The 144,179-nt window shown below is 36.1% G+C and overlaps 5 protein-coding genes across 6 annotated transcripts; 3 read left to right on the forward strand and 2 right to left on the reverse strand.

The window, feature by feature from the left end:
- The first annotated feature begins 23 nt into the window (after positions 1–23).
- On the forward strand, positions 24–368 carry LOC127550669 (histamine H3 receptor-like). Its single transcript, XM_051979782.1, has one exon. The coding sequence runs from the start codon at positions 24–26 to the stop codon at positions 366–368; it is 345 nt and encodes a 114-aa protein (XP_051835742.1).
- A 454-nt stretch (positions 369–822) lies between these two features.
- Positions 823–9,865, forward strand: LOC127550668 (histamine H3 receptor-like). Its single transcript, XM_051979780.1, has 2 exons — positions 823–1,154; positions 8,523–9,865. The coding sequence occupies exons 1-2, from the start codon at positions 840–842 to the stop codon at positions 9,390–9,392; spliced, it is 1,185 nt and encodes a 394-aa protein (XP_051835740.1). The 5' UTR covers positions 823–839; the 3' UTR covers positions 9,393–9,865.
- Positions 9,866–14,816: 4,951 nt separating this feature from the next.
- On the reverse strand, positions 14,817–50,665 carry VPS35 (VPS35 retromer complex component). 2 transcript variants are annotated; one of them, XM_051979784.1, is made up of 17 exons: positions 50,581–50,665; positions 43,965–44,063; positions 34,901–34,997; positions 34,146–34,269; positions 31,622–31,804; positions 30,371–30,584; positions 29,909–29,992; positions 29,110–29,219; positions 27,395–27,491; positions 27,143–27,291; positions 25,726–25,933; positions 25,284–25,439; positions 22,439–22,561; positions 19,930–20,109; positions 18,679–18,918; positions 17,814–17,957; positions 14,817–15,822 (listed from the first exon to the last, which is right to left on the reverse strand). In XM_051979784.1, the coding sequence occupies exons 1-17, from the start codon at positions 50,581–50,583 to the stop codon at positions 15,643–15,645; spliced, it is 2,391 nt and encodes a 796-aa protein (XP_051835744.1). In that variant the 5' UTR covers positions 50,584–50,665; the 3' UTR covers positions 14,817–15,642. The 2 variants fall into 2 exon arrangements, with proteins under 2 accessions (XP_051835744.1, XP_051835743.1); XM_051979783.1 differs by lacking the exon at positions 50,581–50,665 and adding an exon at positions 49,918–50,128.
- Positions 50,666–50,870: 205 nt separating this feature from the next.
- ORC6 (origin recognition complex subunit 6) lies at positions 50,871–61,433 on the forward strand. The gene is made up of 7 exons (XM_051979786.1): positions 50,871–51,253; positions 53,017–53,146; positions 55,278–55,441; positions 55,699–55,788; positions 59,747–59,859; positions 60,335–60,409; positions 60,809–61,433. Exons 1-7 carry the CDS (start codon positions 51,078–51,080, stop codon positions 60,925–60,927), a joined length of 867 nt encoding a protein of 288 aa, XP_051835746.1. The 5' UTR covers positions 50,871–51,077; the 3' UTR covers positions 60,928–61,433.
- A 205-nt stretch (positions 61,434–61,638) lies between these two features.
- Positions 61,639–113,394, reverse strand: MYLK3 (myosin light chain kinase 3). Its single transcript, XM_051979785.1, is given in 14 exon segments — positions 61,639–64,370; positions 65,120–65,252; positions 66,418–66,570; positions 67,281–67,409; positions 73,723–73,793; positions 82,510–82,651; positions 86,258–86,367; positions 88,817–88,910; positions 91,127–91,232; positions 93,867–94,372; positions 99,751–99,850; positions 99,853–100,170; positions 101,350–101,440; positions 112,027–113,394. Coding segments are annotated over 14 exon segments (2,532 nt in total). The 5' UTR covers positions 112,525–113,394; the 3' UTR covers positions 61,639–64,289.
- Between the last annotated feature and the right edge of the window lie 30,785 nt (positions 113,395–144,179).

The following is a 144,179-nucleotide window of genomic DNA, read 5'->3' on the forward strand; positions in this document are numbered from 1 at the left end:
ACCAAGTATCAAGGGGTGCGGCGATGGAGCCGCAACTGGTATTCAATGCTTCAGGAAATTCCTGCGCCCCAGAACTCGGGCAGGTCCCGGACTCACAACCGGGTCCAGGAACCTTTCCCGCCTTGCATCCTGGAGGGTTCTCTGCTCCGGTGGTCGCGTTGCTGGCCACGCTCATGGCGCTGCTGGTGCTGACCACGGTGCTGGGCAACGCTCTGGTCATCCTCGCCTTCGTGGTGGAGCGGAGCCTGCGCACGCAGGGAAACTTCTTTTTCCTCAACCTGGCTATCGCCGACCTGTTGGTAGGTGAGTACGAGGACCAAGCGGAGACGGCCGGGATGGGGCGTCAAGCGGTTAGCGCTGGATCTTAGAACAAAAGGGGCCGAAGGCCCTAGAGTGACTCCGAGCAGAGTAGCCGAGTCCCTACAGAGCTAGGAGTTTGAGGAATATGCGGGACAGATGATGAGGCAGCGTGGTATAATTAAAAGCCCGGGATGTGTTGTTAGAAGTTCTGCGTTCGAATATTGAATTTGCCACTTGCTCGATCAAGTCACTTGCCATCTCTTGGCCTCAATTCCCTTCTCTGTAAAACGAAGGCGGGGTCACTGAGGTTACTTTCAACTCCATGATCCAAGAAGGGATAGGATGGGAGGTGGGGACAAGATAAAGGATTAATAACCAAGGGAGATGGTAGAGGTGGGTTTACTGGCTGGAAATAATAACCTACTTCAGACCGAGCCCGAGAACAGCTACTTAAGAACCTTTTATTTATTGGTATTACTTCAACAAAGCTTTTGGTGTCTCTCAAGGAGGAGTGTCTCAGGTAAAGCCCTGAGGACTGAATGGCTGTACTCCTACTACCCATCTTCTCCTCGCTTCTGGCGGCCTTCTCTGAGCTACCAGGTGTTAGATTCAAAAATTGTATTCAAATAGATAAGAATGTGGGGGATCTTCACCTCAGCCCCTGCACTGAAAGTTCTCTCCCCGCAGGCGGATTCTGCATCCCTCTCTATATCCCTTACGTCCTGACCGGAGAGTGGAAGTTTGGGAAGGGGCTGTGCAAGTTGTGGCTGGTGGTGGACTACCTGGTGTGTACTGCCTCTGTCTTCAACATCGTCCTCATCAGTTTTGACAGGTTCAACTCTGTCACCAGGGCGGTAAGAGAGCTAAGAGTTTCCCTCTTCCCTTTCCTGCGGGCTTTGGGTTGATTTCCCATTTGGGGACATATGTAAAACAAACTTGTCTTTGGGAATAGCCTTCATATCTGAATTGGAACATCAGCAATCCTTTAAAACGGTGGCGATGTGGCTTAGTGAATAGTGCCTGGTCAAAAAAACTCACCTTCCCAAGCTTAAATCTGGCTTCAGACACTTACAAGCAGTGTGAGCCTGGGCAAAGCATTTAACCCTGTTCACCTTAGTGTCTTCATCTGTAAAATGAGCTGGAGAAGGAAATGGCAAACCATTCCAGTATCCCTGCCAAGAGAATCCCAAGTGGGGTCACAGAGAGTCAACTAGAAAACGACTGAACACTTTTACACTTGCAGAATACAAAGGGGTTAAACAAGTAGTAGCAAAACCAGAGCCCAGAACACTTGACATCTACTTCCAGGCTCTTTTCCCTAGATCTCTGCTGCCTCCAAGAGGCTAAGCAAGAGGGATGATCTTGGAGGGGAGAAATGGAACCCACACAAAGGTGAGGATGACCAGGCTTTCTTCCTGGAGTTTAATACCTCCAACAAGCTTCTTCAGTCTCTTACGACTTCAAGTATTATAATAGTGTTCAGAGGAATTTACAATCTGAAAACTTGGTTTAGCGGTTCTAGTTTTGATTATCTTGGGCAAGTCACAAACTCAAAAAGCATCCAAATACAACAGGGTTTATGTGAGTAAAAGGCATTTAAAGTGCCATGAGAATAAGTTATAAGTAAATTAGTTTAACTTCACAAAGAACTTCTCTTGCGGTTCCATCCAGTTTTCCTAAATTAACATATTGTTTCTATTTTGACTGGAAACCTTGAGAGTCTTCTCCTCCCAGGCTATTATTTTTTTGATTAGATAAAAGGCTATTTTTTGCCTCATTTCTCCTATAAATCTCTAAATCAATGATTGGGCCTTGCCTCAGACAATCTGTTAAAGACCTTAGCTTAAAAAAAGGCTAAGGACTCCCACTGCATCCAGAGACATCCCAAAGTCATCCTGATCTATATCTTGTCACTGGAACCAGATGGTTTTAGAGGAGTGAGGCTGGTGACTCTGCACAGTCCCCTCACTTAAATCCAATTCCTTTACATGTCATGGTTTTACCTCTGTGATGTCATGGTCTTCTTCAAGAACAAAGGACAAAGCAATAACAATCAATAAAATGTATACAAAATAACTGAATACATGGTAGCTTGTATAGATTGGAAAGTCTTCATCTGGAAAATAGTACTTGAAGAGAGGCTTTCTATGAAGTGGACATAATGAAAGAGTTTGCTTGAAGATTTATAGGGCAGAATCCACTATCTCCTGAGGCAGCCCATTTTGTGTCATTTTTATTGTTGCATTTCTCCTTTTAATGTTGTTCAATAATTTTTTCAATTATTTCTGACTTTTCATGACCCATTTGAGATTTTCTTGGCAAAGATACTGGAGTGGTTTGCTGCTTTCTTCTCCAGCTCATTTTACAGATGAGAAAATTGAGGCAAACAGGGTGACTTGCCCAGAGTCATCTGCTAGTGTGTGAAGTTCAATTTGAACTCAGGAAGATGAGTCTGACTCTAGGCCCAGACCCTTTGAGTCAGCAACTTAGCTGTCCTGAAGTTCTCTCAGTAGACCTAAAGGCTCCTCCTGTGACTTAAACCTATATTGCTCCTATGTCTCTGGGGCCAAATCTTCATCCTTTTCTATGTAATAACCCTTCAAATACCTTAAGACATCTAGTATGTTCTTCCTTATATCTTCTCTTCTCCAGGCTAAATGTCCACAGTTCTTTCGCATAAAATATAACCTGGGACACTCCTGAGAGTTTTTGAAGCAGATTAAAATATGACTGAGAAGGGACAAACAAATAAGAATACAATAGAATGCAGATATTGTTAATAGTTTTCTAAGGAAAAAAAAATGTGGCCTGCAGAAATCCTTACATATGGTATATTGACCTCAGTTTCTATTTGAATTTGACCCCACAGCTCTACAGCATGATCTTGAGATCTTTCACCATATCAACTATCATCCTTTGGATACTCTTCAGTTCCTAAATTGTGACACCCAGAATAGAACGTAGTATTCCAGATGGGGGTCTGACCTTAGCAGAGTACAGTACTGCCTCCCTAGTCTTGGACTCTTTGCCTTTCTCAATTTGACCTAAGACCAAAGAGTCTCTTTTTGGGCTGCCATAGCTCAGAATACACTTGTTTGGCTAGCATTCTGCTAAAACTTCCATATCTTTTTTCAGATTAACTGTCTCTAGGTGCCGATTTCTTTTTTAATCCAAGTGTTAAGACATATCTGTGCCTATTATGTTTCACCTTTTTAGATTAAACCAATGTTTCAGTCTATTAAGATTTTTTAGATCCAGATTATTCAAAGGATTAGCTATTCCTTCTAGTTTTATATCATCTGCAGACTTGAAAGCAATGCCTTGTCCATAATGAGTATTTAATAAATGATATGTGTTGGCTTATATATCTTTGTCCAATTCACTGATCAAAATGATCAAAAAGTCATTGTTCAGAACCAGGAATGAATTCTTGGGAACTCTACTAAAAGATGCTTCAAGTTGACATCAAACCATTAATAACTACAGCCATTCAATCCATTCCCAATCTATTTGTATATTATCATTTCTTCTCTCTTCAAGCTATTATCTTGCTTTAATGAGAAAATTGAAGCAATTTAAATGAGGGCCTTTTTCTTCTTCTTTTCATTTTAGAACCCCTTATTCTAAGAGCAACCCCATTCTACATGCGCCATGTATCCTACAATATCCATCTTTTTTCCAGCATATTAATGCAATCATCTTCCTTTTTTTTTTTTATCCACTCCATAGCTATGGTTCCTTTCCTACTGCCCTAAAATATGCCTAAATCTCTTGTCATTCTTAAAAAATTTTCATTAGACTCCAACATCCTAAAATATTGTTTTATATTCCTTTTCCCTTTCTCAGTCAAGCTCCAAGAAAATGTGTTTGGCTTTTGGGATTTTTTTTTTTTAATGCTTATTACATCTATTCCCTTTCCTCTCAATCTTGTAATCTGGCATTTGACATGATTCAAATGAAACTGCTCTTTCCAAAGTTACCAATGAGGCAATCAGCCAACTGGCAATCAATTACCAAATACCATGTTTTTTCAATAGTTCTCATTTTTCTTTGTCATCTCTGCAAGATCTGACAGTTTAACTTTCACTTCTCCAGAGTGTTCTCACCTCTGAATTTTCATGGCATCATTTTGTCCTGGTTAACCTTTCATTTGACTTCTCAGTCTCCTTTGTTGACTCATCCATATCATGCTACACTGTGAGTGTTTCTCACGGTAGTGGGCCCCATTCGCTAATCTTTTTACATTCTTTTATTGATTTTATTATCTCCCAGGATTGATTATCTCTAAGTAGATGACAAACAGATCTGAATATCCAAACAATTATCTATTGGACTGAATATCTCAAATCTCAATATTCTGCATATTGAACATATGCAAAATAGAACTCATTATCTTTCCTTTATAAACCCATCCTTCTTACAATTTTCTCACTTTGTCAAGAGCAGCATAATTTCTACAGTCCCCACATTTATATATTAGAAGTAACCTCAATTCTTCACCCTCCCTCAACCTAAATATCCAATCATTTGCCAAATCTTTACCCTTTTACCTCCACAATGTCTCACACTTGACTCTTTTTACTCAAAGAGCCATCACTTTGGACATCTTGACTGTACTATTGCCAGACCAAAATGACCTCCCTCTGTAAAATCTCTCTGCTCCAGTCCATCCTCCATACCTCTATCAGTGGTTTTCCTTAAGCATAGATCTGATGTCACTCTCCTATTCAAAACACATTGATTCCCTATTGCTTCCAAGACTTTTTTCTTATATATTAAAGCTCTTTACAACTTGCCCTAATCTATCTTTTCAGGTTTATAATATATTATATCCATTACATTCATATATATATTACTATCCTCCTGCACTCTACTTTCCAGCCACATTGGTTAGCACAAGTAGCACTCCAGTTTCTAACTCCAAGCTTTTGCATCTAGTCACCCAAGTCTGGAATATACTCCCTCATCATTTGTTTTGTAGAATCCTCTTCTTTGAAGACACACATCAAACAATACCTTCTTCATGATTCTTTTCTGATCTCTCCAATGCTTGTGCCTTCCTTCCCTAACTATCTTGTATTTCTATTTACTCTTTATATTTATTCTAGATACACTTAAATATGTATTTGTCCACTCCATTAAAATGTAAGCTTCTTGAGGTTAAAAGCTGTCCTTTTTGTGTCTGTATCTCCAGGACCCTAAAACTGTGGCACATAGTAGACATGTAATAAATGCCTACTGAGATATATACACACACACACACACATATATATATATATAGTACATCTCTATCTTGCCCAAAAGAAAAGTATTTTTGTCGAATGATTTACTAAAATATATATAAACTACATCTATACCATTCTTCTGATCCACCAGTTGTGCAAATCCTATTCAAAAGAAGTAAATAGTCTAGCATGATCTACTCTTAAAGCTATGCGTTCCTATTTCCTTTTCTGGACACATTAATTTTCCCTTTGATACTCTAATATTTTGTCAATGACTTAACTCAAGCTCATTAGTCTGCAATTTGTAGGCCTCTGGCCTCTAGGACAGCTATGTGGCATACTGGATAGAGTAATAGGTTTGGAGTCAGGATGATTGATTTTCTTAAGTTCAAATCTGGCCTCAGACACTAGATGTAAGTCATTTAAGTAAGTCTCTTAACTCTGTCTCAGTTTGTTCATCTTTAAAATGAGACGAATAGGACATAGCAAACTATTCCACTATCTACCAAGAAAACACCAACTAGAGTCAGAGTCAGGCACAACTGAACAACAACATGGCCTTGTTATGGAAAATCAGTGCATTTGCTTTTTTTCCCATTTTTATAATATACTTCTGTTCTGCATAATTCTCAAGCGAGTGGCTCAGCAATGATATCTATCCATTTTTTTGGTTTGTTTTCAAGTCTCTAGAATGACTTGAACTCAACAAATACTACTGGTACTATCTACTTAATTGAATTTAAATTCCCTATTAGCTACTTTTGTTCTAATTCAAAGATTAGAGAAAATACAAGCAAATTAGGTGAATGGTTCTTCAGTCTTTCCATAATCATCATTTTGTCCATCCTGAATAGTAGTAGTATACTTTTTTAAATTAAGAAGCACTTATAAAGCAACTATTATGTACCAAGAGCTATGCTAGATGTATAGCCTTATTATCCCCCCCAAAGTAACAAAGATAAATAAAAGCCATTGTGTTGCCCTTAAAATGTTTACTAGCTTTAATTTATTCTGAGTTTTAGCCCTACATGTATATTTGTTACTTATTCCTGCATCCATTTTCTAGGCATCTTTAAAGAAAACCTTTTTTTTTTTAAATATCATTTTTATTTCCTAATACATCTCTTCCCATCACAAGGGGAAATACAAGAGGTCATACCTTATAAAAAATTAAGAGGTGAGATAAAGTAATAGCAAAACTAATGCACCAACCAATTATATGTGCCATATTCCACATCCATATTCTTCTGCTTCTGAAAAAGGAAGTACAATTTTTCAGTTTTTTCTATGTAGATTTAAGACTCTTGGTTATAATCACACCATGGTGATTCTATCTACAATGTTCTGCTCACTTATACATGCTTTTAAAAAATCTTCAATGTGGTTGCTAAATTTCCTAGATGCCCAAAATGAAAACAATTCCTCCCCCTTTCCTCTTTAATAGAACTTTTTCTGGGGCTTCAGAATTTCATTTTTGAGAACTTCCATCCTTCTTGAATTCACTGCCCTATCAGATTTTCAAGGCAGAGATCGCACCTCTTGATTCTCAGAAGTTTGTGGAATTGGTTCTCTAGAACTGCCTCTAGAGTTAACTTCACACTGTTCCTGGCTTCCTAGTTTATTCTCACATATCCTGAGGTGAAGTTGCTACTTTCTATCAAAGTCTCTATTATTTCTACCTCCTTGTTGGTGAGAAATAGAAATAGAATAGCAACTACTATTCTTTTTGTTTCTAGTTTTTAAATGTTATCATTAAGAAATTATTTACAGCTCTACTTTTGGAAGAAAGTGATCCAGTAAATTTTGGAATAACTGAAGTCTCCATCATTACTCTTATTTCAGGCCTGTTATCTATTTTCTAAACTAATTTCCTTTTTCTGTCTAGATGATCATCTACATGCTGCTTATGTTCCCTCTCTTGAAATAGCCTTTCCTATAATCAATCAATAAACATTTATTGAGCACACACTACATGCTAAATTCCAGGCATACAAAAGACATTCCCTTCCCTCAAGAAGTTTGTGTTAAATTATATTATAAATTATGTTAAATAATTATCAGAAGACAGGCACAGGGATTGCAGAAGGGTTCTGAAGAAAGTAAGATTTGGATTTAGAACCTAGAGAAATCGGTAATTGAAGTGAAAGAGGGAGAGCATTTCTAACACAGAGGAACAGTCAGAACTGACAAGAAAATCTTGTAGTGGAATAGGTAGGTCAGTATCATTGAAAGAAACCATATTAGGAACTAAGGTATAAGAAACCTAACACCTTAAGTGGAAAGTTAGGAGAGAGCTGAATTATAAAGGGCTTTGAATACCAAAGGGAACATTTTATATTTGCTCTTGGATGTAAAAGGAAGCCACTGTAATTTACTGAGTGTCTTTTTATTGTCTCTAGGACATATGTTCAAGTCCTCTCTAATGCAAGACCTAACTCAAGTGCCTTCTTCTCCATAAAGCTTTACCTGATTTCTTTCCCCAAGTCATGTGATTTCTCCCTTCTATGAATTCCATAGTTCAGTTTCTCACACTTATTGCTTCTAATAAGCACCAGCAGGGGGAGACATTGTCTCACAGTAACTTCTTGTTTGGGAATGATCTCCCCTACCAATCCTGCCTTGTGCTTAGCAATATTCAACTACAATATTAAATATTTTAAGTACTTGTTTTCTTGCTTTATCCTCCCACTATACAATAAGATCAACAAGAGCAGGAAAGGTTGACTTACATAAACTTTTTTTGTTATTTAGTGTCAAGCACAGTGCTCTGCATATAGCAGGTGCCTAATGTTAACTGAATAAAAAGTGCTTCCTTCATGACACTTCTATGAGATAAGTAGGACAAGCAGTATTATCCTCATTTGGCTGATGAAGTAACTTATCCATGGTCATTTATTAAGTGTTAGAAGATTTGGTTAATCAATCTCAGATGAATCAGTGAAACTGCTTCCTGATTCTGGTCTTTCCCCTTCTGCCTCTGATTTTTCTTCTCTCTAGGTGACTTACAGAGCTCAGAAGGGAATGACCAGAAATGCTGTCTTTAAGATGCTCATAGTTTGGCTTGCAGCTTTCCTCCTTTATGGTCCTGCTATCATCTGTTGGGAGTACATTGCCAGAAAAAGCATCTTGCCCCGAGGAGAATGCTATGCTGAGTTCTACTACAATTGGTATTTTTTGATGATTGCTTCCACCATTGAATTCTTCACCCCCTTCATCAGTGTCTCCTACTTTAACTTGAGCATCTACATCAGCATCAGAAAACGTACACTCCTGAGAATAGACAATCTTGACTCCAGCAGAGAGAACTGTGAAATGAACCTTCTGGAAAAAAGAAAAGGACATGTCATATTTTTTATTAAGCCAGCTGAGTGGAACAGGAAGAAGAAAAAAGAAGATGGTCTCTTCCCTAATGGGTCTCTTGGTTCCAAACATGACAGCCCCTCTTCCTTGGATATACAAGATGCACAAGATCTGCCTCCTTTACAAATCGAAATGAAAAACAAAGCAAGCCAAGTCTATGAAGCCACAGAAAGTATTTGCAATGCCACAAGGCACCCAGATATTGCCAGGACAATGGCAAATCGCCTTCGGCTCTCTCGGGACAAGAGAGTGGCTAAATCTTTGGCCATCATTGTGTGCGTATTTGGGCTATGCTGGGCACCTTATACACTGCTTATGATTATCAGAGCTATGTGTCATGGGACATGTGTACAGCATTTTTTCTATGAGTTTTCTTTTTGGTTACTTTGGCTAAATTCAGCCATTAATCCTGCTTTATACCCACTCTGTCACGTGAGCTTTCGAAAAGCTTTCCTCAAACTGCTATGTCCTGGTAAAGCCAAAATTCACCCACATATTTTTAAGTGAAGAAAAGGCCCATCTCAAGCTGCAATCACCAAAAACCTTCATTTCTCTTTAAAATGGGGTCTATGAAGTCTACTTGGTGACTATCAATCACTCTACTTTTACTACAGTTTTCACCATGGAGAATCTTTAACTAACAAAAAGTGAAAGCATCAAATGAAAATTACTACGAGTATCACTCCAAATTTAATATTCTCTCTGGGTAAGGGATGAGTTAGGAGGGGGAAATCATTTTTTAATTTATTTACTTAGGAAAAATTTTAATGAGATTTAAAAATGACTGGAGTCTGAGTTCAATTGACTAGATTTCTACAGAGAAATTTATTTTTTTTTCTCAATAAGTATACCAAATGTTTTTATTTATGCAAGTGTTCATCAGATGCTTGTATGCTCAAAGTAATGTCTATTTATAAAATAACATGTAGATAAATAAAAGTACTACTTTTAAAAACTCAAATATAAAAATTCATTTAACAATTATCAAGCTAAAATAAAACAAAAAAAAATCTCACAGCTTCTTTGAATGTGATTATTATCTCTTGCAAGAAAAAAAATTCAATTTAAACCATAAGCTGAAAAACTTTAGGTAATTTCTTACCATGAAATATTGTTAAATACTTAAGTAGTAAAAAAATAATAATAATAAAATAGAATCTCCTTCTATGAATATTTTTTGCAAGAATCACCCAAATTTAACAACACAAAATAACTCAACTTTATATAATTCTTTTCAAGTTTACAAAGGACTTTTTCCATGATCTTATGAGGGAGGTAGTACAAATATCATTTTCATAAAAGGTTAAGAGAAGTAATTCCCAAGATCACAGATAAAGTCAGAATTCTGGTCTCTTGACATCAAGTCTAACGCTCTTTCTGATACACCTGGCAAATCACACCAAAATCCAAAAATATTATAGGACTCGAGTTCTGAATTATTTTTGTTGAAAACTTAAATCAAGCATAGACGAACATAGATTAACATAAAAGTCCCCAAACATTTAAACATCCCTTGAGTATCTGCTAAAATGCTAACTATTGAGGAAGATGAGTCAATACTTACTATTCCTAATGCATGAATTCAAGACCTTTTACTCTCAGGATAACCACACTGTAAATTAAAAACAAACAAACAAAAAAATTAGATAATAGGATTTTTCCAGAGGAGGCAGTCAGGCAGAATTTCACTACATGAAGAGGTCAACTTTTAGATATCCTTACTTGGCTTTAAATGAAAGACTAACTCAGTTCAGAAACCCTCACCTCAAAAACCTCTGAACTTGGCCACTTAGCAACTCAGAACAAGGAGTGGATGGATGAGTTTTAGTTGGAAGACAAGGACTCCTATTTGTAACACTAAAGAATTCTTCAAACCAGAAACTTTCCATATGATGAGGTGCAAATGATGAGGTTAGTGGTAGTTGTGATGAGGTATAAGAATTGGAGTCCAATGTGAAAGAATTCGCAAACGTTAATCTGTGTGGTAAAAACGGATTTTTACTATTCACTAAGAAGGAAGCTTTCTTAGTGGGCAAAAATCCTGATTAGGAATTTGGTAGAGATGGATTAACAAAATCTTGATTATAAGGGATAAATCATGGCCTGGGGCTGGGAGCTGTCTAGGCTAATCAATAGAGGACCATCAGAAAGAAATCTCTAATTGAATAAAATTACTTAACTGGGAGTTTGAAGGCTTTTCCCAGGGTCTGGGAACTCTCTAAAGGGGATAGTTTCCAGGCTCCCCAAAAGATCTGTTTATATCAATGGAAGATGATTGACCAAGATTTCCAATTGTATGAAACATTTAACTTGAGAAGGGCTTGTCTGAGAGTCTGCCCAATGGGGACACAGTTTACATCTAGGCCCCTCCCCCCAAAGGTGACATTATTTTTCCCCCAAAAAATCTCAGTTTATATCATTTTTCTCCCCTCAAGCAATTCCCCCCAAATTCATTTGGGGTAACAGGATGAAGGTCTCATTTTCTGTAATTGCTTCAAGCTGACAAGGGTCGTAGAGCTGTCCCTAAGTTCACTAGGGATTCAGAGCAAGAAGGGAAGTGCAAGAACTGAAGATTACAGCAACTCAAGCCAGGAGATGTGGAGTGTTCCATGATCTTTAGGCTGAAGTAGTGAAGATATTCATAGCTTGGAGCCTAGAGGAAATAAATCTCAGAAGTAGATTAAAAGTGGAGTGTCATCCAGGGTGGAGATGATGTTTGGGAATGGGCCTTTGCAAAAAACACATAGCTCCCTTCTGTGGGCTGCTTTGAAGATGTTGATAACCCACCCAACAATCCTGAACGCCCCACTGTCCACAGAGCTCCCTAGTTGAAAGCCTAAGGAGTTAACTACTGGCAGGGACCATAGAATGACAATCAAGAAAAGTAGGAGAGAAAATGCCAGGGAGAAATTTCTTATCCTCAGAATGGGAAAAGTTAGGTAGAAGAATAAGAGAAAGAAAGACATAGACAATTTCACCCTTCTTTCTCTAGTGTGTTCTGAGGAGTAAAAGCTGGACTATTTGTCTCTCTGCAAGGAGCTAGGCAAGCTTAGCGAGAGAAAGAAAGACATAGACAATTTCACCCTTCTTTCTCCAGTGTGTTCTGAGGAGTAAAAGCTGGACTATTTGTCTCTCTGCAAGGAGGTAGGCAAGCTTAGTAAGCATCTTGATACCTCCAGAGCCTTCTCAGTCGTGTGGGGGAAAACATCTACCTATTTAGTAAAGATGTTAACAAAACCGAAAGCAGTTTGAAATTAGCCAGGAGAAAGGATGCATTCCCTTTCTTTGGTTAGAGTGAGAAGTAGGGGGAACATTGTGGTCCAAGTATTTGACACACTGGCAAGCAATGTGGGCTTTGGGTAAGAAGGTCCTGTAGCCCTTCAAGGCTAAGAAATTTAGGGTTTTCATGGCTGCATTTAGGGACTCCTCTCTAGTGGGACTGCAGATTAAAATATCATCCATGTACTGGATGTTAAACAGCTCCAGTTCCCTTAAGAAATAGACGCCCTGTCTGGCATTGCCCAGGTGTGGCCCTGCCTTTCAGGATTGTAATTCAAGATAAGACTGTAGTTAAGCGGTTCCAAATCTCTTAACTCTCTAACTAAAAGTTTGTGCTTAAGAAATTTCTCAATCCTGGCTAAAGCTGAAGCAGAGAAATCTATTTTCTCCCAGATTTCAGAGGAAATATAGGAGAGCTTTAGGAGCAGCACCAAAAGACCATCTGGTGGTCTGAGAAGAGAAAATTGAGTACCCAATTTCACCATTAAATCACACCCCAATAAGGGAGCAGAATAGGAGATCATAATAAGAAATGACCATTTAAATGACAGGTCACCAAGCTGGCAGAGAAGAGGTCTCAAAGCAGTTTTTAAGTTCCTCTGCAATCCCCACTCTATGGGAGGGGTGCCAAAGTAAGAATGAAGGAGAAGTACCCCCCATAGTAAAAAGAAATTCAATGGTCCTACTGGTCACATGCGAGAATAGCCAGCGTTCTGAAGTTGTGGTGGAGAGGGGGAGCTTGACCAAGCCCTAAATTCCTACCAGAGGGCAGGGCATTGGGGGATAGCTCGTCCCCTCTAAGCAGTCCCTCCTCCAGTGTTCCTCCTGCTCAAACTCAGGAAAAGGACTGGGGAGTCTCCTTGGACAGTTTCCATGACACCTAAAGCACAAACATTTTGTTTCCCCAAAATGTCAGCAGCCTAGAGTTCTCCAAATCTTGCCTTAATTCTGCGACCTCTCTCCTCTGTTGCAGTTTGATCCCTATCATTAAAGACTCCAATAGCTGTTTCTAACAACAAAGGGGGAGAAATTTGAGGACCCAGAATTGGTTTCTGAAGCTACCTCCATATATCTGGGGCAGATTGTTTAATATTAACATCTCCCCAGGAGAGATCAAGAAGGGCATTGGCCATGGAACCCTTGAAAAAGTGGGTGGGGTCCTCAGAGTAATGGCCAAATTTTTCCTTAGTGTGGGAGAGATTTGATTTGAAAGGAGAACCTCTGCTCTGAGTGCTTTGAGAAGGTAAAATCAGGAGATTTAGCACCATTTAAAAGAGGAGAAAAAAAAAGACTAGAAATCTCAGGATCTGGTTCAGGTGAGAGAGACAGAGTTAAAGAGATATTGCCAGACATAAGGTCCTGTTCTGGCAGGGATTCAGAAGCCTCCTAATAGGGACTGCATAAGGGTGCAGAGGAGCAGGAAAGAGAGAGTTTGATTTCCTTCCAGCAAATTTAAGTAGTATCCTGCAATGCTGTTTTAAGCTTCTTAGTTTTGAGAACTTTCAAGCCGAATTTGTGTTTTTTAAGAGATTTCCTAAGGAAGGATCCTTAGAAACAGAGGTGTTTTGTCCCATTTTGCCACAAGCCTTAGTATCCCCAATTCTATGGCGCCTTCTCCTTTTCTAGATGTCTCTAGAGATGGAGAGATGACAAAATGCTCTCTGATTAAGGGGACTTTTGTCAGAGAATGCAGGAATTCCCATACAGGGGTCCCTGAGAGAATTCTGCTCAAGCGTTGAGCTCCAACGACTCAAATCTTCCTGGGTATTTGAGTGTCGTAGCTATAGAATAGAAAACAAGAAAAGGCTTTACCTTGTCCAGATTCTCGGGGATTCCAGGTCAGGGAACCAAAATGATGAGGTGCAAGTGATGAGGTTAGTGGTAGTTGTGATGAGGTGTGAGAATTGAGGTGGGGAATCCCCTCTGGTCAGCGCAGGTCCAAGGCGAAAGAATTTGCAAACCCGAAATCTGTGTGGCATAAAAGGATTTTTATTGTTCACTAAGAAAGAAGCTTTCTTAGCAGGTAAATCTCCCAATTAGGAATTTGGCAGAGATGGATTAACAAAATCTTGGGATTTTTATCTTGGGATAAGTTTTGGCCTTAACTTAAGAGTTTGAAGGCTTTCCCATGATCTGGTAACTCCCCAAAAGGGGCACAGTTTCTGGGCCTCCCAAAAGACTTGTCAATGGAGGGTAATTGATCAAGATCTCCAATTGAATGAAACCATTTAACTTGAAAAAGGCTTGTCTGAGAAAGTTATGATTTTCCCAGGGTTTGAGAGTCTCCCCAAAGGAGACACAGTTTACACCCGCCTCTCCCCCCCAAAGGTGACATCATTTTTTCCCAAAAAGATCTGTTTACATCACATATATTTATAAATTCTTCAGTACAAAAACATGCATGTTTATATTAAACCCTCACTCAAAACTGCTATCTATCATAACAAGTCTAATTAAGGTGAATCTTTCAAACATCGAAGGTTCATTCATTAGGTGAAGTTGAGGAAACCTGAAATGCTAGTGACAGCTGAGGTTTTTAAATGGTGCTAATCCTGAGACAACATCCAACTGTTCTTGTCACTTTCTCAATTACATCAGAGATGCTAACAGTACTTCAAGAAAAAAAAATAAAAAGGAAAAAAGGACACACACTTTAAATTGTTATAGCAATTTTATTGTTTCACTGGTGCAAAATCATGATACTTGTGTAATGCATTTTCCCCTAAATTTACAATAATGAAGGTTAAACATAAACTATATAGATCACAATTTCTCTATTTTTATACGATTTAGAACAAAATTTCCTTGATAAATATGCCCAGTAAAGAGAATAGGCCCCTAGTGGATGTCCAAAACTGCAAAATATAAACTTCTGGTTTTAACCATGGTACTTTTAAACTTTCAAACATGCATTAATATACTCTAGTTTTAGGGAAAATATTACACATAGCCTTGTCTTGCATTTAAAGAAAAGCTCAAGCTGAATTCAACATACAATATCCCTCCCACCCCCAAAGCAAATCTTTTATAAAAATCAAGATGGGCTATAAGAATACAAAGACAGACAGCGCTAGCCACTTCCTGGTTAGTACTCCCTAGGACTGAATAAAATTACAGAAGCAACAACAAACAGTGAAGAGAAACAGAAAGAAAAGATTAGTAGCTGAAAGAAGAGACCTTGAAGATCAGAGGAATTAAAAAAAAAAGTCAATCATGCTACTTCTGCTGATTAGACAAACATTTGATGACCCAACTTGAATACCTATGAAGTGAATTAATTTGTTAAGGTCCTGAAGGTGAGTGTCTGGAGGTGCTGAATAAAATATATCACAGATAAGAGAAAGATAACCTAACTTGGCATTTCTGAAAGGCACAATCTATTGGGGGGGGTTGGGACAGGGAAGAAATAACCTAGCATAATAAAAAACCATACTGTATGTAAATGGAAAGAAGTACAGTGTGTCTGTGTTTCTTCTCTTTAAAGGACAAGACCTTCATAAATTGGCCCCTCAGACTCTGGTGATTCCCTCCTCAAGCGCAAATGCTCCAAGGTATTATGAAAATGTTTGTTAATCTGTTCTGTTTCTTCACTGGACTCAAGATTTGGAAGGTCTTCTCGTATCTTCTGGATAAGTTGATTTAAAACCTGAATTGTCACCTACAATAAAATACATATAACTCCATAAACTATTTTAATAATAAAAACAGAATTAAATAATACTATTTTTAACAGTACATATTATTAGCAATATATATTACTCTTATTACATAGTAACTATAAAAATTAGAAACCAATTTAAATTAAGAAAACATAGCCCACAATTAAAAGAAAAGCATTATTAAGAATATAATTTCTACTCAACCAGGAATCAATTGCTATCACCCAAGAAATCTTGCAATCTTAGGTACACATATACAATTAAAAATTTATTATAGTTAATGTAGGCTTTTATTTGGCTTCAGATCCTAAGGTAAAAAAAGACAATAACAAAATGATACCTAAAAGAAAAAAACTGTGATCATTTATTAGGATAATGCACTGAGAAATGTTCCCAAGAATTTACACATGATGATGAAGACAATGCAACAACGATGATAACAATGACAAGAGAATATTTAGCACTGACAAGTGATTTTAGGGGTCTTATGGCTATCTGTGATGGCTATTTTATGAACACTTCCAAGTAGTAAGCAGAACAGAATTTTCTCAACCACAACCTGTTCTTCCATCAAAGAGAGAAAGAAATTTGTCCAAGATCACTTAGCAGCTACTGGCAAAGGTCCAACAAATTCCATTTAAATTCCTAAGGCTCTTCTTAATTTTCCCAAATACACAAAAAATTAAGGCATATAAAAATGCATTAAAAAATAACTTCAAAATAGAAGACTAATAACTAGCAATTTTTTAATCCTTTTATATAAAGAAGAAAGTACTCATATAATGAAAACTTTTAAAGTATCAAATCAATTAAACATACCAAGAAAAGAGCCTTTATACTAAAACTTTTTTTTTTTTTTACTAGAACACATATTGTGTTTTAGGTGGAAAAAATCACATATAATAAATACATTAATATCTCAGTATAGAAATTCAAAGAGAATAAGACATTAAGTATAAGCTATAGCTTACACTATATATATATATACACATACATATATACATATATATAACTAAACTATAGCTTAGTTTAGTTAAGTGATTTTTTTTTTAGTGTAATTAAGTCTAGATTACTATGGTTTATGCAATGAAGTATTTCAATTTAACATACACAAAATGCAATACTCTGCTGAAACACCAGAATTAAGAAAAAGTAAAAGAAACTTCTAAGAAAGGCTATTAGAATAAAAACATATAATATGACGGAAATAACACAGATACAAAAGTAATAATGATCAAAACAAGACTACAAGTAAATCAGATAAATTCAATTTCAGCAAAAGTTCCAATATAAATAGAATTCAAGGTCATTTGTCCAGAGACTCAGGTACCAATGTCACATACAGTCACTTATGAGAACAGAAACTGGGTAAGCAAAGTTCTTACCATCAGTCACATATTTCTCTTCAAAATTCCATTCCTAAAAACACATGGTTGGAAAGACCAGGGATAAGAAAGAGGGGAGGGAATGGGAGGATTTTTCCACATATTATCCCTACAAGTAAGGCTTAAAGAAAAGTTATTAATTTCTGGATATGTAATAAATAAATAAATATATATATATAAGATTTTTTTTTAGTCAGTTCAATTTTCCAAAGAGAGTTTTGTGAGTATGAATCAAATGTTAATTTGTAGACATTCTGGTAATAGCACTGTAGAAAAATTACTCAAATGACAGCAACTTACTCATGGTTTAAGTAGCAACGGCCCTAAATGTTCTTAACTCTTTTTGTATTCTTTTAATCTTGTGTTTAAACAGTCAACAACTATAGACTGTACAGTGTAACAAGAATTATATGTACACTTTGTATTGTTCTTATCAGCTATCTTACCAGTATAAATTATAAAATGCAAAAATAAAGATAAGAGAGTTTAATAATCATCAAGCATTTCCTTTCTCCTCTCCTTAACCTGTAAATCTGAAGGATAAGACAGCCCTAAAGTTCTAGAATCAAGGCAAAAAATTTCAGATATTAATGTTATTCACTTACCGCATCATTTTCCTTTTCATAAAAATAGATATATCTGTTCAGAATTTCTATAAAAAGCTGAACTTGTAGCGAGGGATCCATGCACTGATTTGCTATCTTCAAAGCTTTCTTTAGGCATTCCATTACTCTCTTGCCTCCATGAAGCTATAAAGGATGACAGTAAAAGAGGAAAAAAGAGAGGTTGGTGATGAAATAATTATTACTTTGCTTTTATGAATTTTTTAAAATGGAAGAAATTCTCTCAATGTTTCAAAAAATATACAGCAAGTTTAAATATTTCTTTTAGGCTACTCCATTCTTAAGCTTAAAAAAAAAAAAAAAAAAAAAGCCTGGGGTACAAGCTTGGCCCCAAGGTATGACAAAACGAACTTCCATCCTTTCTCAGAAAGCATGAAACACTGTCAAGTTTGGCTGAGGCTTCCATTAGTTTTGCTGACTGCCATTTCCCCTTCTCCCCTTTCTTTTTATTGTTCATCACACAGGGATTGCTCACTGAGTTATCTTCAGAAATGAAGGTTATGTTAAAAAAAAAAAAGCCAATTTTTTAAACGTTAGATATATATTTTGCAACTATTTTTGAATAAATACTATAAAAGTAAAATATCAGATCACAGTCTTGCTGTATTGAAAAATTCTTAAAATTCCTATCACAAGATGGGAATGTAAGCAAATACCCCTGACACTCACTCAATATATCTGTTCTAACTCTAGGGATTTCTAAAACAAAGCATACCAATGTCCTTTGCCTGCTCTTTCAACTGAAATTCACAAGTGTAAGTACCTGCCTAAGATGAACCTAGAGAATGTGACCAAGACAAAGCTTCTCTTCTCCATGTTCCCTACACCTCTAAACCTTGTGACTCACCTCTTCTCCATTCTTGTCTGTGTTTCTGCCGGACCAGAAGAGATGGGCACATGTACTCACAGCCCGGCCCTGGTCTGGCTTCTTGAGCAATTTGGAAGCTGCCAAGGCGCACTGAGTCCTTAAAGGCTCATGGTTCTCTTCACTGAAGCACTTCATCCTCTCAAATGTTCCAATGATCAAGGTGATGGCAGCCAGCTGGGCTTTAGAATCACTGATTTCATCTTCATACAGAGAAAATGCCTTGGGGAGAAAATATACATTGTGTGTTGCTAATTTTTTCTATAATCATCATTTATTTCCAGTAGCTATTCTATGCATTTTTTCAAGTTATCTGGAATCTCTTTCCAACAAATAGAAATTGCATGTATTTGTGTTTTGCTTTTTTGCTAAGACATAGCACACAATAGAACAGAAAAACATTTAAGGGCTTACTATGTACTATGAGGATATAAAAAGAAAATAGCAAGAGAATCTCTGCTCTTGAGGAGCTCACCGTTAATTAGGGAAGGCACCATATACAAAAGGGCTTTTCTGTAGGTCAGATGGAAGACCTGGTGGTCCTTGAGGGACACTGGAATGGCAGATGACAAAGCCCAGGAGTCCTTACGGTACCACCACAGGTTTCTCTCTACCCAAGATAGCACAAGTAATCAGCTTTTACTAGGACACACACTGTTTACCAAATACTGGAATTTGTACCCAACTAATCATAATTTATTCCTTTTGTAACACAACTACAAAAAAGATAGGAGTAAGGGTACAGTCTGTGATTTAGAACAAAAGAAAACCACTTTGGCTAAGGATTAAGTGAACATGATGAAGCTAGTTTCTTTCTTTCTTTCTTCTTTTTTTTTTTTTTTGGATGAGGTAATTGGGGTTAAGTGATTTGCCCAAGGTCACACAGCCAGAAGTGTTAAGTGGCTGAGGCCAGATTTGAACTCCGGTTCTCCTGACTTCAGGGCTGGTGCTCTATTCATTGTGCCACCTAGCTGCCCTCAAGGCTAATTTCTTAATGCGGGGATGGAACCAGGACCTCAGCCTCATGTTCTATGGAACTAAGCCCAGTTCTGATAATGTGACTTTAGAAAAAAGAGATTCTCCTTAAGCCCAGTCCCATTAAGCTGGGAGAGGACTGGTTCTTTTAAGTTGCAAAAATCTTTGACATGTTCATATTATTACTACTGATAAGCAAAACTGAATTACGGAACACTGAAAAATGCTTATAAAATAACCTAAACTAAAACTTGTTACCTGAGACATGAATTCATATGCCACTGTCTCATGGTTTTCAAAACCAATTTCCCCAGCAGCTAGAGCTCCTTGAAGGAAAAGTCGTAGAGGCAGCTCTGCCAATTCTGCTTTGATTAAAGCACTGATAGTCTGATGTGCAAATGAAAAGATCTTCTGGCATTTCTTTTCCCACTTATCATCCTAAGAAAACAAAACAAACAAAACCCATATTTTGAATATACAGAATGGTCATAAATTCACTTCATCAATTTTACGAATTTTATACCTAAAGGACATTATAGAATGTAAAACACTAAAAATAAGCAAAAAAAAGACAACTTTGGAATCTTAAGTACATTAAAAATTGATTATCGTTATATTTTCAACTGAAGAATGACTAAACAAATTGTGATACAAGAAAGTTCTGTCAATGTTACTGCCCTATAAGAATTGATAATTATGAAGAACGCAAAAGATGTAAGGAACACTTATGTGAACTAATATGGAGTAAAGCAAGAAGAAAAAGAAAAAAAAAGTATGATAATGGCTATTATATAAATGGAAAAAGAATGCTATATAATTATGAAAAACAAAAGCTTAGCCCTGGAGAAGAATTGAGAACATGCATTTGCCTATCTTTTCAGAAGGTAGAGAATATGGGTAAAGAATACTGTCAGATCCAGTTGTTGTGTTGGCTGGTTTTGCTGACCTGCTTTTTTTCTCATTAAAAAAAAAAAAATCTTGGTTATATGAGACAGCCAGCTAGGAAAGGAAGGAGGGATGTAATGGTGATGTAAAAATAAGCGAAGTCAATAAAAAAAATTTTTTTTAATAGGGGGCTTTGAAAGTAGGACAGAAAAAATTCATGTTCTCAATTCTCCAGGGCTAAGTTTTTGTTTTTTATAATTACATGACATTATTTTTTCCATTTACATAATGGCTATTATTACATTTTTTTCTTTTTCTGCTTTCTTTACTCCATAACAGTTCATATAATTTTTCCTTGCATCTTTGAGTTTTTCATAACCATCAATTCTTATAAGGAAGTAACACTAACATTTCTTTCATGTATCACAATTTGTTTAATCATTCCCCTGTTGAAAGTTTTTTGTTATGAAAATGTGTTTTAGTACAACTGTACATGTTTAACCTATATTGGATTACTTGCTATCTAGGGGAGGAAAGTGGGGGAAAGGGAGGGAAAAAATTTGGAACACACATTTTGCAAGGGTGAATGTTGAAAATTATCCTTGCATGCATTCTAAAAATAAAAAACTATTCTTCAAAAAACTTTAAATTTTTTAAAGAAAATTTTTTGTTTGATTTTTTTTAATTAAAAACAAAAAACAAAAACAAAACTGGTCTCCCTATCTTGCCCAGACTGGAAATGGAGAAATGCTTCAAAGCCAAGCCCTACAGCAGGGTAACTTTGACCATCTTGGGTCCATTCATCCCACTTTAGGCAACCTAATACCTTACAAAAAACACAATAGTGTTAATTTAAGATGACATGACTGCAATTTTAAAAGTGAACATGCTCTTTTTTTCTGTTACAAAATAAAATCTTCTTGTTTCTTAAACATAATAAGCTTGATTATCCAAGTTTAAGTATATTTTCTTCAAAGCCATCACCAGAGATTCTAATTCATTATTTTGTTTCATTCATGTAATATGCTCAGAATAAAGCTAGCAATTTTGGGTCTTAGAACGAGAAGAAAATTAATTTTATCATTCCTGATAGAAAAATGATACAAGACAAATTCAATCAAGTGGGAGAGGAGAACCTAAGACATTTTTTTACAAGACAACAAAGACCCCAGATACCGACAGTAAGCAATCCCATAGAGGGCCACAGGGAAAGGATAATTGGGAAATTCATTATCTGAATCTACGAAATCTACGAAAGAGATGGACAGGAAAGAATCAGCTTCCTAGTTTAATTAATTATTACTGATATCTAGATATTAAATTTATTGTCTCCATACTACTAAGTGTACTAATATATATTCAAAGTGAACAAGATCTTACTTATACAATTTTTAAAAAACATCATTTGAAATTTTTGTTAGCATCTCAAGCTTAATACTCCGCCCAAAGACAAAGTTCACTTGCCTTAGTTATAGCTTTAAAACCCATATTACAATGTGAGTCAATTATTTGCATTTAGAAGAAAAGTTACTATTTTGTGGTAAAGTCTTTCATTATGCAATATAACTCAACATAACAGTACCTGCAACATAACAAACAACTCTTACATAAAACTTCTGCATCACTTCAGAATAGTCAAATAAAAAAAAGAGATGAATGCTCATTAAAAGATCACCATATTGGTGTTATAGTGTACATAAAGTTACTAATTTCTTTTAAATGACATTTAACAAAAATAAAAAGTTCTCATAAGACAGCAGGACAGTATGCTGCTTTTAATGTTTCAACATGTCTTTGACTTGATCAACTGATCACCATATTTCAAAAAACACAGGAAGTAGGGGAAAAGGAAACAAAATCACACACTTAAGAGTAAACCTACCACTTTGGAATTTTCTTTATAGCGAAAAGCCAGTTGATATGCTGCAAATACTAAGGGAGGCAGGGTAAAACGAATGCGCTGGTTCCCACCAGCTCCAAAATGTTTCCGTGCTGTATTTAAAATCTACAACCAAAACAGAAACAAGTAAAACACAAAATCTTAGAACAATGGCTATATTACTAAGTGCTATCAATAAAACTTTATCTTTTCTACAATTAGGCACCTATTATGAGATATCTAATTTCACTGAACAGATAGTGAATTTTTTTCAATTATTCAACAAATAAAACCATTTCATAACACTGAAAAATGGGCATATGTGAGTCATAATTATAGAATAAACTATGAACTCTGAGGGTCATCTATAGTATAAGAAATGATGTACTATCTCTAATTCCTAGGTCTCTAAGAAAATCTTACTTAAAAGTACATTTTATCATATAATTAAAAGGATTATCATTAGTGGATCAGGTTCTAAAAGGTAGGCTTTCATACATTGACAGGCACTGCAAAGGGCAGTTAAAATGATTAATTATGAGTCTTCATAAACATGACTGGGACCTAACTAGTCTTTGCTGTCACACTCACCCGTTTCAACACTGGTCTTCATCAAGTACTGTCATTTTAAAATATGAAGTACAACTATATAGGAATGTTAATTCACATGCAATAGCATATTTAGATAGCATATCTATCTTAGGCTATCTGACTTATATGGCTATTTACCTTTTTCTTTACTAACCATGTGGTATCTGCAAATAAATGTTAACCACAAGTAAGAATAACTGATGTTTGACATATATTTAATATTTGTAAAACTCATTATACATATTTTCATTTGAGTTTCACAACAGGCTAACAAAAGAATCTACACAGACTATCTCCATTTTACAGATGAGAAAGGTGTCATTTTGGGAGGTTAGGTGATTTGTTCAGAGCCACACTGTAAAAGACAATATTCAAACCCAAGACTTCCTGCAGCAAAGCAGTCACCTACTACACAATGTTGCCACTCAATTTCTGCATATAAAACTCTTACACTCTATATATACACACACATACTTTTCACTAATTAACTAAGTGGCATCGTACACAGAGTTCTGGGCCTAGATTTAGGAAGACTCATTTTTCATGAGTTCAAATCCAGCCTCAGACATTTACTGGTTGTGTAACCTTAGGCTAGTCACTTAATAACTCTTGTCTGCCTCAGTTTCCTCATCTACAAAATGAAGTAGAGAAGGAAATGACAAACCATTATAGTATCTCTGCCCAAAAAATCCAAATGGGATGACAGAGAGTTGGGCATAGCTCAAACAACTGAACAACAAAAATAAACTTTTCACTTGAAGTTAGTGTTACCTGATTAACTAGTCAAGCAACTACAATTATAGTTCACTTCTCATGTAAGGAGAACTCTATCTGTGCTAATATTTTTGTGTTCCTCTTAGTTCAAACATTAGCATTAAATAAGAATTCAGTTGTTTATTTACTTATGAGGTCCTTATAGATCACTGATATAGAAGGAACCTATTAGAAAGATTACCAATTCAAAGGTTTTTAAGCTGAGATTTATAGACAAGGAATTCTTTTGGATTCCCATCATGAAATAGATAGGAGGAAAAAAATCTGTATCCTAATTTCAATAAAACCCATTTTCTTTGTAATACTAGATATTTTATTTTACATATTTAGAAACATTATTCTGAATGAAAATCCATAGTTTTCACCATCCTGCCAAAGGGATCCAGGACACTCTTAACCTAGCTAATCTAACTCTTCATTTTTAGTTGAAAAATACTATGTCCTGGAAGATGACATGCCCAAGGTCACAAAATAATAGAGCAAAGCTAGAAATTGAATTCATATCCTTTGGTTCCAAAATTAAAACAAATTATGAAGGACCCTCAAGTTCTTCATGTCTATTGTTACGTGTTAATTGCAATCTAAATGAAAAATCAGGGGTCATTCTCAAAGTGTGCTGTATCAAAAGAAATCTGATGTTTAATTTTATGAGCCAAACTAACTATAGTGAATCTATAGAGCAGTTAGATGTACTTTGGCCAAAACTAAAAAAATTAAATAGTTACCCAATGCAACCTTTTTTTAAAGGAGCACACCAATTTCAACACCAGCATTTCTGTTCATTAAAAAAAATAATAATCTAAGTACTTTATTCCAATGTATCTGTGCATAGATATTGTGGGAGGTAAGATGGGTGGAGTTTTAAGCTCTTCATCTCTTATTTTTATCATAACAAACATATAAATAACAGAATTAGGTATAAATATGAGTAACCACAAAGTTAGCATTTTTTGCACTATTTTCAAACTGCAAATATAACTGAAATGAATATGCTACCTCTGTCTGGTGGAAAAGCACAGAAATTTGACCAAAAGAATCAAGCATGTGCACTTGAATATTTTTCCAAAATGCAGACAATGATTTAAAATGGAAATAAACAAGGAATAATCAGATGAGAGCAGATAATGAGCTGTTCTGAAAAAACTAATGTATTTTCAAAAAACGAGCAGATTTATTTTTCACTGAAGAAGCTTGAAATATTTCCCACTTCACTGAGAAATAGAAGCTGACACATAAATGGAATAACTAGAGAAAAACAGTACCTACCACCTAGGGCTGTTGTGAGGATCAAATGAGTTAACCTATGTACAATGTTTTGCAAAGCATTTTATTTTTTTAAAGTACTTTAAGTACTACAGCTGGCTAGCTATTTTAAGTTCTCTCAAAATTCTCCAACAGAGACTACAAACTATATTAGAAGAGTTCAATGATATTCCATACATTATTACATATAAGCAAGAGTAATGGATATATTAAATCATACCAAGAATTGCTGATCAGGATCATCTGATCGCAGAAGATGAATGAACCTCCCCACAAGGCTCTGCTCATCAGCAAAGTCTTCAGGGTCTGGGTCTTCTACAGGTTGATCTGGTTGGTCTTGAATCAATGTTGATACTAGATTCATGATTGCATCCACCTATCAAATATGGAAAAGGACAAATATATTGATTAAATAAGCCTACCATCAAAAATGATACTAAAGATAAGACACTATCCAAAGTGTCTTGTTTAAAGATCTAAAATGAAAGCACATGAGAGAGCACATGAGAACATAGGTAACTACATTTTTAAATATGCTGTCCTGAAAGGTTATCAGCTAATTCCTTCTTCATAAGCCAATTTAAAAGTACTTTTAAAAGACAGCATGTACACATATATATGCACACACAGACACACATATCTATCTTGGCATTGGTTCTTACCTGGTCTTGTGAAACAATTTCGGTGTTATAATCCAGGACATTACTAAGCACATAACAACTCATACTCTTTCTGGACTCGTAGTCAAAATACTCAAAGAGGGGATGAAAATGTTTTAACTTCAAAACTGTTAAAATGTTGTTATAGGTGTCAACAGGTATCTTCAACAGCCTTGTAAGCTCCTTTGAAACTGCACTGCTGGTAGCAATACTATAATATAAATTAATTAATTTGTTAATAAATTATCTTTCTACATACCAAAAAGAGGGTTGCTTTTCCCACCTCCCTCCATGCAATCTGAAAAGTTTAACCTAGGAATACCAACAACTCAAGTAAACTCCTTCCAAAGAAATGAAGACATTCATCTAAACATAAGCAGCAGAAATGCCCATAAAAACTAGTACAAAACAATTAAATGAATGTAAATCTGATGTTTCAAAAACCACTATAAGTTACAGGTCAATCCAATCCTCTCCCAAATCAAAATTGAGTAAAGGAAGAGATTTATGAAGAAGAGATTATGGGTTTAAAGACTATATAGTACATTGCCAGCAAGAACTTGTATAAAAGAAGTTAGATAAAAGATACCAAGGAAATATATGACTAGGAACACAGTGCTCATAATGGAACAAGAATGAGTAAAACAGATGGAAGACTCAGTATACTTGTACCTACAGACTGTAAAGAGACTTATAGGAAATCTCTACCACACTAAGCCATACTGTTTTTTCAACATTTTACATTATTTTCTGTTTTGGCTACATTATCACTTCAGAGGATCTGTGATCTCAACAGATGTGGGAAGTTCTTTCAACTTTATATACTGCAATCCACTTATACCTTATTCTCTGTAATCCTTATCTATGTTCTTTTATACAAGGTTGACAGAGGATGAAATTTATATGTAGGCATAAGTTTGTGTGAAAGATTGCTTTACATAAAATTAATTGAATTCTTACTGATCTACTCAAGGGAGAAAAGAAGGAAACATAATATGGTAGACAGGGAAGAGAGAAGAAAAATCCATTAGGTCAGACAATTTATTACAAGATATCCTTAGTTTAGAATAGCTTTGTGGCAAGTATCAATTACACACTGGGCGTTCATAAGAGAATTGCCTGTACGAAATAAAGAATTCTTCAATACTAAATCTCAAGCTAGAAAAAAATTAACAGCAAATATAATGACTTTCTACTTTAAAAATATAACTTTTACATATATACTTTTTATTTATTTATGAAAGTAACTCTGCCAACTTATACTGTCAGCTTTTATTTCCCTTTTCCCATCACGAAGTATGCTAGTCTCAGAAATGCTTAGACTATATCCCAAATCTAAAAACAATAGAACAAAGAAAACTATTTTCGGAAAAGGAAGTATTGTGTAAAACATCTTGTAAAAATTTACATTTCTACTTACTGTTCTAGATTTAGCTTATTAAATATTTCCACCGTTGTTTCTAACACTTTATCAACATAATCCACACGATCTGGATAGCACTTCATGGCAAGGTTAATGAGAGATACTTGTAAAGACACCACATCTTCTGAAGGCATGTCTTGTCTGGACTATAAATTTTAGAAAAATATAACTTATTAACATAAAAGGTTTTTTTGAGAAAAAACTAATCAGAAGAAATTCTGAAAACTTAAGAGGAAATGTTGCATATACCTGTATTACAGTAGCCACTTGTTGTGAAAATATGTCAAAAAGTTTAATATCTGCTGGGATTCCAGGTCCATCTTCACGGTGAGCAAATAAAGCTAATCTAAAAAAAAGAAAATAATCTTGTTAATCCTTGTGGATTATCTGAAAGTTCAAATGAAATGTTCTGTATTATATCAATGCTGTGTCACTCTAGTATATATGTACTATACCAATTTTCTAATATGTTTGACCAATGTTCTTTTTGCAACTTTCAAATCTATAACAACTTTCATCTACCAACTCTTTTTTGTTGAGGTTATAACATCTCAATCTAATATTTATGGAGATAATCACTTATAAGTTGAATAGCTTTCCGATAGATTTCATTTATTCTTCCTACCACACTAAATTAAAAAAAAAAAGTCTAAGCCAAGCGTGAAAGTCTCCAAATCTCTCCTGCTATTTTTTATAAACTTGAGAAATCAAAATCTGATAAGAGAATATACAAATAGGATCTATGAGTCTGTTAGGATGAGGGAATTTCCAGTGTGAGAACTCCTCTAATGAATTAGATTTAAAAGCTAAATCCTAAGGACTTCCCTGAGTTTAAGTGAGTTGCTTAGTATCAAGTTGCTAAAAGAGCCAGAGGTGGAATTTGAAGTCAGGTCTTCCTGACTTCAAGTCCAACACACTATTCACCATGACACACTCTTCATGGAAACAAAGTATTAAAATCATAGATGAAATCAAACTGTAAAAGTAATGTACTTCTAACATCTATAATTTATGACAAATACACTCATTTAAACATGGGATTTCAAAAGGTGACAATGATATGTGTTTTTAAATAGTTACATTATAAAAAGATAACAAAACTACAGATAGCTACCATAGGTCTTTAATACCCCAAATAAATTGAACAATAACACACCATTAACGGGACTAACAGAAGTCATCTAACCTAGCATTCTGACTTAAAAACACTTACAACCCATACTTTCCATATCAAATTACCCCAGAGAAGTAACTATCTGATTCTATTGTCATTAAAATACTGTGACTAGCAATATAATTTACAGATGTCGGCTAAATTGTGGTCATATTTTCTCTTGGAATAACAACAGAATTAAGTATGGTAGTTAAGGAGAATAGGAAGTGTACCCATGATTTCACTCATGAAAGAAAACATGCTGAAAATGAAACTGCCCCTCAATGCAGGTTGGCACTTTTTCTGCAACTTCTGGTCTAAGAGCTAGCTACCTAGTAGGTGGGAAAGATAAGTAAGTTAGGCAGCTAATATATATATTAGAGACAGCACTTCCTAACTCCAAGGTTACCTGTCTATCCACCATTCCTTTTATAGTCAAAGGAAATGCTGTTTGCTATAACCTTGTAGCTAATAAATATCAAATGACTTAACAGTGCTTTCTGTAAAAAAGATTTTAAATCCATTTGGTTTTTAGATATTAGTCACAAGGTCACAGCAAACAGCACTTTATTTCCTGCAATAAAGAGCTACAATTTCTTCATGCCTAAAGCACATAGTAGACACTCAAATACTTGTTAAATTATTTGATGTCTGACCAAAAAAAAAAAAAAAAATAGGAATAATCTGTATATAAAAGAGACAACATGAATAAATAAATCAGATTTAGAAGTTAATCAATTCTTTATTCCTAAGGCAGAGTCCTTGCCCCCAAACTTATTAAATGTTTAGTCAAATTTTTTGTTCTACTCACCTATCAATTAAAGCAATGATTATGTTTTTCACATTTACATTTTGGTGTAACTCAGCACAGGCTCGAAGAAAAGGGTTCAAAGTCTGTAGGTGAAATTCATCAGGGAAGACCTACAAAGTAAGAGCAATTATTATTAAGTGCCACCAATTACAATGAATTCTTTATACAATTTCCTAGAGTCCATTTACTTAACACCTATATAAGTCAAAAGCAGTAATCTATTTCGCAAAATATAATTTATATCTTACACAACTAGATTCTAATAATCCATCCATAAAAGGTTCATATTTAAACGTTACCTTTGAAATATCCACTAAGCACATAAGGAAGCATGACATAGAGCTTTGGAATCAGAAAAATCTGGATTCAAATTTCTATTGTGCAACTTACTAACTAGCCAAATCTTTTAATGTCCCTGGATCTATTTCCTTATCTATAAAATGAAGTAATGAACCATTTGACCTAAAAAATCTCTTTTCAGTTCCAAATCTAGGATCTTATGAAATAAAAAGAGATCACACAAATCAAAATTCACCACCATCTAAATGAGCAACTAGCAAAAGCTATAGAATTGAATACTAATCATTAATTTTCTATGCCAGCTGCAAAAAAAAAAAAAAAAAATACAGTATTAATTCAAATGCTGAGTTTTTGAGGGAAAGGGATTTATACAAGGAAATATATTTCATATTTTACCATGATTCCTTTAACACCAATGAAAATGAAAGAAAACAAAAATGTTTCTAAAACAGTATTTTTAAGTTAGTTAAGAAAACAAGATAGAAGATTAACATATTACCTGAATGATACACTCCATGAGATACTCTTGAGCCAAGGCATCCCTACAATTCACAACTTGTTCCAAAATACCAGTCAAAACAATCTAACATAGAAAATAAGGAAAATGAAGTTTACTTATTTTTCAGTTGTCTTTGGAATTTTGAAGTCCCAACTAATTATCCCCCAATTATTGCATAATCCATAAAAACTGGCTAAGTCCACAAAAATTTATTTTAACAATGCTTCACACATCTAGACTGTTTTCTTTAAGACTTACATGATATAAAATTTGCAGTTACCCACAGTTAAAATACTATATTATATTATATATTCAAACTAAACTAATTTAGAAATTGAATGAAAATGCTATTTCTATGTAGTAATTAGAAGCCATTTAAAAATCAATTTTAAAAAATATTTCTACCAAAAAATATAGATTTCAAATGAAATACTAGAAAATTAGTAAACAGCAACAAATAACCTGTTTGTATCGCTCCACGTTTACACCTTCCAACTGACTGAGGCGGACCAAATTTGTTCCCACTAGAATTCTAAGTTCCTGTCTTTCCCGTTCTCGTTTCTCTCTATCCCGGCTATGTCCTTGATGTTGCATTCGCACCCAGAGCTTGTTCATTTCTGCAAAGTTTAGTAGTACAAAATCCATAGAATCACTGATGTCTCCAGTTGTTTCTTCACTGAAATAAAAACCAATAGTTGGAATATTTATAATTGAATGGTACCTAAAAATGGACCCAACCTCTCCCTTTGCTCATTTTTTTCTTTATTTTATGCAAACTCTGGCTAGAAATTATAAAAATTAGTTTCAAAATCATTTGCTTCTGTTGTATTTCAAGGAGAAGAAAATGTAGAGGTAATATATTTGCAGAGTAGGCATTCAAAAGGTGATTTTATTTTGTCCACCTTTTCTACCACCCTGAAGTAATTTATGCTGATGAATATCACTTAAAGTTAATAAGTTTTAAGAAAACTGATGCTCATCACAGGCCAGGTAAATTCTTATGCAAATTTATCTGTATGCCCAAAGTAAGACTTGAAGTCCTTTGAAGAAAGACACAGCTTCCTATTCTTAATAACTCCTATAGTGGCTACTGCAATACTCTATATGTGTTAGGTAGAAGACTTCAGTATAGATCCACTTGCTGATGAAATTATTAAAATTCTATAGAACTAAATGTCAAATACAGAACAAAATGGTCAGATCTTACTTTTCACTCAAAAAAAAATCAATTCAATTTACATAAAAAGGTAGTAACCCAGGTTTCATAATTTTTACTCTAAGTGAAAGTCTCTCAAGCTGCAAAGAAATAGAGTTGAGGGGAAAACTCTTTCATTGATATAGTACATTCTCAGTTATGTACTTCTTTCATATAATGGACATCCATATATAATTCACCCAACTGGGTAAAGATCACAATTCTAATCCCCAAGTAAAGAAACTTGACCATCATCATTTCATGGATTATGGCCCAAATCCAACTGGATTTAAAGAAATTCTACCTTGAATAAATGAGCACCCTTGAAAATGATAGGACTCATCTATATATAATGACACTAATAATTAAAGCTATTTTCTTTCTGAAGTAATCATGCCATTGATTTAACATTCATGCAAAACAACAGGGGGTAAAGAATATTAAAAGAATATTCATTTGAAAAAACAAAGATAAAAATAGCTATGGTATGTGATTCTAACACAATTATCATCTCTTACTCTGTTGGCTCTCCTTCATCTGGCAAAATGTTTCTGGTACACTGAAGAAGGTAATTTCGAAGAAACAGACCTCTTAAGGGATGCTGTACACCACGGCACATTTCTACCAAATCTTTTAAAATATCTTTTCTGGACTGAGGAAATGACTTGACATAAACAACTCCCACTGTAATAAGTAGGTAGCTAGAAGAAATGAGAATAAATTTGATTAAAAATGAAAATATTAAAATAGAAATCTTTCCACTGAGATAAGTAAATATACAGACCAGGAAAAAAATTCTAAGAGGCAAGTCTAGAAAGGAGAAATGCAATTAAGTCATCTAATAAAACCTCTAGTCTCAAATGTTTAACTTTATGATAGCTACAAACACATTCATTCAGGTAATATGTAAATCTTCTATCTTGTTTTCTTAACTAACTTTTAAAAATACTGTTTTAGAAAGGTTCCATTTTTGGTTTCTTTCATTTCCATTGGTATTAAAGGAATCCTGGCAAAATTCAGAATACCATCTGAATTAAAAGAAAATATAACCTGTAAAAGTTTTAGAAAGAGAAAAAATTACCAGTAACTATGTCAAATTCTAAAGCTTTAAATACTGGGCTAATTAGAAAACTGAGAAAAAAATTTTACATCCAATGTTTCTGATTAAAGGCCAGATTTCTAAAATACAGAGAAAATTGACTCAAATTTTTAAGAATACAAGCTATTACCCAACTGATAAGTGATCAAAATATATGAATAGACAATTTTCAGATGAAGAAATTAAAGGCATTTCTGGTCAAATAAAAAAATGCTCTAAATCATTGATTAGAGAAATGCAAATTAAAACAATTCTGAGGTAGCACTTTACATCTCTCAGATTATAGTCATCTTAGTCACGAGATTAAGATGACAGGAAAAGATAACTTAAATGTTGGAGGGGATATGGGAAAACTGGGACACTTAATACATTATTGGTGGAGTTGTGAACTGATCTAAACATTCTGGAGAGCAATTTCGAACTATGCCCAAAGGGCTATCAAAAAACTCAGCAGTGTCTCTACTGGATCTGTATCGCAAAGAGACCATAAAAAGGGGGAAAGAACCCACATGTGCAAAAACGTTTGTGGCAGCCCTTTTTGTAGTGGCAATGAACTGGAAACTGAGTGGATGTCCATCAGTTGGAGAATAACTGAATAAGTTATGGCATCTGAATGTAATGGAATATTATTGTTCTATGAGAAATGATGAACAGATAATTTCAGAAAAGCATGGAGAGACTTACATGAACTGATACTGAATGAAATGAGCAGAACCAAAAGAGAACCTTGTACACATTAACAAGATTGTGTGATGATCAACTAACTGTTATGGACTTGGTTCTTTTTAACAATATGGGGAGTCAGATCAATTGCAATAGTCTTTTGATACAAAGAAACATCCACCTCCAGAAAGAGGACCATAGAGATCGAATATAGATTATAAGATAGTATCTTCACCTTTGTTGTTTGTTTGCTTGTTTTTTCTTTCTCATGATTTTTTTCTCTTTTGATCTGATTTTTCTTATATAGCATATGTGGAAATATATTTAGAAGAACTGTACATGTGTAACTTATATTGGATTATTTGCTGTCTTGGGAGGGAGGGAGGCAGAAAAATTTGGAATACAAGATTTTGCAAGGATGAATATTGAAAACTATCTTTCCATGTATTTTGAAAAATTAAAAGCTATTATTATTTTTAACATGCTAGACGAATTTTGCATTTCACTCTACTGGAGCTACTGAAGATTCTTGAGCAAAGGAATGATGTGGTCAGATGTATACAACAGGAATACTAATTTAGCAGTTATGTGGAGAACAGATTATTGGGGGTGAATAGATAGATTGGAGCAGAAGCTCAAATTAAAAGACTACTGCAGTGGTCCAGGTGATAGGTGATAAGGGTATAAACTAAATTGTTCTTATATGGGGGGGAGGAGGAGGGGCGGAAATGTAAGAGATATCAATGTAAAATCAACAAGATTCAGGGGAAAGGAATGAAGGGAGGAGTCAAGGAAGACTCTCAGGTTTTGAACATAGGTGCCTAGAAGTATGATGGTACACACATCAGAAAAAGTGAAGTCTGAAAGCAGGGTACATTTTGAGGAATCACAGGATCATAGACTTAGAAAAAACTTTGGAGGTCATCTAATCTGAACTCTAATGTGGGAAGTAACACTAAGTTGTTACAATGCAAGTCACGTTTCTAAATAAAGGAATAAACATTGACATTAAACCTCTTAACAACTGTTTAAACTACTCATAATCTTCAATAAAATAAAATGGAAACTTAACTATTCTGAAAACTTGGGGAGGAAAAAAAAACCTGAACTTAATCTTGTAGTACATTCCTATTTAGGTACTGGAAGAAATAAGAAATAAATTAATAATTTTAAGATTGGCAATATGGTACTTTAAAAAGGAATGTTACAGTGAAATGCTATAGGTGGGAGGAAATGTCATTTGTTAACATTTAAACTTCTTTGGTTTCTTTTTTACTTACAGTCTTGGGATAATATTTCCAGCGTACTGTACAAGTTCATAAAGATCTGCTACTTTCCTTCCTTTGGCAAATTCATCTGTCAAGTAGACCTCCAAATAGTGCAGCTCATCAGAAATAGCCATATCTTTCAATTTAGGATTAAGGACTACAAAGATATTTAGTCCAATCTAAGCACCACTTTATATTAATCTTGTTATCATTTGGAAGATTAAATTTTCAGTATAGCGTTCCATATTAGTAGCCAAAGAGTATATCAAAATGAAGAGACTTTAATTTTATTAGGTCTTCTTTTCTTAAAAGTAAACTAGCTATTCCCTAAAGGCATTTGGCCTTCTAGCTAAAATTAATCCAAGCTGTAAAATGATAGCTAGCTATAGAATATTGCTGACAGAATCAGGCAAGACTATGGAGTTAAAAAAATAAGGTTTATAGGTCAAAATTGCAGTATTTGAGAGGGAGAGGGAAGTAACAGCAACCTATTGGGTTGTTACTTGACAGTTTAACATTACTCATTCCCATTTATGTCATATTTGAAATGTATAAGATTAACATTAACAGATTAACATTAACCTACTCTCTAGAGTACTTATATTCATAAGTATAAAAAGTTACTATGAGACCAAGCTTTTCTTGTCTCCATTTAGCATATCTTCATGGATAAAGACATATTTGAAAGGCAATGGTTAACAAAAGAGAGTTATTTTTAAAAAAGAATTGTAATCCTACATATTTATCTAACAAGTTTCAAAAGATACAAAGTTCATAGTAGCTCTTTGGTGATAACATAGAAGTTCGAAGTTCACCAAGCATGTTAGAGGCATGTTTCAGAGCATCCATAAGTTTGTTTTTGTCCTAAATAAAAAAGAAAAACAAGGAAAAGAACTGTTAAAAACAATTACTTTCATAATGGCTCTAATTTTGTTACAAAGATTTGCAAGTTTTTAAACAATATCCTAAGAATTGTCCTAAGAAACAACAAATATGAGGACTTCAAAGAAATAGAGTAATACTTGAGTGAATTAATGCAAAGCAAATAAAGTATAGAGAAAGCAAAATGAATCTAAAAATAATTTTTCAAAAAATTATCAGTCCTGATGTTCTAGAACTAAAGGGTAAAATAGAAATTGAAAGAATCTACCAATTACCTCTTGCAAGAGATCCCAAGAGGAAAACTCCCAGAAATATTCTAGCCAAATTCCAATTACTCCCAGGTCAAGAAGAAAATATTGCAAGCACTCATAAAGAAATAATTCAAGAATAGTGGAGCCACTCTCAGAATAACACAATATTTAGCAGCTTTTACATTAAAGTATTGGAGGGACTAGAATATAATATTCCAGAGAGCAATGGAGCTAGAATTACAAGCAAGAATAACTTATCCAGCAAAACTGATATAATCCTTCAGGGGAAAAGGTGAACATTCAATGAAATAGACTTGTAACCATTTGGGATAAAAAGACCTGAGCTGAATAGAGAATTTGATTTTCAAAAACAGCATTCAGGAGAAGCATTAAAAAGTAAACAGGAAATGGAAATCATAAGGAACATAACAAGGTTCATCTATTTATATTCCTATATGAGAAGGTTATATTTGTAACTCATAAGAACAATTAGAAGGAGTATGTATGTATAAGCAGAGGGTACAGGTATGAGTTGAATATGAAGAGATAATATAAAAAAAATTAAGGGATAAAGGAGAAATATACTGGTAGAAAAGTAAAGAGAAAGGTGGAATGGTGTAAATTATCTGCCATAAAAGATGCAAGAAAAAGCTTTTACAATGGAGGAGAAGAAGAAAAAAGGGTGAGTGAGTGAATTTTATTCTCATCAGAATTGGCTGAAAGAGGTAACAACACACACACACACACAATATGGATATAGAAATCTATCTTACCCTATAGGAAAAAAGGAGCGAAAGAGAATATGAGAATGAAGCAAGGGTGACAGAAAAGAGGGCATACTGGGGGAGGGGCTTGTCAGAAGCAAAACACAAGGAGGGACAAGGTGAAAGGAAAGAAAACAGAATAAAGGAGGAAAATACAGTTAGCAATAGTAATTATGAAAAAAATTCTGAAGCAAATTTCTCTGATAAAGGCCAAATTTCACAAGTTCCCTACATGAAATTGAGTCAACTTTATTTTACAAAAAATAATAAGTGCCAAATGATAAATGATTAAAAGATATTAATTATCCCCCCAAAACTATAACATTATGCATATACTTTGACCTAACAATACCACTACTAGGCAGGAACCCCCCCCCCAAAAAAAGGGTAAAGAATGTATATATGTACAAAAATATTTATATCAGCTCTTTTTTCAGGGCAGAGAATTGGAAATTGAAAGGATGCCCATCAACTGAGGAACAGCTGAATAAATTTTGGTATGTGATTAGGATGGAATGTTATTGTTCTATAAAAAATAATGAACAGAATGCTACCAGAATAACCTGTAAAGTCTTCCATAAACTCTCAAGTAAAGTGAAATGTACTGTGTACACAGTAATAGCAAAGTTGTGGGATGATCACCTTTGAATGATTTTTGATATTCTCAGCAATACAACATCTAATACTACTCTGAGAGACTTAAGACAAAAAATGCTTTCCATATCCAGAAAAAGAATTGATTGTGTCTAAATATAGGCTTAAAAAAAAAAAAAAACTTTATTTCCCCTCCCCCCAAAAAAATCAAGAAATCTGTTTTCACTTGCAACAAGACTTTTATGGAAATGTTTTGCATAATTTCACATATGCCTTTTTAATTGGGGGGGGGGGGGAGGAGGGGAGAAGAGAAGGAGAGAGAATCCAGAACTCAAAATTTTAAAAACAAATGTAAAAAAATTGTTTTACATAAAACTGGGGAAAATAGAAACACTAAAATGTGGTGAGGAGGGAGGAAAGCAGAATGATAAATATCAAATATCTTGGAATGAAATTAGAGATATAATTAAAAACTTCACAAAAAATAAATAAATGAAAATATAAATATATATGAATATATTATATATAATATATAAATTTAAGAAACATAAATAAAAAAATTTTAAAAATAAAACAATGTAAATAAAAATTTTACTCAAATTTTACTCAAAGCCTTAAAGTGATTGCAGAAAACAAATGATGAAGAATACCCCTCTCTCTCTGGAGAGAGGCAAAAGAAAAGACTAAGGATATATTAAGTATAAAGAGAAAATTAAGATTTTAAATGGCATTTACAGATAAATATAGTCAGACTACTATTTAGGTTGACTTCACTGATTTTCTTTATTACAATAGGGGAGGAAGATATACTGGAAAATGACTAACAAAAGAAAACAAAAGCATCAATAAATATTTTTTAAAAGTGAATTTAAAAAGTGAGCCATTATATTTCTTCTTCAGTCATATTTACCTGTTGCTTCTACTTCCTCATAACCCATTCTCCAATCCCTTGCAATTTAGCTTCTGTCCCACAATTCAAATGAAAACAGCTTCTTCCAAAGTCACTAAATGACTTTCCTCATTCTTGACCTCTCTGCAGCATTTGATCATAACCCTGCAACTTTATGTTCTCTTCTATTTCAGACTCTAATACATTCTCATGGTGCTTTGACTTTCTTTGACTACACATTCTGCCTCCTTTGCTGGCTCATTTCCACCCAACTTTTTAAAAAGACTATTTTCCAAGGCTTAATTCTTATTCTCCTCTATCCTTCCCTATTATTTCTTTCCATGGACCTGATCAATTTGTTCAGAATAACAATCATTTATATAATACTTGCAAAGCACACTTCTTATCTTATTTAGTCCTCATAACAACCCTGTGAAATTATATTATTACCCCCAATTTACAGATGAAGAAACTGAGGCTGAGGTATTAAATTACTTGCCCAAGTTTACACAGTTAATAAATGTCTTGAAGCAGAATATGAATTCAAGTTTTCCCGAGTCTAAGTCTTGTGCTCTTACCCTCTGTGTCATCTAGATATACTATACCTTCATTCCCATGTCTTTAATTATTCCTTTATTTCTACCCCTAATATATCATCAGTGTACCAGCTCTATGCTTCCAACCATCTGACTGATAAGTATTTCTACCTAAATTTCTATCTAAAGACTGATATCTTAAGCAAATTCATCTTTCCCTCCAAAAACCCCCAAAAATCTCTATATCTCCTTTTACCTTTGCTACTTCTCTTGATAAAGTCAGGACCATAACCTCAGAGTCAGCATTGATTGTTCCCTTTCTCTCACTCACCAATTATCACATTTATTCTCAAGTCCTGCTGTTTCTACTTCTGTCATATTTCTTGTATCTGGCTTCTCTTCTCTACACTACACTATTTCTATAACTACACATTCTACTTTGGGCCCTCATCTTTTCTTGACCATGATTAACTTTATTAGTCTCCAAATAAGCCTTTCTGCCTCCATCTGTTTCCATCTGTCATGGTCATCCATTTATACTGGTATCCAAAATCCAATTCATGCACAAAACATCATCCTCATAAAGTCAATGGTCCCCTTCGAGAACAAAGGACAAATAACAACACACCAATGAGATCAAGTCACTCTTATGTTCAAATCTTCAGTGGTTCTCTACTGCTTAACAAATAAAATATAAATTCTTGAATTATACTAGAACATTTTCAACCTACCATATAAATTTATCTCTATAACTTCACCTTCACATATTATCTTTTCATTCAAACTGATCTTATGCTCCGACTCATGTTTTTGTCCTGCCATCTCTCATCTTGTAAACAATATATTGTGGGATTCTGGTTTTTAATCCACTCTGCTCTTTACTTCTGCTTTATGGGAGAGTTCATCCTATTCGCATTCACAGTTATGATTACCAGCTGTGTATTTCCCTCCATCCTGTTTTCTCTCCTATATGTACTTTTGTTCTCTTTTTCCACCCAGTCCCTCTTTAGTAGTTTCTAATCCATCCCACTCTAAATCTGCTCTCCCTTCAATCAGCCCTCCTCTTTTCTCATTCCTTTTTCTCCTGAAGTTTCTATCCTTCCTTCTATCCAGCCCCTCCCTTTTTTCTTCCTTTCTCCTCCTACTTCCTTATAGGATAAATAAATTTTTATACTCAAATGAGTGAATGCTATCCCCTCTTTGAGCCAAAACTAAAGAGATTAAACTTCAGACAATTCTCATCCCTCTCTGTTGGAACCCTAACCCACCCACTCTCCTAGCTGGCAGATAGTCCAATACATGTTAAATATATTAAAATATATGCTAACTCCAATATATGTATATATATTTATACAGTTATCTTGCTGCACAAGAAAAATCAGATCAAGAAGAAAAAAACTGAGAAAGAAAACAAAATACAAGCAAACAACAACAGAGAGAGTGAGAATGCTATGTTGTGGTCCACACTCAGTTCCCACAGTCCTCTCTCTGGATATACATGGCTCTCTTCATCACTGAACAAGTGGCACTGGTTTGAGTTATCTCATTGTTGAAGAGAGCCACAGATCTTATGCTCCGACTCATGTTTTTGTCCTGCCATCTCTCATCTTGTAAACAATATATTGTGGGATTCTGGTTTTTAATCCACTCTGCTCTTTACTTCTGCTTTATGGGAGAGTTCATCCTATTCGCATTCACAGTTATGATTACCAGCTGTGTATTTCCCTCCATCCTGTTTTCTCTCCTATATGTACTTTTGTTCTCTTTTTCCACCCAGTCCCTCTTTAGTAGTTTCTAATCCATCCCACTCTCAATCTGCTCTCCCTTCAATCAGCCCTCCTCTTTTCTCATTCCTTTTTCTCCTGAAGTTTCTATCCTTCCTTCTATCCAGCCCCTCCCTTTTTTCTTCCTTTCTCCTCCTACTTCTTTATAGGATAAATAAATTTTTATACTCAAATGAGTGAATGCTATCCCCTCTTTGAGCCAAAACTAAAGAGATTAAACTTCAGACAATTCTCATCCCTCTCTGTTGGAACCCTAACCCACCCACTCTCCTAGCTGGCAGATAGTCCAATACATGTTAAATATATTAAAATATATGCTAACTCCAATATATGTATATATATTTATACAGTTATCTTGCTGCACAAGAAAAATCAGATCAAGAAGAAAAAAACTGAGAAAGAAAACAAAATACAAGCAAACAACAACAGAGAGAGTGAGAATGCTATGTTGTGGTCCACACTCAGTTCCCACAGTCCTCTCTCTGGATATACATGGCTCTCTTCATCACTGAACAAGTGGCACTGGTTTGAGTTATCTCATTGTTGAAGAGAGCCACATCCATCAGAACTGATCATTATATATAGTCTTCTTGTTGCCGTGTATGATGATCTCCTGGTTCTGCTTATTTCACTTAGCTTCAATTCATAAAGCTCTCTCTAGACCTCTCTGAAATCATCCTGGTTAGACCAAGAATTTTTAAATTGTCTCTCCTGAATCTATTTTCCAGGTCAGCTGTTTTTTCAATGAGGAATTTAAATTTTCTTCCATTTTTCATTCTTTTTAGTTTGTCTGACTAATTCTTGATTCTTATAGAGTCATTAGCTTCCATTTATCCCATTCTAATTTTTAATATATATTTTTTTCAGTTAGCTTTTGTATCTCTTTTTCCATCTGATTAATTCCATTTTTCTAGGTGTTGTTTTCTTCAGTGGATTTTTTTTTTTTTTTTAACATTTGGCCAATTGTTTTTTTTTTTTTTTAAAGAATTGGTTTAGTGGATTTTTTTTTTTTTTTGCATTTAACCATGTGTATTTTTTAAGAAATTGTTTTCCTTTTCCACACTATTGACTCTCTCTTGCATACCTCATTTCTTTCCCCAACTTTTCTTCTATTTCTCTAATATGCCTTTTAAAGTCTTTTTTTTTTTTTTTTTTTTGAGCATTTTCAACAAGCCTCTTTGGACTTGAGACCAATTCACGTCATCATTTGAGATGTGGACATTTTGTTTTTGTCTGAGCTAATGTTTTGGTTTTCCATGTCAACACAGTGGCTTTCTATGGTTAAGATTCTTTTCTATTTCTTGCTCATTTTCTTTCTTTTTTCCCATTTTTGACTTTTAAGGTTGAGTTCTGCTCCTAGGGTCCAGGGAGCACTATGCCAAGCTTCTTGTGCCTCTCTGAGGCTTGACTTTGATCACAGGGCTCCTTGTGTTTGGTGTCTTGCTCACAGCAGAGGGTAGCTCTACCTTCTCTCTCCAGCCAACAACTTGGTTTCTCAAGCTGACAATTTTTGCCTTCTGTGCAGAGACTGGAGGATGCCCCACTGGTATGCACTGCAGCTAAGCTGCTATGATTAAGACCCTCTCACTGGAGTCTTAATCTCTTACTGGCTTTCCCATACACTATCTGAGTTAGGCTGAATACTGCCTTTCACCCCAGTGAAACTAATCTTTCTTGGAGTCCTTCCAATCTATCTTGAGTTGGAGAGTGATTTCATTCCATCAGACTCTGTTCAGAGGCTTAGTTTCATGAAGTATTTGAGGGAAACTGGGAAAACTCCAACAGCTTCCTGGTTTCACTGTCATCTTGGTTCTACAACTGGAACTCGTGCACTTGCTTTCTCTCATTACTATGCATTTGCTCATACTGTTAGTCATCTTTTCTCACATCAGATTTATCATGCACACTGTGGCCTCTCATTTGTAGTTATCATGCCCTCCCTTATTTCCCAATCATTGGTATATATGGGTATATGTATTTTATATACATATATACATAAGCATGTATAAATATGGATAGATATCTTCTCACATTCCCCCTGTCCATCTCATCCCATTAGAGCAAAGACTTTAGTTAGCATAGTTGTCTTTGTATACCCAGTACCTAAATATATGGTTTTGGATGTAGGTACATAATAAATGTTTATGGAATGGAATTTTTCAAGCCATATATAGCAAACCCTGCCAATTTTGGCAAACTCTAATAGGGGAGGGAAACTATGGCATATGTTCTCATTCCCTACCCCCAATTTTTATAGAATTAAGTCTACTCAATGCAAAGCTATTTACCCTATAGTCATGTCAATAAGTATTTTATTAAGAACCTACTATATGCCAGTCACTGCTCCAAGTGCTCAAAGAAAGCTCTCCTACCATTCACCCCAACTCCCTAAAAATACTTCCTGCTGTCAAGGAGCTAGCCTATAGTCTAATGGTCGAAAATCTCACCAAAGAAACAAAGGAGAGAACAACTGAATAGGAATATGAATACATAGAAATTAAGGATAATTTGGAAAAAAAGAAATAAAGCATAATAACATTAAAAGAAAGTATTCTCTTTACTCAAGCAAAACATATTGAGACAGGATATGTAGAGACAACAGAAGAAAACAAGTCAAAAAATCTATATACCATAATGTAAGACACACACACACACACACACACACACATACACACATACACACACACACACACACACACACACACACACAAACAAGTGCCAATAAAGGAATATACAAGTGTATCTGCAGAAAAAAAGTTCAATACACAGTGGTAAAATTTAACAATTCCACTGGAAAAAAAAAAAAGAAAAACAATAAATTCTGCAAACACCCAGATCTGCAAGTACAAAGGAAAGGAATTTCTAACTATATAATCTGCACCTACCAGAAAACACAAGAGGGAATGAAATTAAAAAATGAGCTCAAGATGTAGCCCACTGTGACCTTCCTCCAAATCTGAACTTATCCATAAATTAAAAAAGATTGGGGGGAGAGGGAGGGGCGGAGAAAGAGAGGGAAGGAAGTAGACATCCAAAGCAGTCATAGAGAGAAAACCAGACCTAAAGAAATTCTTTGTTTCTCAAACATCCCAAGACAAAAATATATGAAAGGTAATTGAATGTAGCAACAAAAGATGACAACAACAAAATAACAACAGATAAACCATTAAAAGACTTCTTTCTAAATATCTATAAGGAGACAAGGATAACAGCAGAAGTCAAACAGAAGTAATGTTGGAGAAAGGGTCTGAAGTATAACATACTAAACCTTATGACATATACAAATGAATCAATGTTTCTTTTTTTTCTTTTTTTGGTGCTAAAGTAGTTTAAAAACCCAAACAAACTCAACAACATTGACTCATTTGTTTAAACATAACTGAAGGAAGAATAAAATTGACTTTTAAATGTATTCAATAGCAACAAAAAATATACCACACAATTCATAAATAGCTAAAATACTTAGTACTGGGAAAGACAGATTAGTACCCCCAAATTTAAAATTGGTTGCATTTTTTCTTCAAATACCAATATAATGTGAAGAATGTGTATATTCCACAATTCCTTAAACTGTATCCATCTGCCCGTATCACCAATGACTATTTCAAGTTGTAACCTTCTAGAGATAGTGTCATACCTGTTTAAATTGTTCTACATGATGCTTTTTGAAAGTGAACATTTAAAATACAAACTGTCTTTGGCTCTTGCCTTTGGGCATAAAAGTGACAGAACAGAGATATGAAATGCAGTAGATTTTTTCCAGACTGGCTAGCACATTGATTTATTTTGCTTAATTATTTTTACTAATTACATGGGGGGAAAAGGATAAATTGGTAGATAATGGTGCAAAAGAATTAAAAATACTATCAATAAAATATCTTAAAAACACACAACAAACAAAAACACATAGCAACATTGTTACTACCTTGTTAATGAATATACACTTCTAAAAACTATAAGACCATGAATTAAAATGCAATTCTTTTTATTACATATCAAAAAATAACTAAGTTCATGTTAGCAAAATTTTATTTTTTAAAAAACATGTTTTTAATGACAGATTACAATAATGTAATAAGCATTACACCAGATACAATTAAGTTACAAAAGTTTCTTCAACATCATTCTTACCAGGCATCGTTTCATCTGGAATGATTGAACCTTCACTGCCTGAATAGCTTCATCTAGGAGCTTTTCCTGCTCATCCTGCGGTGACTGTTGTGTTGTAGGCTGAAAAAAGAAAAACAGTTGAAAATTTTATCAGCACATTTTCCCTGCCAAATATATATCACAATAGTTTTTAGCCACAGCATCTTATCTAGGTTCCTTTAAGACCCATTCTACCTCCCAGAACCAACCACCTCTGATTTTTTGCTTGAATACAAAGAAAGCTATGTCCATATTCACATATTAGGCTAATGACCTAAGGATGCCAAGAGAGGGCAGTCACATATACAATAAATGCTTCTGTTTCCAGAACTGACTCTACATCCCAATAGCAGACTGCTCTCAAAGAAGCATGTGCTGCTGGTTTCAGAATGCTTGCATTATGCCAATACATTATAAATCACCATGGGCACAGCCACTCTCCCAAAACAATTCTTTCCTCAGGAGCTGTCCAATTTAAAATGCAGATAGCATCATTTCCTCCTTATTCCAGGGTTTTTTTTTTCCCCCCATCTAAGTTTATTCTGAACTGAGAAATCATGGATCCAGTAACTAAATTGTGGAAGTACTATCTCTTTCCTTAAGTAATACACGAGGGAAGAAAAACATTTGGGAAACAAGATTTTAAAATATTATATAATATGATTCAATTGATCCCATGGTACCTCCAATATTAAATAAATGTTGATAATTTTAAAACTCTAATTACTTTTAATTACTAATGCTGGAAATCCTCTCCATATCATTTCAATTAGAAAGAAACATAACTATATTAAAAAGAACACCAGAATTTAGTTCAGGTCCTTGACTCCACTACTTAAAAGCTATTAATTATAAGCAAGTCACAGCTTCTCTGATCATCAATTTCCTCATCTGTAAAACTAAGGAAAATAATGCTCATACTACTTATCACCAGAAATGTTATGAGCAAATCACTTAGTAAGCACAAAGGGGCTATATATATTTCCTATCCTATATAGGACTACATAATACAGAACTACAACATTGAAAAAATATAACTACAAGGCAGATATTATTCAGTAATGTGATCTGGTATAAAGGACCCTGAATTTGGAGGCAAAGGTCCTTTATTATAATTTCAACTCCACCATTTTCCTGGATTATCCTGGGCAAGTCACTACTTCCCAACTTTAATTTTCTCATCTGTAAATTTAGGGAATTGGACTAAATAAGGTCTTTTTAAAGTCTAAATTTATCATTCTATGATACTATCATTTCTTTCAACAAATGAATACATTAACATTAATCTCTAACTTATAATAACCTAGTCTTTAAGGTCAAACTAATAGTATGTATACAGCCTGTGTGTCTTCACATAGCATAAAATGCTAAAATTAAAAATATATACGTATTTAAAAAGTAATTTTAAAAGTTTTAAAGCAAAATTTCAAATGTTATAAAAAACAAATGATATAAAACACATATTCAAAGTAAACTTAGAGGACAATAGTTCATAAAAGAACATGAAGTGTATTAGCTAAGACCACCAAAACTACTGATTCTGAGGCCACAATAAAGGAAATATGCATTCTAAAATCCAATTTAACATTGGATTCTGGTGGCCTAAAGAATATCCATGGGTAAAATAACATTACCATTTTAAAAGTTTTTTTCAGATGATTTTATTAGGTTTTATGCCAGTTTATAATTTTTCCTTAAGAAAAACATTAGCAAGTTAAATTGCCAATTTAAAAATTATACTTTGAGTCTGGAAATTATCCACAATTGTGATTTTTAAAACAAAACAACCAGAAAGCTTCCTAACAATTATTAATATTCAAAAGTAAAATGGATTAACACAGGAGGTAATGGTTTTCGTCTCCCAGGAGGTCAAACAAAGGCAATATTTACTAGTCAGGTATGTGGACTAAAGGGACTAAATGACTTGTGAGGTTCCTTCCAACTCTGATCCACTGAAGGGAGAAAGTTTCTCTCAGACTTATTTAGGAGGCAAAACAGAAAGAATGCAGCATAATAATGCTGGGAAGGGCCAGAAATTTAATTCCATTGCATTTTCAGACAATCCCTTGTAAATAGCATTTTTGTTACCTTTAGACACTTGTACCCACAAAATCAGTAAAATTTCTTTACACTTAACTTAAAAAGGCCATAATGTCACTAGAATCCTAATACTCTGTAAAGATAGTTTTTTAACAGAAAAGGATAATATCAATATTAAAATTTTCAATGTTATAAGATTCTTTACACATCACCAAACAAGGCATGTTACCTTAATTGTAGATAACTGAGAGGCTGACAAAATAAAAGGCCTGTTAGCATTTCACTATATTTCATTTTTGTGATATTCTATTTTTCACCTGCTTGACTTTTACTAGATGAATAAACTACTAGGGCAATTTCTTCAATAACACTGGATTTCATCAAGGAAATTCTGTATAGCAGGAGTCAATATAATAAGAGCAATGCCATTTACAAACAAAAGTATCTGGAGGACCTCATCCATCTATAAAAAATCCCAACAAATGCCTTTAGCTAGCCTTCCTGTCTTATGTTTCACTTAATGCTCAGATGATCTGTGGCCATATATATTTCAAGAAATTTAGTATAATTTTAAGAATACCCATGAAGGATATCCTTTGCGCTAACCTATAAGTCAATTGTATTTAAGAGAACAAGAAAGTAGGATTTTCTACTCTCTACACCAGTCAAATCTATTATAACTTAAGTAGCGTAGAATATAGATAACCAATTATTAAAGTTATTGAACAGAAATTGTTATAATGTGAAATTTTGCTATAGCTGAAATTCTTGTTGTAACCAAGACCATGTCATCTTTTTCAAAACTTTAAAAAATCTCTTTTGATGTCAACTACCCAAAATAAAAAACAAGTAAAACAACAGTATATGAGAACCAAAGGAAATTTAACATAGATCGTATTCACAAAGATTATAAATCTTGTGTCCTTTTCTCAATACAAAATCCAAAAACATTTTTTTAAATGTTCCTCAGATACTACTCTCTAATGGAAGATCTTCGTGAAATACTAATATCTAATTAATTTGAAAAGGCATATGTATATATTTATATAGAGAGACAGATAGATATATAAAACAAGATACAAAATAAAGACTTTACCAAATACCATAGGATTATCAATGACACAGAAAAATCATGCCATTGATATTGGGGGGAGAGGGGAAATGACACATTAAAAAACAGCCATACAAAGGCAGCTAGGTGAGCCCAGTGGATAAAGTCCTTGAGTCAGAAGGATCTGAGTTCAAATCTCAGATATTTCATAAATATTTGAGTTAGTACCTGTATGACCCTGGGCAAGTCATTCAACACCAATTGCCCACACACACATACCCTACACAATGTTCCTCAGATACTACTCTCTAATGGAAGCTCTTCCTAAAATACTAATATCTAATTAATTTGAAAAGGCATATATATAAAATACAAAATAAAGACTTTACCAAATATCATAGTATTATTAATGGCACAGAAAAATCATGCCATTGATACTAGAGAGGGAAAAACAGCCACACAGAGGCAGCTAGGCACAGGGCTTGATAAAGCCCTTGAGTCAGAAGGACCTGAGTTTAAATCTCAGATATTTTACAAATATCTGAATTAGTACCTGTATGATCCTGGGCAAGTTATTTAGCACCAATTGCCCATGACAAACATACACACAAGCAGCGTACAAAACTGACAATCCAAGAAAACGTTTCTTACATCTTGTCCCGCAAAAAAAATTTATAATTTCCCAAGTACCTCTTAGTTATCATTCTTTCAACCTTTTCTTAGCCCTTCAGTTGGTAAGTTTTTCCAGATATTTCTTAGGTGCTTATCACTCTAAATATTTACAAATTTAATACAATAAAAATCTTATATTTTACTTCCCAAAACAAACTGATTGCCTCTAAAAAGGTTACAAAGAACAATAGTTATTGCTAGGCTTACTTAGGTCTTAAGGGACTACCCGAAGCATACAGAGGGTAAGCAACTTGCAATAATGGATTAAATTCTCAAAACAAAAATACCTCATTCTGACAAAATCTGTTTTCCCATATTTACAAATGTTAGATATAAAGAACAGGCTTTTCTGCAACATTTTATAGCAGTATTTTTAGAATACAATTTTAATCCAGATGTTATAGATGTGTGCACTTTTTGACAAACTATTCCCACAAAATCTGGGCCCTACAAAATAAGTCCAAAATTGAGAAATTAAAATCACAAAAAAAAGTTTATACTGAAAAAAAAAATTAGAGAATATCTATTTTAATCTCATTTTACAGATGAGAAGCCTGAGAAGCAAAAAAAATTAAGGGCTTTCTCAAAGGTCAAATTAGTGACAGGTTAGTGACAGGATCAAAGAAGAAGTTCCAGAACCAAGACTTCCTGGCTTCCATATCAATGTTCTTTTCCCTATGCTACCCTACTTGTCTGCCAAAAGTCATGTCAATAAAAATCTACCAGAAATTGAAAAGCATCAGTAAAATTTCTTATCAGCACAATCAACAAGCATTTACTTTATGTCAGGCATCACGCTAAGCCAAAGGGATACAAAGAAAGGACCCCAAAAAAAGTCTCTGTCCTCAAGGAATTCATATTCTAAAGGAGAAGACAACAGGCAAACAACTATTATCATAAAAGATAACATAAATAGTAGATGGAAAATAAAGTGCAAAGAGCCTTGGACCTGGAATCAGGAAGACTAATCTTCATGAATTGAAATTTGGCCTCAGGTAGTCACTTGTTGTGTGAGCCTGGGCAAGTCACTTAACCTTGTTTGTCTCAGTTCCTCATCTATAAAATGAGCTGGAGAAGGAAATGGCAACTATTCCAGTATCTGTGCCAAGAAAATTCCAAAAAGGGACCACAGAGAATTGGACAGAACTGAACTATGACAACAACCAGTTATATGAGTAAATAACATGCCAAATTTAATTCTACTTTCAGGTGAAATTTTTATAAAATTAACAACTAGAGGAAAGCATAATTTCAGATGCACTGAATTCTTCTAAGGTAGATAACTATGTCATTTTAACTAAAACAAACATTAAAAAATGTTTTCATATAACATAATCAAAAAAACAAGTCAAGCTCCAAGACAGGGAAGTGATTTATAATAATCAATAAAAAATTTTTTTCAAGTTAAAATTTACTTATCACCAGTTTTATCATGATTTGCTACTGTAACTAAGGTTAGCTAAGTAGAATAAGTTGGTTTTATGAAGAGATCACAAATAATAGTAAAACATTTATTAAGCAACTACTTTTGTACATCAGCATAATGCTAGGCATTATAGTAGTACAAAGTTCCACCTTATTCATAGAGATTTTAATTTAAAAGAAAGCTAGGATACCAGAACATAAGGACACATTAAAAAAGTCCAAAATATGGTGCTGCAAAGCCTTTTGAAAAAGGTGATAATCTTAAATTCCTTTAAGAAATGAGTGAAATTCAACAGGTACAGATACTGAGGGCATTCCAGACATCTCAAACAGGTTGAGCAAAGCAATGGAGTTCTGAGAACACAGCGCTTGTTGCAGGACAAAGAGAAGCAAGCAGCTTGGAGGTGGGGGTCAGAGGAAGGAGTGCAAGAGTGTATGAAAGGGAACTGGAAAGAAGGTTGGAAAGGCTAACTCTGTCTTGAGTTATAAAAAGCTTTGAATGCCTTGGTAGAGTAGTCTGAATCTAATTCAGAAGGTAATAAGGAATCACAAGCAATTAGAAGACCTGAATTTCATTTTATTCAGATATAAATATATCTGATTAGATTTTAGATATGGGGTGGGGCGAGTTAGAGAATGGTTGCTCAGGTTAAAATAAGGAAACAGGACCTTCATTTCTAGAAATGAAATCCGAAGTGACCCAGACACTGTCAAGGTACTCGTAACTCATTTACACAGGACCATTACCGATTTTCGATGAGGGGGTGGGCTCTCGGTTGACATTAGGACAGGTCTGACAGATGAACGTGACGGGTCTGGCCCATCCAAGGGCCCTGGAGGGTACTGAGCCTTTTATATTCATTCCCCACTCAAAGAAAGCAAAGTCAAGACGGCCGAGATGGTGCAGGGCACAAAGGGCGGATGAGGGCTGGAGGATGGTCAGCAAAGGGGCCGCCCCATGCCAAGCGTGTTTGTTTGCGGAATCAGCGCTTCCCCTCGCCCGCAGGACAGCGGACGCTCCGCGGCCCTCGCCTGGCGGTGGGGTAGTAGGCTCTTCCCGATAGCGGGACGGCTGCAGCGGCGGGATGACAGGAGCGGCCCCCGGCCTCTCGGCTGTCCACCGCTCCTGCTCCCTAGATGCCGCAGTCCCAGGCCAAGCAAGCAGCTTACCACTCGTTGGGGAGCCGCAGCAACCTGGGATTCCACGCCCCCTCCTTCACTGGACACAGCCCCGCCTGCGGCCTTCGCTTGGCCGCCCCCGGCTCCAGGCCGGCCCAGCCCCGGAGGTATCAGCCCACCCCATCACCGCCCCATTGGCCCCAAGAGGCTGGACACGGCAGGTGAGAGGCAAGGGAGGAATGGAAAGAAGAACTGGTTCTAGGGGTCCCCGCTGCCCCCCTCAACACTCACCATGGCGACTGCCCAGAGCCTGCGGCAAGCAGCACCAGCCCCGCGTCGAGCCCCGCGCCGTCATGTGACTCTGCGGCCCCGCGAGGCCCCACCTTTCCACTTCCCCGCGCTCCACCCCTTCAGAACGCCCCTCCATTGGCCCATGCCCAGAAACCAAGATCGCTTTCGCCCATTGGCTTTCATCGCCCAAACGACGGACGGGAACACTAAAGGACGGGAACAAAAGCCAATCGTTCTCCCGGGAACTAGGGGGCGGGGCCATAGCGTGCATTGGGAGGAGAGGCGTAGGGAAGCACCTGAATAAAGGGGAAGTAAAGAGACGCTTGCCGGGACAGCGAATCATCTGACTCGCACAGGGCTACGGAGCGTTGGACTGGAAGGAAGACTCGGAAAAGGTGGGATAGAGGCTCACCACACACCCGTCCCGGAAGAAACGCAGGCGCCGATGAAGACCGCGGATTGGCTCGTGCGGAAAAACTGCCCTATTCTCGGATCCAATGCTATCGTGTCAAGGGGGTCAGGCCAGGGTCTCATTGGTGGGTGAGCCGCTTGGCGCGCGCCTTTCGTCCTTCCCGCGGGAGGCTTTCTATCCCCGTTATCTGTGCGCCATGGAGCACGGGCCCGTTGCGCGTTTCGGACCTCGACTGGGTATCACGGACCCAGCTGTCCTGAGGTGAGTGGTGGTGCCGGGCCCCCAGGACACAGGAGGTGCTTCGAGAACAGCTTTTCGGGGCCACCCTGTGGAGAAATAGCTGCGTTCCCCCAATTCCTCAAAGAAGCCCCCGGGGGAGAGAGCAGGAATACAATGATAATCAAGAGAAACTGTCATTACTTTACTTTTTAACCGGATTTGTGTGATCATTACATGCAGCTGAGTGGTGTGGAGGACTTAGCATGAAGTCTGGAAGACCCAAGTTCATATTCAATTTAAGACACTTACTAGATTGTCACTTAATTCTGTTTGACTCAGTTTCCTCAGCAGTAAAAATGAGCTGGAGAGGGAAATAGCAAACCGCTCCAGTATCTTTGCCGAGAAAACCCCGAATAGGGTCATGAAGAATCAAACCAAAGGAAAAATAAGTGGTATCGGGATCTTTAGTGGGAATCCTTTATGGAAGTCTTATCACTTCTATTCTTCAAGAAATGTTTGGGGCATTTGCCTAGGATCATACAGAGAGGTTAAGTGACAACATCTCATTGTTCTTAATTATTCAGATTCGAGGAAGAATTTCGTAACTTGGGAGGCTTATGGGGAAAGAAAAGAAATTTTTTAAGAGCTTGAAAGAAATTTACCTGGCCTGTTTCTTGGTCTCTAACGTGAGATGGTTTGTCTAGATCATATAATTTATAACTGAAAGAGCCATCTCTGTATGGTCCTATAATTTCTTTTTTTTTACAGATGAAGAAGCTTAAGTCCTAGAGAGGTTGTTTGCCAAGATAATGCTTAGAAGGAGGTGGAATTTGAATCCAAGTCCTCCTCTCCCATATTCTCCAAGGTCTCCTCTGGTTCTTCATTTATTATGCCACTATATAAGGACTTTGTTCAGAGGAAGAGAGCTAGGATGGAGAGGAAGAGAAAGCCGCAACAGCAAAAAAGAAAGAAAAAAAGGTTTCAGCAAAACAGACCAGAAAGGTCTAACATTATATATAGTGGTCTATACTGCCCTGTGCAGACCTCTGTCAAAAAAGGAGAAAGTGCCTTCTCCTGTCTTCTTTGGTGCTGTGCTTGATCATTGTAATTGTTTTTTTTCATTGGTGACAATGTAATACCGGAGTCAAAAAAAGCTGCCACATTTTAAGCTACTTCTAAAAAGGGTGTCTAGAATGAGGGCAATGATCTGCTTATTGTGCTATTAGAACATAGCTGAAATACTGATTTCTTTAATTTGCCAAGTTGAAGATGCATCATTAAGATGGTGAAGGAAATGGAGACTAGGCTGTATGGGGAGCAGGTCAAGGGACTGGAATAATTAAAACTGGAAAAGAGATGAGGGAAATCAAATGGCTGCCTGTAAATATTTATTGTCTGTCATGTGAAAAAGTAATTGGCTTGTTCTTCTAGGTCCTAGAGAAAAGAACTAAGTATTATATGCTAGATATCAAATGGCAGATTTTCACCCGATAAAAAGAAATGTTTCCTCATAATTAGAGCTGTTCCACAGTGGAATGGGTTGGAGGGTTTCCTATCATTGGAAGTTTTTAGGGAAAAGAGAGGATTATCATTTGTCAATAGTGCTGAAGATATTCCTGCTTCAGTGATTCACTTAGGGAAAATGAGGAAAATATTGATAACAGCAACTTTGAAGGACTCTTTTGAATTGTAGGCAGAGTAGAATGATGGTGAAATCTATTTACTTAATCTTCTATCACCATTATTGAAAAAAGTCATTACTGTTTGCACAGGAAATAATTTATAGTTTCAATATTGTAATATAGGAAAGCTGAAGAGTATCTGCGTCTTTCCCAAGTAAAGTGCACTGGATTGTCTGCTCATACAACAGAAACAAGTAATGCAATCATGTGTCTGGACCTTGCTGCCACCGATATGAAATGGCCTTTAGACAGAGTAAGTGACTCCCTTTCACAGTATAATGACTTTTCCACTTATTTGCCTCTCGTTCTTAAATTCACAAAGTGTATAAATTATATAAACCATAGTTATTTGGATATGTCTTATCTGCTTTTAGTAGAATATACAATACGGTAGAAGCAGAGGTTGTGTCTTATTTCTCTCTCTCTCCCCCAATGCCCAACAAAGTGCATTGCACATTTGTTTGTTGGTGTTTAGTAAATGTTTGAAAAGAGAGAATTTAATTTTCTCATCTCTGAGGTCAAGCTTGGTTGTAAATTATATAACATCCTTTTTTTGGTAGTGTTCTTTCTATTTACATTATCAGAGTCATTATTTAGCTGAATCTGCTTATTTTATTCTGCATAAATTCCTATAAATCTTCAGCTGCTTCTCAGGAGTCTTTATATTTTTCATTTCTCATGGTACAGGAATATTTAATACATTCATGAACCATACCTCATGTAACTTTTCTTAACAGTTTCTTGTTACCATAAAAGGTACTGCTATAATATTTTAGTCTTTCTTTCTGAATTTAATTTCCTCTGGGCATATGCCTAATAATAGGATGTTTGTATAAAACAGCATGGGCATCTTTTTAAAAATAACATTTTATCTATAGTTTTTGTTTTCACATCATTTACATTTTCTACTATATCCCTTTCCTAACAAAGCAATCCCTTATTTTGAAAAAAAAAGGAATGAGAGAAAGAAAAAAGGATTAACAAACTAACCAACATATCAGAAAAATCTAACATTATACACAATACTCTATACTGAGGGTCTGCCAAAAATTGGGCATAGGTGTCTTCTCATGCCTTCTTTGATATTATGCTTGGTCATAATAATTGTTTTGATGGTTTTGTTTTCTTTCTCTCCGTTTATATTGTAGTCATCATAGTGATTTCCCAGTTGTGCTTGCTTTGCTTTTATATTCATCTTCTCTGTATTCATCATATTTCTTTTTTAGCACAAGAATATTCCATGACATTTATGTATAATATTTATTTAGCCATATGCCAAGCGATGTGTATCTACTTTTTTTCATTCTTTGCTTATAAAAATGCTGGTGTAGGTAGGGGTATTTTTTTTGACATTAACTTTCTGAAGTATGTGTCCAGAAATGGAATCACTGGGGCAAAGATATGGACATTTTAATCATTTCCTTAGTACAATTCAAAATTGCTTTACACACTGCATCAAAAGCATATTATTGTGTTGTTGACAATCTCCTCCAATACTGATTATACTATTTTGTCTTCTTTGCAAATCTGCTGGGTGTGCAGTGTACAACCCTTAGTGTTGTTTTCATTCCCATATCTCTTATCAATCATTAATAAGCCATATTTCTTATAGGTAAAAATAGGAAAATACCATCAATAGAACAAACTGAATAAAGAAGAATCAAAAACAATTAAAGTCAATAGCCCAGTGTTTGTAATTTTTCAGAAATCTGTTCATACCTTTTGACTACTTATCCATTGAGGAATGGTTCTTGCTCTTAAATATTATTATTAATATCCTATATATCTTGGTCTTCCAAAGAAATTTGATATTTTTTTTTCCTCGTCATTATAGTTATATTAGTTTTGGTTATGCAAAAACTCTTCAATTTTGTATCATCCAATTTATTTCAATTTTCTTGATTGCCTCCTGCACATGTTAAGAACTATTCCCTATTATTTGCTTTTGGATTGTTATTACTTTGTAGAAATGTTACTAGTTTTTGTATTTATTTTTGAAACCTGCTACTTTATTGTTGCTACAGTTTCTTTGTAGAATTTTCTAAATAAGCCATCATGCCATCAGCAAATTGGGATAATTATATTTCTTTGCTTTTGTTCATGCATTAAAATTTCTTCCTCTTATCTAAATTCTGGCATTTCTAAAATTATGACAGATAGTTGTGGGAAAAGGGAATGTGCATTTTTTTATGTTTATTGAGAACAATGTTAATGTTTTCCCATTGCAGATAGTGCTAGCTTTTGCTTTTAGATACTTTTAATCATATTTTAAATTTGTCCTATGTCTTTACATTGTTTGGTTTTTAACAAAAATGTGTTATATTTTGTAATGGGCTTTTTCTGCATTTATTGACATAATCATGTTCATGTTTTCTTTTTGGAAGACTTACTTAGTAAAACTTTCTGGTTTGAACAAGAAGATGTATCAAAGCTGTCTTAAGTCTTTTGAGTGTTTGCTGGGCCTGAATTCAAATCTTGGAATAAAAGACTTAGCTGTACAGTTTAACTGCGTGGAAGCAGTAAACATAGCTTCACAGATACTGCAGAGGTATGAAGAATAAAGAATTATGTGATTGCAAACTTGGTGTTCCACAAATTAAAATTTTTGATTTGAAAAAATATCTAGCTTTGTTATCAAAGATTTTGGCCTATAAAAATAATTAGTACACTTAAAACTGACAAGTGTTTAGTGATGTTAGTGTTATGTTAGTTATGTTATACCTTAGAAATCATGCTTATTCTATATATCACTTTAGAATCTGGACTACTTTTCTAATGAATACTATAAATACTGCTTTTTCATAGGTATGAAGCCAGCCTTCCCCAGATACAGAAAGTAGATCTAGATTTGTCCAAGCCTCTTTTCACAACAGCTGCACTATTTTCAGCATGCAGGTAAGGATATATTTTGTTAAGGAGTTATGTTTCCAAGGTTTATAAGTCACTTGCAACTCAGAACACACTTTCTTACAGAAATAATGTTTATTTGGTGGTTAGTTTCCAGGATAGTTCCCAAAGCCCATTAGCCTGTAATATAACTGTTCTTATCAGTTGTGATGGTACAAGTACTACATTTAGCCATATTATCTCAGAAACCAATGTGCCATAAAAGAAGTAAAAAATTGCACTCAAGTCAGAACAGTTTGACTTAACCAAATACATAAAAAGAAATCCATGCAAAAGATGATACAATTTTAAAGGCATGAGAATGGATTTTCACCATCTCAGAGGTCATCTAATCCAATATCTTATTACCCCTCTCAAAAAAAGAACTTCCAGAAGAATGGAAATATATATGGGATTATTACCGAGGGGGAGGGGAGGGGGGAGGATAATTGAGAAGAGATCAGAATCTTTTGTTCCGTTTGCCTATTTTCTCAACAAAATCTTTTAGTGCAGTCTATGTACATATTAAGGTATTTTTGTATAACATGACAATAGAACAGACTTTTACAAGCTGTTTTCTAGACATCTTAATAATCATAATTTACTTCATGATGTAGAAGATACAAAATCTTTGTGTTTATTGTTTCAAGGAACAATATTTTTTAAATTATTTACATATATACATATATATTTTAAGTATTGATTCAGTAAAGCAAACTTAGCCTTAAAAATCCTCTCCCATATGGTGGCAACTATGTTTATCTTAGATCATGCAAGTTTCCTTCATGGATGCAACCACAGACATAACTTTGTCCAGTAACATTCTGAATATCAATCTCAGGTGAGGCATAAAGTAAGGATATCGTGTCTGCCAAAGTTAGTCATAGACAACGTCCTAATGTCCTACACAGAATCCAGGTGATACCCATAGATTTGCTTTTATTTGCAAATAAAATTCTGATTAGAAGGCTTTTAATTTAGAAGTTCATATAGGAAAAACAAATTTTTAAAAATGTGTTGTAAAGGAACATTAATATATTGTTAGTAGAGTTATGAATTTATCCATATGTGTGTAGTGTGTGTGTGTGTGTGTGTGTGTGTGTGTGTGTGTGTGTGTTTGCGGAGGCAGTTGGGATTAAGTGACTTGCCCAGGATCACACACTTAGGACATGTTAAGTGTCTGAGAGCAGATTTGAACTCAGAGCCTCCTGACTTCAGGGTTGGTGCTCTATCCAGTGCACCACCTAGCTGCCCTCATTATCCAAACATTCTGAGAAACAATTTGGATTTATATCTTCAGAGTCATTAAACTATATGTACTATACATATTCTTTGACTCAGCAATGTCAGCACTTCAAGGCATATATCCCACATAAAGAGTTCAAATTCAGAAAAAAAGGATAGCTGTATATCAAAATATTCATAGCAATATTTTTTGTTGTAATAAGGAACTTAAAACAAAATAAGTACCCATCAAATGCCAAATTGTTGAATAAATTATATATAAGTGTAATGGAATATCATTGCACTGTAAGAAATGACGAATAAAACTAATTCAGAGACCTAAGAAGATATATATGAACTGATTTACAGAATAGAATAAAGAGAACTGAAAAAACAATTTTAACAGTGAGTACAACATCAAGGCAAACAACTTTTAGAGATTTTAGGAAATTTGATCAGTGAATTAATCTGTGATTAACCATGACTTTAGAAGACTAAAAAGACTAACTGTTCAAAATAATCCATACATTTTGAGACATACCAATATGTTAATTTGCTTGACTGTGTTTCTTTTGATGGTAGCAAATTAATGAATGATGAGCAAAATTCAAAAAATAATTGGAAGAAAAGAGCATCAACAAAAAGGTTTTAAAATACACAGAAGAAAATTATAAGAGAATACGGTGATTTTGTTACTACCATAATTTTTTTACATAATTTTTTTAAAAAAAAAAAACCTAAAGTAATAAGTTGATAGATTCATATAAAATACTGTTTGTACTTTGTATATTGAAGTGTTAATATTTGTTGATCACATTCTTAATAAAAAAAAATTCATTTAAAAGAATGTGTTACATATGAGAACTCTGATTACTATACTTACCATTCAAAATGTCAGAGAAATGACAGTGAGATATGCTTTTTTTTCTCACAGTTAAAAGGTGACCTGACAGTGGAATGAAGCATACATTGTCATAAATGACCAATTATCATTTATTTTGCTTACTGTGCTTCTTTGTTGTGATGAGGTAGGGGGTAAAGGCAGACATTGGGAATTATTGGGAAGTGACAGGTTTTTGCTTTTTTTGTTTTTTCCTTCAGGGCTTCAATAAAGCATGTTTGAAAAAAAGAATAAATGTCATAGACTGGGTGATAAATCCATTCATGTATTTTGCAGAGGGACAGTGAGCTGGGCCCCAAACTGATTAAGAGTAAGAGGAAGGATGGGAAATTATACAATGCTTCCATTGATGCCATATTGCTCCTTGCCACAAAGGCCCATCTTTTTTAACACCACTATTCTTCTCATAATGTGATATGGCTACAAATCATGAAGTAACACAATCATAGAAAAATCCAAATTGCATGTGACACAGAAGGGGAAGGGAAAATGTATGAAGAGTACATATTGTATGGAATAGTCAGTAGTTTATTACCAACAATGACTTATGGGCATAAAAGACATGGTTGGCAACGTGTACAGCTGGAAAAAAAGAGTCAGATATATTCATGTAGGGAAAGGATGATGGATAGACAGATATATTGTGCTGTTTCCTACCAAGTATTAAAAGACAAAGAAAGGTCATCAATGCATTGAATCCATCCCTGTGGGAAATTTTATAGATGATGAGAAGAAAGCTTGGGTAATTTGCAGTCTGCACCAGTGGAGGGAGTTCTCATGCCATTTAATAGATTGCAGATCTGTTGAACACAGAAATGTTATATATTCACAACTATAATACTTTATATTACTGTATTTTTTTAATTGAAAATTAAAGAATCATTAAGAATTAGTTAGGATTTTAAGAACTTAACCTGGGGACTTAGTTACTCTTTAGGGCACATGATATAGAGAAATGCATTCCAAATTCTAACTGATAATATCCTTCTCCTTGCTGTAGCTGTAGTGACAGCAAGCAAATTCCTCTCCTTTCAGAAAGCTACACAGTATTCATTTCATTAGTAAAGAATGTTTACAAGTTCAGTGTTTATATCTTAGGCTATCTGCATATGAATGTTAAAATCTGATCCCTGATTTATAAGCAAGGAAAGATTTGAAAGGGTTCCTCACTTTGTAAATTCTTTTGGTCCCACATAGTAAATGTAAGCAATGAAATGAAGTGAGTCAAGCATCTGAAAATAATGGGATATGTATGCCAAAAATGTTAGTTCTTTATATTTTAAATAGCTGAAAATTTAAGAAAATGAATATAGCCAATTCTGACATTCTTTTGTCTTCCCATGTGTTCTTCTCTTATAGCAGAAATTCTGATATAGAATGGGTATTTTCCACATTGTTACTAACTAAACTAACTAAATGAATAAGTAGATTCATAAGATGGACAGCATTCTTAAGGCTAAAATTTTATATTCGGGTTGAATGGTAAAAAAAAAAAAAAACAGTTTTTAGACACTTAGAACCCTCGCTAATAATGCAAGGGAAACAAAGAACAATTATAGTATAATGGAAAATGTTTTGGATTGAATTATCAGATATGTAGGTGCAAATCCTTCTTCTGACACGTAATGAATGGTTCCATGTTATCATAAATCAAATGGATATAAAAATACTTATCCTTAATAGAATTGTTCTAAGAATCAAATGATTGTATAAAATGTTTTTGTGGGCTTGTTATGTTAAAGTGCTAAAGAGATGTCAACTATCATTATTGTCTAGTATTATTATTGTGGAAGTGACAAGAAGAGGGCATTAATTATTTTAAGAAAATAAATTATTTTATAGGGTCCTAAAGATAAAAGTGAATAAAGACAAAATAGTGGCCACATCTGGTGTAAAGAAAACTGTTTTTGATCGACTCTGTAAACAATTGGAAAAGTTTGAACAGCAAGTTAAGGGTAAGTGTTCTGCAATTTATATTTCTGTGAATTTAAGCCAGATTACCACAATTGCACATTTATAGTTTACAAAAGCTTGTGTTACATAGATTGGTTCCCCAGACAAATGCTATAATATGCTCCATTCATGCACATAGGTCAGACTATTATAGTAATTATCTGTCAACTGGGACATATTGTCTTACAAGAGAAAACCAAGCCAAAGAAAAACCTCAAAATGTCTTTGCTTCCCTTCCCCACTTCCAATAAAACCAATGGCATTTGAGTAGGAAAGATCATAGGATAGAGCAAGAAAGAGCCTTAAAGTTCATCCGGTCTCTCCCCTCATTTACAAAGATGGAATCCATAGATCTCATGATGTAAATATAATGTAAGATTGTTTGGAAATTAAGCATACTAGATTCAAGATTTCATACCCGGAGGTGGGGAAGGGAAAAAAAGAATAATAACAATAATGTTTTTATTTTTCTTAAAGGAGAATCTAGCAGTTCAGCTTCTCCACCAGCCAAAAGACAGAAGATTATAATTGAACAGTCCAAGAAAGATGAAGGTAAAGATCACAATGACAAAAGTCATTGTGAAATGAAATTAATTTAAGGGAGTATTAAAATTCTAGCAATTATTTAAATATTCTGTTATCAAATCTAGTATAAAAATCTATCAGCTAGCCATTTTAGAAAAGTTCTTTTAAAGGTAGTCCCCACCATAAGCAATGGAAAAGTTTGAAGAATTCTTAGAATAGTTGGAGTGTATAAATAAAACTATGAGACTTTTAGCTTTCTATTTAAATTTGTTGCTTATATATATGAAAAACTTAAATCTTAGAAATTCAGGATTATTTTTAGTCTTAGGTTGGGATTTTTTTGTCTGTCCTAGTTTCTTAAAATAGAGACAAACTTTCAAGTTGCTAAGATTGAGAATTTTTAATCTCTTGAAATTTTCCTTACAGAAAAAGAAGATGAAGCAGAGTCTCCACGTAAGCCGCAGCAAAGTGAAGATTTAAAACAAGATTATGAAGAGTGGAAAAGGAAAATCTTAGAAAATGCTACAAAAGCACAAAAGAAGTAATTTCAGTTTCCAGATAACACCTGCCACCAAACATGATTCTTTCTTCCCCAGTGAGCTTTTGCTCTTGAGCAAGAATTCTAAAAACACTGCCTTAATACACTTGGGATTGTTTTTCCTAGGCAGTACCAAACATGTGATGCCAAGAAAAACCCTTTCAACTCCATTCTGAGTTTCCATATTTTGGAGAGGTTATTTAAAAGAAGGTAGGTAGCACAAAAGTCACATTTAAGGCTGTGGGAGCTAGCTCCTGAATTGGAAATAAACTTGACACAGTTAATTTTGTTATTTGTCCATTTGCCCATGAAGTATGTGCGCTCTCTTTTAAAGGAGTCTAAGGAAACTTAGTATTTAGATAATATATTAAGTTCCCGTTTTAAAGCTATACAAATAGGTTTTCATACTATTTGATGCTTTTGATTGTTTTTGCAGTTTTTAGAATCATAGAATCTTTTAGTTTAAATGAAATACTGAGACTTTTAAGATAATAAATTTTATTTCTGTGTCCAGCCTGTCTTAGCTTTTTGTTTAAAAAGCATTTTGCCATAAATAAGGAATAATTTTCCTCTTAGGCAAAAAAAAAAAAAAAAAATGCTTACTCTAGCAGGATATCTGAGAAGAAAATTGAATTTTTCTGTATTGTATTAGCTACCATACTAATAGTGATTTAAGAAGGCCACATAGTAGACTATAAATGAGGACAGTATTGCAAAATCAAGAAATGAACCAAGATTTATTTGTGCTTAAGCTTCAGATATATACAAGCTAACAGACACAGCAGCACTTATACACTCAACATTAAAAAATAAACCTATGGCATTTGGCCTTCATAGAAGGTGAAAAGATCTGGGAAGTGGTACCATATAGAATTTTATATTGGTTAGTTGGTTACTTTTTAATTACATATCTTCAAAGAATTAAAACACAAAAGTGCTGAGCCCAGTTTTTAAAATTTCATTTTATTACTAGATGCTTATGGTAGGCACATAATTTGTTTATTTGCTCTAGACCTATGATTTCATTGACTTATATACTCTGGTTGCAGAAATTCCCTACTGGTAAAGTAGATGAGCAGCTCATATATAACTTCTTATATATTGGAACACCGAGAAGTTTGAGGATTTACCAGTGGTCACAAATACAGGGATGCCCTAGAACCAGGATTTGAACCCAGCTCTTTCTCTATTCAATTCCATTACTCTTCTGCCACCACTTGGATATGTTCCAATTTTTGCAAAATACACAGCCTGTGTGAAATCTGAAGGGACTAAAAGCACTTTTAAAGAATCTTAGAGATTTTTTTTTTTTTAAGTCACAGAGCAGTTGAGCAGGATAAGGTTAAAAATTATAAGACAAAAATATAAACTATCTAATTGACTATATGGTTGTAACTTGTAACCTACAAGTAAAGTTTGCAAAATTAGTTTCCTAAAAATATTAATGCTTATACTCAATCTGAGAATGGCAATTCCCCACCTTTTGGAAGGAAAGTCATCTAGCAATCAAAAATGCCAGTATCTGTATGCAATATAATATTTGCTTTCTTACTTGAACTTGAAAGGAAAACAACTAATGGGAATGAAAATAGGAATAAAAACCAGCAATGAGGAAAAATTGCTGGCTTTCAACAGACTTGATATTCTATTAATGCTCATTATTTATTCTCAAGCAGTTTTGTGTTTCAAGCTGGTTTTTTTTTTTTTTCCTTTAATGAGTTGGAGAAATTTATAAAAGAGTCTTTTCTTAAACAGGGCTTAGGTTTGCTTTGTATTATCAATTTGCATTCTAATTTTACATAAAATTTTACTATTCCTGTGTGAAAAATTCTTATTCAAAATAATAAAATTTCTAGTCAGGTTGCTAGTAAACCTAAAACCCCTAAAATTTGTTCATAGGACCTGGGACAAGAAATGAAAACTGTTCTAAAGTTTAGAGTTAGAAAAATAAAAGTAAATAATAGTCTTAATTAGAATAGAGCCTGGATCTGTGATTTCAGTGGTATAGGGAACTCTCAAATAAGAAAATTCCCTCTTCCAATGCATGTTGGCACCTTTTCTGAAACTTCAATCTTTGAGAGTAGCCTAGAATACTGGAAGGTTAAATTATTGCCCAGAATTCAGCCAATATATTAGCGGTATCTAGGTCCTCTTGGCTCAAGGCTGGCTCTCTTCATTTTACAAGACAACTCATTCTTGTATTGAAAAATCATTCCTTTAAATTAAGCCAAAATCTTCTGCCCTATTACTTCTATTCAGTGTTTGTTTAACAGCCCTAACATTGAATCTTGGTTTCTGACAACTTTTAAGTATCCAAAGGCTTTAGAGTTACAGGTTTGGGGGAGAGGACTTGAAAAGTTACTTGTAGTTTTCAAAACTACTTGCCAAGTTTCACATTTAGAACAGTAAGGCAAAAATTGAGTTAAAAACCATCTAAGTCACTTGCTGTTTTTATTTCTCATTTTTTCCCTTTCTCCTTACATATATATATATATGTATGTCTGTGTATATATAGATGTACATACCTATATTCAGATATATGTGTGTATATATATAACTTTGCATTTTGTATTTCAAATTTTAAGCATATAAAGAACTATATATAAAAATTTTTTCCCCACTATTTTGTTATTGCCGTATACTTTGGTTTAAAAATTGAGCAACAATCAATCCCATTCCTTTGGGAAAATATCATGTAAAACACTTCTCTTCTATCTCTTGGTTTTTGGTACCAGTTCCCATGATTTCTAACCCAGTGTTGCTATACTCTAAACATAGGTTCTTAACCTGAGGTCCATAAACTTTTAAAAAATATTTTCTTAACTTTCAATATGATGTGTTTTGTTTTGTTTTTTGGTGGGGGGCAGGGGGTGGTAATCCTCTGTATTTAATGCATTTAAAAGCATTATTCTGAAAAGGGGTTTCTAGGCTTCACCAAACTCCCAAAGGGGACTATAACCCTCCCCCAAAAAAGATTAAGAATCCCTGTATTGAAACTTCATTATACCACCTAAACAACTAAAACCAAAAAGAAATCTCCACTTAATACCGTAGGAAAATACTGAATGCCTTGCCCCTATGCCACATACTACTATAATTGTAACTCAAAACAGGTTAAAAACGGATACTAATCACTCTTAAAATAGAATCTTATTTCCCTAACCCATTAAACATGCCTACTGTCATCACCTGGTAAAGTTTTTAATGCAGTTCTTTTATAGCAAGTTCATATCCAGGCCATAGTCATAGTCATAGTACTTAAACAATTTAAAAACAGGAAATCAAATACAGTAATAGCAAAAGGCCAGATCACTATACAAAGAATTTTCTCTCTTAGTTTCATCTCTAGCCTTCAGTATTGCAGAATGTTCAAAGCAGCATAGATGAGGCTTGAGGACAACCTGGAAATTTCCTAAGCCTGTTGGCAGCAGTCACTGCATAGAAGTGTTTCTTGAAAAAAAAAAAGAGAAAATTTTCATTTAAGAGGAAGGAATTGAAAAAAACAAGGAAATATGGTCAAATATTTCTTGTTTTAGTTGTAGTTAAATTATCTAGTGACCTCAAACTCACAAATTTGAAAAGTTGCTAGAATATAAGCTCCATGGGGGCAGGGATCATGTCTTAATCAAGTACTCTCATTGTGCTTCCCCTGGCCTCTGGTACAGAACTTTGCATATAGTTGGCACTTGATGAATGTCAAACACTTCTCTTTAATGACCTTAGAGTTGATTATCTAAAGTAACATAATTTGGCTTTGCCCTAACAACCCTCTACTTTTACATTTAGCCTTAAGTAAGAATGCAGTCTATCCTAAGGATAGTCTTTTAAAGCTCTCTTACATGATAGATAAGATAGCATAGCTATGGTTGTCAATTTAAGTCTATGAAATTAATTTAGTACATTTTCACTCAATTCTGAATTGTGAAGGCATCAGGCATTTAAATCCCACCTCAGGTATCTGACGACACCATTGAGAACATAGGTTTAAAATTTCTGGCTTTTTCAGTTATAAATATACCAACTATTGATTAATATGCCACCAGTATTTTAGACTATTAATTTAGGTTTCTTGAAGGAAAATATTTTGACCTCTTGTATTCAAAACATCAAGTGCAAATATAGCCAAGGTACTTTTAAAGGAACTATAAAAGAGAACCTGTTTCTTTTCCTTTGAAGCAAAACTACAACAAAAATCTTACTTTCCATTTTCTTTGAGCCATGTATTTCCGTAGAAGTATTTGGGACTTGAGCCGAACTTTAGACTTTGTGGCTTTGGTCAGCAGATTATTCACCCATTCGTGTTTCAGACATTGTGCAGCACTCATTCTACAACTAGAAAACCAAACAGGTGAAATTAGACAATTGGCTGTAATCTTTTGGACTATACAGAAATCTGAGGTAGAAGGCAAGCCAAAAGCTAGTGGTATTGATCCTTTATGTAGGTAGATTTTGGTCCTTTAGCTATCTTATAAAGGAGTTTCTTCTTGTGAATAGATTAGACCAGATGGCCACCCAGGTCCTTTCCAACTCAAAATCTGTGATTGTTGGATATTAATAAAGGAAGTCTGATCAAATCCTAAAAATTCCCATGTGCTACCAAGCTAGTCAAAAGTTCCCTAACTCCATGTAATTTAAAAGGCACAGATAGCCTGTAGTATCAAGGGAATGAGGTTTAGGGAAGCAATGTCTACTCTGTAGAAGAAAAATAACCAAATATATGTGAATCAAAGAGGGGAACCTCCTATAAGAGTTAATGTAAACTTGAACATTTGAATTAGAAATAATTTCTCATGTTGAAATTTTTTCAAAGTCAAAAATTATTAAACTAGCAGTAATCACTTTTACAGTTTACAAAATACTTGACATATCTCATTTGAGCCTCAGTATAACCCTTGAAGAAATCCTTCAACTTAAAATTAGTTGCTTGGAGTCCTGAAAGTTATTAATGCTCAGGACCACACAGCACATAAGTGCCTAAGGTCAGCTTGGTTTTGAGGACAACTCTTGTCATTGTGCTTGCTGTCTTTTATACTCACTGTAGAACTTATATCACTCATTTTGATATAGCTTCTTATTGCTTTTAAGTGTAAAAAAAAAAAAGCGAAGGGAGGAGGCAAGCAGCTTTTCCTCAGTAAGGAATAAAATTTTCCTTCCTTCTAATTATGTAATACCCTTACATGTATAAGTACTTGGAAATAACCATTTGCAAATATTTCTCCTGCCTAGGCATTTGCATATAAAATTATCAGTCTCATGCATTTAGAAAATATTTTCATTCTGTGAAGGCATTTTTTTCTAGATTTTTTTTCTCTCGTCCTTTTTGCCAATCTTTTTGAAGTGTGGACTAAGTAACCAGGAGAGAAATTTTCATGGAAGAAAATGGGATCTTTTACTCCCAGCAGATCACAGAACCAAGGCAAGGTTTCTGAAACTAACCCCGTTCTTTACAGGGGTTCTCCCAACTTGGTAAGGTCAGATCTCTCTGAAAAAGACATACCTCTTCTCTTTAACCAGGAGCCTAGAAATGAAATCTTTGGCTTCTTCTGACAGCCCTTCAAAGGCATCAGCATCAAAATCCCAGCTACAATTCACAATATAATTCATTGTCTCTGCATCTGTTTCCCCCAGAAATGGAGACAAGCCACTGAGCCTAGAAAGGAAATAAATGCCCATCAACAAATGGAAAAGCACATTATGATGAAATAAGTCATAACTTTAAATAGGAATAAGGAAGGGGTGTGTATGAAAGAAAACACCTATTACATCTCTGTGGGTCAGAAAGCTAATGAAAATTGAAGGAATATATCCAAGAGTAGTGCAACATGTTTTGGAGAAATTTTATATTGATCCCTTTCCCCTGTTCTTTCTCCAATCACAATCAATTTGGACCCAAATCTCAAATCATCAGTCTTCTAGACTTTGGTTCAATAAAAATATCTGGAGATATCTGAAGCAACCAGACTAGATAAAATGCTCCCCTGTCTCTTCCCAGAAATCTTGCTACCCAGATGTGTAATTAACTTACTCTAGGCATAGATGGTAGGATGTTAGAGAAATAAGAAATAAGCAGCTAAGATTCCCTTCCAGGCCTGAGTCTGCACATATAGTGTCTGCAAAGGGCCCAAGCTGTAAGGAAACCAAAAGCTATGATAACCAGCTTTCCTGGAAGTGAAAGCCAAGAGATTTTCTCCAAACTGGAACCAGAGACCTATGTTCATAGGAAGTTGAGGATGTTGAATCTGGACACTTGAATCTCCAACCAATTGCATGATGGAGCTACTTCCTCTTCCTAGTCCAAACCCAGCATAGGAGTTTTCTCATCATTGCTAAACTACTACCTGGTCAACCTGAATTACTTACAGCATATATGTGATGACACCCACACTCCACATGTCAGTGGGAAAGGAGACAAAGTCATAGTTCACCACTTCAGGAGCCAAGAATTCTGGGGTACCAAAGTTCACTTTCAGCTTCTCCCGGGGCTTGTACCTGTAGCCAGAGTCCAGGGGAACATCAGAGCTCTGAGAAAGGGGTTGGTGAAGACATGAAAAGGTGCAACAGGTAAACATGACTCTAGGGAGATATCTCTGAATTTAGAATCCTCTGACAATCATACTAGCTTGACTCCACTCTGTGAATCCTTTGTAATGTGGAGGAGATACATTCTCCTTCTCTCCCCCACTTTACCCAGTTGGTCACACACTGAAACTGGGAATGCAGAGCTAGGGGATACTATGAGAAAAACACAAAAGAAATAGTATAATCACATTCCCTGTTCTTAGAGAGCTTGCTCTGGATGGGGAGACAGAAGAGATACCATTTGCAAATAAATAGTAAATCCTTAAGGTGAAAACTTTAAAATAAAATTTTGTTGGCATTTTTTTTTTGTTGTTGTTTTTATATCAGCTACATTTCCTAGTATATCACACCTACTCTCTTTTCAAAAAGCCATCTTTGGCTCGTTGGTTTTTTTCTATTTTGGGGGTAAACTCTGAAATTGTATCCCCTTTAATCTGTAAAATAATCACTCTGAAACTGTGTCCCCTTTGGTCTGTAAAAGAAGGGAGATTCAGGGTCTTCCAGAGTCTGAGAGGGGGACATATTTTCCAGACCGGCCATTTTCTAAGATAAGCAGCATCATTCAATTGGAGATCTTGGGCAAATCACACACACACACACACCCCAATTGATCTTTTGGATAGCCGGATCCCCATTCAGGAAGTTCCAAATTCTGAAAAAAAGCCTTCAAAGTGATTTCATTCAATTTGGGAAATCTTGGTCTGATAATCAGCTCAAATTTCCCCCAGCCCACTAAGATCAGCTCATAAAATAGATTTCTGTTAAAACACATTCTTTGCAAATCTCATTAAGAAATTTGTCCATGAAGAGAGAGCTTCTTAGTGAAAAATAAAACTTTTTTTGCCACTAAATTTCGGGTTAGTGAATTCTTTTCACATTGGACCAGCACTGAGATCAAAGGGGATTCTCACATCAATTCTCACACCTCAATTCTCTACCACTAGAACAGCATCACTACACCAAAAAAGAAAAGGAAGGAAAGAAGGAAGAAGAAAGGGAGAGAGGGAGGGAGGAAGGGAGGGAAGATGGAAGAAAGATGAATAACAACCAACACACTGAAAAAGTCTGACATTGTATGCAGTTTCCCACATGCAGTGCCCTTGTTCACTAGGCACTCTAAAGTACTCTCTAAAGAAACAGGTGAGATACACTCTCACAGATCTCTGGACCAATCTTGGTCATTATCATTTCAAGCATTCAGCTTTTATTTTTGATGTTATTCCTCCAGTTGGTTAAAACTGTTTGTAGTGATGAGGAGCTATGGAGTCCTGGGCAGTGTCTTTAGAGATAGCTTTTTGGAAGACAGGGATTTGACTTCCACTTCATGACTACCTGGGTCATGAGGGGTGAATCATTCAGCTTCTCTGCCTGACTCCCTCCTCACTCTGCTTTTTTTTTATTGAAGGCAAGTTCAGAGCCAAGCACTCTGGGATTGACTAATACCTCAATCTCTGAGGAGCAGGGCTTGTTAATAACCTCAGGTTCCCAGATATCCATCTAATTGGAGGGGGTAGGAGCAGGACCAAGACTACAACTCAGGCCTGCCTTTTAGCGAACAAGTCAGAGCTGTGCTAAGAGATTCAGCAGCTAAGGAGACAGATGCGAGAGGGAAAGAATGCCTTCCAGAACCCACAGAGATAGGCCTTCTTTCAAGCCCTGGAATCCCGTTGCCTAGGCTACCCACTCAAACTGGTACTTCCCATTCCAAAGGGGGGAGCATTTCTGGGAACCCACTGGCTCCTCACCAGTATTGTTGTTCAGTCCTTTTATTTGTGTCTGACTTTTTGTTTTACTGGAGGGTTCACCATTTCCTTCTCCAGCTCATTTTATAGATGAGGAAACTGAGGCAAGCAAAGTGAAGTAATTTGTCCAAGTCTCACAGCTAGTGTTTGAAGCTGGATTTGAAGTTATAGCTACACACAAATATGCTCTGGGGTGGCAACTCCCTCTCAATCCTCCAATTACTGGGCTAGGATTTAATACTCACATGTGAAATGTACTTCATTTAAATTCTTATCTTTACTAAGAAACCATGTATTTCTAATGATAATGTAAGATATTTTTGTAATTATTCTGACATATCTCCTCTCCTTATTCTATTGGACCACTCCCTGGATCCCCTGGTATGCCAACAAAAGGCTCAGATGAAATGGATTCCCTGAGGGAGTGTGGTTTTCTCTCACAGCAAGGCTCTTAGACAACTCGGTGGATAGCAAAGGCAGGCCCTGAATTTATGTACCCAGTGGTCTTTAAATATCCCTTACTTGAGGTAGCTAAGTGGTGCAGTGGGTAGAGCAGCAGCCCTGAAGTCAAGAGGACCTGACTTGCTCTCAGACACTTAACCTGTCCTAGCTATGTGACCCTGGGCAAGTCACTTAATCCCAATTCCCTCAGCAAAAAAAAAAAAAAAAAAAAAAAAAAGTTCCTTACTTGATACAAAATTAGAGAAATGCAAATTAAAGCAATTTTTTCTGAGGTAAAGCTTCACACCCATCCATCTGGCAAAGCTGACAGATAAGGAAAATGAGAAATGCTGGCAGGGATGCAGGAAAATAGATACACTAATATACCCTCGGTTGAAATGTCACCTAGTAAAATAATTCTAAGAGAATATTTGAAATTACACCAGAAACTTATTAAACTATATATGCTTCTTTATCCACAATACTAATATCCCCAAAAAGATCAAAGAAAAAGTAAAAGGACCCATATGGACAAAAATATTTTTAGCAGCTCTTTCTATGGGAGCAAAGAATTAGAAACTGAAGAGATGGTCATCATTTGGGGAATGGCTGGACAAATTATGGTATATGAATGTGATGAAACACTATTTTGCTGTAAAAAATAATGAAGGAGTTGATTTTACAAAATTTGAGGAAGACATATGAGATGATACAAAGTGAAGTGAACAGAACAATTTACACAGTAAGAGCAGTATTGTAAAGATAATTAACTGTGAAAGACTTAGTAAGTGATCAACCCAAAGACCCACTACAGTTCCAAAGGACTCATGAAGAAAAATGCTATCCATCTCCTCATGGAGAACAGATTAAAGCATGTTTTCCTCTGCCTTTTTCTTGTTTGTTTTTAGTCCCAGAACATGGCTTATGTGAAAATTAGTTTTGTATGACTTCATATTTGAAATGACTTCTGTATTTCTTGTGTCCTCAAGGGGTGGGGCAAGAGTGAGAGGAAGGAAAGAATCTGGAACTGAAAATAAAACGAAGCTAAATGGAACCAAAAAACAGGGAACTTTTAAAAAAAAATCATTGAGTTGGAGGGTACTCCAGAAAGATGAGTTGCATTTTTGACATGCTGGGTTTGTGATTTCAATCATTAAGAGGCAGTACAGTCTAGGTTTTGGGGGTAGGGAGTGGGAGGGCACGGGGGAGTTGGAGAGTATAGATAAAGAACCAACTGAAAAGTCAATAATACATTTTAGCTAAAACACGGAGTGAATGAGAGAGTGAATCAATCTTGAGATAAGCTTGGAATAAATAAGTGTGAACCAGATTTTGGAAGGCCTTAATTTAGGCAATGGGGAGCCAATAAAGAATTTTGAGCATGGAAGCAATATAGTAGAACAATGTTTCAGAAAATTAGTATGTAGCCTTTGTAGATTAAAGGAGGGAGAAAATAATTATCTTATAAATTGAATTAATTTTTCAAGCATATGTAACATCTCTCCAAGTAACTCAAATTCCTTGAAGACTGAGACCAGTCTCATGCATCTCTAACCTTCATAATCTTTTGTGCACATTGTAGATTCTTAATATGTGATGAAAATGAATGAATTAAACTGAACTGCTTCCCCTAGGCTTACTGTCTCCTATTTTTCTTCCTGTAAGATGATTTAGAAACATAGTTAATCCAAAGGATAATTGTAATATAAACAAACTATGGTAATTATTCTGTGTATTTGTATATGAAAATAGGTGTCTGCCACCAAGAGCTTAGTGCTTTGTTCATACATTTTACCAAATCCTTAAGAACTGAACAGACTGTTGTATCTAATTGTGATTGAATACTATTGTGATATAAGAAAGGTTTCAGAAAAATCTGGACATACATGTACTGATGCAAAGTGAAATGAGTAGAATCAGGAGCACACTATACACAGTAACAGCAATACTGTATGACTATTTAGTGTGAATAACTTAGCTGTTCTCAACAATACAATGATCCAAGGCAAGGCTGAAGGACTTATGATGAAAGATGCTGTCCATCTCCAGAAAAGAACTGGGATAGCTTGAATGCAGATCAAAGATACTTTTTCTTAATTTTATTTTTATGGGGGTTTTTTGGTCTTTGTTTTCTTTCATAGCATGACTTACATAGAAATGTGTTTTGCATGATTATATTTGTATTAACTGTCAAATTGCTTGCCTTCTCAATGCAGAGAGGGAGTGCAAAAAAAATTTGAAACTTAAAATTTTTTAAAAAGTTAAAAAAATTTTACATGTAATTAGGGGGGAAAAATTAAATCCTTATGGAATCAGTTGATGCCTCTATGGACCACACCATGGGGATAACAGCAATTCAATTCAATAAACATGTATTAAGTACATGCATTATGCTTTTTTTGTGTGTGTGCATTATGCTACATGCTAATGATGCAGACACTGAAATGAAATGTCTTGTCCCTCAAAGAATTTCCTTATTTATACCCTATACAATACGGACATAGCTAAATAAAAATTTAAAAATACATATACACTCACATATATGCAATATACACACATATATTTTCTAAATGCAAACTCATATCTAGGAGGAAACTAACAAAGAAAAGAGGAAAATAAGCATTTTTTTAAAATACCTACTAAGCACTTAACAATATCTTATAAAAGGTGGGTAAGGCTTGAACTGAACTGTATTCAATATTCTAAGAGATGAACAATCCATTTGGGGAAAAGGGAAAGGGAAAGAAGGGCACAGCCCATGCAAATGTCAAAGAGATAGAATATGGTAGATGGGAAACTATAACTAGGCCAATTTGGCTAGAACTTAGAGGATGAGAAGAGGAATAATGTGAAAACAATATGGAAATTTTGGTTGGAGACCAAACTTTATCTGAAAACTTTATTATTCAGAGGCTTTGACTGCCACTTGCCAGACCTTCCTGAGTCCCAAGGCTGCTATGCACACTCATTCTACTGTGCCTTCAGGAGCCAAATTTTATTTTTAATAAGTTTCCTTCCATCTTGGACTTCTTTCTATCTTTGGCCCTCACTGCATCCCTGGCCTCCATCCTCTGCCTGTTTACCCAGCAGGAGCAAACATGCTAATATCCTCTCATACCCACTTTCAAAATCTCCCCTCAGCCACCATCACTCCCAAACTTTTGTTCTTTGAAGATTCACCCCATTTATCTACACTACTTATAACTGTGCTGTCTTCAAGATTTTGAACTGTGAAATTCTCTTTTCATTACCCTTTATCCTTCCTCCTCCATAGCTACCTCTGCCTTACTCCTTTTAAAAATATCCTTAATTGTTGTAAAGAGTTTCATATTTTCTGAATTTAATTGAGCTACAGCATGGTGGCATAAATCTATAATCCCTGTTACACTCAGGTGATGGCTAAGCTACTGTAGGCTTGCTGACTGGGTATCAGAACTAAGAAAGGTATGAATATGATGAGCCACCTGGGAGTGGGGGCCATCAGGAGGAGGAATTTAGAACAAGTCAAAGCTCTTAGGTCAATCACTGGTAGGATGGAAGGGCTCTGACACTAACCCCTGTACTTTTAGCTTGGGCAAGATAGGGACACCTAGTGTTCCCTTTTTTTTTTTTTTTTTTTTTTTTTTTTTTTTTTTTTTTTTTTAAATTTGCAACAAACTAAAATTTCAGAATTTTTTTTTTCTTCGAAGGTTCCTGAAAGTTATAAAACACTACATTTATCATATTTTATGTATTTGTAAATGAAATGTCACATAACAGACTTCACCTTTTTGTAAAGGGGGTAATATATAGATGGTCAATTAAGACCAGATTTCTTTATATAAGGTTAATCTATTATTCAGGAAAAAGTGTCAGTTTAAGGTATATCTAAAAGGAAGCCAAGGATAAGAAGATATAGTGGAAAAATAATTATTTTGTTTATGTTCAAGCAGTATTTTTTTTTCCCTTTAGTCCCAGCATTTTACTCAAGGTCTTAAACATAATGGGTGCTTAATAACGACTGTTGAATTGATTTAATATGCAGGGTGAAACGGTCTTACCTTCTGGCCAGCCCAAAGTCGATGATTTTAATTTGGTTTCCCATCTGACTTACACATAGTATGTTCTCTGGCTAGGAAAGACAAAAAGAGAATTTGACAAATGACTGTTATTCCTATGGTGAATGAAGCATTCAAAAAGGTTACTTAACCAAGGAACATTTACTGCAGAAAACAGTTTGCTGAATGAATGAACAGATGTATTAGGGCAACAGTTTGGGGACTTCACCCTTTCAGGGGTTGGCAAGATGAAAACTATTTTCATAGTAGTGCTAATATGTTTTAATTTCTACTACAATGAATGTAGATAGATTAAAGTCAATGGTGCGCTGGTAATCAGCTCTCAGAAAACTAAATGTTTCTGTAATACACTTTTAACTTTAAGTTGTACTGCTAACATTTTTTTCCCATCACTTTTCTCAAATCTTGACAATCAATAAAAAAATGTCAAACTTTGATTTGTGGCATTTACAAATTTAAAAGGTACATATAAATGATCATACTGAAAGTTTAATAATTTGTTCTCCCAAACTAGTTTAAGCTATTCCCAACCCACCCCCAGGATCTATATGGTCCACACAAATAAAAGCTCTTTGGGGAGTTCCTTTTTAAGTGTAAATTGTTCAGATGGCCTAATGTGGAGATCCTGAGTTCCTTGCCATGTCAACTTACTAGATGACTGACCTAGGAACAAGTCAAGGCAACCTTGGACAAGGTCCAGTATTCCATGTATAATGTTGCAACTCCCAGGGGTGGAGTTTAGGACTTGAACTGGGATTGTATTCTAGAGGAAGGAACTAAACTAAGCTGTGTGTCTATTTGTTTTATAGTTATAGTTTGCGTTGTACTATCAAGTCAATTCCATTGTTATCATTTTGCAAACTTCATTTGTCGGTTGTTTGACACTTCATATTTTGAATTCTTTGTATATTAGTATTGATAATATTGATAGATTTTATATTAAGTGAGTTTTGCAAAAGTACAGACAGAAATTTTAATGTGAGCGAGTTCTGTCCTTACCAGAATGCTACCATCCAGTATAAATGTTCATATTGTTCTTTGGCATTTAAATCGACCTAATCATTTGCTTATAGGAAATGGGCTAAGCTGTTTATATATTTGCTTTATATCTTTAAAGTAAATATTTCTTTGTTAAAGGAGGAGTTGAAAGGGTCTTATGACCAAAAAGGGTAAGAACTGTTGTTATATGGAAAGATTGAAGGGAAAAGGGACATCAGAGGATAAGATGGAGAAAGTTATCATGGAAGCAACAAATATGGCTTGGACAGACTTCAGAAGATCACAGAGGACAGAAGGGTCTGGCATACTGTAGTCCATAGGGTCACCAATCCAATATGTCTGAAAAATTGATACAAGGCAAATAAATGATTTGGACTGTTAGGTGATGCCATAGTACATAAAGCATTGGGCTTAGAACCAGGAAAACTCATCTTCCTGAGTTCAAATGTGGTCTCAGACACTGGCTATGTGACCCTGGATAAATTAATTAATCCTGTTTGCCTCAGTTTCCTCATTTTTAACATGATCTGGAGAAGGAAATGGCAGACCACTCCAGTATCTCTGTCAAAAAAAAAAAAAATCCCAAATGGGGTCAGAGTATGGGACACAACTGAACAATAACAACAAAAAAAATTTACTAAGTTGTTTTGTTTTATATTCCACCTCTTTTTTGTTAGGTCGTTAATATAGGAATGATTTTTACATTTTAAAATAAAGTGTTATTTTATTTTCAAAATGTAAAACCCATTCATTACTGGAGCTGTGCAAAAACAAACAGGACAATTGACTCCTATTTTTTATTATGAACTCATAAGTACATGTATATTAATTTTTTATTAAAGCTTTTTTATTTTTCAAAACATATGTATGGATAATTCTTTGACATTAACTTTTGCAAAATCTTGTGTTCCAATTTTTCCTCCCTTTTTCCACCACCTCCCTTAAATGGAAAGTAGTCCAATATATGTTAAACATATGCATACATATTTGTAAAATTATCTTGTGGCACAAAAAAATCAAATCAAAATGGAAAAAATGAGAAAGGAAACAAAATGCAAGCAAACAACAACAAAAGAAGTGAAAGTGCTATGTTGTGAATTACACTGAGTTTTCATAGTCTTCTCTCTGGGTCTAGATGGCTCTCTTCATCACTGAATAATTGGCACAGGCCTGAATCGCTTGTTGAGAAGAACCATGTCCATCAGAATTAATCATTGCATAATCTTGATGTTACTGTGTATAATGATCTCCTGCTTCTGCTCATTTCACTCAGCATCAGTTCATGTAAGTATCTCCAGGCCTTTCTGAAATCATCCTGCTGGTCATTTCTTACAGAACAATAATATTCCAATAACATTCATATCGCATAACTTATTCAGCCATTCTCCAATTGATGGGCATCCAATCAGTTTCCAGTTTCTTACCTCTACAAAAAGGGCTGCCACAAACATTTCTGCATATATGGGTCCTTTCCCCTTTTTTTGATCTCTTTGGAATATAAGCCCAGTAGTAACACTGCTGGATCAAAGGATATGCACAGTTTGATAGCCTTTTGGGTATATTTCCAAATTGCTCTCCAGAATGGTTGGATCAGTTCACAACTCCACCAACAATGTATTTGTAAGTTGATACCTATTTTAAAGGCCTGTGTATACTAAAATTCTGAACAGCTGCAAACTTCTTGCAGCCTGCACTGAGTAAAATGGCTTCTAAGCCACTTCCAACTAATCTTTTATCTCCTAAAGGGCATCTAGGCGCATAATGCACTGGGAATCAGAAAGTATTCATCCATTCCAGTGGTGTCCCCAATTCTCTACGATCCCATCTGAATACAAATAGGGCCTCAAACATTTCCTAGCTATGTGACTCCTGCTGCCTGCCTCAGTTCCTCAAGTGTAAATATTAAAGATAGCACTTATCTTTCAGGTTTGTTGCAAGGATAAAATGAGATTATATTTGCAAAGTGCTTAGTACAGTGTTTGGAACATAATAGGGACTATATAAATGCTAATTTCTTTCCTTTCCCTTCCCTTTCTCTGCCCACAACATAATCTAATATTATCTGGGAAACTAGAGCCACGAAGACACAGATATCACTAGAATCTAGAGAATCTGAAAAAGCCAGAATTCCTCAGGGTAGGGCCAGAGAAGCTAAGAATGAGGAATGGACTGGACTAAAACTTTTTAGGAATCATCTTAGTATGTTTAGCACATGAGCATCAGAAGTCATCTCTCTTTGGGAGAGAAATATTCCCTTTATCTTCCAGGAGGAGTATAATTGCAGCCCCCTCTCTCATTCTCAGCAGAATTGCTCTGAACATTAAATAAAACAGGACTCTAACCTTCTCTGGGATCCACCTACTAAGTGCTCCATTAAATAGTAAACTGCTCATGATTCAGCCATTCTAGAGAGCAATTTGGAACTCTGCTCAAAGAGCTATCAAACTATGCGGACCCTTTGACCCAGCAGTGATATTATGGGGTCTGTGTTGCAAAGAGTTCATATCACAAAGAGATCTTAAATGAGAGAATAGGACCCACATGTGCAAAAATGCTTGTGGCAGCCCTTTTCATAGTGGCCAGAAATTGGAAATTGAAGGGATGCCCTTCAGTTGGAGAGTGGCTGAATAAGTTATGATATATGAATGTTATGGTATACTATTGTTCTGTAAGAAATGATCAGCAGGATGAATACAGAGAGGCTTGGAGAGACTTACATATACTGATGCTGAGTGAAATGAGCAGAACCAGAAGATCATCATACACGACAACAAGAAGATTATATGATGATCAATTCTAAGGGACGTGGCTCTTTTCAACAATGAGGTGGTTCAGGCCAGTTCCGATGATCTTGTGATGGAGAGAGCCATCTACACCCAGAGAGAGGACTGTCGGGAATGAATGTGGATCATAACATAGTTTTTTGTGAGTTTTTTTGTTGTTTTTATCTTTTTTGTTATTGTTTGCTTACTTTTTGGTTTTTTTTCTCATTTTTTCTCTTTTCTGATCTGATTTTTCTTGTGCAACATGATAAATGTGGAAATATGTATAGAAGTATTGCATATGTTTAACATATATTGGATTACTTGCTGTCTAGGGAAGAGGGTGAGGGAAGGAAGAGAGAAAAATTTGAAACAAGGTTTTGAAAGGCTGAAGGTTGAAAATTATCGTTGCCTGTATTTTCAAAATAAAAAGTTTTATTAAAAAAATTTTTTTAATTAAAATTAAAAAACAAATAGCAGACTATTCATTAGTAACAAGGGCCCAGACTAGAAGCCAGGTTAAGAACACCTCCTCTCTACACAGCTTTAGTCATCCTTCTTGTTATTGCTATTGTTCAGTTGTTTTCAATTGTCTTCAACACTTCCTGATCCCATGTAGAGTTTTCTTGGCAGAGACATTGGAGTGGTTTGCTGTTTCCTTTTCTACCACATTTTACAGATAAAGAAAATGAGGCAAAGTTAAGTGACTTGCCCAGGGTCACAGAGCTGATAAATATTTAAAGTCAAGTTTGAACTCAGGGCTGGCCACTTTATCCACTTTCTATATCATATCTTAATTATGAACTAATACTTTATTGACAGCTCTACTGTCAGAACAGGGAGTGTAATAACTTTTTCCTTCCCCTCCTCAATTCACTTTTAACCAAAATAAATAGAAAAGTGAATAAGACTGTTTCATAGCCTCCTGTTGTTAACAGGATTGATAACAGGTTGACTCAGTATTGACTAGTCAGCCCCTTGATAAGGGTATACCTCCACTAGTCTTCAAGTCTGGCATTTAGCTAAGAGTGCAGAAGATAGGATGTTGCCCCCAACCTGTGGCAGGTGTGGATGGGGCTGAGTAAAAGGAGGATAAAGATGTGAAATCTGATTAGATTGGAAGTAGGAGCACAGATTTAGAGCTAGAAAGAACTTTAAAGGCTTTCTTATCCAACCTTTTTCTTTTACAGATGAGAAAAACTGAAGCTCACACTGAATAAGTAATTTGTTCAAAGTACAAAGGTATTAGCTGTCCCTTAGTAATTGACTCAGTTAAAAGATACTATGATTTTCCTGAGAATTCACTCTTTGGGTTTTTCCTGGTATACAGTGACAATATTAGACACAGAGACAATCAATAGCTCTTTTCCCTCCCTTTCTGGTGGATGAAGGTACAGTGTTCCCCCCTCTCTCCTTCTCTCCACTGCTTCCTCTTTCTCTTCTTCCCTCCGAAAAGGTCATCTGATTTCCTCTTATTTTTAGGATTGCTTGAGTGCTTGTCTTTTTAGGGCTACTGTTAAGAATTACATTCTTGTTTGTGGCAGCCCTCTTTGTAGTAGCCAGAAACTGGAAACTGAGTGGATGCCCATCAATTGGAGAATAGCTGAATATATTGTGGTCTAGGAATATTATGGAATATTATTGTTCTGTAAGAAATGACCAACAGGATGATTTCAGAGAGGCCTGGAGAGACTTACATGAACTGATGCTGAGTGAAATGAGCAGGACCAGGAGATCATTTTATACTTCAACAACAATATTGAATGAGATGAGGTGAGATCTTTCAAGACAGTTGTGCAAATCGAGTAAGGCTTCATCTGTTTCAAAGTTTGAGTAGGCCTGAAGGACTTTAAGCATTAAGTCAAGGGCATACTTAAGCCCCCTCCCTGCTATCCTTCTAAAGGTATACTTAAGTCCCCTAATTGTTATCCTCCCATGACATCAGTGTCTCCCTATTTCAGTCAAATGTGGGCAACTATGTACTTATTGGTCAAGTTCAATTTCTTGAGTAGTTCCCACATTTAGAATGTAAGATCCTCAGCCAATAAGGATGTGGTGGTGGGAGGGAGTATTTGACTTAGGGATTAAAAGTGTTGACCCTGCCCCCTATGGTGCCTCCTCCCTTTGATTATCTGCAGGAAGGGGTAGGACATCCCTTTTTTTTCTGAGGCAACTGGGGTGAAGTAACTTGCTCAGGGTCACACAGCTAGAAAGTTTTAAATGTCTGAGATCAGATTTGAGCTCAGGTTCTCCTGACTTCAGGGCTGGTATGAGAATGTAATTCTTTTTTTTTTTTTCAATTTTCAAAAATATAATAAACTTTGCTTTGCTTCTAGAGATCTCTCCAGCTTTTTATTAAATGGTTTCTGACCCACACAATACTAAATGGTGATCAATTCTGATGGATGTGGCCATCTTCAGCAATGAGAAGAACCAAATCAGTTCCATGGAGCAGTAATGAACTGAACCAGCAACACCCAGAGAAAGAAGTCTGGGAGATGACTAAGAACCATTACATTGAATTCCCAATCCCTATATTTTTGCCTGCCTGCGTTTATTTTTTTTAATTTCCTTCACAGGCTAATTGTACAATATTTTAGAGTCTGATTCTTTCTGTACAGTAAAATAACGGTTTGGTCATGTATACTTATTTTGTATTTAATTTATACTTTAATATATTTAACATGTATTGGTCATTTTGCCATCTAGGGAAGGGGGTGGGAGGAAAGAGGGGAAAAATTGGAACAAAAGGTTTGGCAATTGTCAATGCTGTAAAATTACCCAAGCATATAACTTGTAAATAAAAAGCTATTAAAAAAAAAAAAAAAGAGGGAAGGGAAGAGAAAATCATCAAAAGTTAATACCTCAAAGATCAAAACAAACCCTAAATAATAAAGGTATTGATTATTTGAAAACTGAAAGAAAAAAAAATTACATTCTCATACCAGCCCTGAAGTCAGGAGAATCTGAGTTCAAATCTGATCTCAGACATTTAAAACTTTCTAGCTGTGTGACCCTGAGCAAGTCACTTCACCCCAGTTGCCTCAGGGAAAAAAAAAAAGGAATTACATTCTTAGTTCAGATAAGTTGTTGTAGAAGAATTTGTGTTTGTCCATAGCTAAGTCCATGAATGTGCTAGTGCTCACAAATCTCTCTCTGTCCCTTTCAAACAAGCACAATTGGTTTTTTTTTTTTTATTCTATGGGAGTCAGCTAGCCAAATGAACTATGGTCCAGAACTAAAAATATTACTAGTTATGGGAATTAGTTGAACTCCTAAATCCTATTTCAGAGGGAAGATTATGACATGAAATCTGGCTAGATTGGAAATAAGAAATAGGACAACTGGGAGGCACAGTAAATAAAGGTCTGGACCTGAAGTCCATCAGACTTAAGTTCAAATACAGCCTCAGACAGTTAATTAGCTGGATGACTTCAGGCAAGTCATTTAATCATCTGTAAAATAGGAATAATATAGTACCCATTTCCAGGATTGTTATTCACATAAAATGAAATAATTATCAAGTGCTCAGTACAGTGCTTGGTACATAGTAAGTGCTATATAAATGTTAACTATTATTATTTATTGTGGTGATTAACAAATTTCCTAATTCAGTGCTGCACTGGGAATCAAGAAAACTTGAGTTCAAATTCTGCCCCAGGGATTTATATTTGTTCTTGTTTTTGATTTATATTTATATATTTTATGGTATGCCATGAATAGGGTACAGGGCCTGGAATCAGGAAGATTCATCTCTGTGGGTTCAAATTTGGCTCCAGACACTAACTAGCTGTGTGAACCTGGACAAGTCACATAACTCCATCTGCCTCAATTTCCTCAGCTGTAAAAATGGCTAAATGATCCAGTATCTCTGTCAAGGAGATCCTAAATAGTGTCATGAAAAGTTAGACATGACTACATAATAATATGTATTTAAATGCAGGTCAGTGTGATGCTGGGCAAGTTTTTCAACCTCTTCTAGTCTTCTTCAACCTCCTTATCTGTGTAATGAGGATAATTAGAGCACCTACTTCATGGGGTTTTCATGAGGATTAAGTGAGCTAATATATGTAAAGTGCTTTGCAAACCTTAAAGAGGTATATGAAAGCTAATTGCTATTATTATTATTATTACTAGTTTATTTAGCTCATAAAGAAAACTAAAACAATCTGTCAAAATCTTGAGATATTCTTTCTATAAGGAGAGTACACTTGGCCAATCCTGGAAGAAAGATATAAGTTTGACATCTATTAAACTTTTAAGGAAACAATGCTTTTTACTAAATCCTTTTTCTCTTTTTTCAATTATCTACCATTTTTGTGTAAGGAAATTGTAAGGTTAGAACAAATTCTAAGGTCCTAAAAATGGATTAAGAGGCTTAGAACTATGATAATGATACTTTAGTCTAGGTAAAGTCCTTGATTATAGTCACCTTTGATCAGATTGACTGGTTTAGGGAATGATTCTCTAGGATTCTAAGACATTTTAAGTGACTGTTGTTTAGATTAATGAAGCAGACCATTAACTGAACTATTACCTAAACTCTCAACTCTTGCTAAATCTTAACTATGAAATTTTGTCTTTTGTTTGAGGATATCATAAATTACGACTCCAAGAAAGATTAATAGCTGCATTGAGTAACTGCCTACTTGGGATCTTTCCCAAAGCAGAAATATTTAGAATTCATTTTATTTAAATTAATAAAAGGCTAACTTGTGCCTAAAATACAGAGTAGTGTAAAGAGTTTTCTTCTACCAAAGTAGAGAGACTAAGGTCCAATGTATTGGAGAAAATGAAGGATTGGGAGATGTGTGTTCTAACCCATGACCTGACATCAGTTAGCTATATAAATTTGGGCATTTTATTTATCCTCTCAGTGTTGTCCAAATAAAAGGAAGGGGTTGGAGTAAATGGCCCCTGGCATCCTTTCTAGCACTGATATTCTAGGATAATTGCTGGAATAATCCAGTTCCAACAGCCTGTGGTTCTAGGATCCATTCTTACTCACCTTAAGGTCCAAGTGCAGAATGTAATGCTGGTGCAAGTAGTGGAGGCCCTCACAGATCTGTTTGGTGAATAGGACAGCATCTAGCTCTGTCAGGTGGTATTTTTCATCTGTGATTCGATCAAATAGCTCGCCACCATCAACACTGCAGGTTCAAGCCAGAAGAAGGTGTCAATAAATTTCCAAGAAGATTGTATTGTGATCATCCCTGTCTTTCTACTTATAGCAAGAGATCTAATAACAATGTGATTTTAGTGCCTGAGAAAGTGCTGTATTTGAGGTCAAAACACTATAGGAGAAAAGAAAGAATTATTAAGTGCTTACTATGTGCTGGGTAGTGTGCCAAGTGCATTTGATCAGGGTTTAAAATCTATCTATGTAACTTTGAGCAAGTCATCACCCTATTTCCTCCATTATGAAATGAGAAAGTTGTCAAGAAGCAAAAACAGAAAGAAAAGTCCCATACATACCAAAATATTGATAGCAACAATTTTTTGCATGATAGCAAAAGACTGAGAACAAATGATTATCAATTGAGGAATGTTTTTTTTAAATGGGCATACGTGAAAGTAATTACTTTTAATATGAAGAATTCAAAGAGGCAGAAGACTGATAGTAAATGGAACAAAAATATGCAATACACCCAATAACTACAATCATAGAAATAGAACAAATAAAAATAAGGAATATATACTTATCATAACCAAGAAGTTTGAGCTTGGAAAAGAGTTGAGAAAGTTCACCTTCCTTCTTTGCAGAGATGGGAGATTCTGGATGAAGATTATTAAGTACACTGCCAGATTCAATTGATATATTGGCTGGTTTTCCTGGAGAGTTTTATTTCTCTCTCTCTCTCTCTCTCTCTCTCTCTCTCTCTCTCTCTCTCTCTCTCTCTCTCTCTCTCTCTCTCTTCTCTCTCTCTCTCTCTCTCTCTCTCTCTCTCTCTCTCTCTCTCTCTCTCTCTCTTTCTCTCTCTCTCTCTTTTTTTACATTTGTTGGAGATTGTAAATTCTTTGAGGTTTAGGAACTGTCTTTTTGCCTCTTTTATATCCTCAGCACTTAGCATAGTGCAAGGTACATAGTAGACATTTAATAAATGTTTATTAATTGATTCTTTGTTACAAAGTATGACTCACCACTAAGAAATGGGGGTGAGATCTATTAGTAATGAAATTATTATAAAAACAAGATGTAATTTTAAATATTTTTTAAAAGAAATAAAGGGTTTGAACTAAGTGATTTCTAAGGTCTTTTGCAGCTTTGCATCCAATGAACTAAACAGCAGCCCTTCACTCCTCCCTCATAACTCCCAGGTTTTAATCTCTATTATTCTAAAGTTAGTAACAATCACCAGGATATTTACTCTTGCTTCTGCTTCTGCTTACTATTTTCAGGTCAAAATTTACTATTTTCTGGTGAAAAGGGAGAAGAAAAGAAACTCAGATGTATTCATTCTGCTCATTGTAGGCAGAATGGAAATTTGGGGAAAAAAATCATCAACAACCATCAAAGAATTTTTCTGCTATCAAGACATGTTGATTATGGCTCTGTCTTTTCTGGCCCTGGAGATCATAAATCATCTAGAATCTTATTTAATAGCAAATTTCTAATCTAGCTCTGCTTAAACAATTATGCCATTTACCAAACTTTGATTATAGAAACTGGGAAGCTGAGGGAATGGAGATGAAAGAAAACTTGCTGTAGATCACATAGCAAATTGTGGCCATTCTGTTATTCAATCTGACTTTTTGTGACTCATTAGACCCTAGCATAGACAATGCTGTCCATAGGGTTTGCTTGGCAAAAATACTGAAGTGGTTTGCCATTTCCTTCTCCAGCTCATTTGACAGATGAGGAAACTGAGGCAGACAGGGTTAAGTGACTTGCCTGGAGTCACACAGATCTGGGAGTGAATTTGAACTCCAGTCTTCTTGACTCTAAACCCTGTGCTCTATCCTCTGAGGCACCTAGCTGCCTCACTTAGCAAATAGGGCAGAGCAAAAGAAACATCAAGAGCCTTCTTAAATCATAGACTTGCATATGTCACTCCTGGGATCAAAATCTTCAATGGCTTTTGACTGCCTCTAAAATAAAACCCATGTCCCTGATCCTGGCGTCCAAGGTTTTCCATGATACAACTCCAACTTATCTTTCCAAATCTATCTCCTACTAGTAGTTTGGTCTGATCCTTCTGCACTAGCAAAATTGAATACTCATCATTTTCCTAATTATGTCCCATGATTTCTTCCATGCCTTTGCTTATTCTTTTTTATACCCAGAATAACCCTTCTTTCTGCCTATTAAAATACTAACTATCCGAATATTATTATTCTGTAAGAAATGACCAGCAGGATGAATAGAGAGGCTTGGAGAGACTTACATGAACTGATGCTAAGTGAAATGAGCAGAACCAAGAGATCATTGTATACTTCAACAACGATACTGTTTGAGGATGTATTCTGATGGAAGTGGATTTCTTTGACAAAGAGACTAACTCAATTTCAATTGATCAATGATGGACAGAAGCAGCTACACCCAAAGAAAGAACATTGGGAAATAAATGTAAACTATTTGCATTTTTGATTTTTCTTCCCGGGTTATTTTCAGCTTCTGAATCCAATTCTCCCTGTGCAACAAGAGAACTGTTCAGTTCTGCAAACATATATTGTATCTAGGATATACTGCAACATATTTAACATATAAAGGACTGTTTGCCATCTAGGGGAGGGGGTGGAGGGAGGGAGGGGGAAAATTGGAACAGAAGTGAGTGCAAGGGATAATGTTGTAAAGAATTACCCTGGCATGGGTTCTGTCAATAAAAAGTTATTATAAAATAAAAATAATAAAAAATACTAACCATCCTTCAGTTGTCGCAGCTTAAATGCTGCCTTCTGTTTGGTGTGTTTTATTACCATCCCAGTCTTCCTCAAACCTCACAGCATTTTGTTCTGCCTTCATAGCTTACATTTAGTCTAACCCTTTCACTTTACAGACAAGGGAAATGAGGGACAGAAAAGGGAAATGACTTGCCTAAGCTCACACAGAAAGTGGACCACCAGGAATCTGAACCTTTGCTTCTACCTTGAAATCCATCAACCTTCCTCCAGACCATTCCGATCAAAATCAAATAGAAGCAGAGGCCCCCTGGATACATATTGACTTAGAAAAACACATATCGTGGGAACAGAGTGTGGATCACAACATAGTATTTTCACTCTTTTTGTTATTGTTTGCTTGCATTTTGTTTTCTTTCTCATTTGTTTCCTTTTTGAGCTGATTTTTCTTGTACAACATGATATTTGTGAAAATAGAAGAATTACACATGTTTAACATATATTAGATTACTTGCTGTCTAGGGGAAAGGGTGAGGGAAGGGAGTGAGAAAAGTTTGGAATACAAGATTTTGCAAAGGTGAATGTTGAAAATTATCTATGCATATATTTTGAAAATAAAAAACTTTAATAAAAAAAAAGAAAACCACATATCAACATATCTACGTTTTATTGTATTTTTGCTTATTTTGTCAAATATTTTCCAACTATATGTTAATATGGTTCAGGTAGCACTTGGGAGTGTTGCTGTAGTATACTCATATTTGACACCTTCACTCCAGACCATACTCCTGAGGACTAATTAATTTTAGGCAATAAAGGGGGAGTTCTTTGCAAATGTTGGCTGTGCCGGTGAGAGCACAGTGTTTTCCCTGAGCTTCTGCCCATCATCCCACTTCCTCCCTTGGGATTATACTCACTATTCCATGACCAGAGTAAAACTGTTTTTGCTCTCAAAGGCATCATAGAGCTGAATCAGATTCACATGACTGAGCTGGTTCATGATGTTGATTTCATTCTTTACTTCCTCCTGGGAAGAGAGGCGTTTTTAGGAATAGGGGGTTAGAGATGATAAGAGAAAACAATGTTTGGAAACCCCCATTTCCACACACACATACTCCTCCTGCTTTCCTCTTCTTGTTCTAGACCACCTTTCTCCTCTATCTAGCTTATGTTCAAAGGACTCTTTGTTTCTGACCTGTGACAAAGCCTTCTGACCTCATATTGGTCTGACCAGCCACAGATGGACCCGCTGTGTCTTGACCCCAACACAGCAATGTCATTTTGGGTCTCTTTGAGGACAAAGGACAACAACGCCCAAATCCCACCTTCTTCCAGAAGCCTTTCCCTTTAACACTAGGCCTTCCCTCTGAAACTACTTCCAATGTATCCTGTATCTATCTTGTTGGTACAGAGCTCTTTGTATGTTTGTTTGCTCCAAATAGACCGGGAATCCCTTGGGATAAAGACTGGTTTCTTTGGGGGGTGGAAGGGAGGTTTTGAGGAAAGGATTGCCTTTCTTTGGATCCCTAGTTCTTAGCATAGTGCCTGGCACATAGCATGTACTTGATAAATGCTCAATGGCTGACAAAGCATTATATTGCCTTTACCTGAAGACCTCCAATATATGGAAGCATACAATGTACGGAGTCCCCACTCCACTTTTCAACAAGCTCTAATTATTGGGAAATTTTTCTTCACCTGGCACCAAAATCTGCCTCTCTGTGCCTGCCATATATCACTGCTAGTTCCACCCTCTGAAACCACGTGGAATAAATCTGATCCATCTCAGACATGGTAGCTCTTAGACATACAAGTCCCTCAAATACTTCAAAATAGCTCTGATGGCCCCAAACATTTTCTATTCTCTAGGTCAGAGGTGTCAAAACATTGCCAAAATCAGATGAAAATAGGGAAATGTTTAATAAAAGAAATAAAAATATGATAAAGTATAGTTAATGTAAACGTGGTTTTTCTGAGTCAATTTGCAGCTCACAGGGATCCTTATATGTGGTTCAGTAGCTCCCTTTCCCATCTGAGTTTGACATTATTGTTCTGGGCCAAATCTCCCAAGTCCCTTCAGTTGGTCTAATTATAATGTGATGGTAAGATCCTTCACCATTCTCAATACTATCCTCTGGACACCCCCTAGATTATCAATGTCTTTACTTAAAAGCAGCCCCCAAAACTGAACAGAGCATTTCAAATGGGATCGGAGCATAGCGCAGTAACAATAACAACAATTAAAATTTATCGACTACCCTAAAGTTTGCAAGACACTTTACAAATATATCATTTAATCTTCTCAATAACCCTGCAAGTTAGGTGCTATCTATTATAAGGAAACTGAGGCACACAGAGAGGTTAAGTGACTTGCTCGCTTGTCCAAGGTCAAAAAGCTAGTAAAAATCTAGATATGATTTCGGTCTTCAAATGCTGAGATTGCATTTGCTTTTTTGGCAATCGTGTCACCCTGTAGATTTATACTGAGTCAATAATTTTATATCTTTTAAGAAGAATTTTATCCATGCTACCACCATCTTGTACTTGGAAAGTTGATTTTTTAAATCTCTGTGTAATACTTTAAATTTATGCTATTAAAACATAACTATGGGTAGCAGGCCTTCCAACAGTTTCTGAATATGGAATAAAATTTTTGTTTATTTTTTAATTCATTTGCTTGTTTTTGCTAAATAAAATACTAAGTTCTATGTTCCTTGAACAGCCACTAGATGGTACCATAGTGCACAGAGCAAGAATTCCAATCAGTTACCCCTAAACTCAAATCCTTCAGATACTTAGTAGCTGTGAGATCGTGGACAAGTCATGTCTTAGCTCTGTCTGCCTCAATTGCCTCTTCTGTAAAGTGGGGATAATAATAGCACAGACTTCCCAGAGTTATTATGAGAATCAAACAAGATAATAATGGAAAAATATGTTATATACTGCTTAGCACATATATAGTAAGCACAATACAAATATTTGCTATATTTTTGGTTGTATGTTTTAATTAAGTTTAAATTTAATTTTCCTAATAAATTTCATCTTATCAAATCCAGCTCAATGTTTGTTCTAATGTACCAAGATCTTTTGGGACCCTCTTTTACAATTCATTAACTATTCCTCCCAACATGTACATTTACAGAATCGCAGAATTCAAGAATTAGAAAGTACCTCAGCAGCCAACCCACCCACCAAAGGAATCCCCACTATGATATACTCAGTAGGAGGCAGATGTACCACATTTGAGAATGGAAAGAAATCCAGTTTGGCTGGCCTACAACAGGCGTGACAGGGACAAATGTACAATAACCTGGGAAAGGTAGGCAGGAGCCCGATGTAAAGGGCCTAAATACTAAACAGAGGAACTTGTATCAAGAGGCCACCACAGAAAGAGCTGGATTTGGAGTCGGAGGGCCTGCGGGGGAATCCCAGCTCTGCTGGAGGTGGGAGGGCTTGGTTTAGAGCTGGCTCCTTACCCGGTCCTTGGCATTTTTTACTTTGATGATCTTGGCTGCCAGAGAGAGCCCAGTGGACTTCTCGGTGCATTTGTGGACTTGACCAAATCTTCCCCTGAGGAGATACCAAGCACAAAAGACTGAGAGCCTTCAGAGTAGAGACATCCATCATCCCTGCCCTCAGAGCTGAAGTAATCCCAAACCTTAGTCATCCATGTGAATGGTAGGTTGGGCCACTGGGGAACAGAAACCTGAGAATCCAAATGATGATATAAACATAGGAAGTCAGGCTCACCGTACCGTCAAAAGATCATTGGGTGTAGAAGTGAGTGCTGGAAGAGACCTTTGAAAAGATCTAATCCTACCCCCTCATTTTACAGTGAGAGAAACTGAAGCTCCCATGGAGTTAATTGTTTTGTTCAAGATCATTGCTACTTAATAAAAGAAAGATAACTTTCAACCCAGGACCCCTAGGGCCCTTTAGTCCAGTGTGCTTAGAACTGAGTCTGAGGTCAGAGAACCTGGGCTTAAATCCTGGCTGCTGTGTGGGCCTTCATTTCATCATCTATGAGATAAAGGAACTGGATGAGATGGCCACTAACATGCCTTCCAACTCTCAAACTATCATCTCAATGAACATCCTTCCTTTACAGCAGTTAGAAGTTCTTTCCCCAAGATCACCACCACTTTAATGGAAGAACTAGGACCAGAACTCAGGATTCCTGACTTTAATTAATCCCATATGTCTTTCATTATCTTCTGAACAATGAATAGTGGAAAGAACACTGGATTTAGAGGCATGGGATCTGGATTCAAGCCCCAGCTCCATTATTTCCTCCCATAATAGGACTTTGCTTTGCATATACCCAAATCACCTAAGTTGAGGGTATCCATGTGAAAGATCCCTTCTAAGAGAAAATATTTTGTATTCCCCTACCATATGGGAATAGCCTCTTCTTCACTGACTTTTTCATGGCCAGAAAAGTCTTTCTTTCAGAACATCAGAATGGGACATTCTTTCTTTCTGGTGGTATCAAAGAAGCTGAAATCCCATTTATTCACAGCATGGACACGATGAACGGAGCTAGAGGAGGGAAGAATTGTCTTCTCCTCCCTAATGGTAGGCCCTGTGGTCCTTAGAATCAGGCTTAGAGTTTTGGTCTGTGTTTGCCCTCTGAGGTTCTAGGCACAAGCAATAGTGTCCCCAGACATGGCCATAAGTCATGGTGACCTTGGAGGCAAAACTCCAGGCCAAATGTTGCAGCCAGCTCAAGCAGGGAAACCCTAAGAAGCCAGGGGGCTCTAGACCCAAGCTCAGGAAGAATTTGGATTTGGTGGATCTGTGCTATATGGGAATTAAGTTAAGTTGTAAACCTAATGCTTCTCTCTTCTACAGAAACTGAGATGATATAAGAGTATGCCCCTGCATTTTGGGAGAGGGAAAGTAGTATTTGTATACTTTTTTTCTTTTTGTGCCATTGAAGTAAACATTTCTTTGTAAAAGCTAATCTGATTGTTAAGTAGTTAAATAAAATTGGGGTAAAGAGAATCCCCTAAAATTGAAGGAACCAGCACTCTTTAGGGAAGAGCTTCTTAAACTTTTCCCACTCACAACCCCTTTTCATCTGAGAAATTTTTATGTGACCTCAGGTATATGGGTATATAAAATCGATTTACAAAGCAAATATTTTCATCTAATAAATCATAATTTCACCAACCCGACATTCAGTTACAAGACCCCATATGGGGTCATAAACAATAGTTTAAGAAGCTGAGCTTTAGGGTATTGGAAAAATCTAGATGAAAAGTGAAATGGAATATCCCTGTCATTCAGGCAGTGTAGATCAGGGTAATGACTATTATGCTATCTCTCTCTATTTTATATATATATATATATATATATATATATATGTATATATACACACATATATATGTATATGTACATATACACATATATTTGACTTGCTATATTATGTTTTATATATATACATATATATATATATATATACACATTATATTACATATATATCTATATATATATATTAGAAGCAAATTTCTTCACCCTGGGTATCATTTTCTTCCTCTATAAAACAAAAGAATATATGCTCTTTAAAGTGTCTTCTAATTCTTAATGTAATGATACCTGGGACTTTGCATCCAGTCTCTTGGCCTTAAATTACCCACAATCCATTAAGCTTTGTCTTGCCTGGAGTTAGATTGGTGAAGAAACACCAGCAATCATCTCTGCTCCCCATTTCAGTTCTCCAGATATCCTAGCACCAGTCCCCATGCCAACCACCTCCCTACCCACCAAAACAGAAGTCCACCTACCCTCCTAAGACTTCATGCTGGCACACTGTGTAGCCTGTGGTGATCGGTACTTCCTTGACACTCACTATCCGGTGTTCAAAAGGGGCTGGGGGAGCCGGGCTGTCATCTAAAGGGAACAAAAGCAAACATCCCCTATCTTCATCACTCAAGAAGACTTGGCAGGGAGCAGATAGCTCTCAGCAGTTTCATAATCACCTTGGTTTGGGCATTGTTTACAATAATGAGAGCAGCATAGTCTAGGGCAGGGCTTCTTAAACTTTGACCCCCTGCAATCCCCTTTTGCCTGAGAAATTCTTACATGGCCCCAGATATATAGATCTATAAAACAGGCATATAAATCAAACATTTACTGATAATAAAATCACAATTTTGCGACATTCCCATATTCAGTTACAAGACCCCATATGAGGTTGTGAACCAAGTTTAAGAAGCTAGGAGCTCAGGGATAGAGAGTTAATCTTAACTTAGAAAATTATTTTCTAAGATAACACCCTCTACTCCTTTGCAAAAGCAAGGGTTCCACAGTCATGGAATATTGCATATATTGTCAGATTTCTTTCAATGTATTAATTGCTTTTTAAAAATTTTTTTCTCTTTTCCTGTATTTAAAAAAAAAAAAATTTAAATAAAGAATGGCTCCCAAAGGTAGGGAGAGACAGAGTGGGAAAATAAAGCAACATGAAACAAAAGTTATCAATAAAATTTTATATAGAAAAAAGAGAGTAAACCTTAAAATAAAGAACTAGTTTCAAATCTTGCCTCACCATAAGCTGACTTGTATGAGAGAGGTCACTTAATTCCTAAGTGCACCAAAGAAACTCTTCGAAGACAGCGGAGCAGGTAGCAACCTGCCAGTAAAGGGAGTTTTCTCACCAGGAACTCCCTATGTTAATGAAATCATGGATCCATTAAATAATAATAAAAACTTCCATTCCCAAAGCATTAGTTCTTTCCTACAACTTTTCTCATTGGCGTCTCACACCAATGTTCTGGGAGTAAGTAGAACAAATCTCTCTGTTTTGTAGATGAGAAAACTAAAGTTGTGGGAAGGGAAAGTCCTTGCTTTACAAAGCTAAGTCAGTGGGGAAGCCGGGACTCTGAGTGAGGCTCTCCAAGGTCCTAGTACATTCAGTCCTCTCTGAACAGACTGGAATGTGGTCACAATGTCCTGCAGAAGTGACAGTCGTCACTGGCAATAATCATAGAGTACATTGATACATAGAAATGAATATATAAAAAGGGCCAAGTGAAGAAAGTAGAACATGAGGTCATCTGTGCCCAGTGTGGAGTGATAGGAAAACCACTGGACTTGAAGCTGGAAGACCGGGATTCGAATTTTAACTCTGCCATTGAATAACTGTGGCACACCAGGCAAATCTCTTTTTGAGGCTTTAGCATGTTCATTTGTATTTTGAAGCTAATAATAACATGCAGTTATTATGAAGATCAAATGGAAAATATACATAATATATTATATAATAAATATATATAAACAATAAATATTTATAAAAGATTTATTCTATATTAATAGGAGTTACTGTTATAAAATTATTTTAAAATATATGTAATTATAAAAAAGGTTGAAAAAACTTAAATAAAATTTCATATTCATTAAGTTTCTCTTTTTCTAGAGGTTGATTGATTGTTATTTTTTAAATATAAGCATGGGATAAGTACGAAGGCATTCAACTTTTGCATCCTTCTTCCTCAACAGTGAGGTGACAATTGGCTAATTTGGGAATTGAGTTATGTTGATATTGGTTTAAAGTTTTTTCTTTTTTATCACATGTGCTGATATTGCTAAGTGGCACATAGTCCAGTGAAATGTCCCTTTCCTCCTCCAAGCAATATTTGCTTTTTTAAAAAAAGTCTTCAATGCTTAATTCAAAGGAGGAATTGTAATTGTAAGAAAGTAGGGCACTGTGGTAAATCAATGGAAGAGATTGCTTTCCTTGGAATATTTTGAGGTCTCTCTCATGTCAAATTATGGGGCTGTTCTAGACTCTTTTCCACTACAACTTAATCTTCCCTAGAATCTATAATGCAATTTCTGCTTTTAAGGGTCATATTGACAAGTCAATGTCATTCCTAACAAAGCATATTATTTTATGTGGTAGAGTCCTAAATCCTTTGGGTGGGAGGTTCAGGATCTGAGTCCCAGTTAAGGGTCTCAGGATTTGTAGCTCAGTGTTTCAAAGTATAATCTTCCCAGGAAGAGACAGAATCTGTGATGTCAACAACCAGTCAATCAAACATTGATTAAGTGCTTACTATATGTCAGGGCCTATGTTGGAGTTGAAGTAGGATTTGTACTGGATAGGTTGGGACTTTTCTAAAGAAATGGAAGGGAAGGAAAGGGAAGAGAAGTTGGAAAGGCAAGAGAAGGGAAGAAAAGGTAAGGAAAGGGAAATTGGGAAGGGAAAATAAGGCAAGTTGGAAAGGCAAGAAAAAGAAAGAGAAAGGAAGGGCAGGGCAGGGAAGGACAAGGAAGGGAAGGGCAGGGCAAGGAAGGGCAGGGAAGGCAGGGAAGAGCAGGGAAGGGAAAGGAAGAGCAGGGAAGGGAAGGGCAGGAAAGGGAAGGGAAGGAAAGGGAAGGAAAGGGAAGGGCAGGGCAGGGAAGGGCAGGGAAGGGAAGGTCAAGGAAGGGAAGAGAAGGGAAATCTACTTTGATTTTGGGCTGCCTTGATAGAAAGAGAGTCCTACACAGAGCCACCAAGGGACCACAAAAGGAGTCACTTACCCAGCACCAGACCACCTGCCTTCTCACAGTGCATACTCGTTCCTGCAGCCATGGTTTCCCCTTCTACAGTTGCTACATTTTCAGGCTCCTGGGCTCCATTTCCCGGGCTTTTCTCTTCCTCAGCTGAACTTCCAGTGGCCTCTTTCCTATCCTCCTGGCCAGTGGTGTTCCCCATTGCCAACCCAGCTTCTGACTCAGATTTATCCTCTGCTTTCTGGTCATTAGTCCCAAGGGAGAAGCTTCCCCTCTTCTTGCCTTGTGGGTTGTGTTCACTCTGTCCTGTCTCTGGAGACTTCCCTTCAAGGCCAATAACAGTGGAATCAGTTCTGGAGGGCTGGAAAGAGCCAAGGGGCACCCATACATCCTGTCCACTTGGACTTCCTCCCCCATCAGGGGATGTTGATGCTAAGGATTTGGGTCCAGGGGCCTTTTCTGAGGAGCGGCCTCCTGTGCGGCTCACCAGCATCTCCCCGGGTGTATCTGTCTCTTGAACATGGATGGAAAACCTGCAGAGAAGAGAATTCTCATTGGACACAAAATCTTTCTACACCCACTCCCACAAGGAGCCTTTATCACCATTTCTCCCACGTGTTAACAGCTTTAACACTTTGATCCTTGGTTTTCTCATTTCTAACATGGAAACAATAATCTGTATCTAGTCGATCTAACAGGACTTTTGTGGGGGAACTCACATGAGATACTTGATGTGGAAGTGCCTCGTGACCATAACGTCCTATACAAATGTGATGTATGGGTGTAGTGGACCAGGAGACCACCCCCTTCTCTTCCTCCCATGGTACCTGATGTCACATGTTAATGAGAGATCAAATACATAAAATGTTAGGATAATAAAGTATTCGTTAAGTGTGGTATGATGGAAAGAGCACTGGATTTAGAGCCAGGAGACCCAGTTTCAAGCCCCAGCTCAGCTGCCTTCTTGCTGAATTCCCACAGTCTTGTGACTTTCTCCTCTTTGGGTCCAAGTGTTTTTCTCTCTCAAATGAGGGGGTTGAATTTGACTTTCTTTAAGGTTGTCGAATAGAAAGAACAACGGGTTTAAATTCCAGCTCGGTCACTTAGGTGTGTACACCCCAGGTATTCTGAGTCTCAGTTTCCTCATCTATAAAATGAGAGGGGATTCACCAGGGAGCTTTAAGTTCCCTTTTAGTTCCTATGATTTTATGGTTCCTTCCATGTCTGTGATTCTAGGATAGTCTATGATTACTGATCACATAAGGCTAGAGGGAATCCTAGTCCTCATGATTATTTTTCCAATTCAGAGATTCTGCACTGGGTGAAAAAACAATTGATTTAGCCCAGTATGAACTCAAGGGGTAGCCCAGATACCCTCAAGTTCCCTGCCAGCCTGTGGATTTCATACTTAGGGTCACCTGCTCCCAGTACAATCAGTTCTCTCTCTTGCCACATTATCTTCCTCCTCAGGGTGACCTTGAAACCTGGCAGCAACTCTGTAAGCAATTCCTGATTTCTTTTTCAGAGGAGAAAGTCCTGGTGTGTGGGTGTAAACAGGGCTCTGGATTATTACCAGGCTGTTGCCCTTGTCTCTCCTGGATACATCAGTCTATTTGGTTCCCTTCTGCCTGTGCCCGGATCTATAGACACCTTCTGTTGAAGACCACGCACAATAATATGTGAATATGAGATTTAAAAAACAGCACAGTTCAGTGAAAATGCATGCTGCGTTTTTAGTCAGGCAAAGATTCTAAGCCTTATTCTACTAACTTGCTATGTGATCTTGAGCAAGTCACTTTCGACTGATGGACTTCATTTGCCTCAACTGGAAAATGGGGAAAATGTATAAAAAAAAAAATTACATTGTTCTTGTCGTGATCAAAGGGATAAGGATATCCTTCCCATGTCCTTTTGATCTAAAGGATAGGGAAGTAATAGACATGCTACACCCAAATACTTTTGTATTCTAAGGTCTTCTCAGCCACCCTTCAGAAGGCTTACAGCTATTTGCCCTCAATGATCCTAACAGCAAAGATATGATCTTATACACTAACTCTCATTGCAGATGTCACTTTTTGTCCTTACAATGCTGAAAAATTGGTAGAAAGGATCAGAAAGTAATGTCCCATATTACAGATGTGAAAACTGAGAGTGAGCTAAGTGGGCACAATGAACAGAGGACTAGACCTTGAGACAGGAAGGCTTCCATTCAAATCACCCTCAGATGTTTGCTAGCCTTTTGGGTAAGACTCTGAACTTCTGTCTGCCTCAGTTTGCTCATCTGTAAAATGGCAATAGGCACCTACTTTCCAAGATTATTGTGAGGATAAACTGAGACGCTATCTGCAAAACTCCTTGCAAACCTTATAGTGTTATATAAATGCTAGCTATTAACTGAGCTTACTCCTGCCCTAAGCTATTGGAGAAATACAGAGACTTCAGGCCCAGGGACCCTTTTATTCTCTCTTCACTTTTAACTCACCTCCCCAATCCTTTTGAACCCCATTCATCTCCATCTTAAAACTCCTCCCCACTACACACACAAACACAGAGCCTTCTCATTAAAGAACTATGTCTTGGTGTCTGATTTCCCTGAAAATCAGTCCAGGGCATCTCATCACTCAGTATGACGCCAAGACCACACTTTCTTAGGCTCCAGTTCTGATCTAATCCTTAAATTGCTGTTACTTTTTCCCCGGGTTCTATACATTGCCCTTGGATTCCTGGAAGGCTCATTGCAGTAATTCCATCTCCTCTCCTCACAGCCTTAGCTTTTATCCTTTAAAATTCAGTCCATGACCCAGACTCAGGAGCTTTGAGTGAGGTGGGTCTCCCAGCAGTTGTTGGCCAGGAATTTAACTGGCTTTCCTGACTTCAGGGAGTCTCATGTTTCCTTTCCCCTCTGAACAATGACAGATAAATGAAGAGCCCTGACTTTGCCAATTGCCAAAGCAAACAAAGATATTTGATCCTCCACAGAGGAGTGAATTAAATCCCAAGGATGGTTTAATTTCAGATTACTGGGGCTTGATTTTTGAAAAGGGGAAGTTGCCCAGCAGGTCAAATGCCTCCACAGCCAATCTGAGAGCAAATTGTGAAGTCTGTCTTTTCTCTCTTCCTCCTACTCCTTTCTATATCCAAGGCCACAAGATCATAGGATTTAGTGCTAGAGGGGAATTCAGAAATAATTTAGTTCAAGTTTCTCATTTTGCAGAATGAGGAAATGAGATTCAAAAAGGTTAAATGACTTACTGAGTTGGAATTCAAATCCAATCATCTAAATGAAGTCTAAATAAACTACTACTTAACTGACAGATGTGACTACCAAGCACCTGGTGGTAAGTTTTAGATTGCATCAGAAAATAATAAAGGTACCACAGGATTGGGAAGGGCAAACATTGCCCTAATTTTATAGAAAGAAGAAGCAATATATGACAATTCTAGACTGATAAAATTGACTTCTATTCTTGGAAAAAAAATTAGAACACATTTTAAAGACATGGCTTGTGGCCATTACAAAATTCCTTCTGTGACACAAATATGGTCTTAATACCTAAACTAGAGAAAGCCAAAACAAAAAAAGAAAACTATAGACTAATTTTGCTAATGAATATTAATGCAAAAAATTTACATGAAATCTAACAAGATTACAACAATATATCACAAAGTTTATAATCTATGACCAGGAAGGATTTATATGAAAAATGTAGGCCTGGTTTAAACTTAGAAAAACTACAAGTATGATTGACCACTGCAATAATCAAAAAAAAATTGCATGATTATTTCAACAGATGGAGAAAAAATATTTGACAAAATACAACACCTATTCCTATTAAAAACACTAGAAAAATAGAAATAAATTCTTTAAAATGATAAGTAATATCTATCTAAAACCAAGAGCAAGCATCATTTGTAGTGGGAGAAAATTAAGTCTTTCCATCTGAGTTAAAGAAAGAACAACATATACTTTTAGAGGGGAATAAAAGTCTTCTGAATTTATAAAGAAATAAGAGAATGAGGAAAGGAGAAGAGGGAGAATAGAAGGATAGGTAAGTCAATGGGACTGGGATAAAGAGGGGATAACAAACTTGGAAGGCTATAAAAATAGAATCAAGAGGAGAAAAGGAAAGGTTGGGGAGAGAAGATAAGGGAGGGATTATTGAGGGTATGTAGATTAAGTAATAGGAAGGCAAGATAGCAGAATAAAAGCAAAACAGGAGTCAGGAGGGATAAGAAACAAGAGATACATACAAACATTAAAAAAAAAAATGAGGAACAGAATTAAAGAAGAAAAATAGAGGAGGGAAAAATCTGGAATAGAAAATAAAAGAAAATTGAATATAACTTTTAAAAGAAAGAGAGACAGTGATCATTTAAAGGCAGTATGGTTTAATAAAGAGAAGGTAATGATGGCTTAACTTCATTTCTTTTTTTGAAAGGTTAATTATAATAGGTGAGGGGAATGCTATAAATATATTGTTTATATTCCAACAAAATATCTAAAAAAAAGTCTTTTTTGTCCCAACCTTCTGGACAAAATAGAGACACATTTATAATTGTACAGTTTTAGGTATTTGTTAAATTTGCAGACAATACATAGTTAGGAGGGATAACTAACATGTTAAATGATGGAGTCAAGATCCAAAAAAATCTCGACAGGTTAGTAGAAGATGTCAAATGTAATTAAATAAAACAATAGGTATAAATCAATCTCAGAATCACAGAATAGGGGAGTTCTGGATAGAAAATAATTGTGAACATAACTAAGAAAAAAATCTGGGAGTTTTAATGAACTATAAGCTTAAATTTCATTAATAGTATGACACAAGTCAAAAATCCTAATGTTATACAAGGTTATATTAAAAGAGGCCAGAGAGAGACAGGGAGAGTGACAATCCTGTATTCTGGTTCAGCTATATCTAAAAAACTATATTCTGTTTGGGGCAATAATTTTAAGAAGAAAATTTTAAAATCTGAGGAATTCAGAAAAAGACAGGATGGTGAAGGGAAAGGAAGCCATACCTTAAAAAAAAAAAATCAGTTAAAAGAACTGGAAGGACATAGGAAAGAAAAGTTTTGGGGGATGTGAAGAAGGAGGTAGTGAAGGTATTAGAGCAGTTCAGTTTTTTTTTTTTTTTTTTTTCCTGGCAAAGCAATTGGGGTTAAGTGACTTGTCCAGGGTCACACAGCTAAGAAATGTTAAGTGTCTGAGACCAGATTTGAACTCAGATGCTCCTGAGGGTTAGTGCATAGGGGTGGAGTTAGGATTGAACTTAATAATCAGAGATATTGCAATGTGGAATGAGAGACATCGGAAGGTAAAGGACTCCTCAATGGAGGTCTTCAAGTGAAGGTGAGATGACTATTTGTAGGATATGTTATAAGAGAGATGCTTTTTCTGGAATGTTTTGCCAGAGGGTCCCTGAGGTTGCTTCCAACTCACTGGAATTCTGTGATTCAGTGATTTTGGGCACAGTTTAAATGAAAATGTCAGGGCTTGGTGGAGAAGAGGTAATTTCAAAGCAAAAGGAAGAATTCTAGATTTGGGGTCAGAAAAACTGAATCCTACAACAAAGAAACTGATCTTTCCTTTCTCTAGCCTTTCTTTCCTCTTTTGCTTTCTTTCCTTTGCTAGCCTTCTGTGACTCATCTGTAAAATTGAGAGGGACATGGGGGGAAGACTTGAACTAGATGATTTCTAAGGTCCTTGCCAGCTTTGCTATTGTGTGATCTTAGGATCACATATATCTACTCATAATAATATTTAATCATAATGATCACAAATCTAGGACTGGAAGAGACTTTGGAAGTCATCTTGTCTGATCCCCCCATTTTATACATGAGAACCAAAGTCTGACAGATAGCTGCAAATTATTCCTCCATAGCTATGGACAGGATAATCAGTCCCTACCTTGGAGGCATCCCTCCACCCGAAGCTCCCACGGTCTGAGAAGAAGCTCCTGGGACCTCAGCGGTGTGTCCTGGACCTGGCTTTGCCTCCTCTTCTGACGCCAAGAAGCAGGCGTGTTTCCTCCTTGTTCCACTCCCTCGGGCGCCACCTGAACTGGGGAGATTTTACTTTTTCCTTGTGGAACAGTCACTGCCCCATCTGGATGCACAAGAGAGATGGTACCAGCTTTCTCTGGGTCTTTAGATACTACATCTTTGGGTGATGAAGGCCTCTGGCAAGAAGCTTGAGGGGAAGCTCCATCTTCTTTCCTCAGGGAGGCTCCTGCCCCTTTGAGTGGGTCTGAGTTAACTTGAGGATCTTTAGAGGTCACTGGGGGCAGCCTCTTGTCCTTCCCCTCTGGCAACTCTGCTTTTTGGCTTTCTAAACAGAAAAACAGACAATAAAAATCTTAAATTAATTAAATACCACATACTGTGATGAATAAAATATGTTGATTTGAATCATGGGCCAGATTCCCTTATCTTTTTTTTGTATAAACTCTAAAAATGAAATGTTTTATCCCAAGGTAGGCTTGAGGATTCCATCTCCTCCAAAAGAACACTCATATTCAAAATTATTACTTTTTTCTATACCAATAGCACATATAGTTTTGTTATTATTCTTAACATCTACTAAACTGTAAGCCCTCTGAGGGAGACATCTAATCTAAACTTTTCATCTCCTTCAGTGACCAGCCTAGTGCCCTGTACACATTAGAATCTAAATAAATGTTTGTAAAATGAATGGATGAATGTTGAATACAGCCTCATTTCTGCATGCTGTGTGTCTCCTACCTCTTTTGTATCCAGGAACTTTTTGGCAGTCTGGTAAAATTTATGAGCTCCTTCTTATTTTTTTTTTTAATAACTTTATATTGATAGAACCCATGCCAGGGTAATTTTTTACAGCATTATCCCTTGCACTCACTTCTGTTCTGATTTTTCCCCTCCCCCAGATGACAAGCAGTCCTTTACATGTTGAATAGGTTACAGTATATCCTAGATACAATATATGTGTGCAGAACTGAACAGTTTTCTTGTTGCACAGGGAGAATTGGATTCAGAAGGTATAAATAATCCAGGAAGAAAAACAAAAATGCAAACAGTTTATATTCATCTCCCAGTGTTCTTTCTTTGGGTGTAATGAGCTCCTTCTTAGAAAAATACTTGTTTTAAAGTATTAATCAAAATGCATAGGATTACAAAAACAAACAACTATGTTGAAATAGAGTTATCAATTTTTTAAAGTTCATAGATCACAGGCTAAGAACTCCTAAATAGAGAGGATCAACTCATTGAGAAAGGAAATATCCTCTCTTTCTTCTGTAACCTTTTTCTTTCCCCGAAGTGCCTAGTATATAGCTATTCATAAAGTAGGAGCTCAATAAATACCTGCTAAATAAAACTGTTTTCAAAGTTCCCTGGTCCTGACTGTCCTGAGAACTTCCCTGTCACCAAAGTGTGGAGGACAAAAACAAGATTATGCTCCTGGGTCATATGGATAGTTGGGGGTGCAGGAAATGTTCCAGGACAAGGGAGTAATAGAAACGTTCTCACATACCTTCCAAAGGCCTCCTGATCTCAGCTTGTACTCCTCGAGTGCTAAGGGTCTGCTTTGGCTTAGCCCCCTTCTCCTCAGCTTTCTCCTTGTTCTAAAAAGCAAGCATTATCACAGACATCATTACACAATGTAAAATAAAAATTCTTGCTCAGGCAAACAAGAGATGAGGTCACTTCTTACTCTGCTGATTATTACTGATATAAACTTGGACAAGTTGTTTTAGATCAGTTTCCACATCTATAAAATGGGGGTATTGGGCTAGAGGAACACAAAGATCTCATTCAGTTACAAATCATGAGTATTAGGTTCTTAGGATCCTAAAGAAATGGCATGAATGCATATATTGGATTTAAAATATATTTTTATCATGTTTAAGTATATTAGATTACTTGCCATCTAGGGAAGGGGGTAGGAGAAAATCGAAACATAAGATTTGCAAGTGTTACTGTTGAAAAATTATCCATGCATATGTTTTGAAAATAAAAAAACTTTAATTAAAAAAAAGAAAGAAAGAAAAAACAAACAGAAGAGCCCAGTGAACAGAAAACTAGTCTAGCTGCTCTGGCTTTTCCTACCTTCAGTGTTCTTGGGAACTTTCAAAGACAAAAGTTGAGAAGGTGCTGACCTGCACTTGTGGAAGGAATTTCCCCATTTGGGAGTTCCCTATACCAATGAAATGACTGGTTTGGGCCCTTTCCCTATACTGTGATGCTACTGCATGCAGAGCTTTGTGCTGGACACTGGGAAGGGGAAGACACAACTCTACACTCTCTAAAGAGAAAAATAGCTTTGAAGACACTTGAAATAATATATAAGAACTAAGACTAAGGAAGCACATACTAAGTCAAAGCTATGAAAAAGAACTTTTTGGAAATTTGCTTTTTCAGTCTCTATCATGGGGCTTTGCATATAGAGGCTTTCAAGAGATAGTTGAACTGGTTGAATTAATTGCTACAGGTAGTCTCTAACCAAATTATCTATTAATATCAATAAAAGTATTAGTTCTGACTTGAGAAAAAGAGTATCTTCTATTTAATTATAACAATTCACACTTTTACGGAACTTAAAGGATTAATAACAAAGTACTTCTCTCATCACAATCTTGTGAAATTAGCAATGGAAGTATTATTATTCCTCTTTTATAGAAGAAGAAACTAAAACCCAGAAAGATCCAAGGTCACAGCTAATAAATGTAAGAGGTGGGATTTTCACCTAGATTTCCTGAGTCCCTACTTTAGTGATCTTGGAAGAGCCTTTTTTTTTTTTTTTTTTCTCTGCTGGTAAGAGTGGTCTATTAGGCCCTACTTTCACTTCATGTGTAAAATGAAGGGGTTGAACTACATAATTGCTAAGATCACTTCCAGTCCTAAATTCTCTGACCTCAGTAATAAACGAGTTCTCCGCCCAAGGAGATATAAGTCTTTTTTACCTTGGAAAAGTTAAGTTCTCAAAGTTCAAGTTTAATAAGCACCTTCTGATGAAACTCCACCGGAGCTAGATTGCATTTCTTTTTGGATAGTAACATGAAAGTCATTAACTATTAGATCAAAACATCTAAGTGGAAGCTGTATTTAACGAGTAGTTACTGAGAGCCTATTTTGTGCCTAGGTATGTTCTGGGAGCCAAGGGGGAATTTGACTCTTGACTTGTTTTCATTCAGCTCATAATTCCCATCTTGGACTGCATTCCTGAATCACCAGGCTCTAATAGTGAGCATTCCTCCCATCTTGCTGGGGAATGAAATCTCCACACCAGTTCCTAGCCACCTCTCTACTATGCTGGGGAGCCAGTGGCTAGTCCCCCCTCCCCATTCCAGTCTACCACACCCATTTTAGTTCTCCTTTTGTGTTATTTTTCTGCTTGAGGGCAGGGACTATCTTGCTGTTCATTTTTATATCCCCAGCATGCTTAGCAACATGTCTGTCATTAAAAAGTCTCTCTCCCTTTCCCTCTCCCTCTCCCTATTTCTCTCTCTCTCCTCCTTCTTTTTCCTTCTCTCTCTCTCTCTCTCTTTCTCTCTCTCTCTCTCTCTCTCTCTCTCTCTCTCTCTCTCTCTCTCTTCCTTCCTCTTTTCTTTTCCCTCCTTCTCCCTCTCCCTTTTTCTCTTTTTTCTCTCTCCTCCTCTCTTTCCATCTCCTCCCCTCCTCTCTATTTTTCTTCTCCTTTCTTCTCCTCCTCTCTCTTTACTCTATTCCCTCTCCTCCTCCTCCTCTTCTGTGTATCTGTGTGTCTATCTGTCTCTCTCTCCCACATACACACATTCCAATCCCACCTCTAGATAAATCTCAAGAAAAAAATAAAGTACAATTAGTGCTAACTCTACTTGGAGTCAAAAGACTTGTATTTATACAACTCATAGTTCTGCCCCTAGCTCCAAATATAATTTTAGGTAAATCACTTTGCTTTTCTCAATTCAGTTTTCTCACCTGTAAAAATGAAAGGATTGGACAAGATGATTTCTAAAATCTCTTCCAGCCCTTATTTTCTGTGACTGTAACATACCCAGATATGTCAACTATTATAAAAGCATACAACACAGCTCTGAAAATTTCTAGTGGCATTCTTCTGAGAAAGCCCAAAGTAGTGGTTGACATTGTTACAATCAAAGTCTGGTTCTGTTTGCATGTCTGTCTCTACTTTAGAATTCCCAAAGAAAAACTTCCTATTTTCTCTTTGTAATGACAAAAGCAGTTTTTAAAGTGGAGCAGAAATATTATTCTGTCTTCTTGGTATTTCTGTCCTTTGAAGAAGTCTGAAGTTTGGAGACCTCATACCTAGATTATGATTCTGCTATTTTTTGTTACCTGGCCATAGTCTTTGGGAAAAGGAAAACCTAGCTCCCAGAGACCTTTATACAGAGTAATGGAAAAAGATAGATATAACCCATAACCCTGGTTTGGGAAACAGTTTTTTTAAAAAAGGGATTTATACCACTATTAGGTGTATGTCTCAAAGAGATCAAAAAAGGGGAAAAGATCTATTTGTACAAAAATATTTATAGCAGCTCTTTTTGTGATTAGAGAATTGGAAATTGAGGGGATCAACTGAATGGCTGAACAAGTTGTGATATATGATTGTAAAGGTCTACTATTGTGTTATAAGAAATGATGAGCAGACTGATTTCAGAAAACCTGCAGAGACTTACATGAACTGATGCAAAGTGAACAGATCACAGTAATAGCAATATTGTACAATGATCAACTGTGAGTGTCTTAGCTATTCTCCGCAATACAATGATCCAAGACAATTCTGAAGAACTCATAATGAACACCTTCAGAGAAAGAACTAATGGAATCTGAATGCAAATTGAAGTATACTATTTTTCACTTTCTTATTTTCTTTTATGTTTTTTGTCTGTGTCTTATTTTATAACATGACTGATATGGAAATATGTTTTACACAATTGTACAGATAGAAACTTTATCAAATTGCTTGCCATTTCATGAAGGGGGGAGAATAGGGAGGGAGGGAGAGAATTTGAAACAAAAATTTTTCTCAAAATGAAAGGTTAAGATTATTTTTATATGTTATTGGGAGAAAAATAAAATATTTTTCTAAATATTTAAGCATTCCTTACCCTTCTTGAGATACACTTCCATTATAAGTACTACTAACTCATTATTTTTTCCTGTTTTACCTCCCTATCTTTCCTCTTTCTTTCCTCCTCTTGTTTTTAATTTCCTTTCACTCCAACCAAAATTAATTAACCTTCTACTTACTCTTGCAAAGTACTATATTAATGCAAAATCATCAAAACATATGATTCTTGCCCTCTTGGAACTTTCAGTTTAGTTGGAGAGTTAAAGCACAGACTAAAATAACTAGAGAATGCAATATTACATGAAGAAGAAGTTAGAGAATTGTTCAACAAAGTGCTAAGTGAAAGCTTCGGAAAAAGATCATTTTCTTTCAACAGAGAGGTGGAAAGGAGGACCAAGACATAAAAACATAAAACAAAGGATAGACCACATGAACAAAGACATAAAGGTCTCAGGGCAAGAGATGTGTTTGGGGTGGGGCAAAGAACTGTCCCTTCTGAATAGAAAATAGAGTACAAATAGGTCAGCAATAGAAGATAAAGCTGGAAAGGCAGGATGCCGCCTGTTTGTACAAAGCAGAAAAATGCTTCTTCTAATGAGATTGTGCTCTGGATATGGATGTAACTGTTGGTGAGGGGAGACTGGAAGAGCTTAGGGCTGGACTCATGATTTCATGTGGGTAAAGAAATTCCCTCTACCAATGCCTTGCATGCCAGCTAGAGTCATTTTAAATAGACTCAGCAAGCAATGTTGTTCTTTTTTTTTTTCAATAGAATCTGACTTTTCATGATTCCATCTAGGGTTTTCTTGGCAAAGACACCAAAGTAGTTTGCCATTTCCTTCTCCAGCTCATTTTACAGATAAGGAAACTGAGGCGAATAGGGCTAAGTGACCTGCCTAGGATCCTACAGTTAGTATCTAGGCCAGATTTGAATCAGGAAGTTGAGTCTTTTTGACTTCGAGTCTAGAACTTCATTCACTATACCACTAGCTGGCAATAGGGAACTACTTAAGATGTTTGAGCAAAGGAGTGACATGATCAGAACTCTACTTGAGAAAGATGATTTTTGCAGCAGAACGAAGGGATAAATACTATTATCTCTCAGGTTGATCTAACTATTGGCAGAGGTCAACTTCTAGGGGAGAGGAGGCAATAAATCCTAAGACCACCTGGCCTTGGGAGTGATGTAGTTTAAAAATATCCCCTAGCTTCTAGGGAAGATGTAGCAATAATCTTGAGGTCCCTTGGGAGTGCTACAGTTCTATAAACATTGCTGGCTGTCAGATAACAATCTGTTGGCCAGTGATAACAAAGTTTCTGAGGTATACATCAGACCTACTGCTCAAATCTACCTGTAAACCATAAAATTAGCACATAAGTGACTTGAAGCACTTGGACTCTAACTTTTTCTTATAAATTTGTCTTCTTGTTTGTTGTTTCTTTACTAAATTTTTCTGAAGCTTAGCCCACTTTAATTGTTATTACAATTATAATAAACTTTGTCCCTTGATTTGGAGATGGGTCTGAGCCTACAGATTCTTTTGAGACATCTTGCGACATTAATCTGGAACCCCAACCTTTTGGGGTCTCCTTTGAACTGCAACACTATTATTCCCAGCTCTGCAGGGATTTGCTTCCTTTCTACAAAGCCTCTGTCTGACCTGATCCTCAGGAAGCAGAAGTCATTATCTGTGTCCTTTGGCAGACCTTGTTGGATTGAAATGTTATAATCTCTCCCTTTCCTTCCCCACCCCCACACAAGCTCAAAGTTTTTGCTCCAGTGGGGACACTGACCAAACCCTTTCCTCCCCTCCCTTGCAGATCCCAGCCAGAAGGAATGGAAAGGTTGAGACTGTCCCTCAGAAAAAACTAGAATGGTTCTCCTCCCCACCCAATATGTCCTCCTAGAGGTAAGGGGAAGGGAAGGAAGGCTAGTCTGCCCTTAGTTCTGAGAGATGCTACTTCTGATTACAGTGCCCTCTGAGCGTGGGAGTGAGGGAGGGGGTAGCCTTAGAGAATTGCCTACAGCAATGAGGACCAAGTGACCTGTCCAGGGTCACTCATAGAATAAAGGTCAGAGGTGAGACTTGAACCCAGATGGCCATAATTCTAAATCTCTCTATTCATGGTGCTACACTGGCTGAAACTAATGATCACACATCCATTAACGGCTGTTATGTTCTTAGGAAGGAGTTCTAGTAGGCTCTGCTACTTACTATTTCTATGATCTCGGTTTATCTGCCTTTGTCTAAAATGAAGAGACCAAATGATCCATGAGGCTGCGTTCGGCTCTGGCCTTCTAAGGTTAAGTTCAATACTGTAAGAGGCACAGTGGGGAAAAGTTCATGCTTCTAGAGCGTGTTAGAGTAATTTGCTTTTCTCATGACTACTCCGGGAGGTAAATCAAGCATTAATCTCCTTCATGATAATTTGAGGAAACTGAGGCACCGAAATAAAGTGCTTAAGGTGACATAGCTTGTAAGCAGCAGAGGAAGGCATCAGAGTCAAGGCTCATAACGACCAGGCTGAGCTCTTTCCCCACTGAAATACATAAAGAGCTTCTTTGTTTTCCAGATGTCATCTCCTGAACCATCTAGATATTCTCTGAGTAATATAGGTTTAGAGATTCAGAACCTAAAGCGACTTTCAAAGACTTGCAGTTTAACCCCTACATTTTACAGCTGAGGAAACTGAAGTCGCAGAAAGTTTAAGTAATTTTCCCAAGATCTTATAGGTCATACATGGCAAAGGCAAGATCTGAACTCTTTGCCTCCCTCAACTTCAAAGCATTTAAAAGTAAGTGTGTTAATGCTTAGGATAAAGACACTCTCTAGAATAGAATATTCTAATTTCAGATTTTGTGATCTGAGTTCATAGGAAGAAAGAAAAGTATCTTATGCTTGACAAGATTCAAAGCCAGGGGGCTGAGAGAAGGAAATTCATTTGGTCTTTAATTCTATTTACAACTTTTTTCCTACTAATGTTAACAATTGAAATTTAAACGTTAAGAATTTTTTAATGGCAGGGGTGCTTTATAGAAATTCTATCTAGAATGCACAGGACTCCTCACACAAAGAGCAATAGAAGACTTCATTAAAAACCAAGTGCTAAACTGAGGGAGGAGATGGACCTTGAGATGGGCCTGGAAACATAGGTAGCCTCTTACACAAAACAAATCATTTCACAAAAACATGAAGGAGAAAGAAGAAAGGAAGAAAGGAAGGAATGAGAAGAGAGAGAGGAAGAGAAGGAGGGAAGGAGGGAGGGAGGAAGGAAGGAACAAAGGAAAGAGGGAGGAAAGGAGGGAGGGAAGGAGGAAGGGAGAGAAGCAAAACAAAGAGGGAAAGAAGGAGGAAGTCCTTGCTCTTAAAGATCTCATAGTCTAATTGGCAGAAGACAACATACAAAAAAATTGTGTACAAATAAGCTAAACACAGTGTGACAAATTGATAGTCTTAGAATGAAAGTACCAAGATTAAGGAGGATGGAGAAAAGCTTTTTGCAGAAGGTAGGACTTTAGTTGAGACCTCAAGGAAGTCAGGGAAGCAAGGGAAGAGAGATAAATAGGGAGAGAATTTCAGGCATGGGGGATAGCCAGTGAAAATGTCCAGTTGAAAGATCAGGGAACAAGATAGCTTCTGTCAATGGATCACACAGTACAGTACTGTGAGTGGAGGCAAGTATAAGACTGAAAAGATAGGAAGGAGTGACATCATGAAGGGCTTTAAAAGCCTTAAAAGAGGATTTTATAGTTCTTCCTGGTAAGAATAGGAAGCCACTGGAGTTTATTGAATAGGGTAGTAAAATGGTCAAAATTGTGTCTAAAGAAAGATTAAATTTGATAACTGAGCAGAATATAAATTGGATTGAAACAGGAGAGACATGAGGCAGGAAAAGTTATTGCAATACTTCAGGTGTGAAGTCCTGTGAGACTATGCCAGGGAGAGAGTATTGTCAGAGGAAAAAAGGGAACTTATACAAGAGATAAGATGATAGAAATGACAGGACTTGACCCTGATTGGATATGGAGGGCGAGAGTCCAGAGTCTAGGAAGACACTTAGGTTTCAAGCCTGGCGCACTGAAAGCAGGGTGGTATCCTGAGTAGTACTGGGGAAGTTGGACTGGTAGGTGGTGCAGTAGATAGAGTGCCAAGCCTGGTGTCAGGAAGACACTTTCTGAGTTCAAATTTGGCCTCAGACACTAACTGTGTGACCTTAGGCAAGTCACCTAGTGCTGTGTGCCTCATCTGGAAAATGAACTAGAGAAGGAAATGGCAAAAATCACTCCAGTGTCTCTACCGAGACAACCCAAATAGGTCCCAAAGAGTGGAACCCGACTGTAATGAGTGAACAACAAAACAATAAGGAAGTTAGGAAAAAGAAAAGGTTGGGAGGAAAGATAATGAGTTCAGTTTTAGATTTGTTGAGTTTAAGATGCCTGTGGGACATTCAGACTGAAATATCCAATAGGCAGAGAGAGGAAACAGTTTAGGGCTGGACAAGTGGAACCAAAAGTCGTCTGCATAGAAATGATCATTGAAACCATGAAAGCTGACAAGATCGCCAAGTGAAAAGAAGAAGAGAAGGCTCAAGATAGACCCTTTGGGCCACCCACTATTATGGGGCGTGATCTGAATGAAGATCCAGCAAGAGAGACACATAAGGATTAGTTAGCTAAGAGGAGAACCAGAAGTGATCAGAGTCATGAAAACCAAGAGAGAAAAGAGTCAAGAGGATGATCGACAATATTAAAGGCAGCAGAGAGATCGAGGGGATGAGTACTAAGAAAAGGCCATTTGATTTGACAATTAAGCAATCATCAGTAACTTTGGAAAGAGAAGTTTTAATTGAAGAGAAGGAACTTATGATAGATAACCTCCTCAAGAAATTTAGCCACAAAAAAGAAGAGATGCAAGATAATACACAAGCAATATGTCCAACCACAACTGAACATATACATATTTTACTCAAGAGCATGTTGTTTTGTTTTGTTTTTTATTTTCCTGAGGCAATTGGGGTTAAGTAACTTACCCAGAATCACACAGCTAGGAATTGTTTAAGTGTTTGAGACCAAATTTGAACTCAGGTCCTCCTGACTTCAGGGCTGCTGCTCTATCCACTGCACCACCTAGCTGCCCTTAAAGCATGTTCTTTTAAGCCCTTCCTCCAAAAGAAAAACTTCCCCTGAGGTTCATGGATTGTTTCCCAGCCTGGTTTGACTGCTAAGTCAATGTATTCCCCAAAGAAGATTCATTCAGAGAAGAAGGTGAGGGGAAAAAAGTCTAGTCTTCAATACTACTAAGGGTAGTCTCCACTGTAGCCATTCTAGTCTGGCTATCTTCTCCTGGAGGATTATGAATAACTAAATAGATTTGAACTTGTGGCTCCAGGCAGTCTGGGTGTTGCTAAGTGTTCCATCGTTTAGTGTCCATTCAGGCAGTATCTGACAGTCTGTCCCCTCTGCCTTTATAAACAAATGTTTCTGATTGCACAACACTTAGCAATGAATGCCAGCTCAGCAGTCCTGCCCACGAATGGGCCTCTGGGCAGTGACACCTAGGGCCTGACTGTTTTTAGAACACTGATAACCCCGAACAGGGTTGGATAGGACAGGAGAATGGAGAAGGAAAGAAAGAGGTGAGAATCTGCAGGTATTTTTAGTGACAGACTAAGGGGGAAAAGAGTCCTGACCTAATCCCCTCATTGTAGATACCCCCATGTGACCAGCGTATCTCTCCTTAAGGAAAAGGAAGGAAGAAAAAGAAGGAAGAAAAGGAAGGAATGAAGGAAGGAACAAAAGAACGAAGGAAGGGAGGGAAAAAGAAAAAAGAAGAAACTGAAAAAAGTCACCCATTCAGAAAGCCCCAGTCCAAGGAAGGGTATTATAGGATTATCAAAGAGAGATTCCTTTCAAGATCCACAGTGTGCCCCCTACTTATCATGGTAGCCTTTTTCCTCCTTAGAATTCTCATTAAGGTTAGCCATCATCCTTTTCTTCATCACAGAAAAAGAGCCACACAAGGAACATATCAACATCATCTCATAAATGACATTGAAGAAATGATTCAAATCCCTTACACTCTCTGAGTTCCAATTTCCCCTTCTATAAAATAAAGAAATTGAACCAGAAGGTCTCTGAAATCCGTAATAGCTCTAACAGTATAATTTTACGACTCCCCAAGCTAATCCAAAAGCCCGATTGCCTTAACATGTAGTCCCTTTGAAAAGTAACATAACATATTGGAAAGAGTTCTGAAATTATACTTAGAGTACACAGTGTCCCAATGCACTCGTTCATCAAGTTAGGCACTGTGCTAAATAAGTACTAGAGAGACAAAGTCAAAAGTGAAACCTCAAGAACCTTACATTCTATTGGGGAAAATTAGGTTGACATCTATTAAGAAGATAAACACAAAGTGCTTTTCAGAAGGTGATTGGGATAGGTTTTGAATAGAAGAGAGGCACCAAGAATTGAATAAAGCTAAGGATTCCAATGAGCTGGAGTTGGCAAGGAAAAGCATGGGAGACGATCCATTTGAAGGTCTTGAGATAGGAAATGGAATGTTCTATATGGGAACAAAAAGAAAGCCAGCTTGAACTTTTCAGAGGGCATAAAGGGTGCAGTACGCAAAAAGTCTGACAAGGTAGGCTGAAGGACATTTGCCAAACAGGGGGATATGGATTTCATTCTGTGGCCTCTGAAACTTCTTATGTAGAGAGTGAAGTGACATGGTCAGGTCTGTCTCTGTTACTTACTATTTCTGTCACCTGGCACAAGACCTTCAACTTCCTTAGATCTCAGTTTCCTCGTCTGTAAAATGGAAGGGTTGGACCACATGATCTTTATGCTTTCAGCTCTAAATCCTATGATCTTATTAATGACCATTCTCAGTCAACCTCATGATGTCCAATTAAATAAGATTCCACAAAGATATGAGAATTTAGCACCCAAACAAATTCCCCAAAGAAGATTCATTCAGAGAAGAAGGTGAGGGGGAAAAAGTCTAGTCTGCAATAGCCCAGACCTTATTGCCAATCCTGATGCTGAATTCTATGAGGGAAGCCATCCACCCATGTCCATACCATGAATCCTCTTCTGACAAGGGACAGTGCAGAAAGAAGAAAATATAAACCAACCTCCTCAAGACTCTCAGCCTCAGCTAAGCTTCCTTTCCTCCAGGGATTACTGCCTTGCAGAATGAAATCCACCACTTTAGAATTGTGGAAAAGCACTCCGATCAAAGCCATGGCTTTGTCCACCGCGGTGACCATCTTGACTAGCCCTTCAAGCATGGTGCTGTGTCGGGAAGTGTCCTGCTGCACAGCCCTCACCAGTTCCAGCATCTCAGGACAGCCCGTCGGAGCCGGGGCTTGAGTCAGACCCTCCCAGGGGAGATCTGCCTTCGAAGCCGCCGCGATCTTGCTGATGTCCCGTTCGAGGTTGCCGATGCCTTGATATACGCTCTCTAGTTTTCCTGCCACGTCTTCTTGGAAATTCAAAAGTTTGTCTACCTTTTCATTCAGCAAGTTCAATTTTTTGTCCATGGTATTTAAACAACTCCTGCCACTTACGGGCAACCTGGGCTTCCCAACGTCCCCACAAGTCCCTGTGCTCTCCTTGGAAGAGTCTGACATTTTGACTAGGCAAGAAACAATCACCAGGAAGTCTAATGAAAGTTGGTATTTGCCAGCTAGACTGTGGGCCCCTGGAAATGCATTATGTTTGTGTCAAGTTCACTCTCCTTTGGAATTCAAATTGCTTCAAGAGGCTTTTAGGCTGTCTTCTTTAGCCCCCTGAACATTGCTGTTACTGGGAGCAGGGACTCTGTTTTTCTGTTATCTTCTCCTCTGCAGGGCCTGCCCAAGAGTGACAGGCAATCCTTGGCCCGAGTCCCTCTTTGGGGGCACTTTGACGTCACGGCAACATTTAAAATTCCTCTCTGAGAGGCTGCTGATGGGCAAATATCTTCAGAAGTGACATCACCTGGTTTGGGGAACTGACATGAACTTTCAGAAAAAGAAAAACCTTTATAGGCAACTTCGCTTTCTCCAGGGAAAGAGAGCCCAAGAAGGCTGGATTTATCCCTCGGGATATTATTGGGATGTAAGAAATGGTTGGGCAGACCCTGAATGCCGGAGCCACATTCCAGCCACCTATCACTTGATTTTAAAAATAGAACCCAACGACAATAACCTCCAATTCTTTCCTGGCACCAAGATACACTTGACAACCTGGAGCTACATTCCTTGTAGGGGTTCCTCCTCAACCTCAACTGAGAGTATTTGTTGCCAGTTGATGACCATGCAGTTACTCAGCACCCGCTTCCCTGTGGAATGAGAGAATTTTAGAGCCTAGAATTAAGGCCCAGAGAGGAAGTGATTTGTCTATGGAAGCACAGAGAATGAGAGACATATCCAGGCTTGGAGAGCAGTAAATGTAAAGCAAGAAAAGCCGTTTTATTTAATTGTTGATGAGAATAAAGACCCAGAAGAAAGCATCTTAAATTGTGTTAGTTTATCTTTTAAAATCCTTTGAATCTATATACACATCAGTATCCAGAGGCCTAGGCTAATGTTTCTAGGCACATCAATACATGAAATACATATACACATATATATATATACATATATTCATTCATGTATATATGCATGTGTTCGTGTATACATAAAACCACATATGTGTTATACTTATATGCATAATAGACTTACACTATATGAATGTTTCACTTTGAATCAGTTTAACTGATTTCAAAATTTAATAAGTATTTCTTAAGTGACAATGTGCCAGGCATTGTGCTAGACAGTGAAGATCCACAGACAAAATGAGAGAGTCTTTGCTCTCAAGAAACTTAGAGATATGAAAAATAGCACATATTCAGATAAGTAAATATGAAACAAAACTAATTATTTCAGGGATGGGGAGGAGGCTGGTGCATTACCAAGGAGTGGAATCAGGAAAGGCCTTTGAGCTGAACTTTGACAGAAGCTCAGCATTCCAAGAAACAGAAATAAGAGGAAGAACGCTTTAGGGATAGGGGGGCAATCAATGCAAAGATAGGGATAGAGAAAATGAAATTCTAAATTTAAGGAAGTTTTAAGAAGATGATCTTCGCTGGGAAAGAAGGCAGGAAGGCAGGGAGGGAGGGAGGAAGGGAGGGAGAGAGAGAGAGAGAGAAAGAGAGAGAGAGAGAGAGAGGAAGGAAGGAAGGAAGGAAGGAAGGAAGGAAGGAAGGAAGGAAGGAAGGAAGGAAGACCTCACCTAAATAACAATATTACCTCTTACAAAAAGAAAAAGTAATCATATCAGGGTATTATTTTCTTTTAATGTTTATAAAGAAATGAATATTGAACTGGGCATCAAGGAACCTTTGTTGAACCCTGACTCTGCCTCTAACTCACTATATCACTTTAAGCAAGTAATTTCTCTCCTCTTGGACTAAGTAATGTAAGGATTGTATGTAATGTAATATAAGGATTTAGTAGGTCGTTTTCTGCTCTAAAATCTTATGATTCTTTGCCATCTGTGATGTTCTCAATATACATTAGAGTCTTACTCTGAATCAACCATAAGAGACGTGGGCCTTCTGGAAAGGAACTTAATAATACAACCTGGAGACAAGATGGTGTATAGCATATGAGACTACACCCTTCCAAATAGTCATCACTGTGTTATATCACAATGATGTCACCATAACTATGTAGCTCTGTTCAAAAAATGTCAATGGCTCCCTATTATTTCTAAAATCAAAACCAAAAAAATCATTATTATCTTTTAAGGTCTACCACAATCTGATTCTAACCCACCTTCCCAGATTTATTTCACATTACTCTTTTATGAATTCTACATTTCAGCTAATCTGAACTATCTCTCCCTCCCTTCCCCAGTGAACTTGATGTTTGTTCTTTAACTACAAAGCACTTACCCAGTCCTAGAATGAGTGTCTTCCTCATTCCTACCTTTCAGAAACCTCATCTTCCTTTCTAGCTCAATTCTAGTGTAATATCTTCTGTGAAGCCTTCGCTGGTCCCCTGAGTTGTTAGTGCTATCTCTCCTCCATTTAATTCTTATTTACTTATCAACACTCATATTATAACCAGCCTTAGCACAGTGGATGGCATATAGTAGGTGCTGAATAAATATTTAATAAATGATAAATGTAACCCTTCAGGCTAATGTAAGCTCCCAGAGGGCAAGGACCATTTTCTGTCTTAAATAATGTGTACTTAACCCAGTGCTGACACATTAATGAGTGTTTGTTAATTGAATTACATACAACAAATTCAATTGTCACTTTGGAATAAGTTGGGCTGAGATAACCTCTAATGTTCTTTCTCTAACATTCTGTGATTCCAAATATCTATTAAGTATCATACCGCACAGAATACAAGAGAAGCTTCAGGTACAGCCTGTCTTCAAAGAGATGACAATTCTGTTGGAGAAATCAACAACTATGTATGTAGTCAGAGAATAGTAGTAGTTTATCATCACATGCTACAAGTATGTAGTATGTTTCCTTCCCTCTTTGCCAAGGTAAGAGACTATGGATATGGACTATTACATCTACTGTTAGGTACTATTGATGTGACAGTTGGTTTTGCAGAAATTATTTTTTCTGCATTATTTTTTAAATAATTATGACAAGGTGATAACCCTCTGGGAAAGTGGCATGGGAGGAATATATTTAGATATAAAGGTAAAATAAAGATAAAAGACTTTTTTTTTAAGGAAAGCACTTACTCTAAGTGGTAAAGGAGTTTGGAGAAGAGAGGAATCATTGTGGGCTGCAATGATCGAGAGAGGATTCTTAAAGGAGAGACAGGTATTCAGCTATTATCCTTGAAAATTGGTAAGGATTTAGATAGGTGAAAAGGAGAAATGAAAGCATTCTAGGTTGAAGGAACAATATATAAGGAGATGAAACTAAAAAGGATGGGAGATTTATGAGAAATATTTCTTCCTGAAATAGAAAATATATACCAGGAAAACCAATTACTATTCAGTTTATACAATAATAATCTGGATTATTTTTAAAAATTGAATTTAATCATTCAATGAATACTCAGTTAAGTTATAACTAGCTATTTTGGCACCTGAGGCAAGTATTCACAAGAAACATGCCCTCAAACCAGTTTTGTAATTCATAATGCAAAAATAATATAAGAAGTAATTAAGACAAATTCAGTTGATAGAAAAGGAAAATTAGTTGCTCTAATAGTTCACAGATGAATGTTATTAACAATGATCTAAAACAGGCACATTAATGTGCTGTTGTTAGTAGAACTGTGAAATGGTCTAGCTATTCTGGAAAGCAGTTTGGAATTGTGCTCCAAAAATTATTAAAATGCACATACCCTTTCAAAACCTGATGTTCTGATTCCCCATTTTTAGCACTCTTTTTTTTTTTTTTTTTTTTTTTTTTTTTTTACTGTGCTACAAAGTTTAATTGAACTATACCAGGTTGAATTTGGATTTGACCTAATAATTAATTAAACAGAGGATGTGTGTTCAAATATTGGCTCTACTACTTATTCGCGCAGCTTCGGTCAAATCACTTGACTCCTGACTGAACTATGCTTCTTTTTTTTAAACTTCTTTTTTGGTGTGGTGTATGTATATGGGGGGAAGGGATCCATGTTTTCTTTTGCAGCATGATTTTTATGGAAATGTTTTGCCTAGCTTCACATGTACCTTTCTTAATATGAGAAAGGGGGGAAGAGACAGAATGTAAAACTCTAAAAATTTTAAAATAAATGTAAAAAATTGTTTTACATGTAATTGGGGGAAATAAAAATATTAGAACATCAAAAAAATCAAATCACTTGACTCTTAAGATTCAGTTTTTTTCATCCCTTCACTACTCTTTGTCAAGGATATCCTTTGAACAGATAACACCCTCCTGAGTCACTTAAAGTATCTATCACAGCTCTTGTAAAGCAGTGCAATGATCCTAAATTTTCCCTTTAGAATTTCAGATACCTAACATGAATTCAAGCCAACTAAACTTGCCATCCCATACTTTTCCATCTCTGTGTTTTTTCTCATATATCATTCTAAATAAGAAGCATCCTCTTCCCACACCTAGGCCTGTTGCAAATCTGCCCATAGCTCCTCCATGAAGTGTTTACTGTATCCTTAAAGCAAGTGATCTCTTCTTCTCTGATGCCCCATAGCACTTAACATGTTCTATCTTATGCTGTATCTCTCTCCACTTATCTCTCCCATTAGGATGTAGGTTCTTCCAGGTCAGAAAATGTGTCTTACTTATCTTTATCATCCCCTTAGTGCTAACCCAGAATCCTGCATTCAATAGGCGCTCCACAAGTCTTTGGAGTTTTAATCAAATCTTGGAAACCAGTTCAGATTTGTCCCATCAAGTCACTATCTCTACTGAGATTGTTCCCCCCACGAATTTCTCTAAAATCCTCTCTTTAACAAGCCTGAGAGACTGCTCAGGAAAGATGAAAAAACAATCTTTGAAAAATGCTTTATAAGTGACTATATAAATTTGTTGTTGAAGGAGAACTGTTCGGTTCTGCAAATATGTATTATATCTAGGATATACTGCAACATACTTAACATATATAGGACTGCTTGCCATCTTGGGGGGGGATGGAGGGAGAGAGGGGAAAAAATGAAACATAAGCGAGTGCAAGGGATAATGTTGTAAAAAATTACCCTGGCATGGATTCTGTCAATACAAAGTTATTATTAAATAAAATAAAATCTAAATTAAAAAAAAATTTGTTGTTGATCATTTGTGATCAATTCTTCATGACCTCATGGTTGGTGGGGTTTTCTTGGCAAAGAAACTGGACTGGTTTTCTATTTCCTTCCCCAGTTCATTTTACAGATAAGGAGACTAAGATAAACAGGGTTAAGGGACTTGCCCAGAGTCACACATATAGTAAATATCTGAGGACGAATTTGAACTTAGATCTTCTTGATTCTGGGCCTGTGCCCTTTGTACTGCATCATCTATCGGCCTCAACTTCCTAAATTCAAAGGATTAACTCAATTCAATTCAACAAGTATTTAAGTTCCTACTATATACTGGGGGCAGTTAGGTGTTATAGCAGATAGAGCACCAGGTCATAAGTCAGGAAGATTTTCATCCTTGTGTGACTTTTAAGTCACTTGACCCTGATTGCTCAGTTTCTTATCTGGTTAAATGAGCTAGACAAAGAAATGGCAAACCAGTCCAGTATCTTTGCTGAGAAAATCCCAAATGGGGTCATTAAGAGTGGAACATGAACAAGAACAACAAATGAGCTAGGCATTGTGGAAAGCCCTGGAGTCACAAAGACAAAACAAAAACAAAAAAACAAAAAACCCAATCCATTCCTTTAAGATAGCTAGGTGGTGTAATAGAAGCCTGGAAGAGCTGGGTTCAAACCCTATTTCAGTAGTTAGCTCTGTGAACCTCATCCCCATTCTACTCTCTTAATTTCTTCTACCCTCATTTTCCTTGTTTTTAAAATAGAAATAATGATTTTTCTTGCCTCACAGTTTTATTATGATATTCAAATGAGTTAATGTATTTAAAATGCTTTGCAAATCTTAAAAGAGTATATAAATTCTAGCTTTATTATTTTCATCACATTTTCCTGATGGGAGGGGTATGGCAGGTACATAGAGAATAAAATAAAAACTGTAAATGAGGTTATTTCAGGAAGGAGGTATAAGAAACATATTAGGTATAAGGAGAAGTGAGTTACCCCCACTGTAACTCTTGGTTACAAAGAACACTTTATGGAGGAAGTGGTACTTGGGGTAGGCTTACAATAGTTGTAGATTTGTGGGGAGGATGCTTCCTGGGTAGTTAGTTGAGTTTTGAAGGAAGCTAAAAATTCTAAGAGCAAGGAATGAGAAGGAAATACATGAGGTGCAGCACATATAAAGGTAAACAAATGAGAAAAGCAATGTTATTTAAGGGGAACAACAGCAGACAAATTTGACTTTAATAATAATAATAGTTGCTAGCATTTATATGGAATTGTCAATTTTGCAAAGCATTTTGCAAGGATTATCTCATTTGATCTTCACAATAACCTTGGGAGGAAGATGCTATTATTACAAATTATTACAAATGGTTTTTTTACAGGAAAGGAGACAGCAGAGGTTAAATGACTTGCCTAGATCATTGAACAAAACCTACAGGTGTTAGGAAAGAATCAACCACCTCATAGAATTTAGAACTAGAAGTAACCTAAGACATGTTCAAATACAAGCTTCCTCATTTTATAGAATGAGAAACTGAACTAATAAGTGTCTGAGGCCATATTTGAACTCAGATCTTTCTGCTCTAAGTTCAACTTTTTATTCACTGATCCATGCATTATTAGAAGCTTTTCAGGACAAAATAATAAAAAAGGCAAATTAGCTTTTTTTATTTTTTATAATTTATTTTATTTTTATAATTATTATTATTTATTCTATTAGGAAAATGTTCATAATTATTAGTAGGTGCTGCATTAAATGACCTCAAAGATCACTTCTAATTCTGATTCTAGAATTCTATGGTTCATTGAAAAATAGTCACCAAAGCCCCCAAGCTCTTTTTTTAAGGCATGTTTATCATGCCTCTCTTTCATCCTGATTTTGCTTAATTATGTCCATGCCAAATAGTCTGGGAACTTGGGGCAGAGAGGTCGGCTCGCTATCTTTTTCTTCACAGAGTTCTCTATGATTCTTGTGCTCCATGGAGTCTCTCCAACAACGCACTCATTTAACACTTCATCCAATTAACAAGGATTTATTTAGTGCCTACTGTCTAGTTGGATGTCAACTTATATAAAACATAGGTAAGATGCAATTCTTGCCACTACAGAGTTTGCAATCTAACAAGGGGAATGCTGTTAGACCACTAGAGATAATAGCTCAGTGGTTAGTGCCAAGTCCAGAGTCAGAAAGACCTGAGTTCAAATATAGCCTCAGACACTTCCTAGTTTTGTGTCTCTGGGCAAGTCACTTAATCCTGTTTGCCTCAATTTCCTCATCTGTAAATGAACTGGAGAAGGAAATGGCAAATCACCCCCCAAATGGGATTACAAAGAATGGGACAAGTTCCAATAGCTTGTGATGAAGAAAGGCATCTACACCAGAGAGAGGACAGTGGGAATTAAATGTGGACCACCACATAGTATTTTCACTCTTCTGTTCTTGTTTGTTTGCATTTTGTTTTCTTTCTCATTTTTTCCCTTTTTGATCTGATTTTTCTTATGCAGCATGATATTTGTGGAAATTTCACATATTTAACAGATATGAATCACTTGCTGGGGGGAAGGGAGGAAAAAATTAGAACATAGGGGTGAATATCAAAAATTATCCATGTATATATTTTTTGAAAATAAAAAGCTATAATTAAAAAAACAAAACAAAGAATAGGACATAATTAAAACGACTAAACAATAAAAGGGCTCCTGGCCCTTCCTGGTATTTTTCTCTTACATCCCCTGACTTCATCCCTTCTTCAAGTAGTTGCTTGTATTAGGAAGTACACATTAGCATCAGAGAATCTCATAGAAAAGGAGTAAGGAGAGGGCCCTAGAAACACAGACTTCAAGATTATCCACCATTAGGGCCCAATTACACTTCTTTCCTGGGTATGGTGAAGGTAACTGATTATCCACTGCCCAACCATACTGCTCATCCAAAAAGTGCAAATCAAAGGGAAGTGTGCGCGTGCAGGGCTTTCGGAGGACCCCCGAGATCCTGTTTTCCAGGCCCCCACTTCAATCTGAACTTGGGGAAAGAGGGCAGAGGGAAGAGTTGCCCTTACCGCCAACCTCTGCACATGGTCAGGCCTCCGGCATCCCCCGGGGTCTGAGCAGTAGGGCTCTGGCGCCTGGTACAAGGTCCCCATCCCAGTAGCAGCGCTCACAGCTTGTTTACTTCTGCCCGACGTGGCCCCCTGCCCATCTCTCCTGGAGCAGCTCTGCAAATGAGGCAGGCCGCCAGGATGGAGCTCGCTAGAACTCGGCCCAGAGCGATAAGCCTAGAATTTCCTCTTATCTCCGTCCCTACAACAGGCATCCAGAGAGTTTCACTCGCTTATCAGCCGCACTGGATTTATCTGCCTCTCTTGGGGCCTCTACTTCCTGGGCCACTTAAGGGAGTGACTGGCCGCCCAACCAGGGACAGTGAAGTCACTGGAAGGCTTTGTAAGAGTTTACTTGGTATGGCTCAAACCTGTCTTTAACCAGAGAATTCTCGAGCTAGAAGAGACCTTAAGGATCCCTTCCAAAGTTGTTGTCTATTTATATGAAGAGATTTCTATTGGATTTAAAAAAAAAAAAATAGAAGATTAGATTTTTTCTACTTGGAGTGAGTGGGCAGAACCTGTAGCATAAAGTGAAAGTTGTAGAAAGGTAGATTTCTGCCCTATTTAAAGAAAATTTTTCCCTAACAATAATAGCTTCCTCAAAGCAGAATGATATGTTCTGGAAAGTAGTGAGTTCCCTAAGACTTGAGATTTTTCAAGCAGAATATAGATGACTATGTATTAGGAATGTTTTATTTATTTATTTTTAAAGCACAGGTTTTTTATTCTTTTTTTTTTCAATTTCAATTTCTTTCCCACTGTCTCCTTCCCCAAATGAGAAGGAAAGAAAAATAAAACCTATTACAAATACGTATAGTCATGTAAAACCAATTTCTGCATTAGCCGAGTTCCTCCTCACTGAAATATAATACAATAAAATGAGAAAAAAATATGCTTCCATCTGCACTCTGAGTCCATTAGTTTTCTTTCTGGAAGGTTTTCATCATGTTTCATTAAGAATATTTTGTGATTGTGGTGGGTCATTGGGTTGTTCAGAGTTACTCTTTCCAAGTTGATGATCTTTTTCTTCTGATTATAGATCTTCCCAGGTTTCTCTAAAACCATCCTAGGGAAGTATTAAAGAAGCTTCCTTTCCAGGCATGGATTGGACTAGACAACTTTTAAGTTCCCTTGACAGCTCTGAAATATCTGATTCTGGTATCTTTTCTGCTGTTTTCAAGAAACCTTTCAAAACAGAAGAAAATCAGAAAAAGAACAGATCAACAGCCTTTTGCAGTTTATACTTCCATTCCAAGATTGAAAAATCAGTGTCCCTGGTGATTATCTCCTGTAGGAATTCTTAAGTTATGCTCTTTACAAGTCACCAATATAGCAATCCCCAAAAGTTTCAGGGAGAACCTTTGAACCCTTTTTTCCATATAAGGAAAGAATGAGGAATAAAGCCTACAGGTGCTAGAGAAGGTATCTACCACCCTATAGAATTTAGAACTAGAAGTGACCTAAGACATGTTCAAATTCAGGCTTTCTCATAGTACAGAATAAGAAACTGAAACTTAGAGGGGTCTCACTGGAATGACACATTTCCTTAAACAGGCTAAGGATATTACTCAGAAGCCAGGCTACAAAACCTAATTTCCAAGAATTCAGACCACAATTGTTCTCTCATCTAGAAGAAGACAATAGACTAGAATCATGCTAAAGTGCCTTAGTCAATACCTAATCACATTTTGGGTAACTTATGGTCAGAAGACCTGGATTCAAATGTGATCTACCACTTCTTAGCTGTGTAATAACCTCTCTTAGTCTTTTGTTTCCTCAGCTACAAAATGTGAATAAGAGTAGATCCCATCACTGTTGGGAAAACAATGAATTAGTATAAGAGCTTTAGAAAGTAATTCAGAATTATGCAAATAAATACATAAAATCTCTATACTTTTCAAACTAGAAATAAGCATGCTTATGATATGTGTATACACACACACACACACACACACACACACACACACACAGAAATATCTTTATATTTATATCTATCTATCCATCCATCTATCTTCTGGGTAGGTCATTGGTAAAAGTTAAGATTCCAAGCATACCATATATATTTATAGCAACAGTTTCTGTTGCATAGAACTGAAAAACAAAGTAGCTAGCCACTGACTAGGAAATGCCTAAAGAAAGTGTAGTACATGAATGGAAAGTCATGTTACTATGCTGTAAGAAACACTGATGTGATAAATACAGAAAAGTATAGAAATACTTCTATACATTGATGGAGCCAAGAAAATAATCCACACAATGATGACAATAATCTAAATGGAAAGAACTACTACAAAGCAATCAAAAGTGAAAATTACAAAGAATAAACTTTGGCTCCAAAAAAGATATATAAGATATTTCCCCCAATTCCTTTGCAGAGGAGGGAAGGGATAACACAAGTATGAAATATTGCATATCCTGTCAGATTTTTTTTTCAATGTATTGGTTATGCTGATTTTTTTCTGTGCCTTTTTTTCTTTTTAAAAATAATTCTTGTTGTATGAGACATTTCTCAGGAAGGGAAAAGAGGAAGAGATACAAAGAGAAATTCAGATGATGTAAAATATACCACTAAAAATATATTTTGAAAATACATTTATCTTCATGGCCTACTTTCTCAGCTTGTTATGAGGAAAGTATGCTAGAGACTGTAAAGTGCCAGATAACTATAAACTGGTAATGAAAAACATTTATTAAGCTCTTCTTCTCCTTCCCTCCTTCCCTCTCTCCTTTCTTCCCTCCCTCCCTCCTTCCTTCCCTCCTTCTCTCTCTCTTTCTCTCTGTCTTTTCTCCCCCCCTCTCTGTGTCTCTATTTTTGTTTCTCTTTCTCTTTTTCTCCCCCCCCACTTTTTCCAGAAACACAAATCAAAGCAATCCCTTTAGATCAAGAGCTCTTCACCTAAAGTCCATAAACTTTTTTCTCAAAATATTCCAATATCCTTCATAATCCTGTTTATTTTATTTTATGAATTCTAAGATTTCATGGGTTTCTCACTAGACTGCCAAAGAGGTCAATACACCAAAAAGATTTAGGATCCTAGCTTTAAACAAAACAAAACAAAACAAAAAACAACAACACTACTTTCATCTTGCTTATTCTTCTTTTGTACATAATGGGCATTCAATAAATGCTGAATAAAATTGAATTATCATTAAACTGGCATAGATAGGAGATTCCCAGGAAAATGCAAGAGCAGAACTGGCTTGCCCTGAAGTCTTATGTACACCACCCACAGGAATTTCAAAAATAAATTATGGAACTTCGAGCAGATAAAAATTCTCCTCCTGTCACTTTGACTTTGACAACAGATGGCCCTCCTTGATGTAGCTGCCTGTTACCCAACAGGAGGTTGAGCTGTCTTCCTCTAGGGTACTTGGCCCTCATCCTAGAACAAGCCCCCTCTGGGCTCCACAGCCTTTTCTGAGGAGAGCTAAATATGGCCCAGGAAAGTAAAGTGATACCTTCTCCAGACACTGTGTGGGCCTTCCAGTCTCTGTGACTATCAGGCTTCTGGAGCAGCATCATGTAAACAATTATCACAGAATTGTAAAATTTTAAAGCCGAAGGAGACAGAACCCAGAGGGCATTTAATATAGTCTAAATTCCAGGGGTCCTCAAACTACGGCCCACGGGCCAGATGCAACAGATGAGGACATTTATCCCCCTCACCCAGTTTCTTTATTTAAAGGCCCACAAAACAAAGTTTTTGTTTTTACTATAGTCCGGCCCTCCAACAGTCTGAAGGACAGTGAACTGACCCCCTATTTAAAAAATTTGAGGACCCCTGCCAGGACTGAACAAGAATCTTCTCTAAAACATCTTCATCTGGCCTCTTTTTGAAAATCTCTAATGAAGGGGAAATCACTGTGTCCCAAAGCAGCCCTTTCCCCTTTGGAACAGCTCTAAATATGAAGAATTTTTTTTCTACCTACAAAACTTTGTTTGAAAACCACCCCACCAGCAAGATGCCCTAAATAGATCAGGATATGTCTCATTTAATCAATCAAGAATATGCCTTGAACAAAGTCGGGGGTTGGGGCGAGGGAGATGAGAAGAAGATTGGGACTTTCACTTGCCCAAGAACTGTGTTCAGATAGATCAGGAAATTTGGGCTGCACTCCAGGGATCATGTATAAATTACCAGTTGAAACAGAAAAGGAGAAATTTGAGTGAGTGTGGAATTCTAGCTAAAACCCCTGAGAAGGAACCATCTTTGGGGGAAGGGAGTAGTACAAGACAGAAGAAGGAGAGACTTCAACATCTCCTTCTGAGGTTTTCCTTTCAAGCTGAGTATCTTGCCAACTTCAAAGGATTTTGAATCTTTTCATCTTCTCATGAGCATCTTAAATGACATCTTCCTAGTGTTTACATTGTTAGGAGCCAAGGAGAGACATGGACTCACAGCTCTACAAGAAGCCTTGAAAAAAGACTACCCTATGACTGAGGGAAATTTCTTTCAGTCACTAGGAAGTATGAGCTATCCCTTTGTCATGTGTGCTCTCTGAGCTTGAGCCTAGTTTTCCCAGGACTACATATACTGGAGGAAGGGCACGACACAGATTTAGGGGTAATGCTTTACACACTGTTCTCATGTAGCATCTTAACAGATTCCCCTTTCTTAAAAACTACTTAAGACTGGTTGATTATACTCAATTGATAATCCTTGGGAGAAAGCACACTGGTAAATATCTAAGCATTTAAAGTAAGGGTTCTTTAACCTGAGATCTTTGAATTTTAAAAAATATATATTTTGATAGATGTATTCTAATATAATAGGTTTCTTCTGTAATCCTTTGCATTTTATTTTATGCATTTAAAAATATTCTGAAAAGGGTCCTTAATAATAATAATAATAAAATGATTAAGAACCTCTACATTAGAGAACACCATTCCATTGCCCCTTCCAGATACTCCCTAGAACTTTGTGGGAAAGAGGTAACTAGCCAAGCTCTGGAGACCAGACTAGTTAGTAGGAATGGGAATTAGGATAAGGATCATCATGGCTTAGATCTATAGAGGGCCGGGGCTCTGGAAAAGTATACTTGAAACAAGGATACTTACAACAGTGTGTTTACTCAATGTGATTGATGAGATGATGGTTCTCTAGTTCACATATACTTAGTACATAGTGTGATGTAATGGTTCTCTAGTTCACACATACTTAGTGTGCTGTAATGATGTAAACATACTGAGGTATTTAAGGGCCAAGAGGACTGGAAATCAGACATTTCATCTCTGACCACCTTCTGGTGGCTCTCCTGCCTACTTCACTCCTCCACTAAGACCAAGGCTGGTCCCGAGATCCTCCAGAGAGCTAGTTTGGATATTACATAGATCAACTAGACTGATTTTTGTTCAACTGATTTTTTTGAAATCTTCATCCACTGCATGTAATTCTGCCTGCAAAGCTAATCAAAGAAAATCTAATCCCTTTTCCAAATAGAGTCCTTCAAATACTTGAAGAAAGCTGTTATGTTTCTAATTTATCTTTTCTTGAGCCTTAATCTCTCCAGTTGCTTCCATTTACCCTTGTAAGGTAAAATGCTGGTCACCCTCCTCAGGACACACTCCAGATTATCAACATCCTGAAATATGATACCCAGAACTGAATGCAATCCTGTAGATATAGCATCCAAGAACAGAGGAGAAGTAAGCTAATACCTTGATAAATCTAGTCAAATCAACAAGCATATATTAAATACCAATTATGTATTAGGCACTGGGATACAAAGAAAGACAAAAAATTGTCCCTGTTTTTAAGGAATTCCCAGTCTAAAGAAGGAAAGATTAATGATGAGGGCAGGTAACAAAGAAACAAATGTGTACAAATAAGAGATACAGGATAAATTGCAGATAATCTCAGAAAAAAAAAGTCACTAACATTAAGTAAGACAGGAAAGGAATCTTTTATTTTTTTTAATAACTTTTTATTGATAAAACCCATGCCAAGGTAATTTTTTACAACATTATCCCTTGCACTCACTTCTGTTCCGATTTTTCCCCTCTCTCCCTCCACCCCCTCCCCCAGATGGCAAGCAGTCCTTTACATGTTAAATAGGTTACAGTATATTCTAGATACAATATATGTGTGCAGAACTGAACAGTTCTCTTGTTGCACAGGGAGAATTGCATTCAGAAGGTATAAATAACCCGGGAAGAAAAACAAAAAATGCAAGCAGTTTATATTCATTTCCCAGTGTTCTTTCTTTGGATGTAGCTGCTTCTGTCCATCCTTGATCAATTGAAACTGAATTAGCTCTCTTTATCGAAGAGATCCACTTCCATCAGAATACATCCTCAAATAATATCATTGTTGAGGTATATAATGATCTCCTGGTTCTGCTCATTTCACTCAGCATCAGTTCATGTAAGTCTTACCAGTCCTCTCTGTATTCATCCTGCTGGTCATTCCTTACAGAACAATAATATTCCATAACATTAATATACCACAATTTACTCAACCATTCTCCAATTGATGGGCATCCATTCATTTTCCAAGTTCTAGCCACTACAAACAGGGCTGCCACAAACAGGAAAAGAATCTTTTAGATGACACCAAACCTCTATGAATACAACTTAAAATTAAATTCACTTTCTTGGCTGCTGGACCACATTGTTGAATAATATTGATCTATTCAATCCAGTGAAATCTTTATACTGAAATAAAACTATCTCACAGTCTCCCATTTTTAAAAAGTCCCAACCTCCTCACTGTCCCTAGAAAATGCCTGATTTGGTCCTTTCTCCACTCCTTGCTTTCTAGACCTACCTATTCCTCATGATTTTACAGATGAGAAAACAAGTTAGGTAAGGTGAGATTTAATTAGGAGGTAAGATTTGAACTCAGACTTCTTGATGCTCCATCCTGCACTCTATCCACTATCAAGCCTTCTGTGCCTTGATGAAAAGGAAAAGGCAATGGGAAAATCTCAAACTTTACTATAGGCCAATGGGAGGGAGATTTGTGAACAGGAAGGCCAAGGAAAAGATCCTCAAGCTTGATTCAGTTTAATCAGTTTATCAAGAAAGTGGCACCTGAGCTGGGCTTTGAAACAGAGAAAGATTTAAAATTATAGGATTTAAACATGGATCTTAGAGATCATCCTAGAAAGCAAAAAATTGAAGATAGAGATTTCTTTAATTCTTCCTTCTCTTTTTCTGCCTCCTTAATCTCTCTCCTCTTCCCTCCCCTTTCTTTCTTTTCCCTCCTCTTTTCTTTCTGTTTTCCCCTCTCCCTCCTCTCTAGCTTTTTCTCCTCTTTCCCCTTTTCTTCCTCTCCCTTCACTCCTCTCTCTCTTTTCTTTCCCTCTCTTTTTCTTTTCCCTTTTCCCTCCTTCTCTTTCTTCTTTCCTCTAATCTAAGATTAGTGTGGATATTGTATCATAGAAAGCTCTTTTCTCTTCTCCTTTCTTCCCCCTTCCTCTCTCCTCTCTTATCTTTTCCCTCCTTCATTCCCCTCCTTCTTACTTCTTCCCCACCTCTTTCCTCTTCCCACTACTCTGTCTCCTTTAACCCTTTCTCTGTTCTTCTCCTGAGTGCACATTGTGTTGCACATAATAAATACTTGCTTTTCCCCTCCTTTCTTCCTTTTCTTCTTCTCTCTCTTTCTTTCTCCTTTTGCCCCCTCTTTCTCCTTCCCTTCTCCCCTCTTTTTATTCTTCCCATCTTCTCCTCATCTCACTTTTCTCCCTCTGTCCTTCCTCCTTTTTTTCACCTTGCTTCACTTTCTCCTCCTCTTTCCTTTTTCCTTGTATCCTTTTCTCCGTCTCCTCTTCTCCAACTCTACTCCCTCTTCTTCTATTCCTTTTCCTCTCTCCACCCTCTCTCTTTCTTTCTCTCCTTCCTTTCATTCATTTCTCTTCATTCATTTATGTTCCAACTTTTTCTTTCTCCTTTTCTCTCTCCTCTTCCTTTTTCCTCCTTTTCTCTTCCTGTTTCTGTTTCCCACCCTCAATTTTCTCCTTTTTCACTCCTCATATATCTTAGATTAGCATCTATTATAAAAGACTGAAGAAAGGCAAAATTTTAATCATCTTAAATGTCATCCTTCAACCTCATATAGATAGTCTCTTTATATAGGGTACTTATGAAAATTAGAAAGCAGTGGGAATAGCCACAATAATTTTTTAAAACTATTTTTAATGAGTTATCCAGACAGAATATTCTACAAAAAAGTGGTAGCAGGAAGGCAAAGCTGTCCATGGCCAGTCATGTTTAAGGGGCTCAGTCACTATTTCATCACACTACCATCCCCATGCCCAAGTTAGACCTTGAGAAGTTTAATGAATTTGCCCTGATCAGAGCAAAACCAGGAATTGTTAAAGATGAGTTTCAATTCCAAGGCTTTCTGACTCCAAAACCAAGCCTCTATCCATTGTACTTTCCAGTTATAGTGAACTTTCCCTGGGACAATTACATCTGATACCAGTATTTAAGAACCTTCACAATCCACCCATCTTCCTAGCCTTATTTCATATTATTCCCTTTAAGTATTCTATGTTTCAGTCCAGTTGGGTTTCTCAGTCCCCATACCCTTCCCTTTCTCATTCCATCTCTATCTCCAGTTTTCCATCTCCCTGCCTTTGCTCATATATTAATAACTAGCATTTATATGGGCTTTACAAATATATCTCATAGGATCCCCACAATAACCTAGAAGGTTGAAGTTATTTTCATCACCCTTTATAAATAAAGAAACTGAGGCCAACAGAGGTTAAATGACTAGACTAGGATCACATAATTTAATTTCTGAGGTGAGATTTGAACTCATGTCTTTCTAACACCAAGACCAGCATTTTTTCTACTGTACTATTTTATCTTCCTCTCCAGAAATCTCTTTGATTCAGGTAGTCCTTCCTACAGGAAGCCTTCCTTGACCCCACAAGCTCAAAGTAACATCTCCCTTTTCAAATCCTTCTAATTTTAAGCAATTAGGCGAACAAACTTTGCCTAAATTTTTCCTTCACATTCACCTAACTTTCTTTAGCTACACATATATTTGGATCTATATGTATTCTTCCTTTCATTTGATTTTTTTAAAAAAAATGTTTTATTGATGCTTTTTAAAAAATAGTACAGATAATTTCTCTCCTCCTTCCCCAATATACTTGCAGGGCCATTAAGCTCCCCATTGTAACAAAGAAAAACAATTAAGCAAAACTAAGCCACCTTGTCTGATGTAGGTAATGCTATAATTATACTCCCATAATTCCCAATTTTTCCACTAAAAAGGAGGAAAGTAGGTTTTGTCTCTTTTCTACTCTTCACTAAAGTTATAATATTCTTGAGAGTAGTAGCTATGCCATGTCTATCTTTGTACCCCCTAACCTGATATCATATTTGGCATATAGCAAGAGCTTATAGAATGTTCACTGAATAAATAAATAAATCCTTACAAAAGTTCCATCATGATATAAATTTTTTTTTCTTATTTTGTCCATGGAAACAGGTCAAAAGACAGGGAATGACTTGCTAGTTAGGCAAATAGTTAGGATTAAAATCCAGATCTCCTGACTTCAAGTCCAAACCTCCTTCTATACATCCTCCCCTGATACAGCCTGCATATGTTTTGCAAACAAAAAGTGCTATGAGAAATGTTGTACTCTTAGAGATACTAAAAAAGAAACTTTCTATTTCCTTTGACAGCCCTCTTTCTTCTGCAGCCTGAAAAACCCATGAAAAATGAGGTGGAATCCTCTGATGCTAACTGTAAGTTTCTAGCAGCCCACATATCTTCTACCCAGTTCTTCTTACAGGGTCTGATTTTTCTCTAAGATCATATGACTGAAAATCCCCTTTCATGGGAAAGTCAAGAAGAAACACTTACCCTCTCATTTTCTTCCTAATTCTTTGGTTTATTAGCATAACAGGAAAGCAGTGCTTTCCCTGGGCAACCCCTTCTCTCCACCCTAACCTGTTCTGTTGGTTTTTAGAAAACCAGAAAACCATGACATTGACAGATTTGGTTTCTTGACCAAATTTTGCCTCTTACTGCCTGTGTGACTTTGAACAAGTCATTTTCTTACTATTGGCCTTGGTTTCCCTTTATAAAGAGAGACAGCTAGGTGACTGAGTGGATGGAATATCGGTCCTGGAGTCAAGAAGATTCATCTTTCATGAGTTCAGACACTTATTAGTTGTGTGACCTTAATTAGTCACTTAATCCTGTTTGTCTCAGTTTTCTCATCTGTAAAGTGAGCTGGAGAAGGAAATGGCACAAATCACTCCAAATTTTTTGTCAAGAAAACCTTCAAATGGGATCATGAAACTGGCCTCAGAAACCTACTATCTGTGTGAACCTGTTAACCTCTGTTTGCCTTAATACACTGAAGACGAAAAAGACAAACCCCTCCAGTATATTTGCCAAGAAGGCCTCATGAACAGTATGATCCACATGAGTATGAAATAACTGGACACGACTGAACAACAACACAGAAAGAGGATAGTAGGCTAGAGGCTCTCTAGCCTTAAACCGAGCTTCAGAAATCAATTCAGTTCTGTGTTTAAAACCATAGTTCTCCTAGAACAAATGCCAACAAGTTCTCTAAATATCTGCACCAGCAACTGAGGCAGTGCTGAGGACCAGTAACTGAACAAGGCATATAGGCAGAAGCCAAGATGAATTGGAGAAGGTGAGAGACTAAGACACAAAGTAGAGAAAAGGAAAAGCAAAAGAGAAAAGGAAAACATGAGGCAAAAAAAGAGGAGGAAATGACAAAAGGGACAAAGGAGGAGGAAAATAAGAATAGTAATACTTCATAGAATCATTGTGAGAATAAAATGAAATAACAGATGTAGAAGAATGGGTTGAATAAATCAATCAATCCCACTAAAAATAAATGATAAGCTGGCCCAGTAGCTAGAACAGGTGAATATAACTAATCCACATCATAGGATTTAGTTTCAATTATTCTATCAATCAAAGATTTTAAACTAAGTGCAAAAAGCCCTTGAGAAGTGAGGTTGCCCAAAAATCAGATAGGCTTGAGGAAACGCAAGACTATGTCCAAAAAAAAATCATCTATTATACATCAAGCTAGTTGAAATCAAAGTTATTCCAGAAATTAGAGGAAATTCAGCATTCCAGGAAAATCTTTGAAGAGGAATTACCAGGGAGAGAAAAGGAAGCCTTGGCTTTTCCAAGGTCTTCTTTCTCTTCTGTGTTACATATAGAAGGCACTTTGAAATTCTTAAAGGACCATATAAAGGTTAGTTGTTGTCTCCTTGTTATCATCTCCAAGATACTTTACAGCTCTAAAGTTTACTAGCAAATTTCCCTGATAAGTAACATCTCTCTAAAACCATCAGGAAGCATTGCACATAATGGGGATAAGTTAGAGGCACTCCCAATAAGATCAGGGATGAAACAAGATTATCCATTATCACCACTATTATTCAGTATTGTAGCTAGAAATGTTAGCTTTAGCAATAAGAAAAAAAAAGAAATCGAAGGAATTAGAGTAAGTAATGAGAAAACAAAATAATCACTCTTTGTAGATAATATGATGGTGTAGTTCTAACAAAGCTAGGAATTATACATCTAACACCCTATATTAAGATAAGGTTGAAATGGGTTCATATTTTAAGCATATTATAAGCAATTTAGAAGAAAAAGGAATAATCTACCTCTGTGGAGAAGAGAGCTATTTATAGTCAAAGAAGAATTAGAGAACAGTAAGAAATGCAAAATAGACAATTTTGATTACATTAAATTAAAAAGATTTTGCACAAACAAAGCCAATGCAGCTAATATTAAAAGGCAAGAAGAATATTGGAGAAAATAATATAGCCAATGTTTCTGATAAAAGTCTCATTTCTAATATATATAGAGAGAGAACTGATTCAAATATATAAGAATACAAGTCATTTCCCCAGTTGATAAATGGTCAAAGGATATGAACAATTTTCAGATGAAGGAATTAAAACCATTTCTTCTCAAATGAAAAAATGCTCTAAATCACTATTGAATAGAGAAATGCAAATTAAAATAACTCTGAGGTACCATTCCACACCTCTCAGAGTATCTAAGATGACAGGAAAAGATAATGACAAATATTGGCGGGGATATGGGAAAACTGGGACACTAATACATTGTTGGTAGAATTGTAAAATGATCCAGTCATTCTGGAGAACAATTTGGAACTATGTATGCCCAAAGAACTATCAAACTGTGAATACTCTTTGATTCAGCAGTCTCAATACTGAATCTATATTCCAAAGAAATCATAAAAAGAAGTAAAAGAACCCACATGTGCAAAAATATTTGTAGCAGCCCTTTTTTGTAGCAACAAGAAACTGGAAATGAAGTATATACCCATCAGTTGGGGAATATCTGAAGAAATTATGGCATACAAATAGTATTATTTTATAAGAAATAATGAGCAAATTGATTTCAGAAGAGTCTGGAAAGACTTACATGAACTGATGCTGAGTGAGCAGAACCAATAAAATAATATACATAGTAACAAGATTATGTGATGATCAACTGTGATAAACTCGGCTCTTTTCAACAATATTGTAATTCAAGGCAATTTTAATAGACTTATGATAGAAAGTGCCATCCACATCCAGAGAGAGAACTCTGGAGAGTGAATGTTGATCAAAGCATAATATTTTTTACCATTTTTGTTCTTGTTGTTTGTTTTTTTTTTTTCTTTCTTGTGCTTTTTCCCACTTGTTTTGATTTTTCTTGTACAGCATGATGAATATGGAAGTATGTTTAAAAGAACTGCATATGTTTAATCTATATTGGATTGCTTGCTGTCTTGGGCAGAGGGGTGAAGGAGAGAGGAGAAAAATTTGGAACACCAAGTTTTACAAAAAATGAATGTTGAAAACTATCTTTACATGTATTTGGAAAAATAAAATACTAATGAAAATTAAAAAACAAAAACAACCTTCCCATTCCTATGCTCCAGTTTGCCCATAAGTAAACTGAGAAGATTAGACTCCATGGTATCTACAAATCTCTTCAGCCTGAATATTCTACATGTTTCTATATGTTTCTCTGAGTCAATAATGTCTGTCTTACTTGATAAACTTCAAGAAGATCAGAATTATCCTCTGTCCCTTATCCTTCTACTAGATTGTAATTTCTGCAAGGTTAGAACAGTATTTTTTCTAACCCCTGCATCTCTCTCATTACCTATCATGGAGCTCTGTACATTGTAGATCCTTAATGAAAGTTATTCCCATCAAAGTGAATAAATACTTTATGATAAGGATAAGCTGGAAGAGAAAGGTACCCCTGTTCATGCAGAGTCCCTGCTCTAAGAATATGATGATTTCACAGATCTCATAGCACCATATTACTAAATATTACAGTGAAAAGAAATGAGGATTTACAGAAATGCATATTCACTGGTTGTAGGGACACTTGTGAAATAAGAGACTTTATTTGGTATCTATTCTTGAATAATGTGACATCTCCCCATCCCCAAATTTGACAGGCTAGTTTTTTGTTTTGTTTTCCTGAGAGGCAACAAACTATCCCAGAACTTGATTAGTCCAGATAGCTAAGGCTCAAGCTGTAGTTCCCTTGATCAGATTCATGATAGCCTCTGCCCATACTGACATAGTGTCCTACACCATAGAGCATAAAAAGCTCACTCAAGTTGAGTTGGGGCCCTTTAGATTTAGTGGATGATGAAATTAATCACTGCCCCCTGCTCTGCAGACTACACAGTTTCCATATCTGACCTGACTGCTGTTGCATGCTTGACAAAGATTCTCTCCTTTCTATAGCTAAGTAAGCCTCCTGTTATTAACTGATGAAATAACCTATAAATGCTTCATTTCATTCCAAGACCAAACCCAAACTTCCTGGAAACTGGATCCAATCCTTAGCATAGTGTCAGGTACATAATAGACATTTGATACTCAGTTGTTGAGTGACTGATTGAGACCTACCCCTAACAAATTATCATCTTCAGGGAATGAAAAATCTATTCTCTCCTCTACAGTGTGATTCTCCAAACTACAATTCCATCCTTATTGTTTTGAAAGTACTTTTTCGGGGTCTTTAGAGAGTTAGTGAATCAAAGATTGAAAGGAAAATAGTTCAACTAGACAGCTACTAATGGTGTTATAAAGCAGTTTTCTCCACCTGAGGGCATCACTAATACAGCCTTCCCTTTCCCAAACAAGCCTGCACTTTGAAGTAGCTCCATAGCTATTTTCTATTGTTTGAGGGGCATATATGACAAAGGCAGAAGGTGAATTGCCAGACTCATGAGTCTATTTTTTTTTTTTAAAGAGTTGGCTGAAAAAAAGAAAAAGACAAATTGGTCCAATCCAAATCAAGATGATGTGCAGTCTCTGTTTGAAGACCTTAGTTAGTAAGGGGAGAATCCAATACCACTTTCCTATTCCATTTTGGGACTCTATTAGTATGACATCTTGGTATACTAATTAGTTCATTTTAAGCCTAGCATGTTCTCAGATCCATTTCCATGTGGTTCCCTCCTTTGGTGCTTTCATTATTGAATTGTTTCAGTTGTGTCCAAATCTTCACAATCCCAGTTGGGGTTTTCTTGGCAAAAATACTGTTTGCTATTGTAAAGTGACTTGCCTAGGTTCACACAGCTAATTGAGTTAAACTCAGGTCCTCCTGACTCCATGGTCTCTCTCTAACCACTGTGTCACCTAGCTGCCCATCCTGCTGCTTTCGGGAGCTTATGTTAAGTGAAAAGTTAGGAGTACAAAGACTCTGAGCCCCAAATTAGGAAAATTTCCGATATTTAAACAAAAGTTTGGGTGTCTGCTTTAATTTACATTCATATTTATCTCTGGCTAATTCTAGACCTCCTTGCAGTTAAGGAAAAATTCAGATTAATGGAAATGCTAAGGTAAAGAACCAGAAGAGTATATCATAATATTTATTAGTAAGCATTGGGAAAGGAAGTTGGAGAAAGAGAAAATCACTTCATGGAAGTTCCTTCAGTCTTTGAGAAGGTGAGCACAATTTGAAGTATCAGCACAAGTCTTTAAGCTTTAATAGCTCAAAATTGAATTAAGATTTTCAAGACACCTGAATATCTTGTTTGTACATTTTAAAAAATATTGTCAAAGACAGCTTGATGGTGCAGTGATAAAACGCCAGCCCTGAAGTCTGGAGGACCTGAGTTCAAACTGATCTCAGACATTTAACACTTCCTAGCTGTGTGACCCTGGGCAAGTCACTTAACCCAAATGCCTCATCAAATATATATATATATATATATATATATATATATATAATCTCCCTCCTTAGCCTGTGAACTCCATAAAAGCAAGAATTTCTAGTCTTTTTCTTTCTTTTTTCTTTTTCTTTCTTGCTTCTTTCCTTCCTTCCTTCTCTTTCCCGTCTTCCTTCCTTCTTTCTCTTTCTTTCTTTCTTCCTTTTTTTCTTTCTTTCTTTTTCTTTCTTTCTTTCTTTCTTTCTTTCTTTCTTTCTTTCTTTCTTTCTTTCTTTCTTTCTTTCTTTCTTTCTTTCTTTCTTTCTTTTTCTTTCTTTCCCTGTCTTTGCATCACTGGTGTTTAGCACACTGAATGTCTATAATCCCCTTAATATATGCTAATTCTGTCCCCAGATGTATATTGAGTTCATACAAATTCCAGAGAGCAAATTGTTAACTTTTTAGTTTGATCATTTACACTTTGACTTTGGAAATCAGTAAATGCTTCAAATCAGGACTTGATTTACTGGGGGTTTTTATTTCTAAATTTAATAAAGTGATAGAAAAATATTAGTAACGCATATTAAAATATTAATAATGCATATTCCCCCCAAAAGGTGACTATTAAATCTTAACCAGCATATACCTGCCTGTTTCCTCCACACTGTGCCTAACCCCCATCCCACCATATATTATCTCTTCCAGATAATAAATTTTTCCTAGTCCTCTCAACTGAAAATCATGTAACATCATCTCAAGATGCTTCAAATATCCTGGTTGCTCTTCTCTAAGTGCTCTCCAACTTTCTAAAATGAGGTGCCCAGAAAAGATTCAATAAGTTTAGAGTAAACAGAACCATTACTTTTCTTTTTCTGCACATTAAATTTTTGTTAATACAACTTAAGATCTCACTGAGTCTTTTTTTATTGGCTACCATAGCCAACTGTGGTTTTATATTGAATTTGCAGTCCTATAAAACACTTTTCTTTATTAAAGAAAATTATCTAAATTTATTTATTTATTATCTAAACATGACTCTGATATCTTGTACTTGTGAAGTTGATTTTTGAAATGTATTAAATTTCATTTATTAGGATTTGCTCAACATTTTAATCTATCATGATTCTATTTGATATCATATCACATGACATCACATGTCATTATTCTTTTTGACCATTATTATAGACACCAAAGTATTTAGCTAGCAAATTTTGGGAGGAAAATAGCTGTAGAACCTGGAAACTTAGTAATTAAATCTATTTCTTGTTTGGTTACGAATACATCTCCTATTCATAGCTGAGAGAGGTATGTAATCTGCTTCTCTTCTACTTTTTTATGCTATGAACTTTAATATTAAGATCATGCATATCCACTTAGAATTTATTATAGAATTTGGCATAAGGTGTTAGACTAAGTCTAATTTCCAGTATTCCCAGCAGTTTATTCAAATAGGGGATTCTTTCCCCAACAATTTATATGTTCTGGTCTGTTGAACATTGCGTTATAGAGTTCACATTTCTCATTCTGTCTTATCTAGTCTGTTCTATTGATTTATTTTTTTAAACTAATACCAAATGGTTTTGATGATTGCTGTTTTACAATATAATTTGAGATCTAGAAGCCCTTTTATCCTTACCTCTTTTCATTTTTATTCTTTATATTTTTTGTTTCTCTAAATTAATTTTATTATTGTTATAGAGACAAAATATCCCTTTAATAGTTTAATGGGGATAGCATCAAAACTATAAATTAACTTTAGTAGCATTGTAATTTTTATTATATTAGCATGGCATGGCCATAAGCACTAAATATTCTTTCAACTATTTAATCTGTTCTTTATTTCTTTAAGAAATACTTTGAAATTGAATATATACAGGTACATACAGGTACATAGTCATGCATTGATTTCCAAATGTTTTATTTTGTAGTTATTTGGAATGAGATTTCCCTTTTTTGACCTCTTGGATTGTTATTATTGTATAGAAATGCTGTTAAATTTTTGTTTTGTTTTGTAGCTAGCATCTGTGCTGAAACTATTGTTTCAATTAGTATTTTCACTGATTCTCTAGGATTTTCTAAATAAATCATCATGTTATCAGCAAATAAGGATAGTTTTATTTCCTCTTTACCTAACTTTATGCTTTTAATTTCTTTCTTTTGTGTGGCCATTATTGCTAGCATTTCCAAAACTATATTAAATAAAGGGGGCATTCTTGCCTTATTCCTCTATGTATTAAGAAAGTTACTAGCATATAAGATGCTTGTTTTTGGTTTTACATAGGTACTTTATATGATATCAAAAAAAGATAAAATGGAAAACTTTGATTACATGAAACTAAATCAGATGGAAGAAATAGTAAGTTTCTCTAATGAGGGTTTTAACATTAAGCAATGAATACATGACTGAAAGACATTTCCCAATATATGAGTGGTCACAGGATGTGGGAAAAGCAATTCTCAAAAGAATTACAAATTATTAATAACTATGTGAAAGAAAGCTCCAAATTACTAATAATAAGATATGTACATTAAAATCACCCTGAACTTTTTCTTCATGCTCTGCAAATAGGTAAAAATAGATTGGAGGGGAGGGGAGTTAATGTTGGAGGGATTATGGTAATATAGGAACATTTGTTAATTATTGGTAAAGCTGTAGATCCAAAACAATTTGGAAATTCAAATAAAGTGACTAAAATTCCCATATTCTCTGACCTACAGATCCTTATACCTGATGGAGATCATTGATAAGCACAAGTCGCCATGTACATCAAATAATTTATAGCATCACCTTTTGTGATTAGCAAAGAACTGGAAATGAAAGAGATGCCCATTGACTGGGGAATGGCTAAATAAATTGCAAAACATGAATGTAATGTAATATTATTGTATTTTTTTAAAATTATGAATGTGATAAATTCAGAGAAAAATGGAAAGATAAATAGAAATGGATGCAGAGTAAACAGTGCTAAAAAAGCAATATACAATGAATATTATAGAATATTATTGTTCTGTAAGAAATGACCAGCAGGATGATTTCAGAAAGGCCTGGAGAGGCTTACATGAACTAAGGCTGAGTGAAATGAGCAGGACCAGGAGATCATTATATACTTCAACAACAATATATATGATGATCAATTCTGATGGATGTGGCCATCTCCAGCAATGAGATGAACCAAATCAGTTCCAAAGGAGCAGTAATGAATTGAACCAGCTACACCCAGAGAAAGAACTCTGGGAGATGACTATAAACCATTACATAAAATTTCCAATCCCTCTATTTTTGTCCACCTGCATTTTTGATTTCCTTCACAGGCTAATAGTACACTATTTCAAAGTCCAATTCTTTTTGTACAGCAAAATAACTGTCAGGACATGTATACTTGTATTAAATACAAGTATTTAATTTATATTTTAACATATTTAACATGTATTGGTCAGCTTGCCATCGGGGGAGGGGATGGGGGAAAGGAGGGGAAAAATTGGAACAAAAAGTTTGGCAATTGTGAATGCTGTAAAACTACCCATACATATAACTTGTAAATAAAAAGCTATAATAAAAAAAGAAACCAACATACATAATGACTATGACAATATAAATGAAAAGAATAACCACAAAAGTTAATGTTGTTAAATTATTTTTCAAAAAAAAAAATAAGTATGGCTCCAAAGAAGATATATGCAAAGAAAATCTTCCTTTATTTTTTACAGAAGTGAGAAGTCCATGAATGTGATGCATCTCACATATTTTCAGACTTTCTCACAGTATTGTTCAGTTCTGCTGAGTTCTTCCTTGTTTTTTGTTTTTTTTTTTCCTTTAAAATTTTGTTATATGGGATGGCTCTCTAAGAGGAGAAGGATTACTTAAGGAAATTTTGATGACATAAAAAGAAATTATCAACTTCTTTAGAGTGAAGAAAGGAAAACCAAGAGAAAAAAATGAAAATACAATTTCATTGTGTGTGGTTTGCATGAAAACACAATAATGTAAATGAAAAGAAAGCTAAAGTACATCAGAACCCAGGACAAAGTTAATTAACGATATTGGTTCCAATTTGGGGCACCACAGGTCCAAAATATTGTACACACTATTAGATATGGTCACAGAATTTTTTGTTTGTATGTTTTTTGCTTTTTGCCTAATTTTTTTTTTTTTAGTAAGATAAGAAAGTATTACTGGGAGAGGAGGACAAGGGATTAATTAGAAAGTGTCAGTAATATTTTTTAATCAACAAATATTTTAAAAATATTAAATTTAATCAAAATGTATTATATTGATAACACTTTCCAGATTGACTAGCCTAATAACCTTATCAAAAAGGGAAACTAGGTTAGCCTAGAATGATCAATTCTTTTTTTTTTATTGTTGCAGAAGCATTTATTTGGCAAATTAATCCACCTGATTTTAGATATAAGCTCACAGTGACTTAAAATAAAAAGATAGTATGAAAAGTTTAGAAGGAAAAATTATAAAAGATGAAGTTGTGAGAAATAAAAAACAGTATAGTGGACATCATTAGCAAACCGAGACTTTGTTCTATCATGAATATTCTGAGAAGAGAAGTAAAAATGCACTAATTAAATTTGGAGATGATACTTCATTAGGGATTGTAAATACTAGGATTAGCTAATGGTTTATACATCCATTCTGGAAAGGTAATAAAAAAAGCAGAAAATTGTACCATGGGGGAAAAAAACAAAGCTAATACACAATTTGAAATATAGAGATTTTTGTCAGAGATGATATGATCATGACATATTGAAAAGCATATGGGGAGCAATGTTATTCTTCTTGTGTGAATGCTTTTAATTTTAAGCAATATCCTTTGATGTGTGTTTGTGTGTAAATGTATAAGTATATATAAAACAAAAATTTTTCTTAGTAGTTCACTTTTTCCATGTTAGCCTAAACAGTTGATGAGCAGGAGTTCCTATTTACATGATCAAAGAATCATACTGTTAGATAACAGACCAAAGCTAAAATGACACATAAAGCAGTTCAGTCCCTTCATCTTACAAATGAGGCCCCAAAAGGTTGAGAGGTTTCATTAAAGTACAGAGTGATGGAGCTAAAACTCAAATCTCAGTCCTGTGACTCCAGATTTTGCACTCCTTCCAATTACTGTATTGTTCAAAAAAAGTTTGGTCAAATTTCACATGAATTATTCTTAATATTCTTAATAAAGCTGTTCTGGTTTTTTTTGTAATCACTCTTTGCTTCCTTTTCTAGTTGTTCTCTCACCCATTCCTTCAATGATGCATATGAGAATTTTTCCAAAGTCACAATCAAGTGTATTGACTTGTCATTTGCAAATTCCATTATTCTCCCTTTGGAAAAAGAAGGCAGTGTCCTTTTCTAATTCTGCATCATTTCTTCATACATATTGTGATCTTTTGGAGATCACTGACAGGGACTTAATGATCACATGTGCCAATTCTGATTTAGATTCCTCAAGGGCATTCAGGTGTTTCCTTACTTTCTCTTTTCAGACAAAAAGCAATATATAAGTTGCATCCTAAATAGAACACAAAAGATCCTTGGAAATGGGTGAACAAGGTATCCCTTCTCTCTGTTAGGTTGAAATTGTCTGTGTTTATGATGACAACAAGAAGCTTCTGCCAGGAAAACATTAGGAAAATTGTTATCTTGTGAAACCAGATCTGGAAAATTTTCTCTCGTGATATTGCAATGTGAGTTTTTCAAGCTCTGTGTACAATTATATCAATTATGCAAGTCTGTGACGTCCAGGCCAGTTTTCCTCTCACCCAGGCAGGAATGAACAACCCCAAAAATGCAAGAAGGAATTCAATACATGTGGTAGAAAATGTTATGGTTTTGCCTTTCCGGGGTCGGGAGGGAACAGCAGTGACCTGATACCCTAAAACACCTTTATCCTATAGCTGTACCGCCTAGATGTATCCAGTCAGCTTCTGGCAATTATTCCTTCCTGTCTCTTAGATTTAGAAAAAGGAATGTTGATGACATTATTTACAGAGTTGGCCCTTGGAGTGGGCAAATGCCTTCATAGTTTAACTGAAGGGTTATCCAAAATGTTCATCTGGCTCCCAAATATCTCCCTCTCTGACTTGCTGACTTGTTACTCTGTGTGTGTATGTGTGTATATATACACATATATGGTGTATATAGTCACATCACTAAAGCTGCATCTTTAGATTAAGAAATTATGTTTCCATAAGGTCCCTATTTAAAGACAAATATTTCACCTGGAAGTAGTGTATTAGCCCATTAACAGTTTAGTCAGAATTAGTATGTCAGATTGGGTAACCATCCCTTACTACAAAGTAGGGTTCTGAGATAATAGAATATGGGATGATAAATTTTGATATAAGAAAGGAATGGAAAAAGAAATCTAGCTCTCTTTCTTCAAATTATATCCCTTTCTCCCTAAAAAAGGAAGCTAACTTCAGTTCATTTTCTTTTAGTCTGGGAAATCTTAAAGACAAGAAGACATTTTGTTTTATAGAAACTCAGAGCTTCTGTGGACTAAGCAACTAATTGTTCTGGCTTTTTTGGAGAAGGGAGGCGGGCCAATGACTCTTGCAGGTAGGGTGGAGTGAGGTAGTCAGTACACCATAGGTTCCAGGTGTTGTTGGTGTCTGTGGAGAGATACTGTAGGCATGAAGAGGTTGAGGAAGATTGTATACTAATACAGTTTACTTATTAACTTACAGGCAAATTTCCCCCCATTGAGCCAAGCCCAGTCATCCAGAAAGTTATTAAGCAAGAGTCAAGGTTCTGCCAGGATGAAACCAAGAAATGCATGTGGGGAAAAGCCTGTAATTAGAATTGGCTCCTCTGAGTGAAGAGTGACGGAAATTAAAATTATTGGGTCTGGAGCCTTAACCATATTCAATTAAATCACATGCATGCTGTTAAGGCTGGAAATGCCCCAAATTACATTGTACTGGATCTCTCACATTCCCATCACTGGCGAGAGCTCTTACATGCAATTTATCTAGCATATGATCAACCTTCACAAAGAGCAGGTGACTGTAGATTATAAAGTTGAATGGATTATGATATGGCACTTAAAAAAACCAAAATAGATTATAAACATATCTATGTAACTGTATGGCTCCTAAAAGGCCAAAGTTTCACTTAAATCCATCAATAAGTCTTTGCTGAATACTTACTAGCTGCTCCCTTCACATGACCACCAGCACCAACAGGGTTCTAGGTACTGCAGTCAAAAAAGAGACTTGGCCCCTGCTCACAAGGAATTCAGAGTCCAGTTGGAATGAAAGGATATCATTCATGCACGTAACAACAGCAAAAAATAGAGGAAAGTAGATTCATTCATTCATTCAACAAACTCTTAATGTATATAGAGCACTGTGTATACATGTATAGCTTTGTATACAATGTATACAGAGATAGGGTAGGAGATATCTGGAAGATTCATTGGCTGGGGAGTCAGAAGGCTTGAGGTCAAATCTTAGCTCTAAGGTTTACTAGCATGTGACTATTAAAAAGTCACTTTGCTTCTCTAACCTCTCTTTCCTTATCTGTAAAATGGGAATAATAGTACTTGCCCTATCTTTTTATAGGGATGCTATGAGGAAAGCACTGTCAACAATACAGTTCTATATTGTTACCTGTTATTATTTTAAAAGTTGAGAATAAAACGGGGTCCTTGTCCTCATGAAGCTTATAATTCAGTAGGAGAATAAGACACAAGCATGGATGCACATGTTGTACTATTAACACAGGAAAATCTCATTAGAGTTAAAAAACAAGGTGCCATATGAGGTCCACAATTCTTGCTGCCTTGGGAACTCAAGGAAGGCTTCGTGGAGAAGGTGACATTTTTGGTAAGTTCTAAGGGTATTAGAGGGCACCCCAAGCATAAGGAATAATATTTAAAAGGGCAAGAAGGCAGGATAGTACAGGGTACATTCAGAGAGCAAATACTCAATTATTATGACTAGAATATAGAATAACATGAGTCAAGGCTAGAAAGATAGAATACCTCTAGATGGTGAAGAACTTTGAATACTGGGCAGAGAAATCTAATTGTACTTGGTAAATACTAGGAATTCTTGAAGGTTTATGAACAATATGGACTTTTGATTCAATAGTTGCCATGATTAGCAAATAACTAACCTGCTGATGATGAGCCCCTCTGTTCTTAGCTGAGTTGGTTCATGGACAGACAATAGAGTCACACAAAGTCTCTCTAGCATAATTGAATTCATGACCTCCACAAGCATAGCTTATGAAAATCAGAATCACCTTCATGCCATCGTGAAGTATTAAAGGACTGTGGAGGTTTTATACATCAAAGCAGATTTTTGATA

The sequence above is a fragment of the Antechinus flavipes genome, chromosome 2 (genome assembly GCF_016432865.1).
Source record: "Antechinus flavipes isolate AdamAnt ecotype Samford, QLD, Australia chromosome 2, AdamAnt_v2, whole genome shotgun sequence".
NCBI classification, from domain to species: domain Eukaryota; kingdom Metazoa; phylum Chordata; class Mammalia; order Dasyuromorphia; family Dasyuridae; genus Antechinus; species Antechinus flavipes.

Excerpts from the sequence above, each read along its gene's own strand:
- LOC127550669 (XM_051979782.1), top strand. The coding sequence starts at position 24 with ATGGAGCCGCAACTGGTATTCAATGCTTCAGGAAATTCCTGCGCCCCA.
- LOC127550668 (XM_051979780.1), top strand. The coding sequence starts at position 840 with ATGGCTGTACTCCTACTACCCATCTTCTCCTCGCTTCTGGCGGCCTTC. Across the intron at positions 1,155-8,522 it reads TCAACTCTGTCACCAGGGCG|GTGACTTACAGAGCTCAGAA; the intron begins GTAAGAGAGCTA and ends TCTTCTCTCTAG.
- ORC6 (XM_051979786.1), top strand. The coding sequence starts at position 51,078 with ATGCTATCGTGTCAAGGGGGTCAGGCCAGGGTCTCATTGGTGGGTGAG. Across the intron at positions 53,147-55,277 it reads TGAAATGGCCTTTAGACAGA|ACTTACTTAGTAAAACTTTC; the intron begins GTAAGTGACTCC and ends TCTTTTTGGAAG. Across the intron at positions 59,860-60,334 it reads GTTTGAACAGCAAGTTAAGG|GAGAATCTAGCAGTTCAGCT; the intron begins GTAAGTGTTCTG and ends TTTTTCTTAAAG.
- VPS35 (XM_051979783.1), bottom strand. The coding sequence starts at position 49,953 with ATGTCAACCGAGAGCCCACCCCCTCATCGAAAATCG. Across the intron at positions 27,492-29,109 it reads ATCATTGCTTTAATTGATAG|ATTAGCTTTATTTGCTCACC; the intron begins GTGAGTAGAACA and ends TCTTTTTTTTAG. Across the intron at positions 22,562-25,283 it reads ATCCTGATCAGCAATTCTTG|ATTTTAAATACAGCACGGAA; the intron begins GTATGATTTAAT and ends TTTTGGTTGTAG.